The 144179-nt window shown below is 41.0% G+C and overlaps 1 long non-coding RNA gene across 2 annotated transcripts; it reads right to left on the bottom strand.

Annotated features, from left to right (window-relative positions):
* Positions 1-63892: 63892 nt before the first annotated feature.
* On the bottom strand, positions 63893-122204 carry LOC311519274. Of its 2 annotated transcripts, XR_014711242.1 has the most exons (5): positions 121961-122204; positions 78997-79088; positions 76490-76539; positions 68713-68779; positions 63893-64844 (listed from the first exon to the last, which is right to left on the bottom strand). It is a non-coding gene; the product is annotated as an uncharacterized lncRNA (long non-coding RNA). The 2 variants fall into 2 exon arrangements; XR_014711243.1 differs by lacking the exons at positions 78997-79088; positions 121961-122204 and having other exon boundaries at positions 76490-76662.
* Between the last annotated feature and the right edge of the window lie 21975 nt (positions 122205-144179).

The raw sequence follows: 144179 nt of genomic DNA, 5'->3' as shown, positions 1-144179 counted from the left end.
ATAATTTATTTGCTTTGCTGTTTTTTGATCACAGCAGGTAAGAATGCTGCATTTTGACTGCCACATTGTATGCAGGATGAGGGGGTATGACCTCAGAAGCGGGGATCGAGAACTGGCCCTTTCATACTTCAGCACACACTGCTGTGAACCAGCACTTTGGTCATATTATCCTCTGCACCACAAAGCTGTCCGCTAATTATCTCTGAATAAGAATTTTATTGAACCTTAATTTTCAGTAATGGGGTCTGATAGTTCGTGAAGAAAGACAAAAGAAGAATTCCTTTGTCTTTTCTAAACACTACCCTCCTAGCTCGGAAGTGCTGGCAGAACTCATTAACCAGGAACAATGAGATGAAATATGATCACATTATTTTTGTCTGCTCCCCCAAACCAGCATAGTCCTGTCTGCCAGCCTGTCCATCTTTCTATCTACATAGGAAGAGACATAAACTTTGCAGTGGATACTGTTGCAACACATTGCTTCTCTGCCTTAGCATGTCCTTTCCAAGCCATTGAGAACTGACTCTAACCAGAAATGTGTACCTTTCAAGGCCAAATCCTACGTGCAAGTTTGTCTGAATTTTGCTCCAAGTTTAACAAAATCATCCTGTTGATTAGTTAAGGAAGCCTGGCAAACCTTATTGAATCTAAATTATATGAAAGCTGATTTTTGTTTGCTTTGCAATGCAATAATAGACACAATACTGTGTGGAAAACAAAAGATACTCATTGAAGATCTCTTTTAAAGAGAGATTTGCTGAATATAATACTAGTTAAAGGTGTGCAATGCTTAATGTAAGAAAGAAATACTGTATAAGTTTCCACTGAGTTAGGTGATGATAGATGGAGATGTTAGTACTTCTGGGTTCCTCTATTGTGTTCAGAGTGCTGGCTTCTCAACACGTCTTCCTTTAAGTAACGTAATTTTAAATTACCTTCTGTGCTGAGCTATGTTACTGTGATATTTGAATCTTGATCAAGCATGACACAGGTTGAACAGATAGCAATTCTGTGCTTTACCTAGTCTGGTAAAATACCACAGAAATATACAAATGTAATAAAAGTGACAGGATTACCCCAGTTAAAATAGACAGTTATACCGAAACAGAATGAGTTGCCCATTTCTGTGTACAAATGAAATAAAGTATCTTTTCCTTCCAGGGGTATTTTATTTACCCATTATGGTTAAAATTGGAATCTTGGGTACCAATTTGTTTTTTACTTAATTTTTTCCTGGACAGTGGTTAATTTTCTAAAGTAGTTTGTTTCTGAGAATCATCAACTTATTTAATGTCTATTTCTAAAGTTTTCAGGCACTCATTTTTTCTTGTATGTTAAGTTGACTAGCCCCATCATTTTCATGCCACATATAGCCCTGTGGCAGATATTTGCTAGGGTGATGTCTTACAACATAAGGCATCAACCCCCAAAATATTCATAGGCATAAAATATAGAATGATCATTTTCCACCCCTATGCTACTTCAAGATTCCCACGAGTAAATATTCTTGAATATTTTCATCCTGCCTAATTTTTAATGACGCATGTGATGGTTCTTTCTCCAGTTCCCATAGGAGACTATTCCAGTCGAACGGACCTCACCATTACAGTTGTTTCCTTCTATACAGCCTTAATTTTCTTTTGCTAATGTCATCTGATTTCTCCTCCATTAGGTCACCCTAAATAATTCTCCCCATCCTTTTTAAAAATGAAAAAAAAGTACATTTTAAAGTAAAACTAGATTTATTAAAAATATACACGCAACTATCAGCTCAGCCTTCCCCTTCTCCCCCCCCCCAACACATACATACACACGCTCAAGTCAGGTCAGGGTCAGGAGTTCATTATCCAAATGATGATTTTGGAGGGTGGGTGAAGAGGCACAAAAGACAGGCATCAAAAGACATGTTTTACTAGAAGCTCAGCAAACACAACCTCAGTGCAGTTTTCATTTTGATTTAACTCATTCACTGAGCCTCATGCCATTTCAAAATTAGCCAAGATTTCATTCTAAAAGTACATCAGTTAAAACAAATACTGTACTCTTTGAATATTTATTTCTTACTGTATATTTAAAAACATAAAATGATGGCCAGGACTATACTCTTTCCACTAATGAAATTGAGTGTATACACTGTCATCATCAAGATTTTGATTTTTTGTTATATAAAAAAACCACTCAAGATAAATTTTATGATGTCTAGCATATTCTATAGCTGGTTCCACTGATGTTGAAACAAGACTTAGAGAATGGAAAACAATACATGGAGAAGTAGCTACCTCAAAGCATCTGCCAAATATTAACATTATTAGTGTGCTGTTTACTCTGTTAGATGTATTTAGATGTAACATAGAATCTTAACATGATACAAAAGGTCTGATTTTCCTGTCACTGTCATCAACAATAATTAGGAGTAATTCCATTGAAGTCATGGGAGTGAAACTGTTATAAAACTAGCATGAGTCAGAGGAGAATCAGGAGCACAGTCATTAAAAGGTAGCATTGGTTTACAGAATGCCATTGCTTTTCAGGTTTTGTAATTTAGAAAATGTTCTTTGTATTTTTAATTATTTAGTATTTTATTTCATGAACCAGAGATCTGAGCTTACTCAGTTTCCTATATGCCTGTTTAAATCAAACTCATAGTTATTTTATTAATTGTCTGTTTCAGATAAAATGGACAGCTATGAGTAAAATGTGTGGGAAAATGTAAGCCTGGTGCTTGAAAAAACATTTCCTCTGTGGTACCGTTGGGAAAGGGTAATTGTACAGTAAAGTCTGATACTAAGAAATTGCAGTGGCATTCTGTTTTGGCCTTGACCTTGTGATAGGCCTTTAATAGATAATGCGGAATAATTACGGCTGCAGTAAAGATTTGAATAAAGATTTGGTTTTATATTTTAAAAAATAGTGATTGGAGATTATATATACACATGTATCCACAGTGTAGGCTATACCACACCTCGACAATGGCCATATTGTTTGTTTACTTGCTGGATGGTGTCACATAGCTACTACATCAAAAATAGTGCCATCAACAGCTTATGCCAAAATGTAATATGCTTATTATAACAGGCTTTGATCTACCAATATGTTTGCAGATAGAATGTACTAAAACAACAGAGGAATTTACTGTATATTTAGATAGCTATATTATGGATACTGTATGCTTCTTTTCAACAGCCATCACATTGCTGTATTACAGTTCAGATTTTCAAGTATTCAGGGATGTAAATATATTAAACAATGCATCTATTTGCACAAAGCATTCTTTATGAGGGGCATCCATGTGCTTTTAATCAGTTTCACGCTGAGTGAAAGAAAATTGTAAACTATGCATTAAAAGAAGATTTAGAGACAGTTATTTTGCTGTATCTACTGCATTCTAATTCAATGCTTCTCCTTTTGCTTTCAGTGATAATATACGTAATCTTCTAGCAACATTCATGAGGAAAGTTTGATGTGGATTTACACTAGTGGAGCTACATTACAATGGGTAGATTTAAGGTATTATAAAATGAGTTTTTGGATTTGTTACAGAGGTATGAAACCCCTAAGACACAGGCAGATAGGGCTTCCAACATATGGCAACCACTCTTATTATAAAACAAAACAGTGTTAAGTCAAAGTACCTGATTACAATTCGCTAGTGCTATGTAACTCTGATAGCCAGGCTTATATTTAATACCCCAGAAACAATATCATTTATTTTCCTGTCTTCTCTTATCCCTTAGTTATTGGGTTTGTAGGCTTTGAAACCTTAAGCAAAAGGATAAAGTACAAATTATAGAAAACATCAAAGTATAGAGAAATCAAATTACATGCCATACAATCCTTACAAAGATACATCACGTATTTCTGATGTGTAGTTTGGTCAAATTGCTATCACTGGAGAGCTTTAGTGGTTATAATTAGTAATCTTTGGGGAGTTACTGTAGCACACTTATTATGTCAAAAGTATTTAATTGAATGCAATAGTTAATTTCCAGATTTACAAATACATTTGATAATAATGCAAAGCTGCCAAGAATCTGACCTATTATCAAAGGTGTTAGAGTAAAACAGGTATATGATATGGCAATATAATTTTACCATGTAGATTGGCAGTTAAGTGTGATGCCATAGCTTTGGTTTCTTAAATTACCTCTTCATATACTATGTTGATTTTTTTGGGGGTAGTGTATTTAATACCATGAGTCTTTGCTTCTACATATATCATATTACATATTCCACATTAGAATGTAAGTAGCATATCAAATAAGCTATTTTAAAAAATCAAATAGAAAAAAATGTAATTGTGATGGGCATATCAAAGGTAAGATCACTAACCATCAATTTCCAGTAAACAAAATTCTGTTGGGGAAATTAAATGAGTGACAAGTAGCTACTAACAGATAAATGTACATTAAATTCTGATGTATACAAGGTATCAAATAACTAGATAATTTATCACCAGTCAAATTTAACACCATGTTTGCTTGCCTTGGTCTCTGGTTCCCATGCACTGCTATCTTATTAACAAGACTTTAATTCTAATACTGACAGACAAAAGTGTTGTACTCTAATGAACTGTCTGCTCCTTGCAGAAATCTGGTGGTAATGTAGAATGTTAGTTACAATAATGATAATCTTTAGTATTTTTAGCTTGTCAGAACCTGCAAAGCCAACAACAACGAGTCTTTTACTAAAACTCCACCTCATCAAACTAACTTAATTAGCAATTCAACTCCTTATTTTTGTTTTGGATTCCCCTCTGGCTACTAATTAAAGCTTAATCGAAACTGCTGAACTGAGGTTGTAAAGAATTCATTAATATTAAAATTAGCCCCAACAATTTTTTTGGGCTGGTGCAATTTGTATTTGTTACTGTCAAGGGTTTGAAACTCAGTCAAATTGTTAAGAAAGCTGTACCAGAAATTTGCTGTATATTCGTATTATGAGCTGAACAAATATGATGAATACCAATAGTTAAACAAGTAGTTCATGTTTTGGGCATACACTGTTCCCATCACTTGTGTCATTGTTTAATACAAACAGACAAAATAGATTTTCAGATCATTTTTCCAAAGTCACCCACATTTCTGTGTCCTCCTAAGTGCTTTCATATTTTGGATAAAAGAGAATAAAAGGCTCTGGAAAAAAATGCAGAGACTGATTTTATGTATTATCTTGACAAGATTAATATGTTTGAAAAATGAACAGATTTAGCACTTCACTTTGATTTTTCCACTTTTCTTAACATCAAAGATTACTCCAACTGCAATATTGGTCATTTTGAAAACTAAAATCAACAGAACTCTGGGCTTCTATAAAGGACACATTTTTACTGGTAACACATCTTTCCGGTTTTTCTTTGAAAGGAAGGGAGTACATACTTTCTAAATTAAAATAAGCATGTCAGAATGTACTGTAAGTTGTTTAAATATATCCTTTTCTGAAATCAGTTTTGTCTTTGTAATGAGTTTAAATTGTATTTTTAATTAAGTTGGTTTAGCTTACAATAAGAAATCCACTTATATTTGAGAATTAACTAAATACCCTCAACAATATGAGTAAAAGTGCAGTTGTGTTTGTTTTTTGGTAAATTTTATGCAAAATGCAAATAGGAAAGGCAGCCTTTTTATAGAAGACAAAAATGATTTTCATAATTGAAGTTCACTTTTCATTTTAACTTTTGTACTTTAATATTTTTATCAGAACATGTATATTTATTTTACCCTACAGGAAATTTTTCAAGTATGTTTGTAGGAAACAAACTTGTTAAGACTAAAATATACAGCAACTAATACAGGTTAACATAATTTATTACATATAAACATTAAAATATATTTATATAATGCAAAACTTTACAAAAATATACATGAAAAATTACATATGCATCTAGGCTTCATTTAAATAACATTTATGACAAAACAATCATGCACACATTTAAAAATCAACATATGTCCGTTTTTTACTCACTGACTAAATCAACAATGGCATACAAGGCACACAATTTAAAATCTTGGTGACAATTTCCGTGAAGTTATTCAAATACAATTTGACTTCTGACAAGAGGATGTAATTTATAAAACAGAACATGCCTATCAGTGGAACCTAAATTTGCATAATGAGGATACTTTCATTTCTGCAAGCACAGTTTTTGACATCCCAACTTGGAGCGCTGGAAGAATCTGGTGAAAAATGTCAATATACATAAATAGAAAAATGATGAATAAAATACCAGTAACATTTATCTGATTTGAGTAAACAAAATAAATTTTGCTTTCAAAAAATAATGATTTTCCAAGCTATGATAAAATGTTTCTTAAATGTACAAAAGTCTAGCACTGCCTTTAGCTGCAGTCATCCTTGTAAACTAAGAGAGGTGTTTTGAGGTTATCATTAGATGACAAAAACACTGTTGTGACATTAATGTTATGCATTTTTAATCAGTCTTTTGATTTAATTCTTTGTTGCGTTTCCTATAAATATACTGCGCTGGTAACAATAGCCTGAAAAAATTTGCCTTACCAGTTTCCTCTACTAGTTAAACTTGAAACTGGTTGTTAACTTTGTCATGTGGGTGTGACTACAATTTATTATTAAATTTGATAGGAAATAGTTGTGTGTTCCTTAAAAGTTTCAAAATCTTCATATCAGGTAAGCGTATGTTCTGAATATAAATTCAACAAATGCTGGAACCAATTTCTTTTAATTCCGTTTCTTTTTTCCCCACCCCATCAAAAATGTACAGTATCAGATGACAATCAAAAACAGGTTACGTTTCAAAGCCAGAACTCAGTCAGATTGCAACATATCCATTTCAGGCTTGCTAAAGAAAATTCGGAGTGTCAAGAGGAAGCAATAAAACAACATCTGAAACTTGAAAATTTAAAGGAACACTGTCAACTTAAAAATCTGATATTGTAAACCATCACATGCCTTTTACCTATGTTACTAATAATACCTTATGGAATTAGAACTAAAGTAAGTCCAATTTATTTTTCAAAAGCCTTAGTGTTTGTTTACTTTCCCATTTCTCTCAGCTTGGACAATGATGTACATTTTACTTTTGTTTGTAATTAGTTTCAGTTTGGGGTTCTCAGTGCTGCTGCATTTGAATTGCCAACATTAAAAGGGAATTTCTTAAAAATAACTGTTTCAATTGGATTTTAAAAAAATCCAACAATATGGAAACATTTATATTGGCCTTTGATATTACAAAAAGCTTTTAAAAAATTGAGAGTCAAATTAGAATGGATAATGTCCCTTTAACTCTAAAAATAACTTGTATATATTCAAATTAGAAAACTAGACAATGGGTTTTGAAAGGGTATGCTTCATATGCTTTTGTTACATTGGTAGTCATTAGACAGACTGTAGAACATACCATCTATTAAAGTGAAATAAGAGGAATCCAACCTTTATTTATTTATTATTACAGACTGAACAAGAAATACAATTACCAACTGATCCAGACATATGGCTGCAAAAGGACATTTTCATATAATGGTTCAGTTACTTTAAACCTGCTAACGAGCAAAATTTCCTGTGGCCGTATTTATTTATTGAAAATATTGAATATTGTAGTTCTGAGTAAAAGTTGGTGGTTATTAGATCACTTCTTATTGACAGCTATGAAATGTTTAATGTACACATAATAAAAATGGTAATTCCTTTAATTCAAATGCAATGGAGTTTAAAAATGGAGGCAGAGTATACTCACAAACAGAAATTGCCTTAACTACTTTCATCATTACCACTTTAAAATAGGTATACATTTTATAAATATTTTCAACCAGAGTAATTCATCATTTGTCCCTAATAAAAGCTCTTACTTTCCCAACATAGCTATAAGATACAGACATAAGTAGCTGTGTTCACAAAATGCTGAAAAAATGGGTTTGTTTCAACAGATGATGCATCCCCCATTTGTTTCTAGGCTGTACATCATCAGCATGTTGACTGACAGCCCTCCTTTTCTCAATTTCTTATGTTACAGGTCTGAAAGGTGCACATATAATGGTTTAGTTTTTGAGAGCACTGGTCTTTATTTGGTGAGGGGATGGTTTATGTTTGTGAACATACAGTAAATGCCATAGCTAACACTAAGCTATTATGCATTCTCCTTCTCTCTGTGATTATGTGTTTTTAATGTAAACTCTTTCACACACACACACACACACACACACACACACACAGCTAACAACGTTTCATACACAGAAAGATAATGCAAAGCAAAAGTGCACATTATTAAGTGCTAGTATTTCACAATTAACATATGACTGAAATATCAGCTCTCTTGAGCCTGAACTTTCCTCACATGGAATCAGCACAAAAAGGAATCATGTGTAGTCACTGATTGAAAAGATCAGCTCTACAACAGCAGGTCACCCTAGGAAAAACAAGTCCTTGTAACAAGCAAACTCCCAAAGCTTACCCCATAGCTATAAATGTTATCAACTATCAGTGAATATTGCTATTGGTCTCATTTCCTCATATGTTGTTTCCAAATATGCTGGCATAGGGCTGAGATACATTCATGTTGTTGGAAGATTTGTGAAGACCTATTAAAATTGACTTTTTTTAAATTACATAAAATAAATGTTTTGCAAATATTTTAAAATAAACTATTTTTACATGTTGGCTGATCTAAACCAGAAGGAGAATATAAGGAAACACTTACTCCAGTGGAGCAAACAAGGGAGAGAGGTGAAAAGGACACAGAGCATATAAACTGTACTAGAATAGGAAGAAACTATGTGCCTTTAATCCTATAGTCCTCCTTACGCCCCCTTAAAAACCACCAAATACACTATAAAGAAGTAATTTAGCTTAGTAAAACTGGCTAGATAAATCAGAGAATATCTCAGTATTCTTGGGAAATATTCAGAGTGCTGTTCGAGAATAGAACTGTTTAAGCACGAGTTTATAGGAACATGAAGGAAAAGCTGATACATTTGTTGCCAGCAAAAATGAGTAGATGTTGCGATTAATTTATTAATATAACTATTGCTTTTTAAAATAAAGCAGCATACCAAGTTGTTTTCCCTCACTGTTGTAAAAAAAAAGTTTTAAAATAAATAATATAATATTAATTAAAATACTAGTGCAAAACATTTCTGATTGTGGAATTTATTAAATTCACAAAGCTCCTTCTAAAAACTCAATATATATATAGGTATAATCTTTTTCTACCATTGATATTTAATTCTGCTTCAAGCATTGATCGTCTTATCAGCTGAAGGATTAGTAATGGTTATATATCTAGAGAGCTCTGATTGAATTCTATTACATTTTAAAAATTAATTCATGGTGCAAATAGTTATAAAATACTTATATTATAATACTTATAATACTTATAATAATAAAATACTTATAATAGTTATAAATACTTAGTTAGTACGTTGGTCTAACTCACCAATCAGCTCACGTACTGTATGTATTTTGTCTACATTTAAATTTGCCTTAAAGAGTTAATTGACACAAGTGCTGTATTTGGCACTCCAGGGTATTTTCTAGGATGCAATGATGGGTTCATATATACACACACACAGCGTTTTGCAACAGTTTTGTTCACACACTAACACACACTGACAACAAATTATGATGATATTAAAAATTCTTCCTCTGGATTTAGAGCCCAAATTATTGGACCACGTTTGACGGTCTTGGGGAGATATGGGGGTGGTGGGAGAGAAAGCAGTGCACAATGGAAAGAAAGAGATTAAAAAGCAACAGCAAGCTGGCTTTTACATTTTCCACTTAGCACCATCTTGAGCAATCCCATCAGTTTGAGTTGTGTGATCCCCCTCGTACAGTGCACTGCATAAGGGATGATTAATATCCTCCCCCACACGTCGTATGCTATTGGACGTTGTGATTGTGGGTGCCTTGCAGTGCTTTTATAAACACAACCTCTACCCCTACTCTCTCATTTGAAGGATATTAGAGAAATAAATCCACTGACACAGGTTTCATTTTGTAAAGTGGAAACCAAACACACACATTTTGGAGGTAAGTACTGCACAAAAAATACTTTATATTTCTGCTGAGGCAAATGATTTTTAAGTAGCTCTCATAATTTATTTCAGGTGGAGAATATGCCTTTACTGTTTGGTCTGTTCATTTGCTGTTCAGACGAGGAAAGGTTATATTACTATCATTACACAAACACTTAAGTGGGTCTATTGATTTGTTTATAAATGAGATGTCAATTATTCAATAACTGATCTTTAATTTTGGGCAAATGATCAGAGACCCTTGAGTGAATGAAATGTGTTTTGTTAAAGCCTGTAGCACACCATTATGCATTCATTTTCTTTTGCCACAGAAAGGCAGTGTTTTAAACAGATTAATGAAATGTTTTAATACTACTAGGGCAAACCTATCAATGAGAGAAACGTTAAACACACAGTCAAGGGGATTATTATCTAGCTGTCTGTATGTTTCATCTAACCTGACACCTTGCTATGTCTTTTTTGTGGGAAACAATTTTTACTTACTTAAACAGCCTTCTCTTAATTAATCCTTCTCTCTTTTCCTTGCATTTTAAGCTTTCCTAAGGAGATCAAGGACTGTTCCTACCTACTGAGCTACCGCAACATTAGCAGTTCAGGATGATGTTCAAAAAGCAATGCTTGTATAATGAGGGTACCATCAGTCCCTTATATTTTTTAATTAAAGTTCATTCAAAGTGTGTACTCAAATACCTTGTGTCGTTACCCCATCACTGAATCTCAGGGACTCACTAATGATTAATAAACACCACAACATTTTCTTTCACTCCATCTGCATGGGATCTAGCTCTAAAATGCCCAAAGAATAAATCAAAGCAGAATTAAAATGACAAAACACAGAGCCATTTCAAGCTGAAACACCTTTCTTTAAAGCACTACACACTTACACCAAATACCGTAGCACATATTTCATACTGTAACATCAGTGTACTGAGGTCCCTCTGATTTGATAACAGGACAAATATGAAACAAGCAAGCTAGAGTTGCAGCCTTACTTCTTAATTTATTTGCTTTTCTGGTCTTACTTTAAATATCTGACCAAATTCATCCTGGGGATAAATCCAGTTGCCATTTACTTCAGTGGAGTTACACCAAAGATCCACATGCTATTTAGGATCTGCATACGGAAATCCCAAGGATGGTCATGGGAGGTCTGTGAAGATCAGTAGTAGCGTACTGAATGGCCATAATTTTATTCTGGATTAGTTTTTAATTTTGTGTTTGCAGGGTTGTTTTACCTATGTTGATCCCAGGATAGGAGAGAGACAAGGTGAGGTAATATTTTTTATTGGACCAACTTCTGTTTGTGAAAGAGACAAGATTTTGAGTTCCATCAGCCCAGACCTGAAGAAGTGCTCCAAAGGTTGTCTCCTCTTCCAGCAGAAGTTGGTCCAATAAAAGATATTACTTCACCCACCTTGTCTCAGTTTTTAATTACTTAATTTCCCATGTACCTGTTTTGATAAGCATAGCACATGAGAAATCTTTCAAATAAGGACATCACATGTATTGTGTAAAAAATATATTTTTGAGGCATTTTCCCATCATACTTATTAGACCAACAGAAGGACAATGAATAACACACAAAACCACACCTACAGCAAGCTTAGGGAAATGCACATGTGTTTTGCAACTACTGCAAAAATGGATTGCAAAATGTATTTTTCATTATGGGAAATAGCTTTTCCAGCAAAACTGAAATGTCTGTCACCCAATGAAGCAAAGCAAAAGAGGCTGATCCAGAAATGCAGCTTGCTAGCACACTTCAACGTGAGTGTTACTCATGTGATTGCCAAAGGTCAGTGTCACCACAGAGAGGATGGGCACAGGGAGAAAAAAAAAGGTGATGTTTGAAAAAGATGAAAACGGGCCTGTCAGTTCCTCTCAGAGTTTGCCTGCCTTCTACCCCCATGTACTGCACATTAGCTACCCAAGGATCTGTTTTCTTCGTGGAGTTGAAGTGAGTGTTGGGGGAGAAGCATACACGGAAGAAAAAAAAATCTAAGCTTTTGAAGGGAAATGGGAGCAGGAATAAAAGGGTGAATCAGCTGACAGCCTTGTAACCATAAAATATGCCACATTCAGTAGGTTGAGCAAATGACTCACGCCCACATCCCCCCCAGTGCTGCTGAATATGGGTTATTGCTAACCCCAAATGTTCAAAAATAATGAGTCTTGCTGAAAAGATTTTTTAAATAATAGGAAATATTTGGTTCTTTTTCTTTGCATTCTGTTTTTTGAGACTCTTGAGTACAGTCAGGCCACAATTTCAAGCTTTCCTCTGCAAATGTGAGGCCTAGAAGTGTACACATTTAAACACCTGAAAGCTAAGATTCTCATGTATTCATTTGACTCCATGACCTGGGCCATTCAAAATGCCTTGAGACTCATAATAAAACCCCAAGAGATGGCAACCTTCATTCAATAGCCGTCATTACTCTGATTTCAGCTGAAAAATTCATTTAAAGAAACAGCAAAGTCCATGGGAACCTAAGTCCAACAGCGAAGAAGTTAAAAGGAAGGTTTGTAATGTCAGAAGTCCTCAAAGTTACTGGTAGGAAAGGAAACAAGTCAGGAGTAAACAATAAAATCCCCTCTCTGCATCAGTTTAATTCCATTGGTACCCATCTTCTCCAACTCATCTCTGAGCTTTTTAGGAGAAACCCCCCCACCATTGCACTAGTATGGTTACATTTCCACTGGTGGACACCATACCGGGAGGGCTAGTATGGATGGGAATAAGGCCTAGGCACTGTGTAATCTAGATCTACTCTTTGCCTCTGGGCACTACTGCAATACAAATAAGCAAATAATTAAGAATCATTCAGGAAAATGTTTCAGCACACGACGTAAGTGTTAACATGCAGGAGTTGATTAGTTTTGTAATATTTATCATTTTGCTGTTGTAACTTTTTTTGAGAAAAAAAACGTATGGTCCCAGTCCTGCAGTTACTGTGCTCTTTGCTGAAGTCACTGGGGCTCTGCATGGGCATAGCAATCTGTCCATGTGCTATCAATTGTAGGATCAAGGTCCGAATGTCTAGCCTGGTGTTTCTAAAATGCAGCCACCATGGCCCAGAGGCTTTTCTTGTGGCCACAGCCTACTGGGCAGTGATGGGGGGAGGAGAGGAGAGCAGTGGCTCCTCCCCTGGGGCTGCCAGCAGGGGCTAGGCCTTGCCCTCCTTTGCATCCACAAATGCCAGAGGAACAGGCAGCTGGTGTGAGTTCCCCACCTCCCCAGGGGTGGTGGGGCTTGGGCTTCCAGCTTTAGCCGTGGGGTAGCAGGTGCCAGGGTCTGGCCACAGGGCTTCAGTCACCCTCCCTGGCTGGGGTGCTTTGGGCTCTAGCCCCGGGCTCACCCCCTCTATCACCCCTGATCCACAGTCTCTCTATCCACCTCTCCATCCATGGCTTAATTTGTCCCCTGGCCTGCTGGGACTGCGTAAGTCTGCTGTGAAAAGCGATATTTGTATGTTTGTTAATATCACTTTTCACTGCCTCCAAACTAGCTAGTAAGTCTGCTATGAAAAGTGATATATACAAATATACAAATATCAGTTTTCACAGCAGCAGCCTTACTAGCCAGCAAGTCTAAAAAAAAAAAAAAAAAAGGGCAGCCAAAAAGCAAGAGAAACAACAACAAAAAAAGACAAGAATGTGCAAAGTATCTTATTTTGTTTCTATTCAGTAAAGAATAAAGACCACTGTACATTATTTTTATTATTGAGGCTGCAAAAACCCGGCATAAATAAATTACAAGGATTTAGACGTGTGTATGTGCATATTTATTTATTTTTCCTAAAGGTAATTAAGTATTTGAGGAAAAATTGTCAGAGTGACCACGAGCAAGAGTTGGTGGCCGCACTCTAAGGCCACCAAAGCCATTGCTTCTGAGAACCCCTGGTCTAGCTCACCGTTTTAGAGACTAGTATTCTGCATAGTTTTATTTTGAAAAAGGAGGATGCTTCGGTGTTCCCTGGGCACAGAGGTGTGCGTTAACGGGAACGCCTTTTTTCCCCGCACTTTTTAGTGGACAGACTTAGAAAAAGATGGTGTTTGAAACAGCAAACCTGGAGAATCATTTGTTAGGTAATTTTGACATTTTCACCCATGTGAAAATGGCTCCTTTCTCATACACAGTGCAGGTACCTGATATCAGCAGAAAGTAAAGAGTTTTTCCAACCATATCAGCTGCTCTTCGTTCACTCCAGGGCAAAGTCCTCTTTAGCACTGCTTCAGAAAAATGTTACTACTTATCAAAAGGAATTATCTAGATAATGGCATGACAGATATCTGACAAACATGCTTTCTGTGTAAGAGTCTTAGGGCTAAGTAAATACAAATTGATCCCATTTCCCAGGGCAAAATATACAACTGATTTTTGCACAACGCAACAAATGAAAAGCAAGCCACTTCTTCAAAATGAGCTCATATGGAGTCCCAGCAGATTTGGGTATTTGAGACATTAATAAACAGCCTCCATGACTGTAGTATCTGAGCACCTCCCAGTCATATACATTTCTCCTCACAACAGTGCTGTGAGGTACAGATGGCACAGCAGAAAGATGACATGACTTGCCCAACCTCGTATGGGAAGTCTGTAGCATAATAAGGAATTGAACTGCTAGCTCTTGAGTCTTGGGCTAACACCATAACCATGCGGCCATCCTTCCTAAGAAACAAACCTTTGTCCTGAAGTGTGAGGCTGCCACTGTACAGCCATATTACAGTACTGCACAGAAATCCATGTGTATATGGAAATATACGGTCTAGAGTCCTCATCCTGAAATATGATTCATCCAGGAAGACCCATGCACTGACAGAGCTCCACTGAAGTAATGGTGCAGGGTCTAGGTTACAAAATTCATTTAAATCTAAAATAAGAGTTGGGCAATGCTGCCTTTTTTCATTCTGGGAATTTGGCTTCGTGAAAGCTGAAATATTCATGAATGTTTTGTGACAAAGTTCCTCCTCTACCTTGGTGGGTCTTGCGCTTATTGGTGGATTTGCTCGCCTTGGAGCTTCACGGCAGCCCGCAGTTTGGCTGTTTTTGTGAACTCACAGTCCAGGTCATCTCCGCCTGTGTCTGACCTGGAGTTGGGAGGTTTGGGGGGAACCCAGGTCCGCCCTCTACTCCGGGTTCCAGCCCAGGGCCCTGTGGAATGCAGCTGTCTAGAGTGCCTCCTGGAACAGCTGTGTGACAGCTACAACTCCCTGGGCTACATCCCCATGGCCTCCTCTCAACCCCTTCTTTATTCTCATCATAGGACCTTCCTCCTGGTGTCTGATAATGCTTGTACTCCTCAGTCCTCCAACTGTACGCGTTCTCACTCTCAACTCCTAGTGCCTCTTGCTCCCAGCTCCTCACACGCACACCACAAACTGAAGTGAGCTCCTTTTTAAACCCAGGTACCCTGATTAGCCTGCCTTAATTGATTCTAGCAGCTTCTTGATTGGCTACAGGTGTTCTAATCAGCCTGTTTGTCTTAATTGTCTCCAGAAGGTTCCTGATTGTTCTGGAACCTTCCTTGTTACCTTACCCAGGGAAAAGGGACCTACTTAACCTGAGGCTAATATATCTGCCTTCTATTACTCTCCGGTAGCCATCTGGCCCGACCCTGTCACAGTTTAGATAGCATGAAATTTCACATCGGTCTTGTGTGTGTACGTGATTTTTAATTTGGAAGCCTTCTCTTATTGACTGAACCATATTTGCCACCAGTATATCAGAGTTTTTTAGATGGGACAAAATAAATGTGGGACATTTGCTAAAGTGAAAGGCAGTTTCACTTAAAAAAGACTGCCATTCCTCATATATAAAATGCAAAAAATTAAAAAAAAAAAAAGGCAAACATGTACTAATGGTTTAAGCTTCCACTAAACTATCATAAACATTCACTTATAGCTTTGATGTTGATATTGCACAGCCTTCAAATTCAAATACAATGTGGGGGGTGAAGTAGAAGCCTCCGAAAGGGTTTTCCTGAAAACAAATTGGATTTACCCAGCTCTACTCACCGCTGCTCTGGAAGTCTGCTGATTAGAGACCTGCACCTAAAGTCCCCAAACTATCAAGTTACACCTTTCCTGAAGGCATTCTCTTTCTGCAGGACAGGTGCAAAGCTCGAGGACTGCAGTCCAGCTTTTCTTGCCTATTGCCATAACTGCTTGACAAGCTGATTGTCCTTCTTCTTAACATATAATCTATGATACTTTCTTAGAACAAGATTTAATACAGAATGACAACAATTTTGAAATTTAAAAACCCCAGCAACATCCTAATTATAGATGGACAACAAACAGATAATAAGACATTTATAACCTGAGTTGTTTTAGCAGCTAGAAACTATTTTTGCATTCTCTTTCCAGAATCATGTGATAAACTCATGCAATATTTGTAAAACTAATGAACTGCATCAATTAATTTCTGTATTTTTCCTAACACCTCCCATCCCAAATGCCTTAACCTAACCTCCCCTACTCCACACCATTTGTGGCTGAAATAACTTCTGTCTTAGAGAAATAAGGAGCAAAGGAATTTATTTGGGGAATCAGGGAAAGGACTGTTGCCTTCCTTTCTTCTCCTTCCTTTCCTTCTTTCCAAAGCTGCAAAAGAACAGGCCGGATAGATGGTAAACATGTGTTCATTATTAAAATAAGCTGAATTATACTGAAAGGACTCCAGTTTGGTTTTAAAAAAATACTACAATCTCTCCATTAAGTGGTGTACCTAAAAATGACAGGTATGTACAGTATAAATGTACACTGACTCTTAAAGCATAACTACTGTCACTCTGTTGTTGTTTTTTTTAAACTTCTACTAACTACCGTCACCTTCAGAAAGAGTGAAAGAGATATCAAGCACTAAATGAAAATTAAGTTCCACATCAATAATCACAGTCTATGTAATTTCTCATCTCTTGAACATTTGATTATTTCTAATGATCATCAAAGGCAGGGCAAATAACACAAGAGGGATCTAGATTGTGTGGACAGGCACTATACAAGCTTCCTTACCAAGAAAGAAATCCTCCTGTGACATGCATGGCAGAAAGGTGCCTTATCTCAGTTCCTCTCCAAGTGTTTCACCCATAGATAGGCGTTTGCATAGTACATTTATGCTGGGGCAAACATTTTTGGAAAAGGAGGATTGCATGGCAAAAAAAAAAACAAAAACTTGAACTAGTTCACAATAGTGACTACAGAGGGAGAAACACTTGGGAAATAGTGGAAATACCTGTACCAAATATGGTGGTAATCATTATGGGAAACACTTATTAAACAGTTACCAGATCACAGTACATAAAACAGTCTTGTTGTCTAAATAAAGGGAACTTAGACATCATGGTGTGGTAGCTGTTGGTAAATACTGATTTTTTAATCATTACCGCTGTACATCTTTATACTTGCTATTGGAGAGGCCACAATGCAAATACTATCAGTCAAGCATTAAGTAGGCACCGTTGTGATAACTGGGCCTACAAATGTACCCTAATTGTGAGCTGAACTGTAAAAAGTGAGCGAAAGTTCATAAAATGTCACAATGACTTATAATAATAAATGTTGATGGGAAAAGGTGCAAAAAAGCGACAGAAAGATTGAATTAGTCCAAATGAAAAGGCCTACTGATATAACTGAAGGACTGTGTTAAGGTCATATCTAGTAAACAAGAAGTGTATGAAACCGGAAATCAGTGAATCAAAATTGGTGTGTCAGAAACTAGGCCTAATTGGTGGACAAAATAATGAGTGAATGATGAGAGACGGGGAAGGAGCGAGCTTCACCATCATGGCTGCCAGCTTCACCATCTCCTGGGACATTCAGGAACAGCATTGTGGTATTTGTGATACTGTCACGTTATAAATTACAGCCTATTGCTACATATTGGTAATTGCTGTACAATTCTGTCTGTCCATAAAAAGTGTGTCAGTGAATTGTAAAATTATAGTTAAATGGCACACAGGATCCAACATACAGATTATAGTCCTTCCTTTTAGTCTCTGGAATCTGTACATCAAGGGTGGGTTGGAATAAAGGGGTAGAATTAAGGTTGGTATTAGAACATTAACCTGAATTTCCAGCTAGTTTATTTTTTATTTAAACTATAATATTTTATTAATGCATCTTGAAAGTGAATGTATTTAACTCCATCATAATGATATTTTTGTCTGAGAAATTCCTAAAGTATCCTTAAAGTTGAAAAACATAAAATTTTGAAGCTCAGAAATTAAATGACTGAGCAAATTTTGCTTGTGACTTTATTGACACATTTTCCATCACATGGTCATCACAAGAATAACAAATGCTACAGGATGGTGGAGGAGTTTATAACTCTTTTGAAACCTCCGATGTGGTCCTCCAGATTATTGCACGCTGATATCTTGTGTTAGCAGAACAATGAGTAAGGTCTCACAGAGCCTTGCTAACATAACCTGTGAAATTTATAACTGCTGGGAGCCACACATTTCAGGAATCACTAATATTATAAGCTCCAGCAGAAAGTCCAGCAAGGCTTGTGGTATTCACATGCTCTGCTGGCATATTGTTCAGGGTGATTCTAGCTTTCCAGCTGAGAGCTGGATTTTAAAAGACTCAAAGGTCTCTGAAGCCAATGGAGGGATCACAGAAGTATGGGAGTGACCTTCAGCAGAGCAGTTCTTGTTGCTGTCAGATCTGAGTGATTCTTTCTTTTAGTCTAAATAATTGTGTGTGTAGACCTCTGGGAAGATGACATCTCAGCCTGTGACTTTTCTAGAATACCAGAGTAAAAGTTAAAAGCCAAAGCTTGCTGAGAGACCTTCAAAAATAAGTGAAATAGACAGATGGGATCTGGCTACCACTGTGTCAGAGCAAACAGGTACTCATCCCAATGAAAAGGATGTTCAAGCCATTTCAGGGATCAAAGTCTTTACAGACTTGTGCAAAAGCTAACAGCAAGATAGAACAAAATCTCCTCCCCCAATCAGATTGTGCTATTGCAAGATTATAGTTCAGAGCTACACGGTTAGCCAGCAAAGTATTTTCTCTTCTCTTTGCCTAATAGTTCTCATTTCTGTTTCAGCTTGTTGGTATTAATGATTCAAAGCTTGTAGCCACATGGAGCAGATGACCAAGGCTTTCTGTTTTCTGGGATAAATTGGGATCTAGATGTTGAATCTGGGAAAAATTTACAAAAGTGCCTAAATTACATTTTCAAAAGTGACTTAGGAGACCAAATCTTACTGAAAATCAATAGGAGTTAGACTCCTAAATCGCTTGAATGCTTTTGAAAAATGCACCCTGTTTCTAAGTAGTGGTTTAAAGGGCAGACTGTTTGTTATCTTTTGTCACGCATGTCTCCCCCTAATAAACCTGCAGGGAAATGTCCTTTAGGATGTATTAATCCCTCTGCCAGTCATGGATAAATAATTTAAATTGCTGTCTTGGAATGTAAAAGGGCTAAGTAGTCCCATTTAATTTAAAATAGTGGCTCTTTGAAAACAAACAAACCAACCCTGAACCAAAAATAAATAAATAAATAAATAAAATAAAAAAATTAGAATCTGAAGTCTCAAGATATTAAAGAAAAGACTAAGTGGTGATAGCAATATTAAAAAACTTTTCTTCGAAGTCTAGATAGATCCCTTAAGTGGCTCTGAAACATCTCAGCCTTAAAGTTTAACTTTTAGACACAGCAAAATATGAAGAGGGTCATATATTCCTAGCGAGATATAAATGATCCCATTATGGCACTGAACAATGTCAATGTCTCAAACAAAGAAGATTCTAACATCTTTCACAAACTAATTGTACTACTAATGGATAAGGAGAGTAGCGGCATAATATTAGTTGGCAACTTCAACACAGTATTCAACACTATTTGACATTCAACAGATACACTTACCCAGTGGGGCTGTTCCTCCAGAATAGCTATAAATGCTTTACTTACACAGGTAGGACTAGATGACATATAGAGATTAGTAATTGGTACAAGAAGAGCCTATTCATGTTTCTTGATCACACATCCCATATATCTCTCATGCAACATTTGATGTTGAGGTCAAGACAACTGAGATGTCTGATCATGCCCCAGTTTTCATTTCCCCATAGTTGTGGGAGCCACCACAATATAATAATACTTGGGATTTATATTCTGCTTTTCATCAGTAGATTTCGAAGCTCCCATTGACTTCAGTGGGATTTGGATCAAGGCATAGAAATTAAATTAACTTATATTTGGCAACCAAGATCTCAGTAACTCCTTCTGAAGATATGGATTGATAAGCTATAAAGGTCTGCTTTAGAAGCAAAATCATTGATCTCGTATGCAATAAAAATAAAATGCCATTCTAAACTCACAAAATTATCTCAAATTTGGAATACTTCTTCTCTCTTTTGCTCTTCCAGCTTATGACAGGGCCTACCTATTGGATATAAGGTACACAAATTCCACCCAGCATTAATTGAATTCACTTTAATTTAGACAGTTATAATGGGAATTAGGGCCTTGATCCTGCTGAAATCTGTTCTAGTTACAGCCCTAGATTTCAAACTAATTTGGGTTGCAAAATCTAGGTACTGTAAAAGATTTAGATTAGAAATTATTCTTTCTGGTAAAAGTGATCCTAATATGTGAGAAATGGGGCCAGCAACTGATGTCAACTGGTGGTTAGCACAGCCTTTTGTCAGGACTCCTTAAATCCTTCGCCGATAATTCCACTCAACATGAGGGAAACATTTGATAGAGTGAATTAGGACATTCTCTTCTCTGCAGTGTCTAAATATAGTTTCAGTGCAAACTTTGAATCCTGGTTCAAGCTTCTTAACTCTGGCTCTGATAATTACAAACAGGTTTATATCTCAACCATTTTATCTGAATCAAGGGATGCATTAAGGTTGCCCTCTTCAATTCAGTATGGCCTTGGAGCCATTAATTTTAGCTTCATATTTCTGTGATTTAGCTTGCTCAACTAAAACATATGATGTTAAACATGGATGACACGCTTCTTTTTGTCTCAAAATCTGACACCTCTATTCCTCTTCTCTTACCTCGCAAACAGAAATTCTGTACTTCACTGGGTTTTGAGAAACTCTAATGAAAATCAGAAATGCATTCTATTTCTAGAGGTTGTTTGAAATATTGCTCAGATAAATGGGTTTTCAGTTGGGCAGAAACAGAGATTTAATATTTTGGGATTCTAGTACACAAAAATAATGATCTCAGAGTGAAAAGGAACATGGATTCTAAGTATTTCTTGACCAATTTTTTATTGTCAAATTCTAAGTGATATGGCAGGCCTGGCTCAAGAGCAATGAAGTCCAACCATGGCCCCAATGGCCTTAAAGGAAACTGGAGCCTAACTGCATCTGCTGTGTTCTGCTGAAGAGCTGCTGCAAACAGCGGTTACCTTTCCATCCACCTCCACTCCTAAGAAGTGCCCCAGTTTGGAGGGAGAAGGAGAGCAGTAATTTCGTTATGGTGCTCACAGAAGTTGCCATTTGTGTGTGTGGGGGGAGGGAGGGGGGACCTGTTCTTTTTTTTGAGTCCATAATGTGTTTCACCCTGTCAGGTCCGAGGGACTGCAGCAGCCACAGGCAGGGCTGCCTGGGGAAAGTGGGTCAGGTGGGGAAAGGGGCAGTTTTCCCTGTGCCCCACATTTGAGAGGGGCCCCAGTTGAATGGCATTGTGACCTGGTGCATGGAGTCACAATGCCACTCAGGTTTGGCCTGGAAAAAATTTGAATGGTGTTGCAACCTGGTGTGTGGGGTTGCAGCACCACTCAAGTTTGGCCTGGCCGCCCATCTGTCATGACAGATGGGCGGCCAGGCCAAACCTGATTGGCACTGCAACCCATGTGCCAGGTTGCAATGCCTGGAGCAAGGAGGTGGGCTCAGCCCCATGGGACAGGAGCTGCTGCTGGAGGATGAGGGTAGGGAGGGCTCTATTTCCAAATGTGTTAATTGTTTTGGAAAGGTGGGGATAGGGGTTCGGGCGGCCAGGCCGGCCCGGGGAGTTAGCAGGGGGCCTGATGCCAGAGGTGGGGGTCGGGCCCGCACCTACCGATGGGAAGCACACATTGTATTTATTTTTCTTGCTTGCCTGCCACCGCACTGGCCGCCAGTGTCTAGCACTACCAGAACATACCAGGACCAGGCTGACCCCATCTATTGCCCTTCCGCCCCAGACCCCTCCCTTTTCTGGGACCCCCCTTGCCCCTAGCACATGTGCCACCCTGTGAATCTCCATTGCCCTTCGCCCAGCACTGCTGTCCCCTCCCCACACCAGATTTCACCTGTATAAAAAATGTTAAGGGGGGGGGCCAAACACACTGATTTGTCCCAAGCCCCACACCTCCCCTAGGGACGGCCCTGGGCGGGGAGGTAGAGTCACTTCTCCATACTGGTGACTGGCCATGTAGATTCTGCAGTTTTCTGTCTCCAGCATGCAGTTGGCCAAAGAGTCTAATGTCCACATGTCTCCTTGCAAAGGGTGGGTTGGAAATTGTGCTATTGGAAGAGAAGCACAGTAACACGTGCTCTCTGCTGAGCATGAGTTAGACCAAAATGTAGAGCAATTGCTTAAAACAAACTCCACATTTTCAACGCCTCAACTCAGAAACGAAAACAAAAACGTCAAGAAGAGACAACCAATGAGAAATATTGTGCTGAAAAGTTTTTGAAGGGAAGGGATCAAAATATATTTTCTAATGGAATTGACTTATACCCTTCAATAAGGAATTGCTACCCTGAATTCATCACAGATGCCTGTGAAATCAAGAGCATTTGGTCAGTGAGATAATCTCTGAGTACCCACAGCTTCATTGACTTCAATTGGAGTTCATCATTTCTGCAAACCAGGCCCTGAACAATGACAAGACCCATTCAGAGAACCAGACAGTCCCTGTAGATTGACGGTGGCGTTTACATCTGTATGGTAAGTACTATGGGATAGTCTTAGGTATAGAGAGGACTCCTAACTTTTCTGGGTTTGTTTTGAATTTCATCATATTGAAACAAATGTATTGGGTACGAGAACCCGAGTTTCATGATCTGGATCGTTGTTGTACAGATTTTTCACTAAATGCTTCATGGTACAAACATTAACTTCCAAACTTACTGGAAGATTTCAGTAATTGTCCTGAGTAGCTAAATTAGTGAGCTAATGTATTAGCATGTAGCAGATGAAGGTAGCTAATGCAGACCAGTCACCATCCTCTCTTTTTTGAGCAGAGATACCCTCAGAGATGTGCTGAAGGGCTTCAGCTCAGCAGTAAGTTTTGCTTGCTTTTTATGTTTCATGCAATTCTTTTAAAGGTAAAGGAATTGTTTGAATGCAGACATGAAATTTCTCTCCTTTCACGAACACAAATTCTCTATTTATACCTGAAAAATTTCAGGCACAAGGTTTTCATAAAGCATCGTGGGTTTTGGGGGGTTTTTTATGTGTGGATTTTTCCCAGCTAGGTAAGTAGTTTTCTAGATTCTTTTTAGAGCTACCTCTAGTGTAGGATTGTGCTTTTTACAACCCGGAAAAACAAAAAAAAATGTCTGTTGAGTAGCTCTGGTTACTTCAACCCCTTATATAAATCAATCATCAACAGGTATGGCCCTGTGAGGGTGGAGGGTGCCAGATCATAAGCTCCAACCTGAGCCTGAATGCATACACAGCAGTTTTTAGCCCTGCAACCCAAGCCCTGTGAACCCAAGTCAGCTGACCCGGACTAGCCACAGCAGTGCTGCAGGTCTTCTATCCCCATGTAGACACACCCTTTGTTTTCTTAGCAGTCAGTGAAGAGTGTCATTTGCTCTACGCTCTCTTAGCTGCTTGGGTTAGTTAAAGAATTCAGACTGTTCGCTGGGATTAACACAATAGGACAGATGATTGCCACCACTATTGGGTGACATGCAGGAATTCTGGGATATTTACCCCAGAATGGTTCTTCCCCTCTATAGCCTCCAAATTTTTATTTTCCAAACACCGTCATAAACAGGAAAAATCATTTCAATGACATTTTCATTTTGTTTCCTTTTTTCCAAGCCAGCTTTAGAGATGGCAGTTTTTTCCCCCAACTCTGAAATGTTGATAAAAATGTCATTGAAATTGCAAATTTCAACTAAAAAAACGGGAACGGGGTGGGGAAGAATGACCACATTTTCACATTTATTCCCCTCCATTTTTTACCTTAAAAGGTGACTTTGGGTTCTGCAGCATTTGTGTAAGGGAAGAGCTTGCACAGTGTTCCCTTTCCCCATTCCCTTTTATATTGAATGCAGCAAAGGAGTCTGGGTCTTCCCCATTCAGTTCTTACTTAGCTTAACATGCTCTTTGATTTGGCTTGCCCTGAAGTACTTGTAAGCCAGAGTACTTGGCAATTCAAAAGGAACTCAGCAACCCACGAGGACTCAGCCCAAATGCTGTTCAAATTCAACTCTAGTTGTGGGGATGGGAGTGTGTTGCCAGAGAAGTTGGGGGTCCCAGTAGGTAAAGCTGTGGACAACCAAAAGCACAATAAGGAGGACGCGGGAAGAGCCAACAACTCTACATTGACAATTGTCCCAACCTTCCCTCCAGCTTCCAAAAAGTGATCTCGTATCACAGCACTTCCCACCTACCAAAACCCCAATGTAACCCCACCCTGCCAAACGTGTCCTCCTTTCGCTATACAGGTAGCCCTCTGTTTTAATCCAGTACTGACCTTTGGCCCGGTAGCCTCAATCATCCCTGAGATAAAGAATCCAGTGGTTGCTAGGTAGTTTGGGGCTGATGTTTTGATTTGATTATTTGCGGGTCATCTCACAATCCAAGCCATGCAAGAAAACAATATTTATTTTATTTGTGGAAAATAACATTTAAGGTTGGATTAACTCATTAGCACAACAAAGCCATATTTCTACTATCTTTTTCCCATTTACTCAATTTTAAGACAATTTTATGATAGATAATATTTAATCATTTTAAATTGCTGAATTGGAGAGTTTCCAAATTTCCCTAAGTTTGAAGTTGCGAAAATTTTAACTGTGTCCCAGGGCACGCTCTTCATATATTCTCCCTCTGCGTATATATGTTAATGTGCATTAATTAAACTCTGAGTTAGTACATGTTTCTGACATGTGGATTCTACATTACAGTGAAGGATTATTGTACATTCTAGGCCATTAGCAGCTACAGCACCTTCAATCAGTTTAATATATTTTATTACAAATAGCATTTAATTTATAATACATCTCCTATCTTAGATAAGGCTCCGATCCTGCCAGGACTTATACATGTGCTTAACTGTATGCACTGTGTGTAATCTCCTACTCACTCTGTAGCAAAAAAGAGGTGTATAATCTGAACAAAACCCAGCTCTTCACTGATATGTAGCCAACTGGCAATCCTGAGGCAAGAAAGAGGAACCAGAGTGATACCTGATAAGGATAAAATATTTGGGGGTTGGGGGGAATAGGATACCATGCCTCTCTTAACCTTATTTTTTATTGTTAAAATGTAATGTTTTTATTTGTATTCAAGAAGCACAATTGCTTTGATTGTGTAGTGAATATTTAGGTAATAAACAGATACATTAGTGTACTTAAAACAGGGGCTGACCTGGTGGTGAATTGGTGGAACAATATACAGCCACTTCGAGGTTTGCAGGGAATGGGACTATCACAGATACAGTCAATTCTTTACACCCCAGGGGAGGAGCATCTGGTGGTACTTTCTATCACTGTTTTCTGGTCAACTGAAGAAAAGCCTTCAGGAGCTTTGGCACAAGATACAGCTAGCCTTATCCGCAAGCGAAATCATACCCCTCAAATGCCCCTCATTTTGAGGGCCATCCCTCATTTCATCTCATAGTCACATACATTCCACCCTGGTCCCCCTCACTGCTATTTCTAAAAATTGTGTACATCAGAAATAAATAATCCTGAAAGTGAGGTTATAGAGAGAATTATTTACACTAAGGACAAGAATCTTCACAGCATTTTCAGTTACTTCCTTGAACAATATTTTGTGTCCCCTTTTTGGGCTGTTGTCACGACAGGTGTCTAACATTTGGGACTAGGCCAGTTGGGAATTATGCCCCTCAAAACTGCCATTGTGACTGATGAGTGGGGTGCTCCCATGCTCTACCAAAAAATGGTCGTTTTGTCAAAAGATCAAAATGTTAACAAACATTAAGGAAGAAAGAAAGAATCATTGTTGTGGTTTATAGAACAATGGAAAGCCAACGTTCAATTTTTACCTATGTTCCTAAAATAGTTCTATTTTAAAAAGAAAATCAGTGATCTAATTTCTTCACACTGGTGTTACAATGTAAAAACTATCTTGGTGCTAATATTGCAGCAAAAATAATTGCTCAACTGTTCCATGAAACCACTAGGTGGAGATGTAGGTTTACCAAGCCACCCCATAAAAGAGCTTTAAAAGGTACAAGATTGAAAAATCCCATTTTCAAAAAAAAAAAAGAAAAAGAAAAAAAAAGAAAAAGATTGATAAATTATGTATCTTGTTGGTTACAAATTCCAACACATCTTTGAAGGAGGAAAAATGGGAAAAAAACTAAATGGTTGGTTGTAAAATTGTCCAAGCAAATTATTATTTTTTAAGACACAAGTTCTGATGTTTAAGACTCTGAGAGAATAATCGCTTCATGTTATAAATTGTCTGCTGCCAATACACACACATTTTCCTTTATTCTCACACCAGCTGCTAGCTCATGCTATCAGTGGTCAGGAACAAACAAACAAAAACTATTCCTAAATTTTTTAAACCCTGCTTTCAAAACTTCACCAGTGGAAATGTGCCAGCAACCGGCAGATTTCAGGATTATTTGCTAAATTTAGGGAATTGTTTTTAATTATAGTACCTCATCAGCATTACCTAGAATGTTGATTTTAGAAAGCAGAGTACAGTATTCCTAGTTGTTTTTTAAAACAGAAGCAGTTACTTCTTGTCCTATATTTTGTCAGCCATGTGTGCCTAATCAAGTAGTGGGGAAATCATAATGTCAAATGAAGCATTTGTTTGTTTTGGCTTTAGCTTCCACTTTCTTTCACATAAACTTTTCTACATATCTGTGTGCACTACAAACTTTTCTACAGCAGTCATTCCATAGTCATTTGCTAGTAGAGCAGAGTCATTCCGAATTCATCCTTATACACTATTTTCCTTGTTGAAAATACTTTTAAAATAACTGCTCCTGTAAACTCCCCCCCTCCCTCATATGTTTCTGATGGGTGGGCGGGAAATTATCTTGATTTCTCCCCAGGATATCCAAAAGAACCTCTGTCAGTCAGTATAGTCCATTCTACTTTATCCCGCAAACATTATGGTTTAGAACATCAAGCTCATGTGCAATACCTTTCTTTTAATGTAACTTTCCAATTCTTGTTAGAAAGGATTTAGAAATCGCAAACTTTAAGAAAAGGAATGTTTGGTAGAATGCTAAGTGGACAGTCAACATCTTCCTAAAAATGACCTCTTCCTTTTCATGATAGCTATGGGCCTGATTTTAGCCAACGGTAAAAGATGGAATACCATTTAATATATAGTCCTCAGATAGAGGACGTATCAGATATTAAACTGATAAGAACAGATTTAATAATTTTATTAAGATAATGTTGAAATAAGGAACGGTACAGAGTTCGAGCATAGAAGTTTCTGGTTGTCAGGGGATAAGGTACAGATTATCAAGGGGTGCAAAATCCGATTTAGGAGCTGGTGGAGCAAGGATCACATAATAATCTGCAATATCCCCAACCTGGGGAAAAGTTTAACCGGTCAGAGTACAGACATCGAGATATGGGGTAAGTTATCCACACAACGGCTATGTTCAGTATGCTGGGTATAGTGAGTGAATACGGGGGTGGGGATGAGTCTACCCTCATTTGGTGGGGTTTAATGTTCAGTGGGTTTACGGTTCCAGTTCATACGGTCCTATGGGGAAGGCCTCTCCGTCTCTTTCCCACAGTGTGTGCACAATGTCGTACCGGCTCACTCCTCCTGGTACTGTCGGTGGCCGGTGATGTGCTCGATGTAGATGTCCCTGGACCATCGGATGGTGTCCGAGACGATGAGGCGCCACATGAGCCGTGCGTAGCGTCTACCGATCCCGCAGGTCCGCAGCACACGCTCGTTGCAGGGGTCCCAAGCGCCCAGGGCTCCGACAATCAGGGCGTCCAGCTGCACCTCGTAGCCCTTCACTCTCAGGGTGTCGGCCGGGGGGGGGCGTATTTTTCCAGTTTCCGAGCTCGAGCTTCTCGGAAGGCCATGGTCCTGTTCTCGAAAGGGACCGTGATGTCGACGAGGATGATCTTTTTCTGGGTACTACAAGCGCTGTAATTCTGCTAAGAGTGTGTGTAAGTCTAAGGTGGAACTGGATAGCTTTGATGTCTGTTCTGGCTTAATTTCTTCTGATTTCTTGTAAAGCCTCCTTTTTTTCTTGGCAAAATGGGTAATAATATCTCAGAAGTAAAATTATGTACTGTAGTGTTTTTGCTGCAATTTGTTTAGTGTTACAACTATTTCCAGCAATGTCAGCAATTTTTTGTAGTATTTCTAGTTGGAAAAGCAGCTGTGGGAGTAACAAATAAATAGATGGAAAAAGGTATAAGGAAGGAGCAATCCCTCTCTCTGCTAGAAAACTCTTTAAAGTCAAACAGCCTCACCATGCTAGTGACAGACAGTTCTGTAACCTCGTTAAAGGAGAACAGCAAATAAGATCTTCCAAAGCTAATGTCAGGGAAGGGGAACAGTTCTAATAAGAACCCTAGAAAGAAGCACCTTCCTTAGCAATAGATATTCTCATTTGTTAGAAGGTGGACCCCTACTTAACAATGATATCCCTCTCTAGGCATTGAAAACTGGGATCTAGGTTCCCCATGTAATGACTGATGTCTTTCAGGGTTCTGTGTTCATGGCAGACATACAATGAAGAAGTACTTTTGTGAGGACAATACAAAGGCCTAAAGGTCATGGAAGAGATGGGAGAGCAAAAGGGCAGCGTGGTACTGTTCAGAGAGCATCACTTAGAGCCCAGAAGGACCAGATTTGATTTGAGTTTTATTAAACTTCAGTTTTACTTTAAAAACATACATTTTCTTTTTACAAATAAATGAAAACCTCTTTAAAAAACATCTCCAGTGCTGCTATAAAGGATGTCATTAAAATTACAATTTTCAGCGCACTATCTCCGTGAAGACTCTCCTGGTTTTTAATAAAGCAGAGCTGTTGAGGTGATAGTGTTTGTGCTGATGAAGGGCAGCCTGCCTCCAGGCTCATAGTCTAGCTCCCCATCCAAACTCTAAATTTTCTTTGGTGCTAATCCAATTCAGATCTTTACCCGTACCAGCCCCCCTTCCGCCTCCCCAGCTGAGCATGTGCCCATCTTTTCACCCTACATTACCTCTGAATGCCTCCTAATCAGTTACAGATTGAGAAGGGGAAACTGAGGGCTCTCATATTAAATAGCTTTTCTCCTCAAATTTTAAATATGAAGAAAGGTCTCTTTAAAAAGGCACTTCTACTATTGTCAAAGGCACCTTCCAAGACACTCACAGAAACAACTCAGAGCAGAATAAAGATTCCTCTGATACTCAGGAAAAGAGAGATTTCAGCCATATACTAATAAAGAAAAGAAAAGGTCTGGTGGAGGCTGCTTTGCTGTTGCTCACCAATGATAGTGCATCTTAACCCTTTGCATGTCAAACCTCAGGCATGCCCTGGGCCTCACCTTTTCTAAATCCCATAATGCCAGGAAAAATTACATATAAGAAACTGACCGAAAGAGGCAGGAGTCAGTTGTCTGTCTTTAAAGCTCAGCTGGCAGCACAAAGACTAAAGGGTGTCTGGGTTCTCAGTCTCCTTCAATATGACACATTTCTTTCTCTCCCTCTCTCTCCTTATCTCCATACAATCATGTTGCTAGCATGGTCTGATTAGTTCTATGCATCTTCCAATAAGAGCTCCCTGGTTTTATATATAATATGAACGAGACCTTATCTATCTATCTATCTATCTATCTATCTATCTATCTATCTATCTATCTATCTGTACAAACACACCCGTTGTAACAAGTTGGAGGGCATAGAAGGTTGTATTCTCTGACGATCAAATCTTAGGAAAACAGACATTCTCCCCACCTTCAAACCCCTTCTACTCTCAGACGAGAATACGTTTGACCAAAACACGACGCCATTCATCTTATGTGGCTTTTTGTCGATCATAGCTCCTGGAAGGATAAGCAAACTCTGTGGAAAGGCATTTATCTAAATTATCCTGATAAAATGCTATCACTCTGTGGGGAAAGAAAAATGAGTCAGAAGGCAAGTTTGTACACCAAAACTCTGCAATTATTTGAGTCGAGGGGGAAAACCAAGGCATTAAGTGAAACTATGCTTTCTTCAAAGTTAGAAACAGCAGTCCTGGAAAAAAAATAATACTTTATTTTACAAAAACAGGTGATTACCTGCCTCTTTGAGTGGGTTTAGTTTGTTTAAAGCTAAAAAAAACCCCAACAAACAAAAAAAAATCCCCAAAGGAACAAACCTTCCTCTCCCCTCCAAACAATGTATAGTTAGTGTTTGTGACTTTTTCCCCTGACAACTAGATAAGAAGATAAATGCATAGTTTCTCTTAATTAGCCTTTCTTAATTAAAAACACCAGAGGTATATGTGATCATAATGAACTCTGCTGACAGGATGGTCACTTGTTTTTCTGCATGTCACTTCTGGAAAATTAGATTTTTTTTTAAGGGGCATAAATTCTGTACTGAGGAAGAAATAAATGATGCCTGCAAAGCAATGTCCCTTTGGTTTTATCTGAGTGAGATGGATGTGCATCTTGTGGTTTTTAGAATGGTGTGGGGCAGTATTAGCCATCATTAGCACCCCAGTATGGATCCAATTCACTAATTACTTATGCTGTCTTGGTTCACTGAGATTTAAGTACCAAGTCAATCCCATTATCTGCAGTCTCCCAAGCTTGCCAGAGTCATCTGTCTTTTATGGAAAAAGAGCACAAGGGTTATCAATAGGACCCTGAAATACTTGGGATTTTCCCACTTCAGGAGGAGGAAAGATTAGTCCTGACTAAAGTCGCAGCTTCTCTAAGCTGCTACTTTGGATGTGATAAAAGTGAATGGTGACAATTATCCATAACTACATAAAGAGCAAGAGGAGAGGGAGGGAGAGAGAGAAAAGAGAAAGAGAGGAAAGCAGAGAAACCTGCCACACACTCCTGCAGCTGCATGTGGTTTCAGGCATCTTTTCATATCACCTCAGAGCTACAAATTACAATTCCTCTGTTACAAACACATGATAATATAGTCAGAAATCAGAAATTAAAATATTCTAAAGGCCTCAGGCCTCCTCGTGGGGGGGGATGAGGGAGTACACTGAGTCTGTGAGATGCCTGTTTTGTTTGTGCCCTCCCCTCTACATCCTACATGTTTAATGTCTGCAGCAGTACCGAGGCCTTGTCTGTTTGGGATGGTTGATTGACATCTGCTCTGCCGAGAGGAAGGAACTGGCAGCTATTGGCAGCACTGTCACGTTCATTTGCACACTTTATGAAGCAGCAGTGTGGCTACTAATACAAAAAGAAATCTTCTAAGCAGCATGACATCTCTTGGAATGGAATATTTGTCTTTACAAATGATTGCACTGCTGCCAGTACTTGACATGGTGCTCGCAAACATGTGTAATTGTTGGAAGTGTAATGATGATTATTTGCATATTTAATGTTCAAACAAGTACTGGAGAAGCAACTTAGACTAAACCTTTTATGGGAAAGATTTAAATATGTTCAGCATCATCCCGATGAGTTCCAGAAAGGAGTCAGAATCTGAGGGAAAAGCCAGAGCGCACCATTGCCCATATGAGGGTGAGTTTAAGAACACACCTTGGGATTTGCTATATAGATGTTTTCAGTGGTTCATTTTTTAGGTGAATTTCATCAATATAAACACCTTCCGATTTCATTCATTTTTAATCTCTCAAAATTACATTTAAATGTAATTATGCCAAAAATTTAAAATGTGTCTATTTACCATGCATTTGAAATCAACCAAACAGAGAACTCAGGAAAGTAGATAAATAACCACAAGTTTATGCATAATGTTACTTTACAGAAACCCTGTAGATAAGGCAAGGGAATCATTTTAACCCCTTAGCCTAAGTATGGGTATGATGCCATTGGAGCACCACCTATAAACCTAATTCTTTCGGGCAGTGAATTTTTTTTTTTTTAATTCTGTATTTGTACAGCACCTAGAAAAAGGGGATCTTGGTCTGTGACTGAGTCTCCTAGCATAAAATAACAACAATAATAATAATAATTAGTGATAAATAAATAGTTTTGTAGGCTGGAAATATCGTGTTAAAATGTTTGGTCTGGAAAAACCAGGCACAGTCAGAGTGATAGGAAAGGGCTTTTCTTTCCATAGGAGGTTCCTGTACTGCTGCCCCCAAAATTGACTTTTCATTTCTCATTTCAGTATGAAAAGAATTCTTCTCAACCCCATGCCACAGAGGGCTGGACCCCAACCCCCCACCCTGCATGAGTACCCGCACATAGACACACACCCCACACATGGTTACAGGTATGAAAAGAAAAAGGTTATCGTTTGGTTTTTCAAAACAGCAAGAAGAAACAATACTTTTGATGGCAGTATTATTCCCCTAGGAAGGAATCATCAGTTTTATCAATGGAATCGTTTCAGATGATACCGCCACTTGAATTGGCAATTTAGCCCTTCACCTCTAGTGAACAACCTCTTTAACTGAAGGCTATCTCCCAGCCATTCTTCCCCAGAAGCAGGCCTACTCCAGTGGCATTCTGCCTTTAAAATATTTCTCTTAACAACTAGCTTTTGTTGTTCACCCCTTCCCCCACTCCTCCAATCTCTCTCTCTCTCTTTTTGTCTGTTGTGGAGCCACTTCAGTATCAAGCAATTTATAATCACCGAAATCCTGCATTGTTTGAGGGGCTGCACAATAAACTTGACTCAATTATCATGCTGTAAATTGATTTAAAAAAAAATCTGATGGATGAATAGAGACTGAACATCTTCGTCTGTGACCCTGTCGTACCATCAGCAGTTCTCTGGCAGGACTCCTACTTGATTGACAATGCTGCTAATGAACACTGTCTTAGGCCATGTAATGATTTACCTGCAATGAACAAGGTTTGGCAACAGTACCTTTGCATACCTGTCAGACAATTAATTCCTTAAAAAATAGATATATTGTCCTGAAGCATGAAAGTGTCTGGAAATTAATAGAAATGTGAAGAAAAAAAATACAAATACACTTCTACTCATTAAATTAATCAGGATTGTTTAACTTTTCCCCGACTGCTCCCCAATTCTGTTTATTCATTTTAGCCACCTGTTGTCTCATCAATCCATAAAGTCACCACCTTATCCTCATCCAGTCAGGTCCCTCCTCAAAACTCACCACTGCCATAATGCACATGGAAGGCTGGAATCTGACCACAGCTAGGCAACTGGTCATCTCTCTGACTGTGGGTCACTTGCTTGTCTCCCCTACCTCTTATGTCTTGCCTTTTACACTGTAAGCTCCTTGGGGCAGGTATAAGTATATACAGCACCTAGCACAATGTGCCTTTAAGTGCTACTGCAAAATATATATATAGTCTGTGCGCTCTTTGGAGTATGAACTCTCTTTTTATTAAAAGTGTGTACAGTGCCTTGCACTATGAGGCCTGGATTGCTGAGATAGACCTCTAAGCATTACCATAATAGAAGTAATAATAATAAAACAACAACAACAACAAATAAATCAGGCTACTGATGAGAAAGTTTACATTTTTGTTTTCTTTTCATGTTTCCACATGAAGTTAGCTGGAAGAATCATCTCATCCCAAGTACGTTCTTTGTTGAGCTATGCTGTACAGCATCTCTAGACTTTGATAGCTATTTCCGGTACCCATTTATAGAATTCAACTTGTCTGATGGGTAGCCTATCACTATTGATACACTTGTAAGAAGCTAATTGCTTTAAAAAAACATGGAGGTGGGATGGAAAGTGGGTCCACCATAAAAGAAACATTTGGGCTGCAGAGTTCAATTTTGTTCCTTATTAAATTCTTTGAAGAAGCAAAGTATTTAAAAAACATGTGACAATAATTTGTAGTATTTCTTTGGGGATTTGTTTGTTTGACCTTAGCCTTCTAATCTGTCAAAGTATGCTAATGAGCTTGACAGACAGAGAGATAAAATGCAGAGACAGACGAACTAGCTGAGAAGACCTCAGTTTAATACTGAATATACTTGTGGAAAAAGAAATGAAAAACAGTGCAATTCACTGTTACCTCTAGGCTTTGATGACATGCTCGCTACCAGAGCAGAGTTGTTTTTCAGTCTAGCAGGAGGAGTATACACATCAGGTCACTGTGGCAGAGCCTGGGATCTTTGATGATTCTACCTGGAATCAGGAGAATGTTTTTTTAATTTTCACTCTTAAATTTTAGTCTGACATACTGAAATGCTGACTTCCCAGCTGGGGATTACTGACCATTCTGCAGGCACAAGTTATTGATTATGGCTAAACATTTTAGAATCGACTAGGGATTTTGACTGCCCAACTGGAGGCGCCTTCAAGAGGCCTCATTTTTAAAGAGGGTGTTCAGCATTTACTTTGGGATGCTAGGTTTCAGAGTAGCAGCTGTGTTAGTCTGTATCTGCAAAAAGAAAAGGAGGACTTGTGGCACCTTAGAGACTAGCAAATTTATTTGAGCATAAGCTTTTGTGAGCGACAGCTCACTTCATCGGATGCATTCGGTGGAAAATACAGTGGGGAGATTTATATACACAGAGAATATGAAACAATGGGTGTTACCATACACACTGTAAGGAGAGTGATCAGGTAAGGTGAGCTATTACCAGCAGGAGAGAAAAAAAAACCTTTTGTAGTGATAATCAAGCTGGGCCATTTCCAGCAGTTGACAAGAACGTCTGTGGGGGGGGGGGGTGGGAAGGGGTAAACATGGGGAAATAGTTTTACTTTGAGTAATGACCCATCCACTCATTACGAAAGGTTCCACCCCCACCCCCCGGCTCTCCTGCTGGGAATAGCTCACCTTACCTGATCACTCTCCTTACAGTGTGTATGGTAACACCCATCCTTTCATGTCAATTCAATCTGTTAGTTTTTAAGGTGCCACCAGACTCATTGTTTTTATGGATACAGACTAACAGGGCTACACCTGATCCTTGGTAACAATCACTAGTTACTTTTGAAAAGCTCAGCCTATTATTCTTTAAAGATGAGCTGGGGGGTGGGGCAAAAAGGGGTGTCACTCTATTCATTTAGGACATTTAAAGAGGTCCTCAGATTTCTGGTTCCTTTCCCCCACCCTCCCATACTTCCGATATATCAAATTCTGACATCCCTTGGATACCTGGAGGATTCTTAGTGGGACTGAAGTGCCTCAGTGACATAACTGTAGGTAGGAACCTGAACTGGAGCATTCTCAGCTCTCACGTGAAAAGCTCAACATCTGCCCCCATATATTTCGGGCCTGGGAAAACCACAGATCAGGTTTCAGCTTCCTGTGATGATACCACCCCACCCTAGACCTCCAAAAGGTCCCCCATGATGAAGAAAAGTGTCTGAATCTGACATTCCTAATGTAAAACCACAACCCCCTCAAAAAGAAAAGGAGGACTTGTGGCACCTTAGAGACTAACATTTATCTGAGCATAAGCTTTCATGGGCTAAAACTCACTTCATCAGATGCATGCAGTGGAAAATGCATTAGGAAGACATATATATATACACAGAGAACATAAAACAATGGGTGTTATATACATTATAAGGAGAGTGATCAGGTAAGGTGAGCTATTACCAGTAGGAGAGAAAAAAACAAAACAAAAAACAAACAAACAAAAAAGCCTGTGTAGTGATAATCAAGATGGACCATTTCCAGAAATGGCCCATCTTGATTATCACTACAAAAGGTTTTTTTTTTTTTCCTCCCTCTCTTGCTGGTAATAGCTCACCTTACCTGATCACTCTTATTATAGTGTGTATGGTAACACCCATTGTTTCATGTTCTCTGTGTATATGTATATCTTCCTACTGTATTTTCCACTGCATGCATCTGATGAAGTGGGTTTTAGCCCACAAAAGCTTATGCTCAAATAAATTTGTTAGTCTCTAAGGTGCCACAAGTCCTCCTTTTCTTTTTGTGGATACAGACTAACACAGCTGCTACTCTGAAACAACCCCCTCCTAATACATAGGATAGAGTAGAGGTCAAAATCTTGCCCTGGACTAAGCACAGCTCTCCCCACCCCTCATCCTCAGCTCAGAATTGGAGATAAAAATGGTGGAAACTGCAGAGATAAGTTAGGATGACTCTAGGTATGAAAGGGGAAGAAGGGCATTTTGTGGTTTTCTCTTTTGAAGCCGTGCCTCGAGGGGCGCTAAAACAAAGAGTTGAGGCTATGGGGGACGTAGCCTTTCCTTGGATTGATGAGGGACTCATGTTAACTCACTTCCATAAATTGCTGGGGAAGGAGTTGTTCTAAATAACGTTTGCTTGTTATAAATCAGTTTCTCTTATTTATAGCCAGTGCAAGGCATTTGAGACTTGGTTTTTCCACGCAAGCTTTCTACCAGTTGGTGTGCAGATTGATTTTATTATTTTAAAGAAAAAGCTTTCCCTCCCAGTGAGCCCCCCGCTTCCCATGCTGCCCCTGAAAACTCTCAAGCATAAATGAGCTTCACTCTGAAATCACCACACTTTACACACACTTACACTGAGTCAACTTTATAATCGCTTAAAAAGCTCACTCCAGCTTCCATGTGATGACTGGAAAGCAAAGACTCTCTCTCTCTCTCTCTCTCTCTCTCAACCAGATGCACATTTAAATACCTAATTTTAAACAACAGTTAAAATATGCAAACATGCTGTAGCACAGGGAGGGGCGAAGTGGTTACAGAATGACCTCATACATGCATAGACTGCCATAGCCCTTATATCAACACGTTAGGATTTGGGATATCGATTTGCACAGTGCACTGAGTGTGATTATCGTCTGGCTTTCCTTCAGAATGGTAGTCTCAAAATCCACCTGCGAAGCACTCCATCTGATTTTGAAACAGCATTTCTATTGAAGTGATACTCCCCAGGGAAAGGAATTTGCCCCCTCAACTAGGCAAGGTTGATGCATCCCTACCCCAGTGTCTGTGTATCCCTGAAATGCCTGGGCTGTTTGTTTGTTTGAAATAACAAGTTTAAAGCCAGATCTTCTGAACAGCAGAACAGTGTGAGGGCAGGTTTCAGAGTAGCAGCCGTGTTAGTCTGTATCCGCAAAAAGAACAGGAGGACTTGTGGCACCTTAGAGACTCACAAATTTATTTGAGCATAAGCTTTCCTGAGCTACAGCCTGTGGGGGCAGGCACTTCCGAGACTGGCGTCATTCAAGGTGCCAGCAAAGCTGTAGGCTGTTACAGCTCCCAGAGCTGAAATATTCCACCTAAGCCCAGGCATCCATCCACCCTTCTCCCTTTCCAAACCCATTCCAGTCCATCCAAGCCCTCTGTTTTCTTTGGTGGGGTCCCCTTAAAGCCCAGACCACAGGCGGATTATGCCCCCTAGCTCTTCTGAGCCCTTCTGTACATACTCTCCTCACCAGTGCCCTGTATCCAGTGTTCCCCTTTGCAATGTACTTTGCTTCATCTCTCCAGCTCAGGGGGAAAAAAACAAAATAAACCCCAATCCTCTGAAAAGTGCAGTGGTGAGATGTTTAAACTTGAAAAACCAAAGGGGGGTGGTTGGGGAGGGGTCCCTTTCTCCAGCAGCCGTGGTGTAGAGGTGGATTGAGGCTTTCAGAGAAGCTGAAAGATCTGAAGTTTTGGAGGCTGAATGAAAGAAACACTCAGCTAACAAAACAGTGCACCACAGAAGAAGCTTCATCTGGTCTGGCCAAATCCCTCCTTTCTTTCCATCTTTTCTCTCCTAATAACAGCTGCCCTCTCATTCCCTGTTACTCCGCTGTGAAGAACAAAACCTCCCTCTGACTATCTGTTTTTCTTTTCTTCCCCAGAGTAGGTCTCATTACTGGTGATTAGCAGATGATTAAAACCAATTCAGCTTCCCCCAGTAGATATTTTCTCCCTGTTTGTGACTAACGCGTCAGTCTTCAATGAACGTGCTCCTAAGCTTATTAACAGGCTCAGAGGATTAGCTGCCACAGAGCTTCGTGGCTTCGATATTGTGATGCAGCGAGTGACATGGAACCATTTGCCGAGCAGAGACAGGGCCGCTGGGACGAAATATCTAAATCACAATTTTATTTCCCATGTAGAGCAAGATAAAAAAAAAAAAGTCCTAACAATAATGACAAAAATCAAATGTTTGGATAAGTCAGAAAATAGCCTTAAAGGTAAGGGCAGCTGAACACACACACACACACACACACACAAAATATACAGGAACTTCACTAAACGTAAGGGCAGCTGAACAACCATTCAGGGGAGAAAACACTCTCTCTCTCTCTCTCTCTCTCTCTCTCTCTCTCTCTCTCTCTCCAGGAACTTCACTCATCTATAGATTCCAAAGCCTGAAAAGGGACTGTTATGATGATCTAATCTGACTCTCTGCATCATACAGGCCACTCTCTGTGTTTTCTGTCTAATCTATCTAAATATCTGTCTATCTGCTGCCTACCTACAGTGTATGTAAAACCCAGGCCTGATGCAAAATTACAAGCTTCCTTTTAAACCATCCAGCTTTCTACAAGTATGAGACTTGAAAACACAACCTAATAGGTAAAGAAACAAACAAACAAACAAAAGAACCAAGAGCCCCCCTCTCATACCTCCGCAAATCAGTTTTAACATCTTTTTCAGCTGCACATTAACTTAAAAAATAACAAAAACCAAAAACAAACAAACAAAATTCAGAAACATTGTGGCCTGAGTTATAATAGGATGTGAAAAATATTTTTGAAATGATATGCCTTCTTTATTATTTTATTTTATTAATAAAAATGTATTATGTCTTCAAAGGGCCATGGTACTGAACAGGGGAGAAGATCTGCAAAAATGGACACCTTAAATTAAGTTTCTAACAATCAATATTTAGGCACCTTAAATAAATAGCCTAATTTTACAAAGTGGTTGGCTGCCAGTATGTCATGTTGAAGTCAGCCAGAGCTGCAGGAGGCTTAGCAGTTTGGAAAACCTGGCCACTAGATCTGTGCAAAAACTGTATTTGTTTTCATTTTGTGAGGAGTTTCGTGATTTTGAAATTTCTTCCATTCTGGTAGATCAAAATGTTTCAACAAAATTGAAATTATTTTTTTCCTTTCTGATTTTGACCTTTTCAAACATTTATATTATATTTTATATTTTTTTTTTTACAAATGAAATTAAAAGTCATTCTGAAACAGGAAATCAAAACATTCTATTCCAAAGAGGTCAAATTGGAATGCTTTGACCTTATCAAAATGCTTTTTTTTTTTCTTTCAATTTTTTGTTTCAAAATGAATTCTCATCTAAGGTTTCTGCAAAATGTTTCACTTTCAATGAATTGATATTTTCTGCCAGAAAAATATTCCATTGGAAAATTCCAGCTGGCTCTACTAGACACATGTTCAGATGCCTAAAGATCAATTGAGAAGCCTAATTCATTTTTGAAAATTTGGGTGAGCATGTATTAGCTAGCCGAGTAAATAATGCTTCCCAACTCTGTTACTGCTTTGATATGTGCACTAAGAGTTTTTAAGAATTTTTTTTTAAAAAAAAAACAACCTTTTCCTTTCCGAGACTAAATTTCTTCCATTAATATTTTTCATTGTCTTTTTTTTTCAGTGCAACTTAACCTTGAGTCTGCTGAAGCTTGACATATAGCTTCTGATTTATAATAGCAACAGGGCATGCAGCAAATGTCAACAAATTCCCTCTCACCAAGGCAAGTAGGAAATGTGAAAGGGAAGGTAGAGAAGACCCTCCTGGCTGCATAATAGAAGAACATTTTAGGGAAAACAATAAAAATATAACCTGGCACATGAAGCACTAGGTTAGCCACTAAAAACCATAACGGAAATTGATACAATAGGGATATAATGAAGGCTTCGCAGGTTACCTCTTCAACCCCTGGACAACAACCCATATATATGGCTTGTTGTCCAGTAGTTGAAGTGGTAACCTACTAAGCCCTCATTATATATAATTCCTATTGACCAATTTGACCATATTCTGAAAAAAAACAAACAAACCATACCACTGACGTCAGCTGACTCCAATAAATAATCAACTCTCTTGTCATGAAATAGTAGACCCAAATTTTAGTATTGCATATACAATCAAATGATACTGGAGTGTATCAGAGGACTACAGAGCAAAAAGAAAAGTTTAGAAATAACAGCAGACAAATTAAAAAAAACAAAACTGTTAAAACAAAGAGAGCTTTGCATTTGCTTTCAGTTTGAACGTGTAGGGGACCTCTCCCCACCATGCTTATTATAGGTGGGGAAACTCTTTGTCACAAATAATGTATTCTCTTTAGCTGAATCTCACTCCTTTTTTCTGCTTGTAACTTGTTCACAGATTGTTAGTTTGTTCATTATTCAACAAATGATTAATTCAAGAAAATCTCAACCTACAGATAGCTTATGAATTGTGTTCACTCCTTGAGTTCCTCACTGAGTAGTCATTATTACTACTATCTGATGGGTCATCTTAGTCACGTGACAGCATTATTTCTGTCCCCTGATTGGGAGAGTGTAGCTGAAACACAGGAGGAAACAACAATCATCTCACTGCATCTTTGGATTCTCTCAAAGAGAGGGAAGGTGCAATCTGTGAAGTCAGGAGTAGCTAGGCTGGCATGATGGTGGGTTTTTAGGACTCATAGGCTCATACACTTTCGGTCAGAAGGGACCATCATGACCATCTAGTCTGACCTTCTGCATGTTGCAGACTACAAAACCTTACCCACCCATGGGAGTAGAGAGTCTTAAATTTATAGCACACTCCAAAAAATCTACAAAGGGAATTAATTCCCTCTCTATAGAATGTGTTCAATATCCCTGCATCAACCCATGTGGCTTTCAAAGGACTCTACCACCACTTCCTCTTTCAGCAGCTGATTTTCACTATTCACTGATGCCTCCCCACTCTTGTAACCACCACTGCAGCGGCTTACCCATCTAGTTAAAGAAACACTGTCCTCAATGCTAAAGAAGCAGCTGTTCAAGAGTAATGGCATTGTGACTGCCGGGGCAACTTCACCTGTGTTTCTCCTCCGTGATCCAGCAAGGGGCCCCATTTGCAGGTTTTGCCTTTCTTGGGTGGAGACCCACATCTCGATCCTTCCTGACCGGGATATTTCCAGGTTGCACAGTCCCCTGACTATACTGTGATTTTCTCAGCAAAAGACAGACTGCCTAAGCATCTCCCCTCAGAGATGATATGCAGCAGGACTGCCAGTTACAACTTACTACAGAGTTGTTTCGAAGCAAGCAGATTTAAAAAGCATGACAAAGAAAACATACAAAAAACATTAAAAGAACCTACATACATGCTAATAAACTTACCAGAGATCACCCCCTCACTTCAACAGGAGCTCTGGTTGGTGATTAATCCTTCAGCTTCCACACAGGGCCATTCCCTGTAGTCATAAGCTTCAGTTGAGAATTAGCAGCCATTTTATGGGGCCTCAGTCAGCCAAAGTCCTTCCAACCCTCCCCTAAGGATCGGGGCCCATCTTGGACCAGAGGTCCTGTCCGTTGGCTGGATCAGAAGGGAGGGCCTGAGCCAATTTAAAGCCAGGCAATTTATCCAAAAATCTTTTGTCTTTTGGTGCCTGGAGAATCCAGTTTCAACTAGTCTAGGTGACCCTCTCTCCAGCAGGTGGTGTTTCTCTGGAGATGTGACCACCTGAGTGAAGTTGCCTAATCACCCCCTGCTGTTCTCCTATTTACCCTTCCCATGGAAACACACATAATCCCTCAGACACACAGACAATTGCATTTTCAGTACAACAGACTCCAAAGGTATTAACCTCAGTTCAATAAAGTTTAACCCAATGCACTAAGGTTTGTTCCAAGATATTACAGGCTACTGTCACAGGGGCCATTAGATCGTATAGTCTGATGTATAAAATCTACAACACAGGCCAAAGAATTTCATCCAGATGCCCACTCCATGCCCAATAACTTGTGTTGGCTAAAGCATAGTGGCCAGAAAGGCCTCCAGTCTCTTTAGAAGACATCAAGAAATGAAGAACCCACTCCTTCCCTTGGTAGTTTGCTCCAATGGTTAATCATTCTCCCTGTTAAAAATGTACCATGTTTCTAATTTGTCCGGCTTTAATGTCCAGCTATTCGTTCTGGTTATGCCTTTCTCCACTTGATTAAAGAGTCCTTCCAAATGCCACATAAGAACATAAGAATGGCCATCCTTGGTCAGACCAAAGGTCCATCCAGCCCAGTATCCTGTCTACCAACAGTGGCCAATGCCAGGTGCTCCAGAGGCAGTGAACCTAACACAGAAGTAGTGTCACGTACAGAGGTAAAATCACCTCCTTCCTCCTGTTCCCCTGCTTATGTGTCCAAGGATCACCTTAGCCCTCTTTGCCACTGCATCACATTCTTTGCCTGTCATGACCCCTAAATCCTTTTCAAAGTCGCAGCTTTCCAGCGTACAGTCCCCCATTCTGAAGGTTTGGCCTGCATTCTTTGGGCCCAGTTTTCAAAAGTAGGTGCCTAAAAATGCAGCACTTAGAAGCCTCTGTCATACATCAGGATGGTATTATACTAGATGCTGTACAAACACAGCAGAATCTCTTTCTGATATCTTAGTTCAGACAAGGCCTTGCATGGATTTTATCTTGAGTGAACAGACCTTTCCCATTTGTGGGTTCATTTTTATTCCCGTTGTTTGGCATTGCTGACCCCGAAGGAACCCAAAACCAGTTAGTACCAATTTTTATAGGCCGTTTATACAATATTTTCAAGACAGTGCCACACCTGGCTTAAATTAGCATCGCTTCAACAGGGCCAGATCCCCAGCAGGTGTAAATCAGATGTAACGCACTGGAATAAAAGAGTCCAGATTCCAGCTGGTGTAAATCGTCCATAGCTCCACTGACTTCATGGGAGCCATGACAGTTTACACTAGCTGAGGCTGCAGCCCACCAGGGGTTTGCAATGCACACACACACTTTGCACAGATTCCCTTGTTGTGCGTAGCAAGGTGAAAATTCACTCCTAGCAAATAAGTGCCACTGGCAGAAATAAGGATGAAGGCACAAACTTTAATCAAACCAACTGAACTGATTTTTCAAACTAAAATCCGCAGTGAACTGCTCAGGGAGAAGGGACAGTTTAACCGGAGTCTGCAGAGCCTTCAGCCAACAGGACCAGAGTAACCCTCCCCCTGCAGACAGAGTGTAACCAGGAGGCATCTTTCCCGTAGGGTGCAATGGGAAGTTCTCTCTTATCTATGCTCCAAGTGGTGCCCTTACAGGCAGCAGGGGCTGCTCAGTGGGAATTGAGCTCCTCGCCAGGTCTGGGTCCCCACTTCTGTGGTGGAAGTTCTGCTTTCCTAGTATGAGGTGTCCTAGGCAGGCTGAGCTTTGCAAATGTTCCTTTCAGGGCCAGCTGAGTCTGGCCTTACCTAAAATGTCACTACTAGAAAAAATATAGATATAATAAAATTAGGGGGCGGGATAACTCTAAAAATTGATTTTCTTTTTCTACCATCAGAAACAGAAGTGGTTTTGGTCAAATTGTCTAGTAATGGTGCAGTGAGAGGCTTTATTTGTGTGTCCAGTCATGGGATGCTACTGATGAGGCCAGTGTACCTGAAAAGGGATGTTTGCACATAACACATGCAGTTTTTTCTTTTTCTTCTTCAGACAGAAGATGATCCTAGAATGGTGCCCCGTCTTCCTGAGAAAAGAAGGGGAAAGGCCACGAGGAAGGAGCATTCCAGTTGCGGCTGGAGATTTGGAGGGGGGGGGGGGAAGGACTCGGAGGGGAAGGACATGAAGGGACTTTTGGAACACTAATTAATGAGCATGTACTTCATAATGTGAGCTGCTTTTTTCTTGAGACTATTTAATTTCAATTGATAAATGGGAGCATGGGAGTGATACAAAGAAAGACAGAGAGAACTACTGTGCGATTCCTCAGAAGTCAGAATGTATCAACAACACAGACATTACACAGGACAAGAAGGCAAATGTGAAATTGCAGAACTATTAACTATGGTTTGTAACCTGTCCTTTAAATCAGCTTCTGTACCCAATGACTGGAAGATAGCTAATGTAACGCCAATATTTAAGAAGGGCTCTAGAGGTGATCCTAGCAACTACAGACTGGTAAGTCTAACATCAGTACCGGGCAAATTAGTTGAAACAATAGTAAAGAATGAAACTGTCAGACACATAGAAAAACATCAATTGTTGTGCAAAAGTCAGCATGGCTTTTGTAAAAGGAGAGCATGTCTTACTAATCTATTAGAGTTCTTTGAGGGGGGTCAACAAACATGTGGACAAGGGGGATCCAGTGGACACAGTGTACTTAGATTTTCAGAAAGCCTTTGACAAGGTCCCTCAGCAAAGGCTCTTACATAAATTAAGTGGTCATGGGATAAGAGGGAAGATTGTTTCATGGATTGAGAACTGGTTAAAAGACAAGGAACAAAGGGTAGGAATAAATGGTAAATTTTCAGAATGGAGACAGCTAACTAGTGGTGTTCCCCAAGGGTCAGTCCTAGGACCAGTCCTATTCAACTTATTCATAAATGATCTGGAGAAAGGGGTAAACAGTCAGGTGGCAAAGTTTGCAGATAATACTAAACTGCTCAAGATAATTAAGACCAAAGCAGACTGTGAAGAACTTCAAAAAGATCTCACAAAACTAAGTGATTTGGGCAACAAAATGGCAAATGCAATTTATTGTTGATAAATGTAGAGTAATGCACATTGGGAAAAATAATCCCAATTATACATACAATATGATGGGGGCTAATTTAGCTACAACTAATCAGGAGAAAAATCTTGGAGTCATTGTGGATAGTTCTCTGAAGACGTCCATGTAGTGTGCAGCGGCAGTCAAAAAAGCAAACGGGATGTTAGGTATCATTAAAAAAGTGATAGAGAATAAGACGGAGAATATCTTATTGCCCTTATATAAATCCATGGTACACCCACATCTTGAATTCTGCATACAGATGTGGTCCCTTCATGCCAAAAAAGATATACTGGCATTAGAAAAGGTTCAGAAAAGGGCAACTAAAATGATTAGGGGTTTGGAATGGGTCCTATAAGGAGCGATTAAAGAGGCTAGGACTTTTCAGCTTGAAAAAGAGGAGACTAAGGGGGAATATGATAGAGGTATATAAAATCATGAGTGGTGTGGAGAAAGTGAATAAGGAAAAGTTATTTACTTGTTCCCATAATATAAGAACTAGGGGCCACCAAATTAAATTAATGGGTATCAGGTTTAAACAAATAAAAGGAAGTTCTTCTTCACTCAGCGCGCAGTCAACCTGTGGAATTCCTTGCCTGAGGAGGTTGTGAAGGCTAGGACTATAACAGGGTTTAAAAGAGAACTGGATAAATTAATGGAGCTTAAGTCCATTAATGGCTATTAGCCAGGATGGGTAAGAAATGGTGTCCCTAGCCTCTGTTTGTCAGAGGGTGGAGATGGATGGCAGGAGAGAGATCATTTGTTCATTACCTGTTAGGTTCACTCCCTCTGGGGCACCTGGCATTGACCACTGTCAGTAGACAGGATACTGGGCTGGATGGACCTTTGGTCTGACCCAGTATGGCCATTCTTATGTTCTTATGTTAATAAAGGTTATGATAAAGATTTGTTAATACTTGTGTGGAAAATTCATGTAAGTTAGTAATTTTTTAGTGTCTGTTCAATAGGACATAAAGTATTCTAAATGGAGCCACATAATTACAAGCCTGTTCAGTCCATTTCCATTCTTTACACATCTTTATTAGAAAATGCTTCCTTCTTAATATTACACCACTAGGCCAAGTGCACACATCTATAAATGAGCTGACAGGATGGTGCCAGCCCTTCCTGATGGTGAATTCAGTGGCAGAAATCTGTTTTGTTAAGAATATATAAGGCTTAATCTGAATCAGTTTCCAAATTGCGTTTCTGATAAATTACTTCCACCCCTACAATCAGATTAACAAATCAAAGGTGCATTCATGCTTTGAGACTAGTTGCCACTTACATATTTCAAACACCCAGGCATTTGGTTAAACTAAGCTTGGATTAACCAGGTCTGACTTTTTAGTGGGAGTTATGTTTAAGGGGGGTCTCTATCTATACTCATTTTAAAGTGGTGTGCTCATGGGGGAGGGAAGCTCACTCTTATGAGCTCAGTAAGCTTACAGAACTTTATAGCCTCCCAGCAAGCTTAACTGAAGATAAGACTCACCTTCCCAGAAAGACCTCTCTATTGATGCAGAGAAAAAAAAATCATCTCTTTTTGCAGTGACTTAACTGCATCCACCCTATCTTCATTTTTACTTATTTTTAATAGCAGAATTTGTTAGCATAAAGCACTTAATCGTATGGAATAGACAAAAGTAGAATCTGTTAGCACTTGTTGCCTTTGTTCTTGCTGTTATTTTAGACTCTTGAGTAAGTGACAGACACTGCTCAAATTATTTCTTATAAATAAATTATCTGTCAAATTTAGCCCCCTTTCTGTGATAGCATTTGTATTTTGTATGCGCTCACACAATGGCAAGGGCAAACATTTTCATGTTATGGGCTGTTCATAAAGGTACTTCTAGGGCCCTCATTACCATAGTATCTGAGTGTCACACAATCTTTCTCCTGATACCACCATGAACTAGAAAAGAACTTTACAGTTTGGGAAACAGAGGCACAGAAACATTAAAAAATTTGCCCCAGGTCAGGTTACACAGGAAGTTGGCGATGGAGTAGGAAATTGAACCCTGGCTCCCAAGGCTCAGGCTAGCATCCCAGCAACTGAACTGTCCTTCCTCTCTTCCTGTCCAGCGGGTCTGCATGAGACCTCAACTCCTTGGGTCCTTCCTTCTGCACTTAGGCCACTGACAGAATGTTGAGTGAAGTCAATTCTGATGGTGCTTTTTATTATGTTGGTATCTGCCCACATGGAAATATATTTCACACAGGCCACTAAACATTGCTTAAGTCTCTTATTAATCCTCAAGACTGAACTTGAGTGGTAAGTATTGCTTATGGGCTCTCTGCACTGGTGTGAATTTCATACTCAGGCCAGATCTTTAGCTGGTGTAAATTGGCATGACTCCATTTAAGAAACTGGCCCTCCACATCCAATTGTAGTGTGTAACTGGAATGGTAACCAGCTGAAGCAGAATAGCTGACATAGCTGCTACTAAGATAAAACAAAAAAATTAAGCAAATGCAGGTGGTTGGCTCTGAGCTCCTTGCAATGGATCCAGTCACCTAGTCCCAGTACAAAGCACCCAGGTCATGCTGCATTCAAAACTTTGGGAAATAAGGTATGTGCATCTAGAGGTCATGTGGATGTTAAAAGTTATTGTGATGTCCTGTGGATAGGCCCCCTTGAGTGCTGATGCAATGATGCAGTTGTTCAGAGAGGTTTTTTGTGGTCTGCATGACAGTGGCTAGCTATAATGGAGCAGCTGGAACATGGCCATGGAGAAGGTACTGTGAGGGAGGTTGGAAGAGGTTATTGTAGCATGTTTCCCACCAGTGCTTCTTTCAAGTTCAAAGCTTTAGCAGGGGGCAGCCAGTGAGAAGTATCTGTCTCTGTTATGGCTGTGTTGGCATACAAATGTAGTGTATATTATAAATAAACACTTATAACTAGGAAATAAACATTTATTACTAACACTTAGTCAATTATATTCAGCTTGTGAAAAACGGTTGGTGACAATAATATAACATAACAACATAAGCAGCACTTAAAGTGCTGGGTTGTTTTTTTACATATGCACTTAAAATAAGAGTGCCCCTCTTTGGAAATGTCTGACGAAGCATTCTAAGGAAGGAGAAGACTCAGAAAGAGCACAAGAACTGGCAGAAAATGAGTTTGAGACAGATTCTTAGCTTGTGTGAGTCAATGAAGTTCCATTGAAGTCAATGGAAGTATTCCAATTTAAACCAGCTGAGGATCTGGAACAGCATTTCCAATTAAATGGTATTTTTGGGCTGGCTCTTCCTACACATAACTAGAGCAGCTCCCATCTACATTATTTGCCTTTGAGTATGGAAATGCAAAATGCCATTCTGGATTGAGAAGTTTCACTGAATTTTAGCTGTCTACGTAGTTGAAATTCAATACAGACTGAGTAGTGCTCCCACCTATAAGCATTCAGATTACCTGTAACTGCCTGTTATCTGATCTGCCAATGACTTATATATCAATATTTGGTTCAGAACTTGAATTAATTACATGACTGTGACTTCCTGGAACTGCCTCCAGCATTGCTGATTCATAACCAGCACTGATGCAATCGGATTAATGAGAAAGAGAGAGAAAAAAAGCTTAGAAACTTTAGGAGGTTAAAAAATAGGTGTCGGAAGAGCTTTTAATCTGCTGTTTTCTGTGGACTTTCTTTCTGAGAGTTTTTCATTCTAATCCTACCTAAATAAGGCAAATAGCATGTAGAATGCACTGCAAATGGAAGAGCGGCAAACACACAGCTGCATATTTGGTAGAGAAATGTTTGATTTTCCTTTAATAAAGAAAAGATAGTGATTATGATAGGATCCAGAATGATAGCACAGGAGAGCCAAATCTTTTATCCACACTTACAACATGCGTGGTAACAAATGAGTTGTCCCACAGCACTCTGGGAATGGGTCTCAGTTCTATTCAGGAGGAACTACTTCTAGTATAACTTGTTCAGCCCTTCATACTCTTGACACTCTGCAGTCTTTCAACACCAAGGGAGACTTGAGTGATGTCAATTCTGATGGTGACTTTTACTATGTTGATATCTGACCACTTGGAACTACACTGAGACCACTTGTACATTTCACACTGATCACTATACAGCTGCCAGCTGGTGGTTGGTTTCCATCACCTGGGCTTAGTTTGAGCTATTGACCTACTCATAAAGAGCTCCAAAACTAGGATCCAATGCAACATTCATTTAAGTCAGTTGGGGCTTTTCCCTTTGACTTTAGTGTGAGCTGGATCTGGCCTCTGAAGCTGGATAAAAAAAATCATAATTTTCAAAATTTGATGAAAGATTGCACAAATTTTTACAACAGCTTTTGCAAAATATTTTTGCCATTTTTTAACCAGCACTGTTCATAAGTCAAAACAAATCCTCTGAGCCATTCTGGACTGTAAAAAGTTTCATTTTGTATATGACAATTATCCTGGCCTTTGGGAACAGAACATTTTAAGAAGGAGAAGGCAATTTTTCACAATAATACTGTAAGCAGTGTCAGGATGAGCTCCACCCTGACATCTGGTGGTGAGGTGTGGCAAGTTGTGGAAAAGAACTTCAGGGGCCGATCTCATTTGCATAGGCACACCCACCACGCCTAGAATGAGACCATAGCTGCCCAAATGGTCACTTTGGCTGCTGTGGGATCCCCAGTGTCTCTGTTATTGGGGCAGGAAGAATAAATTGTTATTACCCTGATTATGGGAACTGTGCTTGGAACTGTACATGGCCTTTTGTTATGATGGAGGGATTCACCATCAACTAAGTAGCACTCGCTAGGCAAGGGTCATGGGTTCCAAAACTGTGTGAATGGAGAGAGGCTGGGGACAAGTATTAATACTTGGTGGCATGGGCCCCTTGGTGAGGGCCTTACATGCTAATTGCATTTCCTCCTCTCTCCACTGTGGAATATCAGAGCTAATTTTGATTTCATTAGAAGTCTAGTTATAGGCTGCTGAGCTCACTTTGGGCTGACAGTGCACCAGCACTGGGGCTCCCCTACTATAAGCTGAATTCACCTAAGAGCTGAAATCACTGAGTGTTGTGTTAAGTAGTGGGGGAGCCTGAAGATATATTGTGGAGCAGTTTGCGGGATGGCTGGTGAAGCAGTTCTACGCGGAGCAGTGTGTGGATGGCAGGAGCTGCTTGTGGGCCGTGGAGCTGAGCGAAGGAGTTCGTGGGGCGGCTGGCGGAGCGGAGCGCAGCTGAGCGAAGGAGTTCGTGGGGCGGCTGGCGGAGCAGAGCGCTGCTATGGGGCGGTCAACTTCAGATCACGTAAGGTGCCTCTTACCCCCGTCCCATTTCCACCCAGGTTGGGAGGTAACGCTCCGCCGATAAACTTTCGAACTCTGGGGCTGCACTGACCAGGGACAGAGACTTTTGGGGCATTGGACTTTTGGGACTTTGGGTGATTTGGGGTTGCTGGACTCAAGAACCAAAGGGAAAAGGGCATGCCCCAATTTGCCTGGGGTGGGGCTGTTTTGCTCATGGGTTGTGTTATGAATCCTGTTGGTGGTGTTTCCCCAACATAATGCCACATTGTTTCTCTCTGTTATTAAAAGACTTTTGCTACACTCAGACTATGTGCTTGCGAGAGGGGAAGTATTACCTCTTGGAGGCGCCCAGCGGGGGTGGTATATATTTGTCCCAGGTCACTGGGTGGGGGCTCGAGCCGGTTTGCATTGTGTTATTGGAATGGAACCCCTAGATATTGAACCCGGCCCTTGTTGCTGCCAACTCTGATGGGCAGAAGGGTTACAATACAAAGAAACAATAATAACAGATTCTCCATGGTCACAGTACTCAAGCCATTTACCTCACTTCCCTCTCACACTAAGGCCACGTCTACACTACCCGCCGGATCGGCTGGTAGTGATCGATCTATTGGGGATCGATTTATCTCGTCTAGTGTAGACGTGATAAATTGATCCCCGATCGCTCTGCCGTCGACTCCGGAACTCCACCACTGCAAGAGGAGGAAGCGGAGTCGACAGGGGACCTGCTGCCGTTGATCCCGCACTGCGAGGACGCGAAGTGAGTGATTCTAAGTCGATCTAAGATACGTCGACTTCAGCTACGCTATTCTCGTAGCTGAAGTTGCGTATCTTAGATCGATCCCCACCCCCAGTGTAGACCAGGCCAAAGTCACTTATCATTCTCTGTATTGGATAGAAAACAATCTCCTTTCTATACATTGCTGACCCAAATAAGACACAGTATTCCAGTTGATGCCTAACCAGCACCGAGTAGAATGGTATTATCACCTCCCATGACTTGCATGTGATGCAACCAAAAATTGCATTTGCTTTTTTTGCAACAGCATCGCATTGCTGACTCATGGTGAGGTTGTGATCTGCCACAGCTCCCAGATCCTTTTCAACAGTGCTGCTGCCAAGCCAGTTTTCCCCATTCCATATTTGTGCATTTTGTTTTTCTTCGCTAAGTGTAGCACCTTACATTTGTCATTGCAAAAATTTCATTTTGCTGTCTATAGCCCAGTTCTCCAATTTTTCAAGATCCCTCTGAATTTTAGCTCCATCCTCCAAAGTGTTAGCAACCCCCCCCCCCCCCACTTAGCTTTGTGTCATCTGCAAACTTGATCAGTATGCTCTCTATTCCTACATCTAGGTAATTAGTAAACAAACAACACTGGAACCAGAACAGGTCCCTGTGGAACCCCATTTGAGACCTCCATCCATTTTGACATCATTCTATTAATAGTTACTCTTTGTTTGTGGTTAGGGTGACTAGACAGCAAGTGTGAAAAATCAGGACAGGGGGTGGGGGTAATAGACCCAAAATTGGGACTGTCCCTAAAAAATAAGGACATCTGGTCACTCTATTGCAGTTGTTTAGCCAATTATGTATCCACCTAATGGTAGTCCTGTTAAGCCCCTATGTCTCCAGCCTACTTATCAGAATGTCACATGGGATTTGCTGAAGTCCAGGTATATTATGTCCACCACATTCCCCACATCCACCAAATCAGTTACCCTGTCAAAGAAGGAAATCAAGCTGGTTTGGCATTTGTTTTTGGTAAATCCATGCTGGCTGCTAGTAATTACCCCGTTCATCTTCCAGGTATTCACAAATTGAATGTTTTATACATTGCTCTAGTAGTTTTCCAGGTATCAAAGTCAGGCTGACTGGTCTATAGTTTCCTGGCTATTCTTTCCCCCTCCCCTTTTAAAGACGGGCATTATGTTAGCCCTTCTCCAGTCTTCCGGGACCTCTCCTGTCACCCATGAGTTTGTAAATATTATTACCAGTAGCGCCAAGATTTCTTCAGCTAATTCCTTCAGCTTGAAAACCATGTGCTGTTGTAGATGTTTGTTAGCAATGCATGAGTGTAATGCAAGTGTCCTGCTTGTTTCTCATGTACTGTATGTTAAGATTTAAATGCTGATTGCAACAAAACAGACACAAACCAGAGCCAGTTACAGTTGTTCTGATTAACATTATAGTTTACAGTTTTACAAACACTTGGGAGGAAAAGACTACAACATCAGTTCTGTTGCCAGGACAAGGCAAGGCCATGACCAATTCAATCCAATCCAAACCACGAATACAATATGCAGTTAAACAGCAAAAGGTCAAATCAGAAAATACAACTTTATTGCCTTTTCCCAAATACTGCCAGCCCAGTTCAGTGAGGTTCTGAGTGCATTCTGTGGGAGCAAGGAGGTCTTCTGAAAAAAAAAAAAAACATGATGGGGGAAGAGAATAAGAAAACTAAAATTAATTAATGAATGGATATTACATACCTACAGTGGGGACTAGAACTCATCAAAACTCAGAATTTCCATTCTGTGGAAAATACTGATATTTCAAAATGTCCTTTCATCCTGTACAAGAACAAAAAGTTGAACTTTACAAATTTACCACAAAATGATATTTCTGAATTTCCATTTAAAAATATATATTGAAAAGGCCTTATTGAAGGACTTCATTTCAACTTTATCATTCATTATGTTATATTAAACAATGATAAAGTAGAATCTGTGTGCACCTTATTGAAATGAAATGCTTTGATAATTTTTCATCCGCGGTTTAAACAAAATTGCTATATTCCCATGAAATATTTTGATTTAAATGAGTTAGCATTATTTATTTATTTATTCTGGGGAGAGAGAGGGGTGTGGGGGGCGGAAAGCTGTACCACTGAACAAATTCTGACCAGCTATCACATGAGCTTATTTAGACCTTCTCCAAAACTCCTGGAAGTCTATGCGAGTCTTTCTATTGACTTCAGTGAGCTTTGGATCAGGCCTAGATGAGTTCCTTTAATAATTCCTACTTAATTAAAGTCTGCTGTAAAGTCTGTGAAGAGATTTGGTTAGTAATTCACAAAGTTAGTTCCTTTTCCTTTCTTCTCCCACCCACAAAGTAATTCTTTTAATCCTCATTGGACAGTGTGCTAACACTTTTGCTTCACGTGGCCTGAATATTTTTCAGTTTCTTAGAAGTCACTTAGTTCCATCTGAACCATTCGGGACTTTAGCGAGCCGAATCCTGGCTCATTTTCTGCAACACCCCAAGCAGAAAGTCCAAGTGAGGTTCATACAGACAGTGGTGGTAACTCACTGCTGTAAATTCAATTGGATGATTAGTTTGATTTATCTGCTGTGAACCTATTTGTGAAGCTCTGATTTCCATGCCTAAATTTTGAGCACCATCCATTTTTTGTGAAGCTGATCTCAGAAGTACTAGTTCTCTAATGTGAGCCTGCATTTCTAGTAGATCTAACTATATAGCCTGTAGTATTTCAGCCACCGACTCCTACACTTTGTGAAACACTATGGAAAGACAGCCAAGTTTATGATAAAAGACAAGTCAATCGTTATATTGTACAAAAATTTTGATATGCAAACTCTCTAATCGTCCTGTTTCCTGTATGGACAAGATTTTGCAGTTGCATAAAAATGGATGTGACATTTGCAGTGAAACAGTGAATATTCTTATTTCTTTTTCTAGCAGTTCTCCCATCACACATGCACAGCTGGGGTGAGATGGGATGAGTCTCCTTTCACTTTTGCAAAAAAATGTGATAATCAGCTGGGTAGATTTGATAATATAGACTTCACTCACACTGCTCAAGTCATTAACGACCAAATATACCTTAATGTCTCAAAGATTGCTTTGAGGGTATTTTTATCTAACTGTTCTTTTCCTGCTAATAAGGAGCAACAGCTACAGTATATCCTTGACCAATTATTTTGGAGAGGTGAAGCCTAAACTTTGAAACAACTGTTGAGATCTTATTGGCTTTGGCTTTTGCACTCAGTTCTGAAAATAGGAGAAAATTCAAGAATCCCTCTTTAATCTTTGTCACTGTTTCAAAAAATCACTCCCTATGATGGCATTGTTCTGCCCTGGCAATCTTTACAATTTCACCAGCTAAAAGGGAAAACCTGAGGACACATTTGATGCCTCTACAACTATAATTTCTCACTCTTTGACCATATAGTTCAATCAGTTCATTCTGGGTGCAGGCTGATATGTATTGTGCGATAGCTAGAGCACTTTCCAAGTTGGATCTCAAAAATTGTAAGGCAATCCTGTGAGTCACAAGAATTTGTACAGATGAATGGCTGTCACAGTAAAAAAAGCCATCTCCCAAAATTCATAAATGAGGCACCAATCTATGAAAATTAAGTCTACACATAAGTTTACTTACACTGTTTATGTCTTTAAGTGAACACATATTTCAATTAATGAGATCATATATAACGATGCAAAAATCACAGTAAAAATCTCTCCTTTCAGTGTCTCTCCCATCCTGAAAAAACAACGAGGAGTCTTTATGGCATCTTAGAGACTAACTAACCCATCCTGGATTCCCCTTCTCTGCCTCCGTATTTCAGGCCCCTCATCTTTGCCTCACTCTCACAGATTCCCTGTATCTCTATCAACTCCCAAGCAAACACCTCCCAACCTCCAACTCTCTGGTCCCCATCACTACGTCTTTCCACAGGTCCCTGCCATTAACTCCTCTCACAAACTTCAGCATACACTTCTACTTCAGTCCTTCCATGCCACACAAAACCTACTTGTTCTCCCATCCTTCAGGAACCCATTCTATCTCTGCCTCCTTCCTCTACTTATGTTCAGTTTTGCATGGGCCAGTCTGTAAATTGCCTGCAAGCAAAGAGTAATTTCTGAACATGACTACCGTATTTATGTGAATCTCCCCATGCATACACCCAGAGTTTGTGCATCACAATAAAGTAACAGATAAATTTCCTTCCCTTTTAATAAATTACCTCCACTATGGTAGAACTTCATTAAATCTGCACCAAAAGATATCCAAATATTTCTATTTTTCACTTGAGCTTTTCGTAAAAGTTTATTCTCCATTTATTTCTTTCAAAGATATATCAGCACTGTATATACTGTACTGCATATAAGTAGTGAGTGTGAATTGGGTCCTTTCTACTACCATAATCAACAACAACAACGACAACAATATGCCGACACAGAGAGGGTCCATAGTGTCAGATGTCCATGGCCACATTGTATGGATTTATTCTAGTGTCTAAAAGGTCCACAGGGTTATCACTGATATGGCACAGGCAAGTTAAACATACACACCAGCGTGGCCATTTTCAGCCAATGACCAAGCAATGTCCCCTCCTGACCTCAAAGCTGATCTTCAGAGTTCAATGTGTGGTGACTTTATCTCCAAGATGGGATATATGACCAAAAAGTGCGAGGCAGTGGTGACCAATAATCACTTCAATCCTCTCCAGGACAGTTCTCAATAGCACATCCCTATTACTGATACAATCAAACCATCTTATCCCCAGTAGTCACTGCTGGCAACACATAATGAATACCTTCGGCATACTGATGTCTTGTTTAACTAATGTCCATATTTCAGATCCATGTAAGAGGATTTGAAGTACACAGGTCTGATAAGTCCATACTTTTGTATATAATTTCACCTTCTTTTGACTCCAGACCCTATGCAGGTCCATCATAGCTGAGTGTGTTAAACTGATCCTCTGTCTTGCTGCACCCATTTGATGACAATTTACTGCCTAGATAGAAGAAATCATTCACTACTTCCCTGGTTTGTCCGGCAGCACAGATTTCTCGTGTCACAACTTTTGCGGTGACACTCTCTCATTTTTGTTTTGCCCAAGACACCCTTAGCAGAAGGGCAGCTGCCATGTGTTTGAAACTCTCTAGTGTGTCTTTAAAATTGTTTGTATCCTGGCTGAAGAGGATGGTCTTATCCACATAATCCAGGTAGATAAAGGAAATTGAACCAACAGATATGCAAGTATTTGTGGAGATATGTTCAAGAAGCCAATCCACTGGATGGCAGAATGAGGCTGGAGTCAGGACACATCCCAGCTTCACCGCAGATCTAATGTAAAACCTTTTATCACACCTGTGCCCCTGAATCATTATATATATCTTGAATTAACCTCACGAGGATGTCAGGAACACCAATGCCTCATAAGGGCTTCCACAGGGGACCTCTAAAGACAGAATCAAAGGCTGCCTTCAGGTCTACATATGTTGCTGATAAAATCAATCTTTATTACCCTCTGTAGCTTTCTTGGTGGGAGCATAGGCTACAATGATGGACAGTTTTCCATGGCAATGCATCAACCTGGCATACAGCAGTTGAAATCGGGTGCCACATTGAGAGTGATTTATTAAAGGGTGAAGAGAGGACAAATGCTACCCCATTTATGTGGCTGTTTCCTTGAGTACAGTAGACTTGCATCCTTCACAGAATGTTGATCATTTTTCACTAGTCTTTTGGTTATCCCAGCAATTGCAACGTTGCATCTTTTCAACTCTTGGACTAATGAAACCTAACCGCATTTAGGATTAGTACATTCCAGGTGGCAAATCTGGTGGAGTTTGTCAGATCAGTCATGGACACCATCGGCATTATGGAATTTGGCCTAACGTGTGAATCATGTTTTACTGGATGCCCCTTGATTCAGTCTACCTCCTTAGGACAGGGAGATGTAGTGTGGTGATTTTGTTTGTGGATACCAACCCCCTCTCCTGAACCCTTTCTGCATGAATCAGATGGTTCTGAGATTTTAACTCATCTGCCTTCCCCACCGTTTGGGGAGTATTTTTCCTTTTTCATTTTGTCTATCATTCACCTTTGCTCATAACCCTGAGCAAGGGCCCTTATCAGATAGTACTGGCCAGATCTAGTCGGAACCGAGGCTTGCTTTGGCAGAGAAGGACCACAGCCTGAAGTAGCACAGCAAATACTGCTGCCCTACCCACTACCCAATTATCCATTACCATCAGGACTTCATCCATAGCATCTTTTTGACCAGTGTGGTATGTATCTGACGGCATACCCTTTCTTTCATTAACATATATTTTTCTTCGTTATTATTGATTGTCTTCCTAAACTTGTTTCATCTTTACGGTAACATTTAAAAAAATATGTATTTTTTGTCTTCAGACTATCCTGGCAACATTAATTTCCAGTCAAGTGATGATCTTAGACCCAGAGTTTGAATGCTCATTGTGGGGTGGGGTCTTGGTCTATCTCATAATAATGACAGGGGTCTCTTGCAAAATTCAGATCTTGGCACAGATTTTGAACACCTCCAAAATTCAAGGCTGTTCAGATCCAAGGATTCCGTTCTATCTCTAGAGGAAATACAATATTTTAAATATAGGCTCAAACAGGAAAAACCCTGAGACATCCTTGTGATTGTTTTTAGAAACACACAAAAAATTCCCTTAAAATCATCTGCCCATCTGCAAAACCAACTGTCATAAATATAAAGGGAAGGGTAAACACCTTTAAAATCCCTCCTGGCCAGAGGAAAAATCCTCTCACCTGTAAAGGGTTAAGAAGCTAAAGGTAACCTCGCTGGCACCTGACCAAAATGACCAATGAGGAGACAAGATACTTTCAAAAACTGGGAGGAGGGAGAAAAACAAAGGGTCTGTGTCTGTCTGTGTGATGATTTTGCCGGAGACAGAACAAGAATGGAGTCTTAGAACTTAGTACATAATCTAGCTAGGTATGTGTTAGATTATGATTTCTTTAAATGGCTGAGAAAATAGCTGTGCTGAATAGAATGAATATTCCTGTCTGTGTGTCTTTTTTGTAACTTAAGGTTTTGCCTAGAGGGATTCTCTATGTTTGAATCCAATTACCCTGTAAGGTATCTACCATCCTGATTTTTACAGAAGTGATTTCTTTTTACTTCTATTAGAAGTCTTCTTGTAAGAAAACTGAATGCTTTTTCATTGTTCTAAGATCCAAGAGCTTGGATCTGTGGTCACCTATGCATTGGTGAGGATTTTTACCAAACCTTCCCCAGGAAGTGGGGTGCAAGGGTTGGGAGGATTTTTGGGGGGAAGACGTGTCCAAACTATGTTTTTTCAGGAACCCAGATAAAGTTTGGTGGTGGCAGTGGAAGCCCAAGGGTAAAATAGTTTGTACCTTGGGGAAGTTTTAACCTAAGCTGGTAAAAGTAAGCTTAGGAGGTTTTCATGCAGGTCCCCACATCTGTACCCTAGAGTTCAAAGTGGGGAAGGAACCTTGACACCAGCAAAACAAAACCAGACACATTTCCAATGGACTGAAAACTTGCCAAATGATATGTTGAATCCTCAAAGCATACTTGGTTCACACTTATATCGTATTTCATTGTCAGAATAATATGTCTTCTAATGATCTTGTAGAACATATTGGAACAATGAAGTAATACTACGGAAAAAATAAGTCTTTTTTTCTTTTCTAATAAGTGTTAATAGTGTAGGGGACTTTCACTTATTCTATTTATTCTAGTGATTTTTTTTCTATCACCTCAACTTGTGGGACATCCCATACATTAAAAGCAAGCAGTATATTACATTAACATGTTCACAGACAATACAAGAATCCCCTTTCCTGCTGTAATGTAGACCATTAAAAAAAACCACACACACACACTCTAGACATGATCCTTAGTCAAGAAATGTTTGACTAATAAGGATGCACCTTGCACTGGGCAGATAACCTTTGGAAACAGGTTTGCAATTAACCTGAAAGGCTGCAAAACTTACAAAACTGATGAGAAAAAAGAGTTTAGAACTGGTCAAAAGCAGACACTTTAGTTAGACTGTTTAAGTTAGGGGTGAATAGCTTTAAGTTCATGTATTATGTAAAAAGTTCTCCAAAGGTCAAGATGTTTTTTATAGCTTTAAAGAGCAGAAAACAGCTTTCTGACATTCAGCATGCAGACTGCATTTCTGCTGGATTTGATAAAAATACAATTAAAATGTTGTACAGGGGGTTAGGCCAAATTGGCCTGCATCCTAGAACCCACTCCAAGCAAAACCTTGAGGAATATACTATACATAGAAAAGGATTGTCCTCTGGGATTCCCTCTCAATTTCTTTAACCTGATATTTTGCTCATCCTATTATGAGATTCCTCAGAGGAGTGAAACGCTAGATTGACTCATTAAGACTCATCATTTACAGGAGGTTGACAAATGCTGGCATTTATCCTGTTGTCATAATAAATGTGAGAAAATGACCACTTGGCAAATAAGTGATTCCATGAAATTTCAAAATACAAACATACAAGGGTCTGTGGTAATGTATCAGTATTGCTATGCAGCATCATTACAAAGATGCTTTACAGATTGTGATACACCCATTTTAAAAGAAATAACTGCATTTTCCCTAAGAAGAGGTCATAATGAATATTTTTCATGCATTTTAATAGAGCTTTCCATCCAAGGATCTCAAACTTTAATTTAAAAATGGAAAGTATGAATGACTGTCTCACAACACTGCTATTAGGTAGGTATTATTAGGCCCATTTTACAGATGAGGTCAATAGGAGCTATGGTTGCTCTGCTGAGATTGTCAGCTCTTTGGGGCAGGGACCATCAGGGTACTTAATTATTATGTATGAGTACAATGCCTACCACTGTTTGGGGCCTCCACTGTGATGAATCTGAATCCTTCCTGCACTGTTAGATGTAGCTTAGGGCACAAACAAAACACCACCATCTGTGGAGGAGTAGCTGACTGCTTTTTGACTGGTCCCTACCCTCTGACCTCTCTGGCTTGGGTGGTCCTTCCAGGGGTTAAAATTCCTGCTGGCATAGCTCTCCTTGTCATTGGGATACACAAACCTGTTAAGGTGCTATTTCCAGAGAAGGCGTAGATGCTACTGCTGTGCAAATGGTAATAATATTAATAACAACATTAATAATAACAGTAATAACAATAGTAATACCAACAATAATAATAACTATAAACACTTCTGAAAATCAGGCACTATCTGTCTAAAGTCATGGACTCAAAACCTGAGGCAGCCACAATTAGATGACAATTTTGAAAATCTGGCCCAAAGTAGCTTTCTCGACATCTATTCAGAGCCAAAGGAGAACCCAGATAGCTTGTTTCCTGCCCCATGTATTGGCCACATAACCAGAGACAATCATTTAACAAACCTAAAAGATGTACTGTAGGGAGGGCCATCTTTTTTCACACTCAATTTCATTATTTTCATTTTTTTGTTTCTTGCAGTACTTTTTATTATAAAGGGCTTTTTGTCTGTGTTGTGTTTAATAAAAAAACAAAGGAGTATGTGAGAAAAACAAGGTTGACAGAGACACACATAACACAGCAGGAGATACAAGGCTAATTTCTGCTGTAAGGTACATACTGCAAATGTAAATGTAACCCATTGGTCAGTGTGTGTTACTTATCTCCCTCAGTGCCTGTTGAAGAGTCTGTTACAACTCCCATCTGGAGATCCTGGTTCTTTAGCGCAAGCTACAGAAACACATGGTTTTATCTCTGGAGGTCCCTAGCTGTCATATAAATACAAACAGAATTTGTCCCATGTTAGTTAAACAATGTCAAATCACCAGGTTTTTCAGTAGTGAGGTTCATATTATGATAGACCAGAGTAATAGATTGTGGAAAGAAATAGATAATACAAGGAAAGAAGTACATGTGAGAGGAGGGTCTATGTAAAAGTAACCCAAGATTCGTCTCATTATCATGTGTTTATTAATACACACTCACCAGTTCTTCCTTGTGAGATTAAAAACAGTGATAGCATTAACAATCAAAATCAAAAGTAGAAATAACCCGGTTGCCAAGAGTACTGAGGCACAATTGGTTGGTAGTTCAATTTGTCTACTGTCCTGCCTGATACAGCAGTACACTGAAAAAAATGTTTTCATATAAGAATTGATAGAATTGCTTTTCTGTCAAATCCCACAATTTGCATCAATCAAAATTCCCATAGTAGACAGGAGTTCAGAGCCCAAAATGAGGTGTAACTCTAGGGTGACCAGATGTCCCGATTTTATAGGGACAGTCCCAATATTTGGGGCTTTTTCTTACATAGGGTCCTATTACCCTCCCACCCCCATTCTGATTTTTCACACTTGCTATCTGGTCACCCTATGTAACTCAAAGGTTCTCTCTTTCTTCCACTAAACTTGAAGTTATCAGTCTTTCATTAGGCACTTTAAAAAAAAAAAATCACAGACAGTATTTTGGCAACACCTTTTGGAACAGGCATCTTTCTGCCCACACATTTGGCTGAGTTGTCTAGCCTGAGATAACTCTGTCTCTGCTTCTGCCTCTCATCAAGCTGGAAACTAGCTTTTTTTGCCTTCAAAAACAGTCTATAGGGATATTCCCAGCAACAGCCTAAGTCCAAAAGTATCTCAAAGAAAGAAACATTTGCTAGAAAATTGAGAAAGATCATAACAAATCAAATGCAAACAACATAACATCATATCTACTATGAGATCTGGGTAACAGAATGGCTAAAGAGACAAAAATCTTGACGTTAACATTGATTTAAGATGCCATAAAATTATAATCTAGAGTGCAGGTGTCTGCCTTTTTCGTACCTCTCAAACTGCCAAGGCCCCACTGTGGAATGCAATGTGTAACAAAACCCAAAATAAACAACAAAATCACCCTTGAGGGAAATTTAAAATGCTGTGGGATTGTGATAGGGAATATCAACCCTGCACTGGAGAGGAGAGGGTTAATGAACTGTTCTGGTCCCAAGAGACAACACGTCCTCACCCCTGCTAGGCCATGCTCCCAGTGGAGGGAGCATTCAAAAGCAAGCAGCTCAACTCAGTCTGAGCTGACTGAGGAGGAGAGCAGGTGGGTGCAGCTACCTCCTGCCAGGGTTCCAAGCTGCCAGGGGTAAGCCTCCTAGCCACACTTTGGGAAGCCAGCTGACCACAGGAATCGATGGAGATGACCCGCTGTTGCCAGTGAAGGAGACTTTGGAGACGAATCAGAGGGAACACTAGAACGATCCCATGTCCAACTCCGGAGATGACGCTGGAGGGACAGGAACAAGGGTAGCAGGTGACGCAGCGAATGCTCTTGGGGTATCAGGATCTGAACCATGTGTCAGGGTCCACTGTTTCAAAGGGCCCTGCGGTGGAGTAGGGTGGGACTGGGTTTTCCTATCCTCCCCACTCTCACCGGTGGGAGACACTACCTTGTGATATTGCTGCTAGAGAAAGTAGCCCTTGAAGGCTCACTGTTAAGTGTTATATCCTAGCGTGTCACCATTAGGTGGTGCAGTTGGCCCAGCGCACTCAACCAGCTCCTGATAGGGAACCATTCATTTAGGGTAAATAATTCTTTCTGAAAACTCAGTTCCATAGTTCTGCATGATTGTGATAAATAATATTCAATAATAAATGTGAGGGGAACACCACATATATGTGGAATATAGGGAACTTTAGGACTCAGATGGGTGATGTCCCTTGACATGAGGGACGTCTAATGGTTATGGTCCTCCTTCAGTCATCTGCTCATCATCTGAGATTTTTACTTGTATCAGAAACTCTCTCAGCTATACAGTTGGTTTCTGCCCAAACATTCTTTATTACTACTTTAGACCCAGAGTAATCTCTCCTATCGGCATCTAGGCAATGACATTTTCTCAGTCACAACGCCGTGGTGTGAACTTATCACACTACTTCCTTTTCTGTGCACTCTGCTGTTGTATTTATAGTGGTTTTAATTGAGTTCTGGACTCCCAAGCTGCATTTATTAGACATGGAGCAGATCAACACTTGTAAAGACACAATTAACTCACAGCCAGGTGTCAGCTAGTGTTTTCCTTCCCGCTGGCTTCTCCTCTGCTGAGTACAGTCCATTAACATTTCCATAGCTCTGTTTGTCCCACAGGGGAGTGTTAGGAGTCCCACCCCCAGGCAGCTCTGTATTACTTTGCTTACTTGTTAGCTTAATCTGAGTATGGGCTAACTTCCTATTGCAACATCCCCTTCCTATTTATTTACATTAGTCTGTGCAAATTTTCAAAATATGATCATGTGTGCAGTGCTGGATCTACTGTCAGTCAGTGAAATGTATATGCTTTGGGCTTGGCTTACCCTAGGTAAGACTCACATACCACATTGTGCTCGGTGGAGCTCTACAAGATTTACTCCAGTGTTACTCATGATATTATGCACAGATCGTCATAAAAAAATCATCCCTCTCCACTGTTGCACACTTTGAACAGATGTAAAATAATTACCATAGTGCCATTGAAATGATCCTAGTTTTCAGTGTTAACACACCACAGAGATCAACAGGGGCAACTCATACTTTTCAGAGCTAGTGTTTCAGACTGTCTGCAGACTCCAGCAGAAATCATTGCTTTGATTACCTTCAGTTCTCATTCATATCTTCTCAACCATACATACTGGAGAGTTAATTTTTAGAAGGGAAACTTAGATGATGCCATTGTGAAAAATGTTCTGGCTCACCAAGCCACTGAGAACCAGGCCCCTTTGACCCCAATCCACACTTAAATTAATCACCTTTGCAGTAAAATCACCTTTTCACAGAGTAAAGACAGTTTTCCAGGGTAATTGCAAAGCAGGGACCAGAAATGTTTTATTGAACTCACAAAAATGCCACTCTCTTATTATTTATATGTATTTTATTTTCTCCAAATATAACAAATGCACCCTTATACCAAATTAATCATAATACACAAAATAAATAAAGAGGATTAGGATTAAGGGAGGACCTGGGAAGCAACATATCTGTTTTCAAGTTCTACCTTAATCATAAAAAGTCAGCCCAAATTGTTTTGAATTTTTCAGGCATTCCCCTACTGAAAAATGCCAGTCATTCATTTTCTGCCATGTCACTGAGCCAGTCATCAATGTCTGGCGGAGATCGACTTTTCCATTTTTGCAGGTTTAATTTGTTCGTTAATCTGTATATTGAAACCACACTGCTTTGTTACCAGGTAACCTAGAGGCATCAGGAATATATCCAAGAGTGAAACTTAAGGGGTAGGGCTCCAATTTAGCGTCAAGTTGGCCCTTTGACCCAGCTTGTATCAGAAATTCTTGATACTGGGACACTCCCAAAACATATGAGCTAATGTAGCACCAAGGAAGTTACAATTATGACAGCAGGCAGCATTTATGAGGCCCATTACCATTAGCCTATGTGGGGACACTATATTTGAAAAAGTAGGTCTTCTGATAAATAAGCCTAGCCTCAGATCTATAGTTGCTTTTTTAACATTAAATACATTTGTATTCCATTGGGTCAGAGATAGTTGCATATCCAAATCTCTAGTCCAAGCAACTCTCAGATTACACTCTCTTTTTTCAAAAAGGAATACTCTCTGGTCATGAGCATTTTTTCACATGCCTCTGTAAGGACTCAAATTTGCTTCTATTTAACTCAATTGCAAAATTCAAATTGACTTGAGTAGGAGCAGATTCTGGCTTTTTGTGACCTAATGATGTACCTGAAACAGATGTTCATAACCACACATTTATGCATGCTCATTTGTGTCTCATTGTTAATTCACACAGAGTCTTCTTTACTCCAATGTACTCTACTTCAAGTAACAGCTACACAAGTCTTTGATTTCTTTCTTGAAGTCACAGATTTATTTTGCAAACACCTGTAAACAAAAGACAATGAATAGAAATAAATTTTGCAACAGCCAACAAGAACAATGCAAATAAAGAAAAGCAGTTTGCTGACATACAAAACGTTAATCAACCATCTGGAGTCATATGAAAGTTTTTATGCAGCTGGTGTAAAAGTTGAACATCTTTCCCTGAAGTTTACCAATTTGTTAAATAATAAATCTGTCTTTTTTCCTGAACTTTGTGTGTTGTGAAAGTGAAAAGCAGTTCAAGTACCCATAGCACTCAGTGCTTTATAAAGTCTTTTTTGCTGACATAGATTAGGGAAAAAATTAAACCATAATATACTGTTACGAATATTATTTCCAATAAAACCCAGAATACTAACAACAACAAATAAGAATTAGAGCAATTGTTAGATCTAGATGGGTGTAATTATTGGCCACTTCAGTGAACTAAATTTCAGCTGGGCTTGGTTCTATGGTTTAGGGTAGTCTCCATTAAATATAGGAAAATTCAGTTAATTAATTAGCCCTCAGTGTTAAATGAGTTTTTAAAGCCTGAGAGACCAGGGAAATGTGGGATTTGTGGGGACTTGACAGTGTACATTTTATCATGTTAAACCCAAAGTGACTGTTAATGTAGGCTACAGTACCTTAGAGTCAGAAATACAGTTAGGGATGAATGCAGATAAAATACCAAGGTTTAACAGGAGATGATGAATGTTAATGAAACATTGAGGTCCAGATTATTATTATTTGATTTTTATCAGCGCTGCAATACCCAGATCCCCTCATTTTTAGACTGTATAGGTTACATTTTTAAAGAGGTGCATGAAATGTTATGCAAAAATGTGATTGAGTCTGGTCTTTATGTGTGTGTACATCCTTTGTTTTTTGGCTTTTTTCCCAAAGGGTTTGTTAGGGTTTTTTTTTAACTCTGCAGGATACCCAGGAGGTGCAGCCCAGGAGGAGGGGACACATAATGTGGTCTTTGCATCTCCCAGATTCTGGGATGCCCTGGGGAAGAGAACAGCTCCCAGCATAAATTACAGAAGCCCTTAGGGTTACTCTAATTTGTGGCAGCTTTACACAGAGCAACTACCTCTATTACTCCTGATATCCCCCTTCAGACCACTGGCCCTTCCCCCATACTAGAGGCTGCTCTCCAGCCCTACACTGTTCCTAAGCTGGGGGAGTTTCCCCAGGGGCCCCATCGCGCCCTTTCTGGCTCATATGTCTGTCTCAGATAGCTGGGTTTTTTTCTGAATTTTTGTGCCACGGACTCCAACTGGCCAGCAGTACCAACAAAGGACGAATTCCCATCAGGGAACTAGTGCCTAGGTGACTTTCTATAGGGAAAAATATTGATTTTTATGTCACTAATACCAAAACTGTGCATCAACAATATTAACAAATGAATACCAGAGACAAACAAGATGTAAGAGCAGGATGATTTAAATGATCATCAGCTATATGGACTTACTTTTTCACAAGAGTACATGAGGGATGGTGTATGCTTTACGGGTGAAAGTCACTCTCACCCACTCAAAGCTGGAGTCATTAGAGTACAAGTCCTGCACAAAACCCAAGTTTCACAATAACTGGGCTTTTGGTAGGGAATTAAGCATGGGGAGGGGCATCAATCCACAGCCAGGCTCCCCCAGCAAATCCTACATGGGGGCACCGGACAACTGGATCCATGAAAATATAACATTGGCTCCTGCCCTCGCTTGCTTACAATTTGCCCCGTGCACCATTTTATTAGGAACTTGTGTAGTTTTTCCACCTTTGCTTCTGAGAATCCCGAAACAGGCTTACCATAGGGAGTAAGTGGTGTGGAGAGATTTACATAAGCCTTCCACTCTGGGGTGAATTTAACTTCATGTACTTGCTCTGCACCTTTGGTTTTTTCTTAATACTGTGTTGCATGCAATACCGCTGTGGTATTATTAGAGCTGCTCTGAGTCACATGCAAATATTAAATCGCACAGAGAATGAACTTGTGCACACACACATTTATCCAAGATAAATACTTCAGGGAAGAGTCTCATCTATGAGCTGGACTCTTTGCATTGCTCAGGGGACAGAGAGGGGCCAGATTCTAGCCTCAAATGGCCTCCATTCCCCTGGTGGAGGAAAACTCTCCTCTACTATATGTAACCAGCAGAGACAGCTCCTGCACCAGACATCCCCTACTAGTGTGGGGGATCAGTAGGGGGGCACAGAGGGAGGGCAGAAGGCATGTGGTGGAACTCTGATATGCTAGGCTGATCTTCCACTCTTGTAGGGTCCCCAAAGTTCCTCCACCTTCCACAGAGGGTAGGTCAGGTACATACCAAATTCCCAGACTGGGGAGTAGTGACTGGCTGTCGAATGGCCTCGAGTCCCTGTACTGGGTGGAACTAGGATGTAGGGGAGATCCAAGCCCTTCATGCTTTTTAAAATTTTATTTTTTTAAATTTTCAGCCTGCACTTGAACCTCATGCTAATTCTCTTCAACATGGGCAGTAGCTTTTTTTTATTAGCTTGGTTGTGGGTAGGAGATCAGGGACCTCTTGAGATGACAATCTGTCAGAATTTAAATCAAGGAGGATCTCTCTCTTAGCAACCACAAAGATTAAACAGACTAATGAATCAAATGTTTTAGACCATCCACTCCTGGGAGCTTTCATTTAGGTTGCATCCCTGTTGGTCAGGTCAGGAAATGTTCTATTCTGTCAAGTGGTAAGTTTCCCTACGTGGTAGTGTGAGTTTTCTCCTTTGGGTGAGATCCAGAAACTTGACAGAGGCAGATGCCAATCCATATTATGTGACATTTCCTCATCTGACTCACAAAGTTTGCAAGATCATTTCACCAGCCAGTAGTTTGTGGGAGAGACTATGTTTGCTTGTTTAACAAAAGCAGTTCTAGGGTTTGTTTTTTCCTTCTTTCCTCTTAATGGAAGTTTTATTCCTCTCAGCAGTGTGCTGTTAACCCCCCTGCATGCATGGTGTTTTCTGTCTTTAAAGCATTCCTGCTGTATCTTTGATCTGTCCCTCACCATAGTACCATTCACTTGATGTTAACGTGTTCTTTTAAGATTCTGTAACTTTACACACTTCAGGAAGGTTCTGGGTCCTACTTTGCATCACTTCTGTAATCCTTAATCATTCGTAATTTTGGTTATATTTCTTTTGAATGTGCAAATAGTATTTCTGTTCTATTCAGGCTCATATATTCTACCCTTCATTGTGGTATGTGAGAGACTGATATCACACATACAGGATTTTCAGAATGTCAGAAATCAATTGTATGAGGAAAGTAGCTTCGATGGTATCCATGAGCTTGTATGGATTTAGTTTGATATTAAAGTGTATCATGATAAGGGTACATAGCTAAATAAATAAAACAAAAACAAACAAAAAATCATTATTTTAAGTAAACAAACTGTTGCTGATTTTTTGACAGGGAAATCACTTTCACTAGTATTTTTGAACTTCCTAGTTACTTGAGTGCTGACAGTTTGTCTGCAAATAGGACTGCAGACAGAAAGCACACTTCATTTAGGTCTACGATAATGTTAGTTTCTGATGCTCTCATCACTGAATGATGAGCCTTGTCATCTTCAACTTGTTGCCATTTAACAGTGCAGATCTGTACCTAAAAGACCTAACGCGTATTACCTGATGAAACAGTCACGAGACATAGGTAGAAAAATAAATTATTCTATAAGACATACATACCACTAATAAAGTCCCGATCTGAACACTCCCTTGCTATGGGAAAGGGGATTAGAATCTGAATTCAAATTCCCTTACTCTAAAACCTGGATCTGAACATGCCCAAATGTTGGACCTGATTAAGGAAAGCACTTAAGCATATTGTTAATTATAAACCAGTGTTTTTAGTCGCACTTACCTGAATTGAGATGCTTTACAGAATACAGAACAAAGAGGGGTTTGAAAGCCAAATCCAAATTTTGCACCTTAAATAAAAATGGATAAGATAAAATTAAACATTTTATAAGTTAACTTTTCTTCACACAATTATTTCATTATTTTTTAAGATGAATGTAATGCTCATGAAAGCTGTTAAACTCTTCTCTTGAGATTGAAGTCCTTTAATTAACAACATAAGCAGAACTTACTGGGTAATTTGCCTCACTATTGCACCTCCACCATGTTGCAGAGGAACTAGAGTTAGAGAAAAGTGAAGTATCCAAAAACCTTCCCTGATCCAACTGCGATGGTAGTTTTGTGATATGGACAGCTGAACTGGAATGAGAGCTCAACTAATTTCACATAGTAGCCAACTTCAAAGAAAGATACAACATTGCTGATCTGAGTTAGAAGTAGAAGGAGAGTTGGTCAGAAAATAGATTTTTTCTGCACAAAATTCTGACTTGGTGGTGAAATATTTTGGATGAAAATTTTTCAATTTTCAGCCAGAAACTGAAAAAAAAAAATTGATTCAAACTGCCATCAGAGTGCTTCATGGAAGTTTCAGTTCAGATGCTTCATGCTCCCAATTCTCCTCTAACAGCAGGACTCTATGACCCGACTACAGCTCCCATGATGTTCCACTTTCTTCCCTCCTGGTGAGGGGAAGGGGTGCATCATGGGAGATTTAGTAAAATATTCATGATATTTTAAAGCTATGCTAATTAACTGAAGTACACCTCAGAGAAAAGGTAACGTAAATGGAAGGAATATTTGAGAAGTAACAACACAAAAAGGAGGATGAGTTATTGGCAAAGAATGAGAAAGCAACAACTGAACATAAGAAATAGGAAAACTTAGATTAAACTTTTGGATACTGTTTGCTAACAGTGAGGTCAGTTAGATAATGAAATAATTTGCCAAGGCAGGTCAGAGAACTACCACCAATATAGGTGATCAAAAATGAATTTGAGGTGAAGGAGTGTACTACCCCTTGTAGAGTCAGCCTGATCTCACAAACTGTACCTCCTGGATGAAATTAAGAAGACTCCTTACTGTCCCTTAGTGACCTATTTAAACAGAAAGAGGAACCTGAACATGGGGAAGGAGACTAGAAGCAGAACAGCCTGCAAGGGATGGCGCTCTCTCGCTCTCTCTCTCCCCAGAAGGCTAGGCTGACTAGACACAGAGACTTTGTTTCAGACTTTTAGTTTGGGAGACTGAACTAGGGTCTTTTGATCTATTATTCCATGTGCTTCTTCTCTGTAGCTTCATTAAAGGAACTGTTCTTCTTTTGATTAGTTTGTTTGGCTTCTTATTGCCCTGATCTATGCAAGCAGATTGGTTAACACCCAGTTGGGGGAAGGGAAGATGGGGCTCACCTGCAATGCCACACCCAACCAAAAGGGGAAGCACAGGGTGTCTCACCCCTTTATATTAAATATGAACTAAATTCTGTCTTTTCTGACACAGCTTGACCAATCCCACTGGTTTTCCTTGGCATCGCCTAAGATATAAGTGGTGAGTTTAGCAGAGAAGACAATCCAATACCCATGTAAGAAGATGGAGTAGATGATGCAGCACATACTTTCTAATCAGATTCTCTATTATTCTGTACCACACATTGCAATCATTACTGTCTTGGTGTCAATATGAAATGGGTCAATGCGGCAATATTTTAAACTGGTCTGTGCATTACGTTTCATCTAGCATGAAACCAAATGCAGCCCCAAGTTCTGTACAGATTTACACGTCATCCAATCCGGTTGAAACACAGAATTCAGGGAGTGATGCATATGACTATTGCATCCATGCCCTTCACACAGATTCTCTGGACCACAGCCTCCATATAGCTAGTGTGGATGCTATTCCTGTCCATGAACACCAACAGTGGCTCCTACGCGGTTGTGCTGCTGATCTTTCCCTATTGGGGGGAGGGAGGAGAATCCTGTTGCCCTCTCTAACCTCCTTTATGAAGCCTTTGCTTGAGACAGGAAGATTTCATTCAGAATTACTGAATATAAAACTGCAAAGTATTCCAAAATGGTGTCACATCACCACAGGGGAAAGTACTAGATTGCTTCAAAGCCTGCTGGTCATTGGATAATAATTACAGGGTGAGATCCTGGCCCTATGAAGTCAGTGGGAGTTTTGCCATTGACTTCACTGTGGCCAGGAGTCTACCCCCACATTCTAAACTAACAGTCCATACAAACTTAAACAGGAAAAAATAATTGGGGTTGTATCTTTCTCTTACTATTAATCTTCTTTTCATAAGATAAAAATAAAATAATTTCATATTGCACATTTGTTTTACAGAAAAATGCAAAAGGATTGGTAAGGCATGAAGTGAAAGGTAAAGAGTTTCAAGTCTGAATAGCCATGTGATCTGTATATCACTTGGTGAACAGAAGAGATAACAGAATGAATCAAGGATTTGTAATTAGACTAGGCAATGACATAATCGTATGGCTCTCTATATTCCTTAGATTAAGACTCTGTTGGTCCACAAAGAAAGAAAGAAGTTGTCTTGTTTAAAAAAAATATCAAACAGGTCCAAGCAATTCTGCACCAATCAATCATTCAAACAGTAGCTGGTTAGGATCACACTGATGTATGTGTACCCTACCTACTCACGCCAGTATCAAACCTGGTTTTTGTATGGCCTGTTTTCAATAGTTTAAACAAATAGTGATAAGTCCTGGCCTCCAGTGAGTCTAACTGCAGAACTCCAGCTGACTTCAATAAGACCACACCCCAAACCTGTATTATGGAAAGGTTTTTTTTAAAGCAAATAATCATTGAACATTAAATAATAAACTAGAAAAATTGAACAAGGTAATATAATCATCCACACTCCAAAACTGAATGGTTGGTATGTACTATGTTTTTTAAAGCATGTAGCATGCTATGTAAATAATAGATATTAATACATTTAAACAGCACCATTGTTCCTAAAGCACCACTGTATATGCTATCTACAATATATCAGAATCATTCACTCCCACAGTGAAAGACAGTCATTTCTGGAGAAGTATGGTATGTGGCAGACATTCTGCATTAACAAGACACCACAAGAGTTTATAAGAGGGAATGTGAAAAAGAACTCCTTCATCTGAAATGAAAGTGCATAAATAAGAATGTATACAGGCCAAGCCACTGATATGCAATGGAATGGGTTTATGAAGAAATCAGTTATGATGAAGAAGACATACAGAAAATTAATTATGAACTTACAATAAGATATACTGAAAAAACAAAAATAAAACTTACCATAAGATATAATGAAAACAATGAAAATGCACATTGCTGTTTTGGAGAAATTACTATTTGTAGCCTGTTTATTTAGTGTATTAAGCTTGGTTTGCGTGTTTTGTTTTATTTGCTCAGTAATCTGCTTTTTTCTGTTTGTTATCCCTTATAATCACTTAACATTAAGTGATCCAGATCTCTTGGTATCAGTGACACATCATTTACCACTCCCTTAATTTTTGTGTCATCTGCTAACTTTATCAGTGATGATGTTATGTTTTCTTTTAGGTCATTAATAAAAATGTTAAAGAGCCAGGGACCAAGAACCAATCCCTGTGTGACCCCACTATAAATACAACCATTAGATGACAGTTCCCCATTAACAATGTTAGCAGGGTTTGAAGGGGCTCTTCCCTGAAATCTAGTGATGAACTGGGGTAAAATACCTCAGGAGCAGCTTGTATTTGCATAGACACACCTACTCTGCCTAGGTGATCATCAAACATACTTGCTTTGCCAAAATGATCAATTTTGGTTGTTTTGGGTTAATATTCACTTTATGTAGAGTTAATGAAAATTTGTTGTCCCTGTTGCATGAGTAAAGGGCAGCAGAAATGTACTTAGCATGTCCTGATTCAGGAGGTCACCCTAACTTTAACCCTCCGCTCTCTAATGTATAAACACAGAGCCGATTGGACTCCAGTGAGAGTCCTATTTTCTGTTTGGTGATTACTAGAGCTGAAATGACTGATGAGCAGTGTGGCCCAGGAAGTCTGGGGTAGCACTCGCTAAAAATGCCAAGGTCAGGGCAGCCTGCAAATAGGATAGCAGATTCTCCCAAAGACTGGTAGTTAACACTGAAGTTAAACTCACCAATGAGTCACAGACTGTGCTCCCGATCCCTCACACTGGTTATCAAGAAGCAAAAAAAGAAATGACACAGCCCCCTTTATTGCATTCCAATTCTCTGGCTCCAAGTCAGCACTTAGGTCCAGTACAGTGAGAAGTTATTTGAAAACTCTGACTATACAAAATCTTCTTCTGACCCCCAAAGGTCAGCCATGTTAGCAGGCCAATATCAGTTTGGATCTTACCCAAAATACCACACTGCCAGCCAATCCTTTAGCACCTAAAACTAAAGGTTTATTATAAGGAAAAAAGAAAGAACAAGAAGAGAGTTGTTAAATGATAAAGCAATCAGATACATACAGAGTGCATATATCAGGTTTTTAGCAGTATTGGTAAGTTTGCTGGCTTGGATGGTCCCTCTGGAACACATCCACATGGGTAATTCAGTCCTGCAGAGCTTTGTCTGTACAAAAGTTACTCCAGAGGTAAGAAGCAGGGTTGAAGATGAAATGGAGATGATGCAGCTGCCCTTTATATTGCTTTTACCATATAGCTTGTACTTCCTGTGTCCCAAACACAAGCTTCACAGCACATGGCATGAAAAAGCCTTAGACTTCTGTCCATAGGCATGCCCCTACATGTCTTGCTGACTCATCAGGTGTATCCCCTAGTTCCTTTCCATGGGTTCAAGCAGCAAGCAGTAGCAGAGATAACAGCAGAAGCAGTGACAGTGGCAAAGGTGGTAGCATGCGGTGAGTGGCAACAGAGACAATGGCAGAGATATTGCTTGACCTCCCCGCTCTTTTCAGGTGAACCCACATGAATGCATCCCTTAATTATGGGACTTTGCTGACTTCAGACAACCAACTGTGAGTAGGGTGCAGCAGAGGGAAAGGGAAGTGGTGTGTTAAAGGGACATTCATCCACTGGACTTTCCCACTGCAAGGTGGGAAACTGAGGCAAAGGACACTGCCCAATGTACTGTTTGGGTGTTTATTTATGGTTCACATGCTTTTGAATCACTCTTGTGGTGTTTTCTCAAATTAATGCTGAGTTCCCTTTCCCTTTTAATAAAAAAAATGTTTTGTTATACACAGACTCAGTGCTTATGAATGGGAAACTATTCCCTCTTAGAGGCCTGAAATGATGTTTAGTTTTCCCAGATTACTGGGTTGAGGCTTGAGCCAGTTCTGTTTTTCAATGTCAAGATGAAACCCTAGATATTGAACCTAGCCATTGTTGCTGTTGACCCCACCTGGTAGACAAGAAACCAAACCCAATAAATAAAATATAGTAAATACTTCAATCAAACCATCAGAATAGAAGGAAGTGGTACATAACATATCACTATCTTGTAGATGTATCTTGTTTCCAAAAAGTAAACAAGCAAGCATGGAGGGGGGAAAAAAGAAAGGAGACATGCTGAGCATGTGTGGTGATCACCATTTTGGCCAATATACAGGAGGCTGAACCAGAGACCTCCAGAATTAGAAGTATGAGCTACTATAGCTTGAACTGAAGAGCTAGACCAGGGGTCAGGAACCTTCGGCATGTGGACCATCAGGGTAATCTGCTGGCGGGCTGCAAGACATTTGGTTTACGTTGACCGTCCGTAGCCACGGCTCTCCACAGCTCCCAGTGGCCATGGTTCACCATTCCCAGCCAATGGAAACTGCAGGAAGCATGTATCAGTTCTGTATCTGAAGTTAGGAATATTGACTATGTAACAATTACAACTGTGTGTGTACTTGCGGAACGCTCACCAGAGATTGGTAATCAGCCTGAATGGGCCATTAGGAAAAACAATATAATGGGTCTTTGAAGATGCTGATCTCTCATCTTCCTGGAGTTCCTTCCTGTGGATGTTACAAATAAACCTTGTTTCATGGTGGCTTTAACACTGCAAGGTCATGTGATAATGTCACCCAGTATGGAGTACCACCTTGGACACTGCTGGTATCTTTCCACTGCAAACAAAGGATTCCTGCCTTATGTAAATCCTATTTAAGGCTGGGAAGTGAGTCAGTCAGGGCTCTTCTCCATTGCCTCCCTGCCCAAGAAGGAAGACTGCTGAAAGCACCCAAAGAGACAAAGGAACTAAGCTGGGGAAAGGCAAGGGCTGAGTCTAGGCTGAGACAGGGGTCTAGCCTGTGAAGAGAAATAACTGGAACTTTTGTAACTTTTTGTAACTTTGCAACCTGCCGAAAACAACATTGAGGGTGAGAAATTACTATTTGTAACCTGTTTATTTAGTGTATTAAGCTTGGTTTGCGTGTTTTGTTTGCTCAGTAATCTGCTTTTTTCTGTTTGCTATCCCTTATAATCACTGAACATTTACCTTTTTGTAGTTAATAAACTTATTTTTTGTTTATATCAAAACCCCATTTGTGCAATTCAGATCTGGAAGGAGGGGCAAAAAGCTGTGCATACCTCCTTCCACATTGAGGGAGGGGGGGATTTTTATGAGCTTACACTGTACAGATCTCTCTATATAGCGCAAGACAATATTTTGGGTTTACACCCCAAAGGAGATGTGCATGTGAGTGCTGGGTAAATCCCCAAGCGGAATCCTCCCACACAGAGCTGATTTCAGTCTGTGTCTGCAGCAAGGTGTGGCCTTACCTCTATGGGTTGCAGAGAAGGCTTGAAGGCTCAGGGACAGCACAGCCATAGCAAGGACAGGGTGAGGAAGCCCAGGCTGGTGGACTGGGCAGGCTCAGTGGGACCCCAGCACATCAAGTGGCACCCCAGATGGGGAATCCAACCCGTCACAGGCCTGCTAGAACCAGAACTTAATTTTTCCGTAGCCCTTTAGCTACGTTCCTCTTATTTGTTCTCCAAGTTGTATGGAGTTTGCCAAATTATGAATTAGATTAGAAAGTTATCACCTTTACTGTTGCTTTTGATATGACCAATGAAACTGCCCAACAGGAGATCCCTTGTAGGATCACTGAGAAAGACATGGCTAACTCAGGCAAAGAAGCATCTAATTTTTCCTTAGTTGACAGGGGTGGAGACTCAGCATTAATGCAGAACAATAAGTGAAAGAAACATAATTGCACATAAAGACTGAAAACACATTAGTGCATTTCTGCCCTGTTATAACATCATAGCTATAATTCCCAGGACACTGTGACTTTAAATACCAAAGAGGTGCAAAAATTCTCTAAAAATACAGAGAGTCTGTCATGGAATATGTTCATTATGAGGCAAACAAGCCAACCTGTGCAATTACTATGCATTATAGACATGGGTATGACATCACTGAAAGCCAATTAGCAAGTTCCACTTGTGTCACTTCATAGTAAAGCAAAGACTATTCAGCACTCACTGCATCAAAGAATGCATGTCATAGAGATTTGCACAGAAATGGGTTGATTAATTTTTAATGAATTATGCCAGAAAAAGTTTCCCTGTAGAAATTACTATGAGAATATTGATGATAACCAAGATGTTTAAAAAGAGATTTCCAGAATTTGTATATGTGGGTTTTACATACACAGAAAATCTCAAAGTAAAAATCTAATCCAAAATGGCATTTCTATCTCTAATATATGCAGTTCAATAAAAAGCAATAAAAACAAGGTGTGGCATGAATTTTCACAGTTATGCAGGTTTTAAACTGCAGTTTATTGAGGGAAAAAGTGTATCCTTACCACGGCAATCCCTTCATCTTGATGCCTTCTGGTCCTGACTCGATGGCTTTCTGGAAAATAGGCTTTAGTCGAACAAGTTATTGTCTTCAGTGCAGGAGTAACTGCGTGAAAGCCTATAATCTGAGTTATACAGGAGGTCTGACTCAATGATATAGTAGGCTAGGGTGACCAGACAGCAAGTGCGAAAAATCGGGACGGGGATGGGGGGGGTAATAGGTGCCTATATAAGACAAAGCCCCAAGTGTTGGGACTGTCCCTATAAGATCAAGACATCTGGTCACCCTACAGTCGGCCCTTCTGGCTTTAAAAATTAATGAACCTTTGAATCATCTCATGTGTGCATCATTGGTAAAATATGCAACGAACAAACAAAAAATTCTAAAAGTAAAAATAGGCACTAATGAAATACAGTATTATTTACACTCCAAGGTATCATAGAGTTTAAGACAAGTAGGGACCATCTGATCATGTAGTCTGACCTCCTGTGTATCACAGGCCACCAACACCACTCAGAATGTGCTCACTAGCCCAACAACTGAAATTAGGTTAAAGAGTTATAGCCCTATATCTAAGGCTCCGTGTTTGTCATGGAGGTCATGGATTCCTGGGGGGAGGTGGGTTCCCCAGAAGGGCAACAGGAACTCCCCTCCCTCAGCTTCTAGCTCCATGTGCTGTCTCTGCCTGCAGGCACCACTGTCCCAGCCAATGGGAGTGCAGAACCGGGGCTTGGGACGGAGCGGAGGCAGCATGTGGAGCTAGGAGCTGGAGGTCACCACTTCCCAGGAGCTGGGTAGGGAAGCTGCCCCAGGCCCACCAACCCTGTCCCCAGAACCCACTGCGCCCCCCCCCGGGCTGCACCCCCCCAGCCGCATCTCCCACAGCACCCCCAGGGCCGCCTCCTCGAGTCCCGCCCCAAGTTTTAGTCAGGGGTATATAGTAAAAGTCATGGACAGGTCACAGGCCATGGATTTTTTTTTTACTGCCTGTGACCTGTCTATGACTTTTATTAAAAATACTCATGACTAATATGTAGCCTTACCTATAACTCCTATAGGAGTAAAGGAAACATGCACTGAATATTACTGAAATACCATGTAGAGGACATTGTTTTGGTTTTACATTACCCTGGGAAAAGTCAGCCACCTGTCCCTTTGTTGGGTGGGACATTGTGGAATGAGGCAGGCTGGGGTGGGGGAGGAGGTCAGGTGGCATGGTCTACATGTTTATGTGTGTACATTTCCTAAATCTGCAATATAGCCCCTCACATAAGTTACTCTTGCTCCTGGCAGGAGTAATCTTCACAGGCTGTGACAAAATAGGGCACAGGCACACCTTGGAAATACTTTCTCAAAATAAATACACCCCTGTTTGGAAAGCATTTTGCACAGCTTGGCCCATATGCTTTATGTATACGCAAACACTTTGCAGTACTTGATAGCACCCAGATTTAAATATGGAATAAAGATTTTAGGACATTAAAAATATCAATCACAGCGTTAGCTGAGTTGTTGAGATAATTCATATCTATTATATTAATTTAAACTTTAATATAGGAAAGATGGACCCAAATCGGAACCTTGTACCTCTGAATTTTGGTACTTCAGATGAACACAGCCTCTTTGGCCACTCATATGCAGAGTGGAATCCCAAGAGAGAAACTCGCATGTTACATACACCTCTATTCATACTAAGCTAGAATAAGGGTCCCAGGATGTTTGAATGCCGGGAAAGTTGCGAATAACAATTCTGACAATAGCAAACCCCTTCTTCTAGTAAAATAGTCGGTGTAAAAACAGGGTCATCGTTCCATAGTATCCTATGCTAAAATTAAAATTCTTTGATACTCAAAATGAACTGACTTTAAAATAGTGTTGTGCTTTTAAATATGTACACCCAGAGCCTGAAACACATTTTCTCTTTTAGTTCCTTGTCATAGATGTTCAGGATTCATTATATTACTTGAAGACAGCTAGGTAAATTTTCTCAGAATGTTGTTTGGGATGATCAAGGAGTGCCAACGAGTGGAGCACTTTTATTTTAATTGATCTGACTGGGATGAATTTCAGCTCTTCTCTGCATATGAAAACATCTCTCTGACGATTTTTGCTAAATTTTGTAACACAGAATGATTTAGGATTAAAGGAGAAAGTATGGGCTCAAACACATGAAGAGGACTTTCAATATTAAACATTATTTTTTTCATACTATCAAACATTGTCATAAAATAGAGAGGAGATGCGCCTAAGAATGGCATTTGTAGAGAAACTCTGAAGAAAAGAGTCACACTAAAATCAACACATAGAATGGTATTGAGTAAATTAAAAGCTAACAGGATCTGAAAGCACCACAATTATTAGTCCTGATTCAACAGTTTCTTCTGCCACCGGTAAAAACAAAACAATTCTGAAGTGAGAAATTTGCCTTTTTATTTTACTACTATTCTTCCTTTACAGTTTGCTGTAGTTCTAAAATAGACAGGCAAAGAAAGAAAGATTTATTTGACCTACCTGTATGCCTTGAAATATGTATTTAGCACAGCTGTTCTTTTGAGTTGAAACTCATCAAAAAAATTGCAGCTTTAATGTAACCCACCATTGATCTGCAGTAAGTGGAAACAGAATCTCTCCTTAATTAGTATCATCCAATCACTTTTTTACATTTCTACAGAACACACACTGTGAACTGTTTAATGGACTATTATTTAGAAAAGTGGTGAAGAGCTTAAAAAAAGACACAGAGTGAAAATAAAAACTAGTGGTGTCAATGAAAAATGTGTTGCAAAATAATGGAAAAAAAGATGTTTTGTTAAGATGGGCTTCATTGGCATTTTACTGTATAGACGAACGTTGCTCCAATTACTGCCAACAATAGGGAAAGAGATAGAGAGATATAGATTCATTACTTTCAACACCCTTAACTGTCTACCACGGAATTCGCTTATCTGGTCTTTTTTCTACAGGACCAGCTCTTAGGGGGAAGGAATAAACAAAGAACTGAGTGGAGTGAATGTGTCACAAATTACCACAAACACACTGTGACTCAATGCACTTTTCATTTCTCTCCTCATTAACTGTGTCTTGCTCAAAATGAGAGACTGGGTCTAAACATAATCAAGTCCCACAGATAACAATTGACTTGACTGCTGGGGCAGTCATCACCTTCTAGCTATGGGGAAATAAATTTAGAAATAAAATGAGTTAAAATAAAATTCACTCTGCTCTCTTTTCTGTGCTCAGATAATTTGAAGGCCATCAAGGCCTGCAGAAACAATCCATCTCTCTGTGAAAAGGAAAGCAGCCTGTGCCACTACCAATAAGGCATGTCTTTAGTGTTATCAAGAGTAAGTATAATTACACAGTGGAAAGGCCATCAAAGTGTCTTGGGCGCTGGTATTTTTTTCCTGAGGTCTTCATCAATAGTGCTGTCTGAATGGAAAGAATAAGTGGGGGGAAGGGGGTGAAAAAAATAATATCCTCCAGATTGGTGTGACTGACCTGCAATCTAGTAAAGCACATTATAATTTGAGAGCAGTAGGAAGATTCAATAAAAAAAATTGCTGTCTTCTACTTTAAATCAGGAAGGATTAATTTCAAGAATCTTTGTGTATGCTCTTGCGGTCCTGGTTTGTCAAAGCTGAAATTTCTCTACAAAGCGGCTAAAGTACTTCCTGTTGGAGAGTATTTACACAAGCTGAGGTACTTTCTCTAGACTTAAATAGCCACACATTTCTGCAAGGCAGATTTACATTTCTATCTGCTGAAGGTAGACAAGGCTACTTGTTCCTGTGAAACAGAGATCTTCTCCAGCACTTCTTATTTGGACAAATCTCCTCTTGAAGTTAATTGGTTAGTTAAAGGTCCTTAGAGAGGAGCACCAGAGCAGGCCCCTGATATGCATTTCTCAATAGTTTTCTAGTGAATAAAAGAATCACATAGCATATCTGATATTATTTAGTAATGCAAATCCATAGGTATGTGCAACATGTACGAGTTCAGTCCTGCAATGCCTTACTCAGATCTGTAAGCATTACTCAGGTGAGGTGTCCCATTGAAATCAGGTGAGAATTACTCATGTGGGTAAGCTTCAGGAGGATCAGACCGAATGTTTGGAGTTCTTGGAATTAACTTGCTCACTTGTTTATGTTCTTAGACTGTATATGTCATTAGAAATGAGGAATGCTCCCATAGCTATGGGTGCCCAGAGCTATTAACTTGACACTCTGCAGTCTGTCTTAAATCAACTATAAGAACAACAATGGAATAAGCCTTGAGAATGATGTTCCAGTTTCATCCAACCATCATGACCCATCGTCGCCATGTTGTTCCTGGAACTCTCCCTTTCCGTGGCTACTGGTGCTGGAAAAATTATGACATCCAAAATTGCAGTGCCTGAGTGCTCTGAAGTAGACTAGGTAGCTGGAAAGCCTTAACCTATCCACAAACAGCTGAGTCTGGCCTTGTTGACTCATCTCTAATTTTCACAACACATACATTTTCCAAACATTTCTTTTAATAATGGAAAAAAATATTACGAGAAACATGGCTGAGTTGTACTGCTTTGACAAATCTCTTGGTTCTTAAATAATTACTATAGATCTCCTGGAGTACAGAACAGCTGAAGTACAGAAGACCGAGATAAGTGGCCACACATAATAAAATGAGAGGGAGGAAGAAACATAACTGATAGAATGAAAATGTGAAATGCACTTGATATATTCCCTTGAAAATGCAAGGAGGGTTTTTTTTGTTTTGTTTTGTTTTTTTTGGCTGACTGGTAAAATAACTCTCCATATTGGGTTTTGTTTGGACACAAATACTTTCTGGAAATAGTGGGTGAAATCCTGACTTGCCTTTCCCTAGCAGTGCTGAGAGCTGGCTTCTGGAACAAGCTCAACCAGAAATTCAGATCTTGGTGTACTCTTTGTGTGCAATACTGAAAAAAATTGAGTCTCTTCAGTGATGTTAGTTTTCTCACTCCATCTGGCAGTCAGAGGACATGCTGGCTGAAATGTAGTAGTATGAGTTCCAACCATATGCCCTCTAAGTGTTGTCTAATATGTAATGGTTTGCAGAATGTATGTGAACAGGAGCTTTGATGTAGACACTTTGAAAATCTACCTTGCAAACAGAACTATAGAAAAAAAAACAAACCAAAAACTAGTTTTCAGTGCCCTCTCATGAAAAGTGAAACATTTTTGTTATCACAAAACATTTTAATCCACAAATTCTATCCCGAGTACCTACTGATGCTGCCTCCAACCTCCATATCTGTTAAAGTTTACTGAAATTTTAGAAAGTGGGAATAGGTTAGGAGCTTCTCAGGATGATCATCAGTAAAAATCTCTTTCTTCTGGGCTGATGAATACAGGAAGGATGTTCACAAGATATACCACTCACCTACCAGGAAGTCAGAAATCTTCAAATATGCTCCAGAATAGAGCAAAGCTACAGAGGGAACACACATATTTCTTTAGGCACAGGCTTTGTAAATTTAATGGTCCAAATCTTGTGTATTTTTTTTTTCTTTGGAAACATCATGGCTGCCCAATTTCACATTGTGCCAAATGTGTGGTTTCTTACATGTTTCAGAAGATCTGTTTCTGGCAAATACACAAAAACTGAAAAGGGGAATATCAATATTGTTAAGTCAAACTTGTCCACAACCAACAGTTTGTTAAGGAAGACAATGTGGCATGTCACAGAAAGGTGAAACATACTTAACTCAGTTGGGGATCAGTCCTGCTTTGAGCAGGGGGTTGGACTAGATGACCTCCTGAGCTCCCTTCCAACCCTGATATTCTGTGATTCTATGATTCTAACTTTAGCATTCCGTGTGAGACAGCCCCCACACTCATTTAAAACAAATGGTGCTATAAAGACTAAAGGGAAGAACAAGAATAAGAAATAAAGGCGTCCTTCAGTCATAAATTTCTACTCATCTCATTAAAATACCTCATACAATAGATCTTCCCTCTGAAAGACTAAAATTACCTGAGTAGGTCTCTACCAGGTCTCTGACAGACAATGGAAATTTGGGGTTTGTAGCCAGGGTGGCATCTGTGTCTGTGTTGGTACAAGGCATTTACTCTTTGGAATGTTTGTCCGTACTGTAGGTGGAGAGGATGAGGCTGCTGCATCTTTCGCTGTGGCATGTAGCTACATGTACCCTACATGCCTTCACCGCAAGAGTAGGCAAGTGTGGCATTGCAGCAGTCACTGCTCAAAGGTGAAAAAATTAATGAAGCGAAAACGCTGCTCTGACAGTAATTGGGAAAATTAAAAAAAAAAAAGTTAGAGGCATGGCAAGGAAGGCTGCTGAAAGCCTAAACAGGTTTGCAAAAGCTTGTTTGTCAGAAATCCTTTTCTCCTTCAGAATTATTATTATTTATTTGTATTATAGTAGCAACCCAAATCAAGGATCAGGGTTCTATTGTGGCAGGTGCAGTATCAAAGAGGACATTCCCTGCCCCAGACAGTTTACAATCTTGGCGTCTGACAGGGTTTAACAGACAAATGACAACAGACAAATGTGGTGAGGGGCTGGAAGTAACAAAATAATGAACACAAAAGCAGAAGTCCCAGCTCTTCTCTTGTCTAATCAATGTTCATCACTGTAAGATGAATGTATTGTGGCAAATTGCCAGCACTACTATGATGGGTCTTCTGCTTTCTCCTCTTGGGTGGGGGTTCAGGGCACCGTTTTTTGCCTCTGAATTGGGGTATTAACTGCCCCACTAGTGCCCTAGAGGAGGAGAGTGGAGAGGGAGGGACCCAGGCCCACCCTCTACTCTGGGTCCCAGCCCAGAGGCCCTAGGGATAGCGGTAAACCACTAGAACTAGCAGTTCCTTCCCCTGGGCTACTTCCCTCTCCTGCCCTTCAGCTTCTGAGGGTTCCTGCCCTCCCTCTGCACAAACCAGGTTTCCCTTTGCCTAGGGTCTTGGTCTTCTTAGCCCATCACAGCACTTCTCCAAACTCTCCTCTGCTTCCCTCCAAACTGCTCTTTGCTCCAACACCAACCCACTCTGCTTCAGCTCCTCCTCTTATTTGATTGAAGCAGGGGGTTTTGATCATGTGACTGGCTTCAGGTGCTTTAATTAATTTATAGCAAACTTTCTTCCCTCTCCAGGGAAGAAAGCTCCCTTCTGGTACTCTCCTGCTGCCCTCTGGCCTGGGCTTTCCTTGCTTTTTGCCCCTGCTTTAGTTCCCCCCCGCTGCGACTGGGCCAGACGCTTTTTCTTCGTTTTGGTTTTTTTTGCTGTTTTTTTTTCTTTGCTGCCGTTCGAGTGCTGGTCAGCTGCCAGCTTGCCTGCCAGCCCCCCCACGCCTGCCCTCGGATGCTGCTATTGCTTCAGCTGCAACCCCCGGAGAAGTGGGGAGGACTGCCGACCCGCTCCCCGGAGGAGGGGAGTGGACGCCCCCAGACCCAACCGTTTTGCTGTTTGTTTGTGGACCCGCAATTAATCATCTTCTTATCTTTGCTTGGCATTTTTGAAATGCTCCACAAAGACCGGGAGAGAAGACAGCTGACAGAGACATCGCCCGGGGAAGCTACAAATCATCGTGGAGGGGGCCGTAAGACCGAGTAACTTTTGAACTGTACTCTCGTGTGGGGGGAGTTTGACTGTGTCTTAAATGTGTTTGTAGGGGCACAGGGGGTGTGGCACGAAGCTGCCCCCCGGTCCATCGGTGCCCCCCCCAACACTACTACAACCGTCACGGCTCCCCCGCCGTCCGTCCCTGCTGGCAACCTGCCATCTGCCTCTAGCCTCAACTGCTTGCTTTGAACTCCATCATCCGGACCAGACAACAGCCAATCAAACGAGACTCTTTGGATAAACGTGCATGGGTCTGCGTTCCCCCCTCACACCACCAGACTGCCCACCCCACAGTTCGCCCCTACTACCTGACCCCAAGTCCTGTTTCCTTCCCCTGTCCAGTCCAACCCATTTGGCCACCACCCTGCCTGCAGCCCAACAGGGAGAAGTGGTTAATCTGCTTTCCCCTCCTCCTTCTGGTGTCTCCCCGTCCCTCCCTGCTCACGATGGCGGGGAATGAGAGGGGTGAGGCCACTCTAATAACCTCAGTTGCCCCTCTCTCCCACCCCCCTGCCCAACCCCCAAGCCCACATCCCCACCACTGCTGCCAAAACACCTGCCACCGCCCCCGCTGGGGCATCGCCAGCCGGAGGCACCGGGGCGACTATTACCACTGCTATGCCCACCGCCCCCCCAGATTCTAGGAAAGCCCCCCCAGTTAGCCGGAAAGGCCAGGGTGCGAAGAAGGGGAAGGGCCCCGCCACAACCACCAAGCCCTCCATGGCAGAGGCTGTCCCCACCGCTGTGGCCTCATCATCGACCATGGCGCCCCTCCCCGCTGTTCCCTCCACCAGCTCTGCGAGCGTCCCTCCCCCGGCCCCCAGGGCGTATGCCCGGGCGGTGGCAGCCCCCCCCGCCTGCCACCTCGTCATCTCACCCACCCACCGCCTCCGCTACCATCAATAGCGGCCGAGGCCCCTTTCCCACCATGACTAGGAAGCATGGCTTCCGTTGCCTCCTGATGCCCGCCTTGCCCCACGTGGAGACATACACGCAGGCGTTGGCGAGGGTGGTAGGACCCACGGCTATTGTGGCAGCCTCCAAAATGTACAGGAAGGTCGTCTTTTTCTTAGCATCGGAGGCTGCCGTCCAGGAGGCGGTGGAGAAGGACCTGGAGGTGGGGGGGGTGTTTGTCCCCCTGGAGCCGCTAGAAGATCTGGGCGTCCGCCTAGTGCTGACCTCCGTCCCTCCTTTTCTACCCAATGCCGCCCTGTTACCCGCTCTCTCCACCCTGGGGAAACCCGTTTCCATCATCAGCCCTCTCCTGTTGGGCTGCAAGGACCCCACCCTCCATCACGTCCTTTCGTTCCGCCGGCAAGTGCAGCTTTTACCGCCGCCAGCGGCGCGTGACGGAGAGGCGCTTGAGGGGTCCTTCCTAGTCCCCTACCAGGGAGCCCGCTATCGGGTCTACTATTCCACAGGAGAGGCCCGGTGCTACCTCTGCCAATCAGCGGGGCATGTCTGAAGAGACTGCCCCTTGGCCCAGCGGGGAGGGGCACCCAAGACCCCTGAGACCCGGCAGGACATTGGCTCCGTCGTTGCCGGCACCCCTGGCCGCCCAACATCTGAAACCACCTCTTCTCCTGCTCGATCCACCGCTGCTCCTGCCCGGGCCCAAGAGACACCTCCCCTACAACGCCCAAACGAGCGAGGGAGCCCCGCCCTTGCTGTTAACAATCCAGCAGAGCCTATGGAGGAGAGTGCAGCAAAGATATTACCGGGCATAGGAGAGGGCCTGCCCCAAGGAGAACCGCCCTCCCCTCATGTTGCCTCACCGTTACCCCCCTTAGCCTCTGAACCATCGCCTCTGCCCCCCGACACGACCCTTGCTAACCAGCCCCCAGACGATGCTATGGAGGGCTGGACCCTAGTCCAGGGAAAGCGAGGCAAGCGGAAGGCTCGAGCTCCGCTGCACCCATCCAATGCAGAGGCCCCCCGGAAGACCAGGAAGGGAGGCACTGACACTGAGCCTTCCGCTATGCCCACGAGCGAGATCCATCCGCCAGTGTCGGGAGGGGAAGACAAAATAGCATTGGAAGGTAGAATCTCCCCTCCACGGGAGACCCTCCCCTCCGAGACCCCTGAGGAAGCCCCTTCTGCCTGAATGTCACCCAACCCCCCGCCCCCGAACCCCGAAGCAACCGTCGTAGCGGGCACCAGAGGGGAGCCCCCCGGGGTGGCAGAAGATGACCTCTCCTCCATGTATGAGGAGATCGAGGCCCTAGGTTTGACCCTGGTCACCCAGGGAGAGAATGACTTACTGCCGGCTGGCCTCGATCTGGGCAACCTTACCGCAGTCCCCCTTTCCCCATGCTCCCTCCCCCTAACCGCTTTCCCGGGTGAGCACCCTGCAGGAGGTGGTCCACCACCTGAGGCCATGGCTGCCAAATCCACCACAGAGTCTGCACCTAGCATCACTGGGAGCCCCCTCCCTAACCCCTTAACCCTTGAATCTGTTCGGGAGGCACCACCTCTCAGCTGCTTGCCTCCCGAAGCCCAGAGCCTCGCCTCTGCCCCTGCCCCCACCCCCACCCCCACCCCGTCCCTGCCCAATCCACCTCCTCCTGCAATGCTATTGCCGCCCCTGGAGTTATTTCCTTCCTGTTTTTTGCCGGATCCCCCCCAAGGAGCAGCCTTCACATTTTCCTGCCGCGACCCATTAGGAGCTGCAATTTTCCCTCCGCCATCCTCTTCTAACCCAAGGCTTGAGATAGACCTAATAACTTTAGCCTGTCAGACGCCCCGTCGGTGGTCTACACCCTGCCTGCCCACCTCAGCGGACCACGAGGCTGCACCAAGAGCCCCACCAGGGAATAACCCGGAAATCGCAACCCCACTCCCCCATGAGCTGCGAAAAGCGTTGCAACAGTTTTTAGAAGACATCCGTGGCTCCCGCAACAGGGTACAGCTAGCTCTCCAGCTATGGGGGGACTTTGATTAAATCCTCCAGGCCACAAGGGCCCTTATAAAGGAGGGTAAAGGGAAAGGAAGGCACGGTGCCGTGGCCTACGGGTGGGCCCGCAGCTTCCGTGACGATTTACTCACTTATGGGATGGGTCACGGATTGTTGTGTGACCCGCTGGGGGCTGCGAACACCACCGCCAACAAGGAACCCCCACTCCCCCAGCCCTCCGCATGACGCCCCTCATTATTGCAACCTTGAACACCAGGGGCTGTAGGATGGCTCTCCGCAGGTCCCAGGTACTCTCTTACCTTCGGGAAGGGGGGTACTCTGTGGTTTTCCTGCAGGATACCCATACAGATCCGACCACCGAGGACAGCTGGCCGCTGGAGTGGGGGGATGGGGTCTACTTCATCCACTTCACGATCCGCCAAGCTGGAGTGGCGACCCTGTTCTTCCCCAACCTACGGCCTGAGGTGCTAGGGGTCACTGAGGCCATGCTGGGCCACCTGCTGCATCTCCAAGTCCGTATGGAGGGGCTCGTGGTCAACCTCGTTAATATCTATGCTCCGACAATGAGCCCGAAACGGTCGCAATTCTATCAGCGGGTGTCCGACTTCCTCAGCACCCTAGATTCTCACGAGTGCTTAGTCCTGGGAGGGGACTTTAACACCACCCTCGAGGAACAGGACCGCTCAGGAGCCAAGCTGAGCCAATAAATCTCCGGGCATGGACGGGCTGACCGTGGAGTTCTACCGCGCGTTCTGGGACATTCTTGGCCCAGACCTAGCCACTGTCTGGGCTGAGTCTTTGCAGGGCGGGTCCTCCCTCTTTTGTGCAGGCGAGCGGTGCTTGCCTTGTTGTCGAAGAAGGGGGACCTCCGCGATTTACGAAATTGGCGTCCCGTCTCACTCCTTAGCACGGATTACAAAATCGTAGTGAAAGCAATCTCGCTGTGGCTAGGGTCCGTGATGGCGGACGTGATCCATCCAGACCAGATCTATACTGTCCCGGGTCGCAGCATTTTTGACAACCTATTTCTAGTCCGAGATCTTTTGGAACTCGGGCGTAGAGATGGTCTGTCGTTCGCCCTCCTGTCTCTTGATCAGGAGAAGGCGTTCGATAGAGTAGACCATGGGTACCTCCTGGGCACTCTGCAGGCGTTTGGATTTGGACCTCAGTTTGGGAGTTTTCTCCAGGTGCTGTACGCTTCCGCGGAGTGTCTGGTTAGGCTCAACTGGACCCTGACTAAACCGGTCAGCTTTGGGCGAAGAGTACGGCAGGAGTGCCCCCTCTCGGGTCAGCTGTACGCTCTGGCGATCGAGCCCTTCCTCTGTCTCCTCCGCAGGAGGTTGACGGGGTTGGTGCTGCGGGAGCCGGAGCTGGGGCTGGTCCTGTCAGCATACGCCGATGACATGCTCCTTGTGGTCCAGGACCTGGGGGACTTGGCGCAGGTGGAGGCTTGCCAGGCCATCTATTCGGCAGCCTCCTCTGCCCGAGTCAACTGGGTCAAGAGCTCTGGCTTGGCGGTGGGGGACTGGCGGCGGGTGAGCTCCCTCCCACCCGCGCTTCAGACCATCCGGTGGAGCGTGGGCCCACTGCTCTACCTAGGCGTTTACCTTTCTGCCACGCACCCTTCTCCACCGGAGAACTGGCAAAATTTAGAAGGTGGGGTGATAGAGCGGCTCCGGAAATGGACGAGGCTACTCCGATGTCTCTCCCTCCGAGGGAGAGCACTGGTGCTTAACCAACTAGTCCTGTCCACGCTCTGGTACCAGCTCAACACCCTGGTTTCGGCCCCGGGTTTCCTGACCGACCTCCGGACATCGATTCTAGAGTTCTTTTGGTCAGGAATGCACTGGCCCCTGTTGGGGTTCTTCACCTACCCCTGAAGGAAGGAGGGCAGGGCCTGAAGTGTCTGCACACTCAGGTCCGTGTCTTCCGCCTCCAGGCCCTGCAGAGGCTCCTTTATAGTGCAGGTAGTTCAACGTGGAGCATACTGGTGCACGCCTTCCTGTGCCGTTTCCAATGGCTCTGATACAACCGGCAGCTCTTTTATCTTTGTCCGAGAGGTTTTCCGCGAGACCTCTCCGGGCTGCTGGTCTTCTGCCAGGACATCCTCCGGACCTGGAAACTGTTTTCAATGGCCAGGTCCGTGGCGGCCACCATGGGAGCAGATCTCCTCGTGGAGCCCCTGCTACACAACCCCCAGCTCCGTGTGCAGGCGGCGGAGTCCCGCTCGGTGCGCCAGAGTTTAGTCCTGGCAGAAGTCACGAGAGTCAGAGACATCCTGGACTACGACCGGGGAGACTGGCTGGATCCCGTGACACTCGCTCGGCGCATGGGGCTCTCCAGACCTCGTATCCCCCGGCATGTACTTCAGGAGGTGAAGACCACCTTGACACCCACTGCTCGGCTTATCTCAACCGAGCCCTGCGCGAGGGCGCACCCCGCCCACCCTCTACCCCAGGCCCACTGGACCTTTCAATTGGGCCCCTACCCCGTAGATCCCAACAAACCCCTCACCCTTTCACTGCGAGCCGGCTGCATGAACTGCAGCTGGTCAGCTTCCAAATCGCGCCACGGAAATATCTATACACACTCACGCTTCACACCCTTCATGCCCACACCCTGGTGTCCTGCCCCGATACAAAGTGGCGGGACCTCCTGCCACTGTTGGAGGGTGAGCAACCCCGGTGGGCCAGCCTGTATTCCACCTTGGTCCCGAGGGCTGTCAGGGACATTAGTTGGTGACTCCTTCACGGAGCTGTGAGCACGGGCGTGTTTTTGACATGGTTCACCCCATCCCGGATACCTGCCATTTTTGCAACATGAGGGAAACCCTGGTGCACGTATATTTAGAGTGTGCCAGGCTGCAGCCCCTTTTCCGGCTCCTCAAGAATATTTTATTACACTTTTGGCTACACTTTTCCCCTCACCTTTTTATTTACACGCTCGCCATCTGTGGCCCCACAAAATCGTGAGATCTCCTGGTTAACCTCCTCCTAGCCCTAGCTAAAACAGCCATTTATAAAACCAGAGAGAGGAGGTTGGCTAATGAAGCGTTCTGCGATTGTAGGGCCGTTTTCCAATCCTCAGTACATTCACGTATCTGGGCGGAGTTCCTCTGGGCGGCATCCACCAACTCCCTTGACGCCTTCGAGGAGCAGTGGGTGCTGTCCGAGGTTCTCTGCTCAGTGACCCCATCCGGTTCCCTCTGTCTGACCCTTTGATTGAGGGGAAGAGTGAGAGGCCCCAGCCCCAGCCGTTGCCGCTGTGGATACCATTATTACTGTCACCTAGGAGGGGTCCTATCACATGTGGTGTACATCCCCCCCCTTACCCCCAAACCACCCACCCCACAGCTGTGCCCATCTTGTCGGGCACTCTCAGGAGAGGAATAATCGGTGACACTGGGCGTGGCACTAGGTAACTTGAGGGGGTGGAAGACCATGAGTGTCGAGGAAGCCCTCCCACTCTAGGCCCAGGCTAGCCTGAACACTTCTCCCTCCTGAAGGCTGCTGTGTTATACCTTGTGTTTGCTTTTGTTGCATAGTTTTGCTTTATCCTTTTTGGTGATTCTTTGTAAGTGTTACACAAATAAAATTCTTTTCTGCTTAAAAAAAAAAAAAAAAACCAAAAAACACTCTCCTGCTGCCCTCCTGCCATGCTGTATCACAGTACTTATAAGTAAAAGGTTCACTAGAAGAAAGAATCAGAGGGGTAGCTGTGTTAATCTGGATCTGTAAAAGCGGCAAAGAGTCCTGTGGCACCTGATAGACTAACAGACATATTGGAGCATGAGCTTTTGTGGGTGAATACCCACTTTGTCGGATGCATGTAGTGGAAATTTCCAGAGGCAGGTATAAATATGCAAGCAAGAATCAGGCTAAGGATAATGAGGTTAGTTCAATCAGGGAGGATGAGGCCCTCTTCTAGCAGTTGAGGTGTGAACACCAAGGGAGGAGAAACCGTTTTTGTAGCTGGCTAGCCATTCACAGTCTTCGTTTAATCCTGAGCTGATGGTGTCAAATTTGCAAATGAATTGAAGTTCAGCAGTTTCTCTTTGAAGTCTGGTCCTGAAGTTTTTTTGCTGCAGGATGGCTACCTTTAAATCTGCTATTATGTGTCCAGTGAGGTTGAAGTGTTCTCCTACAGGTTTTTGTATATTGCCATTCCTAATATCTGATCTGTGTCCATTTATCCTTTTATGTAGGGGCTGTCCAGTTTGGCCGATATATAGCAGAGGGGCACTGCTGGCACACGATGGCCTATATTACATTGGTGGACGTGCAGGTGAATGAACTGGTGATGGTGTGGCAGATCTGGTTAGGTCCTGTGATGGTGTCGCTGGTGTAGATATGAGGGCAGAGTTGGCATCAAGGTTTGTTGCATGGATTGGTTCCTGAGTCAGAGTTACTAAGGTGCGCTATGTAGTTGCTGGTGAGAATATGCTTCAGGTTGGCAGGTTGTCTGTGGGCGAGGACTGGCCTGCCTCCCAAGGCCTGTGAAAGTTAGGGATTGTTGTCCAGGATGGGTTGTAGATCAGTGATGATGTGTTGGAGAGGTTTTAGCTGAGGACTGTATGTGATGGCCAGTAGAGTTCTGTTGGTTTCTTTCTTGGGCTTGCCTTGCAGCAGGAGGCTTCTGGGTACACATCTGGCTCTGTTATCTGTTTCCTTATTTCCTCATGTGGGTATCGTAGTTTTGAGAATGCTTGGTGAAGGTCTTGTAGGTGTTGGTCTCTGTCTGAGGGGTTGGAGCAAATGCGGTTGTACCTCAGCACTTGGCTGTAGACAATGGATCATGTGGTGTGTTTGGGGTGGAAGCTGGAGGCATGAAGGTAGGCATAGAGGTCGGTGGGTTTTCGGTATAGGGTGGTGTTAACGTGACCATCACTTATTTGCACCGTGGTGTCTAGGAAGTGGACCTCCCATGTAGATTGGTCCAGGCTGAGGTTGATGGTGGGGTGGAAGCTGTTGAAATCGTGGTGGAATTCTTCCAGGATTTCCTTCTCATGGGTCCAGATGATGAAGATGTCATCAAGGTAACGTAGGTAGAGAAGGGGCATGAGTGGACGAGAGCTGAGGAAACATTGTTCCAGGTCAGCCATAAAAATGTTGGCATATTGTGGGGCGATGCGGGTGCCCATAGCGGTGCCACTGGACTGGAGGTATATATTGTCACCAAATTTGAAATAATTGTGCATAAGGATAAAGTTACAGAGCTCAGCAACCAATTGTGCTGTGGCATCATCAGGGATACTGTTCCCGACAGCTTCTATTCCATCTGTGTGTGGGATGTTTGTGTAGAGAGCCTCTACATCCATGGTGGCTAGGATGGTGTTTTCTGGAAGATCATCAATGCATTGTAGTTTGCTCAGGAAATCAGTGGTATCACGGAGATAGCTGGGAGTGCTAGTGGCATAGGGCCTGAGTAGAGAGTCCACATATCCGGACAGTCCTTCAGTGAGAGTGTCAATGCCCGAGATGATGGGGCATCCAGGGTTTCCGGGTTTGTGGATCTTGGTAGTAGATAGAATAACCCTGGTCGGGGCTCTAAGGGTATGTTGATTTGTTCCTATGTTAGTGTAGAGAGTGTCCTGAGTATATGGTGCAGTTTCTTAGTGTATTCCTCAGTGGGGTCTGAGGAAAGTGGCCTGTAGAATTTGGTATTGGAGAGTTGTCTGGCAGCCTCCTTTTGGTAGTCAGACCTGTTCATGATGACAAGAGCAACTCCTTTATCAGCCTCTTTGATTATAATGTCAGAGTTGTTTCTGAGGCTGTGGATGGCATTGTGTTCTGCACGACGTAGGTTATGAGGCAAGCAATGTTGTTTTTCCACAATTTCTGCCTGTGCACGTTGGCGGAAGCATTCTATGTATAGGTCCAGGCTGTCATTTCAACCCTCAGGAGGAGTCCATGTGGGGTTCTTCTTCTTGTGCTGTTGGTGGGAGGGTATTTGTGTATCAGTGTGCTGTTCAGTGTTATCTTAAAAGTATTTTGAGTTGGAGACAGAGAAAGTAGGATTCCAGATCACCGCAGAACTGTGTCATGTTTGTGGGGGTGGCAGGGCAGAAATAGAGTCCCCGAGATAGGACAGACTCTTCTGCTGGGCTGAATGTGTAGCTGGATAGATTGACGATATTGCTGGGTGAGTTAGGGGTACCACTGTTGTGGCCCCATGTGACAGGAAGGATTTTAGACAGCTTACAGTCCTTTTTCCTGTGTAGAGAGGTGAAGTGCGTAATGTAGATCTCTTGTCTTATTTTAGTAAAGTCCGTTTGTATGGAAGGTCGGTTATTTATGAGAGTCTCCAGGTTGGAGAGCTCCTTTTTGACAGCAGAAAGAAAACTATGCAGCACTGCAAACCAATGCACTGTATAAATGGTATCTTTCAGTGTAAATGTAGTCAATTTCTTCATAAGTGTTTCTTACACAAAGCTGCGTAAAGAGCTAGAGTTTTATATTTCCACTTCTCTGTGTCTTTAAATCTGGGACTGTACTCCAACACAAGAGTAGCTCTCAAGTGCTTTTGCTTCAGGATGCTCCCTGCAACACTTACATAGTAAGCTGATTTTTTCCTTTGAATTTGCAGACGCTGTAAGCTTTTTCAGTTAGAATTTCATTCTGATAATCAGCAAAGGCATTCTAAAGTTTCAACCATCATCACATAGTCACAAACTGACATTATGAAACTTTGTTCATTAGTCTCAGCAGAAAGCCACAGCATACAGTTGCAAAGTGAGAAACATTCTGATTGAGTTTAATAATACCCCAAAAGGTAGTCATCACATGAAGTAAATATGAAAGCTATGTAAAGAATTTTATTTTGTTTAGAATAGAATTTTGGCAGTAGTTTGAGACTAAATCTTAGGAAAGGGTATTGCAAGCATTTAAAACAGTGTTCTAGTCACGGCTGCTGGTCTTGAAAGAAGCTATGGCTAATGATGTGAAACTTTATTTACCTTTATACATTTATTTTTGCTAACAGTTCAAGTAACTTGCAATTGTTTGTGTTTAAGCATACAAAAACATGCTTTGGTGCAGACACTTTACCTCCTTATAGAGCCTTCTTCTAAGGCAATCTGTATTTTCTTTGATATTAGAGGATATATTAACACAATATTAAAGGCCCTAGACCACACACTGGTTTGTGAGCGTAGCACAGAGTTAGTTCTTTTTTTGCATATGCTCAAAAAATAATGCAAAAAAACTTTCACAGCATACACCAGATTTGTGAAAGGTACAGCAGAAGTTGCTGGGGAGAAGGACAAAAATCAGAATTAGTGTAGGTCAAAATTGGTTAGCCCTATGAGTAATTAAGGTGGCTCTATTGCTCTTTCCATATCTATTTGAAACACAACAAGATCCCACCCTAATCTTGATAGAATATATGCACAAACTCAAAATCTAAACTTATCCCTTTCTGGTGTTTGGCTGGTAACTAAAATAGTAACAATACCACAAGCTTCAGCTAACACTCTTCCACAAAATTGATGATTCCTAAAGCTTCCCCTTCACAATTTCTACAATTCTTTTCCCACCCTGGGGCTCCACTCCTCTTATATCCTGGAGCTAACTGACTCCACCTGGATCCACCTCATCTGTAGTTAGACCATCCCTTAATTCAAGGTTTAAGCACCTGGTAAGAGGATAGTTCAGCCAATAAGGCCTGCAACCTTATGCCTCTAAATGCAACCCTGTTACACTACTCTCATGTTTTAAAATTCTATTCAAAGGCAACAGGACCGTCTCAGGATGAGGCCTTTAATGCAAACGTGAGGCTATAGTTGGTTGCTAGTTAGGCCGATTGCATATTAGATGCAGAAAATTATCACTGAAGAAATACTTGAAAAGCCAACAAAATATAGTAGAAGGCCTGTTTCAGAAAGCTAAATGCAAACTTGGCTAAAATGCTTGCAATGAATTTACAGCTATTTTATCAGTGAATGCAGAGGAATTTTGGTAAATCATTAATATAGCCATATTTTCAAAACAATCCAGCAACCATTTAGACACTTAGAGTGGCCAGATTTGCAAAAGAGCTCCGCACCTAGGAGCTCTCATTGCAAATAATGTGCAAAGACCTGCTTGCTGAAGTGTTTTATAATGCCAGTCCTATCCTCTTGAGATGCTAAAATAGCAATAAGAAGTCAGTTTCACTGCTATATGCCTGCAACTGCTTTAATAAAATGTTGGAGATGACTGGGGCCAATGAAGTTTGGACCCAACACAATCTAGTGTAGTATAGTGTGCTTCTTTTGGATTGTACACCTATAGTGCTGGCACTAAGCTCCCACACTGTGATGATCATAATATTATTTATTTTATTTAATTAAGGGGCTGGGGCTAGGACTGAATATACATTTGTTGGTTTGGGACTGGTTGGTGTGTATCTTGAGATTATTGGTAGGTGGGTTTCATCTTTTGAGCTCCAGAGATGGTTAGTGTTCTGATGTTCCAGCTTCCTCTGCCATCTTCACAAAACTAACAAATCTGTTTTGGAATCTGGTAACTAAATATGGTGCGTATATATATTCTTCTGCTTACCCAATGGTATTAGCTTAAATATAAAGGGGAATTTGAGAGGTATGTGCTTGCTTTTATCTTCATTTAATTGCCTGACTTGAAGATTGGTTTGATGTCTATCTATGGCCCGCATAGTATCTGAGTATCTCACAATCTTTATTTTTCCTCATTTAGCCGGAGGTTGGGGTAATTATCCCCATTCCACAGAAGGGAAACTGAGGCACAGAGTGACTAAGGCCTGAATGCACAAGAAGAGATAGGCATTGTAAAGCTAAGCATCACAATGCCTAGCTTTTAGGCACCTATAAAAACCCTGTGAGTCACAAAGTCTGAGATAGGCACCTAAGCTCCTATAGAAAGAATGGGAAGAAATAGGCACCCTAGACTGCAATTCACAAAAGCCAGGATGCTAGGTGCAGAGCAACCTAAGCTAGCCAATAGGAAATATCAATGAGAGGGGTGAGTGCTGAGCCTCATCTGTGTCTTGAGATAGTGCCTGGCTGTGATTGAGATTCACAGCTGCAGACCCTCTCTTGGCATTAGGTGCTTACTATGCTGTTAGCAAGTTGCTGGGGGTGGAAAGGGAAAGGAAGTAGATCAAGAGGGGGAGGAAACCACTTCCCTAAGAAGTTTTAGCCCAGTGGTTAGGATATTCAGCTAGGTGTGGGAGACTCTCAGTTCACGCCTTCCCTCTACCTGAAGAGAATAAGAGATTTGAAGAGTGCTTTGTTACTGCTCAGGTGAGTGGGATCGCTGTAGGCATTCTGACATGGGGCTCCCCCAGTCTCTTGTGTTAAAACTTCTTTCAGTATTATTTTAATAAATAATTAAAGACCCATTGGCATGAGGGGATCCTGGATCTCTCATCTCCCAAGTAAATGCACTAACCACCAGGCTATAGAGTCATTCTCATGTGGCTTGTCTGTCACTATTTAAGATGTTGGGGCAGGGTGGAGGGCACCAGAGAGACAGAGAGAGTGAGATAGCATACGACTCCCATCAGAATATCCTGTAGTTTAGTGAATTCAGCTGAGACGTGACAGTTCCCTCTTCAAATCCTTTCTTTCACTCAGGTGGAGTGGGGACTGGAACGAGAGGAATCCCACACCTCAAGTGAGTTCCCCAACCACTGGGCTAAAAGTAATCAGGGTAATCTCCCCAGCAGTTTTGTGTGAACTTGGCTGCACAGGGCCTGATCCTGTAAGTGCCTCTGAGGCTCCCACACACCTTATGGGGAGGGATGCCTATTTTCCTTCAGTCTGGGGCTTAGGCAAGAGTCTGGACACCTAGAAGGAGGCAGCAGTACCCATGCTCAGAGGCAGAAACTTAGGAGCATTCAGGAACCTACAGGGGTGAGTGGGAGTTTGTGAATTGTAGTGAACCCTAAACTTAGTACTCAGGCACCTAACACCTTCTGTGAATTCAGGCCTCACTAATAAACCCACGGTCACAAAGGAAATCTGTGGCAGAACAGGGCATTGAACCCAGTTCTCTTGGGTTATAGGCTAGTATCTCAGCCACTGAGCAATGCTTCCTCTCTATTGAGGCTGACAGAGAAGAGTACAGGACCAACCCACCACCCCCAAACAACACATCCTTGCCATCACAAAAGATAGAGCCTGTCAGCAAATACAATGTTACTGCATATAAAAATTTGGTCCTTCTGTTCTACTGACAACAGAATGTGCCAGGTACTGGTTCTATTGTTCAAAATTAGTTTTATTTCAATTTTATCCCTATTGTCACCCATAGTTTAGATGCATAAACTCATTCTGTGTGGTCTAAATATTTTCCATCCACTCATAAAACCACAAAACAGTAAGGTTTGTCTATGTGTTGCCAAAACCATCTTCAGGTTTTCATCCTCTATCTTTGTCCATCATATTCTGCCTTCACCCACCAAAAATGATCAACATAATGCTACGATTCCAATGTCTAGTGCTAAAAGTGATACCACCAATGAACCTCTGAACACTATAACACATCCAATTTTATATCCACATAATAAATTAATGAGTATATCTGTGGACCTCTTGGTAACTTTTCTTTTTAGTTACTGCATATGTCATTTTAATAATGTAATTCAGTAAAATAAAAATTCTGTTACATTTCCATAGAAAATGGGCATGTAATACACAATGATTAGCTACAAGGGTCTAATTAATTCAATATCTCTGGGGTATATAATAATATACAAGTCCTATGTATAAAATTATAGGGAATTAACTGAATTGTTAAAGTTCTTTTAACCTGACTACAGGTGTCCCACCAATAATCCTCTACGAGAGGTATTCAAATCCCATCCCCCTTTCTTGTGGGATTTCTATCAAGTGTGTGGCTATGTTTTGCCAACAAAAAATGAGAAAAGAGAAGACTCCATTCACATTCATCTGCGGGGATTCAGCAATTAAATCAATTTGATTAACCAAAGGCCCATTCTGCTGTGTATTTACATACTGTAATTACAAACTGGCAAATAGCGGGAAAAGTGGGAGCGTGGGATATCGTGTTTTTCAGACAGTTGTTCAAATGAAATACATTTAATACTTCTAAATAACCAGCCAAATCTAGTTGCTGTTTTAGCATCCCAAATAGCAAGGGGGAAAGGAGGAAAGGCTCTTTTTCAGGGTTTTAGGCAATCACAGATTATGTCTAATTAACTAAAAAGGTGACACATCCATTTATATTTTATAGAACTTTATAGTCTCTCTACAAGTGTTATGAGTCATGAATGCCAAATTCCTCCTGTGTTTGTTCAGATCCTTTTCTCTAATCAATATAGCTTCAGAGTAAAGGGTAGCTTAACCTCCTCATAGCTATTTGAATGTGGTGATGTTCCATGTCATTACATCGGACACTGAAATGAACATCACAGTAAAAATAATCAGGTCTTGAAAATTCCACTTGACCATTCACTGCAGGCAAGTAGGAAACTTCCCCTGGGTGAGGTGGGGACTAAGGCATCAATGTTTCCCAAATGTAAGCTTTCAATATCATAAATATTTTTCTTGCTTTTTGAAAAAAGTAGTGATGTCTTTCTGAGTCCGCAAAGAGATTGCTCCAGTGTCTCTGCTGTGGTGTTGCTGCTGAGCTATAGGGCATTCTGACATGAGGCATGGTACCGGAAACCTACTGACCACTATATTTACCTACATACCTCCAGCTTACATCCAGACCACACCACACGATCCATTGTCTACAGCCAAGCTCTACAATACAATTGCATTTACTCCAACCCCTCAGACAGAGATAAACACCTACAAGATCTCTATCAAGCATTCTTACAACTACAATACCCACCTGCTGAAGTGAAGAAACAGATTGACAGAGCCAGAAGAGTACCCAGAAGTCACCTACTACAGGACAGGCCCAACAAAGAAAATACCAGAACGCCACTAGCTGTCACCTTCAGCCCCCAACTAAAACCTCTCCAACGCATCATCAAGGAACTACAACCTATCCTGAAGGACGACCCATCACTCTCACAGATCTTGGGAGACAGGCCAGTCCTTGCTTACAGAAAGCTTCCCAACCTGAAGCAAATACTCAAGGGCAACCACACTCCACACAACAAAAACACTAACTCAGGAATCTATCCTTGCAACAAAGCCCGTTGCCAACTGTGTCCACATATCTATTCAGGGGACACCATCATAGGGCCTAATCACATCAGCCACACTATCAGAGGCTTGTTCACCTGCACATCTACCAATGTGATATATGCCATCATGTGCCAGCAATGCCCCTCTGCCATGTACATTGACCAAACTGGACAGTCTCTATGTAAAAGAATAAATGGACAAAAATCAGATGTCAAGAATTATAACATTCAAAAACCAGTCGGAGAACACGTCAATCTCCCTGGTCACTTGATTACAGACCTAAAATTGGCAATTCTTCAACAAAAAAACTTCAAAAACAGACTCCAGCGAGAGACTGCTGAATTGGAATTACTTTGCAAACTGAACACCATTACATTAGGCTTGAATAATGAGTGGGAGTGGATGGGTCATTACACAAAGTAAAACTATTTCCCCATGTTTATTTCCCCCCCGCTACTGTTCCTCACACGTTCTTGTCAACTGCTGGAAATGGCCCATCTTGATTATCACTATAAAAGGTTTTTTTTTCTCTCCTGCTGGTAATAGCTCACCTTAACTCTTCAATCTCATTACAGTATGTATGATAACACCCATTGTTTCCATGTTCTCTGTGTGTGTATATATATATATATATATATCTTCCTACTGTATTTTCCACTGCATGGATATATCCGATGAAGTGGGTTTTAGTCCATGAAAGCTTATGCTCAAATAAATGTGTAAGTCTCTAAGGTGCCACAAGTACTCCTGCTCTTACTATAAGTTAGGTCAACCTAAGTCAACTTACTTCAACTTAAGGTTGCATGCACTCACTCCAAAATTTGTTTCCTGCTGACATAAGTGGCCTATTTCATCCATGTAATAGCTCCCTCCTCCACCCCCAGGCCATGTCATGCTCAGTGCAGACAGAGAGCTCCACCTAGATGTGCTCCTGCCTGGAACAGGAGAGAAAGTCCTGGATCTCCTTCACTTTTGGGGAAAAGAAGCTGTGCATTCCCAGCTAAGGAGCAGCCTAAGGAACACATTGCACAGGGGTGCTAAACCTGAGGTATGACAGGGATGAGCAGTAATGCTGGCTGAAAGCCAAGGAACTTCAACAGCCATATCAGAAAGTGAGGGAAGATAACAACAAACTTGGGGCCACCCTGCAGATCTCCTGCTTCTAAAATGGCTGCAGGCTGTACTTGGCAAGGATCCCACCAGCATTCCTAGTGTGACCTTGGACACTTTGCAAAACCCCTGCAGGGCACAGCGAATGGGGACCCACACCATGCAGCAAGTCAGGAGCTCTTTGTAACTCCACCGGAGATTTGCAGATGAGCACAGATGAGCCCAGTGATGAAGAGGAAGGGAGCTCAGGTAAGTATATAGATGATTATTCCTTGTAGATATTGTTTGTTTTCCTTTTTGGTGACTAAATCCTGCCTTCCTTCCCTGTCCCTGTCCTTCTATTTAAAAATGGCACCCATCCCAGCCGCACATTTAAAGAACAAAAGCATTGACTTTTGATTCGTCACTTTAACTTAAAACCAGCACTGGGAATGCAATTAAAGTTAATGCTTTGCAATGCATACGTGATTGCCACTTCAATCAACTACTATATGTTAGGGAATGAATTCAAACAGATTAGTGTAGCATTCCAAATTACACAGTTCACAACAGATCACTGTCCTGTGCTTGGCTAGAGGTAGAAGGAGGACAGAGACAGGGAGGGAAGGCAGGATTCAGTCACCAAAAAGGGAAACAAACAATACCTATAAGGAATAATCATCTATACACTTACCTGAGCTCCCTTCCTCTTCATCACCGGGCTCATCTGTGCTCATCTGGTGGGACTTGCTCATCTCCAGTGGAGTTATAAAGAGCTCCTGGCTTTCTTCATGGTGTGGGTCCCCATTCGCTGTGCCCTGCAGGGGTTTCTGCACCTGGCTCTCACAAAGTGTCCACAGTCACACTGTAATTCCAAATTACACAGTCCACAACAGATCACTGTCCTGTGCTCGGCTAGAGGTAGAAGGAAGAGGTAGAGGTGGTGTTCACTTTTCCTTTCTTTGGCTTGTTGGGCTAGGTGGGGGAGGACACAATTCTTCTCATGTGGAGTACTTGTTTATCTGAACAGGTCCTTTTATCCTCTTGAATAGTCTCAATGAAACTTTCATGGAGATACTGTGACATCCTCTCCTGAATGTTGCTAGAGATTGTGGGGTTATTTCATCCCCTGCAGTAAGAGTCATTCCCATATCACTCTGGGATATTGAAATAATTGGGTTTGTTTAGTCTGGAGAAGACTGAGAGGGGACATGGTAACGGTTTTCAAGTACATAAAAGGTTGGTACAAGGAGAAAGGAGAAAAATTGTTCTCATTAACCTCTGAGGATAGGACAAGACACAATGGTCTTAAAGTGCAGCAAGGGCAGTTTAGGTTGGATATTAGGAAAAACTTCCTGTCAGGGTGGTTAAGCACTGGAAGAAATTGCCCAGGAGGTTGTGGAATCTCCATCACTGAGATTTTTTGGAGCAGGTTAGACAAACACCTGTCAGAGATGGTCTAGATAATACTTAGTCCCGCCATGAGTGCAGGGGACTGGACTGGACTAGAAGACCTCACGAGGTCTCTTCCAGTCCTGTGATTCTATGAGCATAACTGGCATCATTGCAGTAAATGGGCTAGCAACATATGGGCCTGGTGGCTTCAGGATGCCAGCTGCAGCTGTGCTTTCTGGGCTTTTGTCATGCTCAGGAGTGAGCTACCAGCCAAAATCACCACTGTCTATGAAAATATTGGCAGTACTTTCTGCACTTTCTCTATACTCAGACCCAGGGGAGGCCAGCAACAGATCCTTCCCCTTTCCCCACTACTAGTCTGTCCTCACTGTCACTGGAGCTTCAGAGGGGTGATGTAATAAGGTGCTCCACAGCCAAAGTGGCAGTTAGCCCTTTTGATAAAAGGTCTTTGTGTGAAGAATGTGGGGGAGCTTTGAGATTTCTTTCCCTTTTCTCTGCCGCTGTAAAGCTAACCATGCGTCTGTCTAGTTCTTTTTTAAATCAGCAGACTCTGTCATGGTGGCCTTGAGAGGTGCCCCTGCCATGTCTGCTGAAGGTCTGAACCAGATCAGGGAAGAAGGAAGACGACCAGGGAAGGTATCTCCTCTAAGATCCTCCTGTCCTCTACAGGGATTGGGGGAGCTGAATGGCTGAAGGACCAGGAAGGGAGAGAGCAGTTGCTGGAGAAAAAGCAAAGGGACAAAGAAGAACAACAGAAAGTGCACCTGGACGTTATGGGTTACCTTAGGCAACTAACACAGATGTTGCAGAATGTCATTGAGCTAAATGCCAAAAGACTCCATATACAGAAACCTTTCTAATCCATGGAAAACTCCTTGGTCCTGCTCTCTTTACCCTTTCCCCCCTCCCCCCCCCAAAAAAAGGCATATGGGACTTTGGGAATTTTAAAGATTGTACAAAATTATTAAACAAAATAAGCATTACAATTGGCACAAGTGGGATTGTGGGAACTTGACCCCAATTCCCAGAAATCTCTGGGCTAATCACTAGTATCCCACAAAGCACTGTGAAAACGTCCCACAAGAAAGTGCTCCTGGCAATAGCAGGGGGCACTCTGGGATCCCTACCCATGGACCACTGCATTTCCTATTGACCCAACCACTCAAGGTGAGGACATACAGCCCTGATGCAAGCAGCCAAGTGTGCATGTGCCTGAGCAACATACAAAATTTGGTGACTGTAACATGACATAATTTATGTTGACCAAACTTTGTGGTTAAAACACTGCCTTAAAAATACTCTTAGTCCTGGCAATTGGGTTCCTAACTTTCACTGATTTCTAACCAGGCCTTTGCCCTGGGTCTGGTGAACCTCTCTGTGATGTTGCACCCTATAATGTTTTATAGAAATATGCTTATGAATGTCAATATGACATAAATGGAATGTGTTTTATGCTACGTATGCTATGTAACTATCTTTGCAAAGGTTATGTTCTATTGAATATATTCATCCTATTCATATGCATGTATCATTTTTATATCTGAAGTTATGAGCATTGGCTCTATGCTTGTATTTAAAGTGCTTTTGCTGTAAGAATCACCTAAGGCAAATCTGGTCAACAAAATGTGAAGGGGTTATTCAAGTAATTGGGAGTACTTGGCTAACAATGGACCTTGATAGATGCCAATCCACACCTGAGCTTTCCTGGGAATGTTCAAACTAGCAAGTGGACAATGGCATCGGCCTGTAAAGAACTGAGTCATGCATAGACATGTGACTTGCCCATGTGACTCCAAAACTCCATCTTGTAGCTCACCCACAAGAGAGAGACTATATAACCCCTTGGGAAACCCCTCCATTTTGCCTCCAGCTGGCTCAAGAGATGGCCTCTCCACCCCAAAGGATGCCTGAAAGAAACTGGAACAAAGAACAGTAACTACAGGGGTGTGAGTGCTTGCTGGACCTAGACTAGAAGAAGGCTAGTCTGTCAAAGAAGCTTATTGGAACATCTCTGAGGGTGAGATTTACCTGCATTTAGTTTCCTACTGTATTAGGCTTAGACGTGTGTGTTTTATTTTATTTTGTTTTGTAATTTACTTTGTTCTGTCTGTTATTACTTGGAACCACTTAAATCATACTTTTTATATTTAATAAAATCACTTTTTACTTATTAATTAACCCAGAGTATGTATTAATACCTGGGGGAGCAAACAGCTGTGCATATCTCTCTATCATTGTTATAAAGGGTGAACAATTTATGAGTTTACCCTGTATAAGCTTTATACAGGGTAAAACGGATTTATTTGGAGTTTGGACTCCATTGGGAGCTGGGTATGTGAGTGCTGCAGAAGGAGCACTTCTTAAGCTGTTTTCAGTTAAGGCTGCAGCTTGTGGGGGGCATGGTTCAGACTTGGATTTGTGTTTGCAGCAAGCATGTCTGGCTCAAACAAGGCAAGATACTGAAGTCTCAAGCTGGCAGGGAAAATGGGCTCAGAGTTAGTGTAGGCACATCAGGTGGCAGTCCTAAAGGGGTTTCTGTGACCCAACCCGTCACACTCATCTCATTGATTCTCTGTCCAATCTTTAGTGTTGGCCTCTGGCTAGTACATTTAGTGCTTTGGATTAATAGGTGTTTGGTAAAGTTTTTAAAACCTGATAGTTATTAACCATAAAAATAATAATGGTCTAGCATTAATGTTGATAATCTACTCCTTTTCTAAATAAAAATCACTATCCAAAGAGATTTTACTCTTCCAGGGGAATTAATTTAGCATAGAAACTTTGGAGAGATCATAGGTAAAATATAACTACACAGAAAGATAAAGTAAAGTTGGAGAGTGTATTCTGCAAAGGTCCCACACTATAAATTCACAGAAATACCATTACACCTGTAAATGAGCTACACAATCAAATTATATGTCCCCAAATACAAGATGTAGACACATCATTTCTAGAAAGTTAAACTGAAATTAACTCCATCCCCACAACAGCATTAACTCTCAAATTTCAACCGTGAATTTAAATTAAAGCATTATGATTAGAGCAAGTGCTCTCTTCCAGAATTGGCCTCAATGTAATATAGTCATATATTTTAAGGCCAGACAGGACTATTATGATCTGATCTTGTGCATCACACAGGCCAAAAAAACCCCTCACCCAATAATTTCTGCATTAAGACCAAAGAGATATCCAGCCTTGATTTCAAGACTTCAAATAATGGAGAATCCACCTCCCCCGCCTCGTAAGGTGTTCTAATGGCTAATTGCCCTCACTGTTAAAAATTTGCTCCTTATGTCTAGTGGGAATTTGTCTAGCTTCAGCTTCTAACCATCATCTGCTGGACTAATGAGCCTTGTCCTATCAGAAATCTTTTCCCCATGTAGATACTTGTAGACCGTGAAGAAGTAACCTCTTAACTTTCTTTTGGATAAACTAAATAGATTGAACTTATTTAGTCTCTCACTGCAAGACATGTTTTCCAGACCTCAAACCATTTGGCCACTGTTTTCCAGGATACAGTCCTCCATGTTATAAGTGTGAACTATATTCCTTATTCCTAAATGTATGAGCTTGCCTTTGACTGCTTGAAAACATATCATATGTAAATGGGCCCACCTTACCAAGTGATGCAGGTCTGTCAGTATACGTGATCTTTTCCTGCTGCTATTTGTTGCTCCCCCATTTGTCCTCTGCTAATTTCACCAGCAATGATTTTGTATTTTCTTCCAGCTTGTGCATAAAGGTATTGAATATCATTTGGCTGATGACAAAAAGAACAGCATTTCTCTTTATTGTCACTAAAATTCTACTAATGTTTCCTCATTCACAGAGAGCTGGAGGCAGGGTTTTGATAAGGTCAAGGGGGCACGAGATATGGACAAAAAAGGTCACTGCACAAAAATTGTGTGCAACAAAGAATATTTGGTCTTTTGATACTGCTTTGAACATTTTCAATGACTGCTTGAATGGAAAGCTAGAAATTGTTCTGTTTCAGGTGTGTAAAACTATTTCCAACATTGTGCATCCATCGTTAACTATGAATGTGGGGGTGAAGGGGCTGCCGTTACACAGTGGATCAATATACTAGATTCTAGAGTTCTTCATTCAAATTTAGCACAAGGTCATTAGGTGGCCTCATTCGTGGAGCCATTTATTTATATCAGCAGTCATGGGTGGTCTCTGCTCAGGAAACATCTGGAGCTTGAATAGCTCAGATGTTCTTGCATGTTGAGATGAAGCTTCATTAGCAGACATGTGTGGGGAAGTTTGCCTAAACAATGCCTGGCTTAATCCAGCCATTACTTCATTTTTGTGAGTGCTAAATTCAGTCATATCTATGTAAAATTCATAGACTTATAAACTTTAAGACTAAAAGGGACCATTGTGACCATCTAATTGTTTCAATAAATACATCCTCAATTTTAGGAAGGGGCTGGGAATAACCCAAACCTCTGGAAATTTAAGGCGGTTCCTTAAATGGTGCAATGGGCATATGTTCTATCTCTCCTAAACTGACTGTAGAGAAGATGCTCTGGGCCTTCCATACCTAGATCTGGGAAAATATTTGTTTTTCAACAGAAAATAGTTTGAGATTTTTCTGGTCACCTCTAGTCAGTACACCTTAGCATCTCTCCAGTTGCAGAAGGTGTCAGCTCCCAATCTAAAAAATAACGTGGCATTGTGCTCAGGTGTATAAAAATAAATTACCTTTGATTCTTAATTAAAAAAAAGTGTTCTGTTTATTTGTTTATATTGTTAAAATATATTGTTTCCCCCCCCCCCGCACACACACACACTTTTTTCTTCTTTCCCAGCCTTCATCTAACTAATCATCTTGTTTTCCCTTCTGAAGGCAAATTTCTACCATCTTATTTCTTGTAGGAAAGAAACTGTCTTGTAGGACCTCACCTAGAAACAAAACAGGACAAAGGACCTTTGTATTTCTACTAAATTATCCAAATGTCTCCTCTGATGATTTGAATTTATTTTTATTTTGGATTTTGAATGGTTATATTCAGGTTCACACTGGCTTAGCTTTATGGAGATATTCCTGGAAATCATGATTCCTCCCCCCTCCTATTTTCCTTTTTACCTATGCTGTTTTCCGGTGCAAGTCTCGTTGGTGGATGCTCTACTTTCAGATTAAGAGTGCACTATATCAACTGGTAAATGGGTAAACAAACAAACAAAAAAGACAAGCTAAATAGAAATAGAGCACTCTTAATCCATGTTGTGTTTTTGCACTCTATCCAACAATAAGAATATGAAGAAATAACATTGACACAGTGGGGTTCTAAGTAACCATGTTTAACAACTATATATAAACATTCTAAACCTAGCTACATATATACACTGATGCTTTGTTAGGTTCTGGTGGCTTCTGCAATAGGAGATAACATGGGAGGCACTTATAAACTATTTAAAGGGATACTATCTAATTACTGTACACTGCATTCTGGAAGAAACGGGAGGGGGCACATATAGATTTTTGCCAAAATAACAAAATGAGTGAATTAAAACCAATTTAGTTATTTAAGTGTATGTTTGTGGATAGGCCAGCCCTTCTACACAGCATATGTAAACATTATTTGGAGCAGGGTGGGAATGCCACCTGCTCACAATGCTCCAAGAAACACCACTTGGAACATTCAAAAGCAGCTGGCAAGTTAATGTTTGAATCATACCATCAGAAGCTGAAATTAGAATTGAAAACATTGATCATTTCTTCAAATAACATTCCATGAAATTATTTCTTTCCTAATATTTGTGGTTCAGGGAGATACATGAGCTGTTGACTTACTTATCACTTACAGTTTGTTTGTTATTGCTTGATATGGTTTATTTGAAAAATAAATATAAACAGTTATGTTTACCAAGATTTAAACCCTCAGACTTGCACCTGGAATACATGGAGTGCGGAGAAGCTGTTCATCCTGGCGAATAAGTGCACACTGCATGGCCTCTGCTTGGTCAGATAATATTTTTTAAAACCCACACAGATTATGGCAATTTAATTCTGACCCATGATGAGGTCAGTGCAGAACTACACCTTCTCAGCAGGAACACCAAGAGGCATTTTCATAGAATCATAGAAATATAGATCTGGAAGGAACCTTGAGAAGTCATCAAGTCCAGCCCCTTGTAACGAGGCAGGACCAAGTGACCGGTTTTTGTCCAACTTGTTCTTCAAAAGCTCTAATAAGGGGGATGCCACAACCTCCCTTTGAAGCCTATTCCAGAGCTTAATTACCCTTATAGTTAGAAAGTTTTTCCTAATACCTAACCTAAATCTGCAATTAAGACCACCACTTCTCACTTTACCTTCAGTGGATATGGAGTGAAGTTGATCACCATCCTCTTTATAACAGCCCATAATACATCTGAAGACAATTATCAGTCCCCCTTCAGTCTTCTCTCCTCAAGACTAAACATGTCCAGTTCTTTTAACCTTTCCTCACAGATCAGATCATTTTTGTCCATGGGGCCAGATGCACTGCATCTGATAGTGCTAAAGGAGTTGGCGGATGTGATTGCAGAGCCATTGGCCATTATCTTTGAAAACTCATGGCGATCGGGGGAAGTACTGGACGACTGGAAAAAGGCTAATGTAGTGCCCATGTTTAAAAAAGGGAAGAAGGAGGATCCTGGGAACTACAGGCCAGTCAGCCTCACCTCAGTCCCTGGAAAAGTTATGGAGCAGGTCCTCAAGGAATCAATTCTGAAGCACTTAGACGAGATCAGGAATAGTCAGCATAGATTCACCAAGGAAAAGTCATGCTGACCAACCTGATTGCCTTCTATGATGAGATAACTGGCTCTGTGGATATGGGGAAAGCAGTGGACATGATATACCTTGACTTTAGCAAAGCTTTTTATACAATCTTCCACAGTATTCTTGCCAGCAAATTTAAAAAGTATGGATTGAATGAATGGACTATAAGGTGGATAGAAAGTTGGCTGGATTGTCAGGCTCAACGGGTAGTGATCAATGGCTCCATGTCTAGCTGGCAGCCGGTATCAAGTGGAGTGCCCCAAGGGTCAGTCCTCGGGCCAGTTTTGTTCAATATCTTCATAAATGATCTGGAGGATGGTGTGGATTGCACCCTCAGCAAGTTTGCAGTTGACACTAAACTGGGAGGAGAGGTAGATATGCTGGAGGGTAGAGATAGACACAGAGGGCCCTAGACAAATTAGAGGATTGGCTCAAAAGAAATCTGATGAGGTCCAACAAGGACAAGTGCAGAGTCCTGCACTTAGGATGGAAGAATCCCATGCACTGCTACAGATTAGGGACCGAATGGCTAAGCAGCAGTTCTGCAGAAAAGGACCTAGGGGTTACAGTGGACGAGAAGCTGATATGAGTCAACAGTGTGCCTTTGTTGCCAAGAAGGCCAATGGAATTTTGGGCTGTATAAGTAGGGGCATTGCCAGCAGATCGAGGGATGTGATCGTTCCCCTCTATTCGATATTGGTGAGGCCTCATCTGGAGTACTATGTCCAGTTTTGGGCCCCACACTACAAGAAGGATGTGAAAAAAATTGGAAAGCGTCCAGCAGAGGGCAACAAAAATGATTAGGGGACTGGAACACATGACTTATGAGGAGAGGCTTAGGGAACTGGGATTGTTTAGTCTGAAGAAGAGAAGAATGAGTAGGGATTTGATAGCTGCTTTCACCTACCTGGAAGTGAGTTCAGAAGAGGATGGATCTAGACTGTTCTCAGTAGTAGCAGATGACAGAACAAAGAATAATCGTCTCAAGTTGCAGTGGGGGAGGTTTAGGTTGGATATTAGGAAAAACTATTTCACTAGGAGGGTGGTGAAGCACTGGAATGGGGTTACCTAAGGAGGTGATGGAATCTCCTTCCTTAGAGGTTTTTAAGGCCTGGCTTGACAAAGCCCTGGCTGGGATGATTTAGTTGGGGATTGGTCCTGCTTTGAGTAGGGGGTTGGACTAGATGACCTCCTGAGGTCCCTTCCAACCCTAATATTCTATTATTCTATGTTGCTCTCCTCTGGAGTCTCTCCAGTTTGTCCACCTCTTTCTTAAAATGTGGCACCCAGAAAAGGACAATATTCCAGCGGAGAGGCTTTACCACTTCTCAGTAGAGAAGGTCAATTACCTCCCATGTCTCATATATGAGACTCCTGTTAATACACCCCTGAATGATATTAGCGTTTATTTTGCAACTGTATCACATCGTTGACTCATATTCAATTTGCGATCCACTATCACCCATAGATCCTTTTCTGCACTACCACTGTCTAGCCAGTTATTTCCCATTTTGTAGTTTTGCTTTGATTTTTTCCTTCCTCCCGTTGCTCCCCAGGACCCAGGGGAAGTTCATCTAGAGCAGGGGTTCTCAACCTTTTTCTTTCCGAGGCCCCCTCATCATGGTGTACAAACTCCATGGCCTAACCGTGCCACAACTGTTTTTCTGCATATAAAAGGCAGGACCAGCATTAGGGGGTAGAAAGCAGGGCAATTGCCTGAGGCCCTATGCCACAGGAGGCCCTGTGAAGCTAAGTTGCTCAGACTTTGGCTTCAGCTGGGTGGTGGGGCCTGGAACCCCAGGCTTCAGTCCCATGTGTGGGGTTTCAGCTTTCTGCTTGGTGGACCCCTAAAACCTGCTTGTGGGCCCCAGACCCCTGGTTGAGAACCACTGACCCAGAGCTCAACAGGTATTTCTTAGGAAGGTGAAACAGGTAATCTTCTCCATGACTGGCCACTGCAGAGCAGGTTGGTGATCCATGGCCCTGCCTTCTCCTTGACACTCCCTAAACCTTTTGAGGTGACTTGTTCCTCATGGGGCATTAACAAGGAGCAGTCGCTTCATTCAGTAAGGTGCAGGGTCTGCATTTGTTGTTCATCCCCATGCAGGGGGCAAAAGAGGGGAGAAGGACCCACAGTCTGCTGGCCAAAAACCTAGTTAAGATTTCATCTTTGACACCAAGTAATATAAAACCAGCTTGTTTTATTATTAAAATAAATAATAAGCTCACCTCTAAATCAGTCTTCCTTTAATTACGTGCAATAGTAGCAATATTTAAAAGATATTTGAGGATTTGGGGTGTGCTCATAATTGCAACATCACCCACAGGATTCATAGATGGTAAGTGCAAAATTTCCAGAAGTTGATACCTTCATGCATGAGCATTTGCAAAACAGGTTCTTACATGAGCAAATAGGTAGTTATGTTTGCAATTGCCTGTTTTTTCCATATCCAAATGAAGGCTGTACATGTAAAATGGGAGTGCACAAAAATTTTGTTGGTACCATTTGGGCACCACATTTTGAAATCTTTATCCTGAAAGTCCGATGACTGCCACATGAGGTGAAACTATTACCTAAATATAGAATGATGAAAACATTCCATTTTAGTAGTACATGAAAGGTCCACAAACCAGAAAAAACACACCTCTCCCTATTCCAGGAGTGAGCATGATCTACAAGAAAGTAGAAATGAGTCCATCAAGTATGGTGGTCAAAGAACAGGTCAAGGACTATTTAGAAAAGCTGGACATACACAAGTCCATGGGTCTGGATGTAATGCATCCGAGGGTGCTCAGAGAGTTGGCTGATGTGATCACAGAGCCATTGGCCATTATATTTGAAAATTCATGGTGATCTGGGGAGGTCCCAGATGATTGGAAAAAGGCAAATGTAGTGTCCATCTTTTAAAAAGGGAAGAAGGAGAATCCAGGGAACTACAGATCAGTCAGCCTCCTCTCAGTCCCTGGAAAAAATCATGGAGCAGGTCCTCAAGGAATCCATTTTGAGGCACTTGGAGGAGAGAAAGGTTATCAGGAACAGTCAACATGGATTCACCAAGGGCAAGTCATGCTGACCAACTTGATTGCCTTCTACAATGAGATAACTGGCTCTGTGGATATGGGGAAAGCAGTGGACATGATATACCTTGACTTTAGCAAAGCTTTTTATACAATCTCCCAAGGTATTCTTGCCAGCAAATTTAAAAAGTATGGATTGGATGAATGGACTATAAGGTGGATAGAAAGCTGGCCAGATCATCGAGCTCAACGGGTAGTGATCAATGGATCGATGTCTAGTTGGCAGCGGGTATCAAGCAGAGTACCCCAGGGTTCGGTCCTGGGGACGGTTTTGTTCAACATCTTCATTAATGATCTGGATGATGGGATGGATTGCACCCTCAGCAAGTTCGCAGATGACACTAGCTGCGCGGAGAGGTAGATATGCTGGAGGGTAGGGTTAGGGTCCAGAGTGATCTAGACAAATTGGAGGATTGAGCCAAAATAAATCTGATGAGGTTCAACAAGGACAAGTGCAGAGTCCTGCACTTAGGATGGAAGAATCCCATGCACTGCTACAGGCTGGGGACTGACTGACTAAGTGGCAGTTCTTCAGGAAAGGACCTAGAGATTACAGTGGATGAGAAGCTGGATATGAGTCAACAATGTGCCCTTGTTGCCAAGAAGGCTAACGGCATATTGGGCTGCATTAATAGGAGCATTGCCAGCAGATTGAGGGAAGTGATTATTCCCCTCTGTTCGGCACTGGTGAGGTCACATCTGGAGTATTGCATCCAGTTTTGGTCCCCCCACTACAGAAAGGATGTGGACAAATTGGAGAGAGTCCAGTGGAGGGCAACAAAAATGATTAGCGGGCTGGGGCACATGACTTACAAGAAGAGGCTGAAGGAACTGGGGTTATTTAGTCTGCAGAAGAGAAGAGTAAGGGGGGATTTAACAGCAGCCTTCAACTACCTGAAGGGGGGTTCCAAAGAGGATGGAGCTAGGCTATTCTCAGTGGTGGCAGATGACAGAACAAGAAGCAATGGTCTCAAGTTGCAGTCTGGGAGGTCTAGATTGGATATTAGGAAAAACAATTTCACTAGGAGGGAGGTGAAGCACTGGAATGGGTTACCTAGGGAGGTGGTGGAATCTTCATCCTTAGAGGTTTTTAAGGCCTGGCTTGACAAAATCCTGGCAGGGATGATTTAGTTGGGGTTGGTCCTGCTTTGAGCAGAGGGTTGGACTAGATGACCTCCTGAGATCTCTTCCAACCCTAATCTTCTATGATTCTATTGTTCAATGACACAAGCAGGACATTGTTCTTCCTCCAGATATATGGGGAAAATAAGACTAAAGAAAGGAAAGCTCAGCAAATACCAGTGTAGCCTTTTCCCTTAGGATCTGGTAACCATAAGGCAAAAAAGGACAATAGAGCAGTTACTTTGTATGCCTTTTGGCTCTGGAGCTATCTGTTGGCTGACAGTATAGACCAGAAAAGGGGGTCTGCGGTCTGTTTTGGACTGAAAAAGCTGAGGTACTGATGTTTTTCATAGGTCATTTCCTCCTTGTCCAGTTACAGTCCCACAGAGTCAGTAGTGTCCCATCTACTAGTATTTGTTCTGCAGCACTAATTGCCCTCCACCAACAGGCTGCTAGACATTGTGATTATAAATGACAGTGACTGTAATAATGATGTGGAACAATTTAACTCCTATATCAAAAGAGGTAAGTACACACTGCTCTTCTCCTACTGTACTGCACAGTTACGTAGTAAAATTAACATTTGGGTTAAATAAGTTCCTCTGGCATATTGGTTGCCTCATAAAAAGCTTATGACTAATCATATGGCCACTAAATATATCTTGCTGCATGACCATATTGGTTCTGAAAGGCTTTTTATATTTGATGGAGATGTGGTCACCGGGAAAGGAGCCTCAGTGTCACCAGAAGGAGTGAGAAAGTCCACTTCTCTTAGCACTACTCTGCCCAGCGTGGGCTACAGTTATAAAACGGCCTTCTTGTGGAAGGATTAATTTACCATTTCCTACTCTCTCTCTGTGTAGAGGTGACTGTTAGCCAAACCTCTGAACCCCTTGAGGTTTACCCATCACAAATAAACATCCAGTCTTGGGAACAGCATAGCATTTACTTTCTTATTACATGTAGCATACATTCCCAGGGACGTCAGTAGCCATACTCTATTACAACAACTATACTTATTATTATTTATTATTATTATCACACACAACAGTTTTATATGAAGGGATGAATTGTGCCATCTATCTATCTTCGGTACTTCTATGGTCCCATTAACAAAATACCTGAGCCCCCTCACTATCTTTCATATATTCACCCTCATAGTACCCCTGTGAGGTAGGGGACTGCTGTTATCCCCTTTGTACAGATGGGGAACTGAGGCAGAGAGACTGGCCTACCCAAGGTCACACAGGAAGTTGATAGTGAAGCAAGGAATTGAACCCAAGTCTCCTCAGTACCAGGCTAGATCACCAACCATTGGACCTTCCTTCCTCTCAGCACTTATATAGGTGGAGAGTGTTCAGTGAATCGCCCCACCTCCGCGGGACCCTCAAAAGGGCCTGGGGTAATTAGAAAACCTGCTCTTGGGGTAGCGCATGGCCCATTCCTTTGGTGCATTGCTGGAGTGGTGTGGAGACGGCACGACTGTGTGGCAGCTGGCACAGATTAAAGGACGGCAAGGCCTCCTGTTAGGCTGCACGGGAAGAATTGTGCCTCCTTGGGGTGCAGTCCCTCCCCACATTCCCCATGAGTCAGTGTGCCCCATCTCACTCCTTGCTCAGACCAGTAGCTAAATGCCATAATTTGATCCCAGACCTGTAAATATAATTAAAGCAGCATGGCCTAACTCACATTGCTTATGATCCTTTGTGACAGAAAATACTTGAATATCTTAGAACCCCTTCTCCCCCCCCCATGTCCCCCCCCCAAAAAAACCAAACAAACAGATTAACTTCTCTTGATGATTATCTGTAAATTGTGACTATTATTAGAATGGGATGAATCTCTCAAGGGTTGGAAATTGCCAGATCTCCTCCAGTCAGAACTGAATGTGGATTCCAGACCTCCTCTATTGAATGCCTGTGTATGAATGTGCATGTCTTGATATTTTTAATCAGGGAAAAAGATGTAATAAAAAACTTTTTGAGGAGAATGTCAGTCACTGTGCATTGCAATGAAATGTTTCCTCTTAAGATTAAAATGCCTTGTGAGACTCCTCTGCATGAGCAGTAGCTGATACCCTAAGCTATCCTAAGAAGGATAGGTTAGAGCTTGGCTTATCCAACCTTAGAGCCTGATCCTTCAGTGCTTAAGAAGGCAAAATTCCCCCTGAAGTCAATGAGGTTTGGGCCCTTGATGAGAATTGCCTCACTAATTCTCCCTGCACAGCACTGACTGTGTAATTCTACTGTGATAAAATGATACTTAAGGGTCTCTTAATAAAACTCTTAATATGCTTTGACCACCTTTAGCATGTTAGATCCGTAATGGCCTCAGAAACCCTCACGTTGTGCTTTGTTCAACAGCGTATTAAGGTCAGAGCTAATTCTTCCTCAGTGCTGCCTGCTGTATTCCACTCATGTCCTTCTTGCGAACATGTATTCAACCTGTGTTTCACTTCTGCCACTCTTGGCCATGTGTTCCTCTTACTATGGAGAGTCAGGGTCTCCATGTGCTTCCCTGCTCTTCTTTCTCTTTCTTTTCATTCCTGTGTGACTGCAGAGCAAACAAAAACGTACCACCTTTATTTAATAAGCAAGATGAAGGAATAATAGAAACATCGCAGTTACCATGAGTTCAAGAGGAGAGGAGTACATACTGCAAGCTACCATGCACTTAATTTGGATCCCTAAGTTTTAATCTAAATAATCATCATCACAACATTGCACTACATAGCAACTTTCCCTGAAATATTTCTAAAGAATTTACAGACGTTAGTCAACTAAACCTCGCAATAACTCTGTTATGGTGAAGTATTACCATCCACATCTGACAGCGGGGTAAAACGAGACAGAGATGGTGGCCTGATTTGTTCCAGAAGCACTGCCCTGTGCCCCTGAAGGAGGACCATGAACGGATCTATCTAGCATCAGGGGGAAGAACTAAGGACCCGGGAGCTCTGCCCAAGTTCCACCCAAGCACGAGGCTGCAAAAGATGGGGGAGAAAGGGTGTCAGTGCTCCTCCCCCTGCCAGTCATGAAACTGCAAGTCCAACGAAACCCTCCTAGCCCCTGAATAAGTGGAGGTTAGAGAGAGGGGTACTGCATTTTGAATGGTGGATGTGGGGCCTGGTCTAGAGAAAGAGGGGTGCTTTGAGAAAGTTAGGATATTCACCTTAGGCTTCTACAATGATGATACTGGAAAACTTGCCAATTTTACCTAATTTAAATATCTACAGTTTGCTCACTAGCTTCAGTATTCCCTTGGATACCTTGTATTTTCTGTAGGAAGAAGCTTGAATGCTCTAAATACTGAGATTAGCTAACTGCAAATCTCATTTAGCTATCGCAAGCAATTGGTAAGTTTGAATACCCAATCTGTAAATGGGTCTTCTGTGCATGTGTCTTGAAGACATATTGCACCTGACAATTTCTTGAGATGGGTTTTCTTGTTTTGCAGAATAAGGCAAGGCATTAACTTGCCTCTGTGGAACCATAAATCCACACCTTATATAGTTCAAAAAGAAACAAAGCTGTATTTACAAAGAGCAATGTTTTCAAAAGAAGCATGATCTCCCTTTTTCACTAAACACAAAAAATGTACTTAGAGCTGCAAATAGTGAGACTGGCACCCAAAATTTAGTTCTAGGATGCAAAAACGTGGGCAGACGTTTTGTGAGTACAGACTGCATCCCCAATTAGAGATAATGGGTTTCAGTTCAGATTAATTTTTTACCTCCTATTGTTACTAGCACAATCCCACCCACCACCCTAACCCCTATTCCTCCACCTTCCATGTATGTGCATAGGTATCTTTCAGCTAGCTGAAGTGCAGGGGGAACTGGCATAGGGGAAGGTCCACAGAAGTGGACACGTACGTGTAAATGCAAAAATCTAAACGAAATTTCCCTTCTTTTCTATGGTGCAAAATATTGCCCAGTTGAAGCTAATGGGAAACAATTGGGCTAACTCATTTTAGATACCAAGTAGCCAATGTCTCCAGGCACTTAAATATAAGTGGTTAGCAGTGTTTATCATGGTTGGTATCCAGCTCCAAGTCCTTGTAGTCTGGACATGTTTTTTGCAATATTAATTGAGTTACCCCAAAAAGAAGGACAATAACACAAGTGGGAACCAAATTATTTATGCACTATGGCCAAAACCCAGACCACCAAGGCCTGAGGTATATACCTACTCTGGTGTGAGGGAGCTCGACAGTGAGCTGCCTCCAGGGTTATAGAGTGCCTGCAGAACAGCTCTGTGGAAGTTACTTCAGCTTAACTATGCACCTTATGTGCTTCTCACAGAGGGGTGCCAGGATAATCCAGTCTATGGTGGTTCCCCACCTTATCCCCTTCTGCTCTGCTTCAGAGGGCACCCAGGCAGAGCAGTGCCTTCTTTGCTGGCCCCTATTATCCATCCCCCAATGTTTAATAGAACTGCACTAATTCTGCTCTGGATTCTTTGTATCCATAAAAGAGTGGTCTGAGTTTGCTCCCAAGGGTCACACCCAGAAGTCTTTACATAGTCTTTACTCAGGCAAAATCCCATTTGAATCAATGGGAATTTGCATAAGAAAGGACTAACTTAAAATTATACCTTGTCAAATAAAGGGGAAAAAAGATGAATGAACACTTTTACAAATTAAAGTGCAAATTGTGGTTTGGTCTGCTATGATTCATGGGGTCATATTGCTCATTATTTCAGAATTTTCAGAATCATAGAAAATCAGGGCTGGAAGGGACCTCAGGAGGTCATCTAGTCCAACCCCCTGCTCAAAGCAGGACCATTCCCCAACTAAATTTATGATTCTCTGATTGTCTGCCAAATTGGAAGGTTTCATCAAAATTACCATACATGTTTATGCACCTCAAAATTCATATTGGAAATTCATGATCTGTTTTTAATTAATTTTCTTTTTTCAAAAAGTTTCCGTCATCCAATCAGGAAACAGAAAGAAAACCAAGTGTCTACAGCCACCTATCACACAACACAGATAACTACCAAATAGTCAAGGCCAACAATTCACAGACAGTCCATAGAATGAAAATTATTCACTGAGGCCAAGATTTTCAAAAATCAAAACCTAACATAGGGCTCATAAAGCCATTGCCCTATTTTTAAAAGTGCTGTGCACCTAGCAGCTCCCACTGGCCTTTAAGAGAGTCCAGTTACCCTCCCACACAATACTAGTAACAGATAGGAAGCAGTGACGGTGGTGACATGTGGGAGCGGAGAGGTGGGGGCTGCAGCCCAAGTCTTGGGTTTGGCAGGGATGGCTTATATCGTTCACACTCATAAAGCTCTGCTGCTCATGCTTTGTGCTGATTAAGTGAATTTCACACTACAGAATCTAGTCTACCCCAGGTCAAATCACTCAGGAAGCCTCTCTGTAAAATTTTAGACTTAGGTAACATAACCCCATCAGATTCAGTATTTTCCAAGTTGTGCGTTTGTACAAACTGATATCTTAAGAAATCACAAGACATGAGTATTGTTTTCTGGGGAGAGGGGAAGCAAAATGTGTACAGCAATAAAGGAAAGAAAAACTGGGATTAAGAAGATGGGATTTAATAGGTTAAGAAGTCACAGAACTTTGACAAAGCATAACTTTACTAATACAAATAAGAACTCTGAGCTACATTTGAATTCACATCACACCACACCTGGTAAGAATTAGTCTAGCACACCATCATCAATCATAGTGTGGCTGTCAGTTTTGACGTCCTTTAAGTCTACGTCGTGTGCTTAATGACTACATTACAGAAAATGTAAACAGACACCAAACATACAGGTATGCCCTATATTTTTTTTCCCTAGCTGGAAATTTGTTTTAAAAAAATTGACCAAACAATGTTTCCTAACATCTAAAAAGAACAATTTATAACAAATATTTTGAAATAACCATAGAAAAGTTTCTAAAGAAAAGGAATAAAGGAATAAAAATGCAAAATTTGGGACCTTTAGATGCAAACTGGAAACTCTCTTTCTATAGAGAGAGAATGAATGCAGAATACCAAATTCTCTGGAATTGTGTGTGTGTGTGTGTATGCATATACATACACATATATACAGCAGAATATATAAACATAATGTAGAAATATGGGTATTATTCTTGATATACATCTCTTGAATTCTTCAGTATAGTATTATGATAAAATGATCATGTTTTACTACTAAGGATTCAGGAGTCACTGGTGAGCCCATTACAAGCCCCATATTAATAATTCATAAGGGGAAAATGCTGAAGAAGTGCTTGAGTTCAAGACCTAATTGAAATGCTCCAAGTTCAAACCAAAATCTTCCAAATTACATTTTTATTATTAGCAGATTTCTAGAATTGCACCACTTCCAAGAAGGCTTTCAGCTCTGCTTATTCACATCTATAACTAGTACACAAGTATTACAAATGTAGGGCCCTGTCATGTTTCTCTTGAAATCAAAGAGAGCTAAAACTCCCACTGACTTCTGGGACAGCAGGATCAGACCCATCAGAAAGTCATTCAGGGATCTGCTTAATCTGAAATTTTAGCAAGTACGTACTTTCAATAGAAGTTTATTTGGAAGAAAAAAATGCATGCAAAAGAGTGGGTCAAAATCCAGATGTAAGAATAATAGCAAGGATAGATTGAGATAGGACAGGAATTTAAAAAAAAATGAAAAGAAATGTCTCTCTTTGGTTTTGAAAAGTAATGCCACTTCCCTACTGAGATTGAATCATGTTTTTCCTTGTGTGTGTCAGTAATGTTTGAACAATTTTTAAAAGTATAAACCCCTATTTTTATTTTGAAAATTAGTTTGGCTAAGTTTCCAAAGTAAAAGAAACAGCAACATGACAACATTTCCTTTGGGCTTATTTATTTATTCATTTCCCTCAACTCCATGACCCTAATGCACTCATAAATAGAAATCACCTTGCAAAATTAATATATTGCTTTATTCTTTCCATCTAACACACACTATTATTCAATTATCCTAGGTGAAATTAAAAGGTCAACACAACAGTTGAATGTGTTTTAAAAACAGAAATTTATTTAAATTAAAAAAAAGTTGATGGAAATGTATACTCTTGAAACCATTACCATATTTTGGAAAACCATCATGCATAAGAAAACATTTTCAAACTTGCTGTTAATAGGCACAGAATGCCCAAACCTGCTCCACTGAAGTCAAGAGGACCAGAATTAGATCCAGGAACATCTTCAAATATTTCACTTTTCAGTTCCGATATTTGACTTTAGAAGCAACAAGGGTTCAGAGCATTTTAGTGAGGAGCAGTTATTTTGGGAATTCTGATTTCTTCCCTGCAGAACAAAGCAATCACAGACACACACACACACATCCCCTAAACATCCCTTACTGGGGAAGAGAGTTTTATTTACCAAAATATTTCTGAAAAAAGAAATAAAAGCAAAGGAGCTCGAAACTTCTGTTATCACAAGCTAGAGTACCCTTTATATTTACGATATTTTCACAAACGTGTGTGTGTGTGAGTATGTGAGTCTTGGATAAAATATTTTAATGTGAACTGGACTTTCTGTACAAAGCTGCTTTCATAAACCTTCGGCCAGCCTGTACAGACCTTGCTCAGGCAAACTTCAACTCCGAATGGGTGAGAACTGGTTTTGGCTCTGTGCTGCAATACTATAGCTTTAGAGTGACACAACATTAAGGAATCTTCAAAAATGTAATCAGCTGTGTTTGAAAATGGGCTTGTTTTGAATGACTCCCTTCTTTTCAGTGCTGAGGGTACAGCACAGCGTTTTTCCCATTTGTCTGCACCCTCGCAAAAAAATCTCGGCAGGAAACATCCAGACAGTCTGAATGGTTACGTCGCGCTAACAGCGTGGCTCTAGAAGAGTTCCATTTTTGGACTGCTTTACCTTTAACAACCTGATTACATTGTAAGATGTACTTCCAGAGTTCCATTGCTTCTGATTTCTAATGCCAATAGCAAAGACTTGCCAGAACCCCTGAGAAGCAACCCTTCACATTTTGATATAAATAACAGAATATATTATGTATTGGGCATTGCAGGGAAACTTGACTTGCGGGGGAAAAAAAATACGAACACTTTGTTCTGGGATCGGTAAGTAAACTACTTTAACCACTGCACTGCTCTTTGAAAGGCTGCTGACAATTACTTCTTTTCAAACCATAGTTTTAACCATGTTTTCTGAAACCAGACTATATTTCTTACACTGAACGTAATAAAAAGAAAAGGAGGACTTGTGGCACCTTAGAGACTAACAAATTTATTTGAGCATGAGCTTTCGTGAGCTACAGCTACAGCTCACTTCATCAGATGCATGAAAATGTACCATGTTCGCATGGAATAAATAAGTATCTAATTAAAAGCACAACTAAGCCAGAAGCACAGATATTGTTTTTATATTAATATCTATTGTGTTACTCTAGCATTTAATGTGAGTCTCTTCAGCTGACTGATGCCCAAAGGGGGAACTAACAAATCGCTCAGCTGGTGGCTGACACCGGTCCTGAAGAAAGCTAGTAAGGAGCACTTTGCAGTCTTTCAGAGTCTCTGCACCAGCTGTCACCCAGCTATGGGTGCTGAAAAGCTCCTGTCACTTCATCCAAAGGGATTTACTTGGTCAGAAGGAAAATTTAAATACAAAGCATGCAGCTAAGAAGCTAGTGAAAAGGATTATGAGTGCACAAGAGCACATGTGTATAAGACACTAATACATCTTTAGGAAATTTCAGCTCCCCAAAGCCAGGATTACTGCCAGAGGCAGGGTGGTATATGTATGCAGGGACCTTTACCATTAGAGTTATTATCTCCCAACTATTCAACTTTATAGGTCTTTCATGGTGCCATTTTTTAAAACACTCCTCTCATCCTCAATAGAGAACTAAGAAAAAGACATTCTTGTTCTATTATTCCTAAGAATCACCTGCATGCAAAATACTCTGTTGCTTTTTGTTACCCTCAGAGGTATAATTTTTCTTACCATTATGCCAATGTACGAGTAATGTCCTACCTAATTGTTTAATGATGATTAAGGCAAATGAAAGCACAGAGAGTTTCATGTTTACAAACCAAACTGCTATATACATGATATGAACAAACAGGAGAGGCTCATGACTGGAGCTTTCATCTAATAAGTAGAAGGATCCTGGCTCTGACCTAGCCACTTTTACAAGTTGGCGCTCAATAAAAATGGTGTACCATACCTGCCAGCTGAGCAAAGGGCAATGATATGAGGGGGAAAGTGCTGTACTGTATAGAGCCGATGGAGGGTGGGGGTTTGATTTTGGAATCCAAACTTTTGGTCAATGTTGTTTAAAACAAACAAACAAACAAACAAAAACACTGAAACAGAAAAGCAATGTCTTTAAAAACTTACTTTTTAGCCAGCGTGGCAGTGGAGTCAAATTCAGCTCGAAGCAGCACCTGTGGCAAGGCACTGTGTGAATAAAGCCTCTGATCTGGCCTGCTGGAGGCAGGGGAATTGATGATAATGCCAAGTTGTTTAGAGGAGGAAAGGAGAGAGACCACAGCACAGGCTACCACTGCTGGGCCCCAGGGGAGGGTCATGCAAGTTGGGATTGCTGTTGGCTTGGGCGTTTAGCCTTGACTTGGCCTCCAGCACAGTCAGCCAGTGTGACCAATCCATATGAGAAGGGGAGTCTAGTGGGAGCAGGAGCAGGGGGTTTACCTGGAATCAGAAGAGAGAAGGAAAGGGGTGAGAATACAAAAATGAAACAGGAAAGGTTTAACGTAACGTGATTAATCATACACTTTGGAAAAAATTCCCCATGAAGAGGCTTAAAGAACATCGACATTATGTGTAGTTCAAAGCATGAGATTTAACAAAATAACAGCTCAAACCAGCTGCCTTTAGAGGTCACTAGAACATCACCGCAGTATTTACACATTTTCCATGAAGGATTAGAAGTTACACTAAAGCCCCATATACACTATATACAGTTCTAGTGGATGCTGTAGACTATTATCTAAATTTCTTCACATAGACTATCGTGTATCTGCCCCAGCAAAGCTGATTAGTGAAGCAGCTTGATTCTGACATATCCTTTATGCCAGCCACAAGCTGCCTTGCACAGCCACCTTATTCACTGCGGAGACAGGCCTGAAGCAAGATTGTAACACAACAAATGCAAATGAGATGAGCCTTACACCACTTAAACTGAGATGGCTATAATATGTAACAGCTTAATGTGCCCAGAGAAGTGATTGATGCCCTTTCCATATCTCTAAAGAGCTTCAGTTTTGATGCATTCGTTTTAACTAATATTTCTTTTTACTCGTCTTTCTGACAATACTTTTTTTATTCTTCTTTCCTTATATCCTAGACTTGGGAGAAGAAGGAAGAAAAAAAAATACTAACCCCTGCCCCATATAACTGCTCCTAATTGGTTTTCCTTTCAAGAACCCGAATTGATGCAAATTAAAATTTGGAAGGATTCTAAATCAGTTCAGACTAGCATTTTTCAAATATTCCCTATAGAAGTTTGACCCACCCGAAAGCAGTAATTATTAATACTAAATGGAATTGCCTCCTAAAGAAAATGTACTAGCTAAGATCTGCCAAATTATTTGCCAGAGTGTGACACCACAGTGCAGTTCAACAGCAATGTTTTCAAGGACTTTGTAATGCTGTCACACCACATTCCCGTTATCAATTTGGATAACTAGCACTTAGTCCAAAAATTTGGGGAAAATTTGAGACAAATGGAGTATTCTGCAAAAACATAACCAAATGCTGCACAAGCCCTACTGCCTATACATTTCCAATCAGTATTCATTTCCTCTCCTTAAAACAAACGGAAAACAGATTTATCTTTTTCCGCTAAAATCAGTCTTTCCACTAAAATCTGTTGGTTGCCTTTTCCCAAAGTAGTATTCTAAATTGATTTATTTGTGTAACAAATTATTATTTTTTATATATATTTACATGCCTTGCCATGGGCTTCTCACTCAATACTTGAGAGCAATGCCACAAACTTAACATTGTGTTGCTTAGCAGTCATAATTTTTAAAACTTTGTTAATGAATTGAGATGAATCAAAAATGCCGTATTAATTATTGCTTGCCTAGTAGGTTAAGCTTTGGCTCTTCACCTCACTGGCCCAGAGAACATTTCTTGCCTTTGGCCATGTCGGAGGGGCTCATTAAAACATCTCTTGGGAGCAGACAGAAATTGTTAGTGAAAAGCAATGGTCAGTGCTTCAGCTAGAAACCAACAGGGAAAGGAATCCCTCATCACTGAGAACTAACAAGGCTGTATGTGTTACACCTGTAACCAAACTGCTCTGAAAATGCCAGGAGACCACTGGGCTGTCTTTGTGATTGGTGAAGTTATCTGAAAATGCTGAATCCAATCCATAATTGATGTGCACATACAATTACAAGCCTCCAGATATCACTTAAAATGTTGCAGTTGCAAGCCTTAAGGAGTGGCAAAACTTAACATGCATGGCATAATATAAGGTGTTTGACATAAAAAGAGAGAACCTGCTTTGCTCTCATGCACTGTCAGTTAAATTTTAATTGAATTTATCGCTTTTGTTAACAGATGTAATTATAGAAAACTCATTGAAAAACAATGATATATGGATGGGCTTGGGTATTTTTTTTAGACATTTTGTGAATTAATGTGTATGATTAAATAAAGAAGATATCTATGCCATTGCTTTGCCCAAGATGAGTAAAATTTAGCATTACATATGATATGACCCGGGATATTTAACCACATGTGTCCTAGGCTTTCAATCAGTGCAAGGTGGGGAATTTGTGTCTCTCTAAGCTTGCTATTGTATTAAATTGCTTATAACAAACATCTGTGTAACATTTGCAGCGATTGGCCACAAATCTTTACTCAAACACAGGCAGAAATATGGGCCAAATGAGATGAACAGTTAAACTGTCTATCTATCTATCTATCTATAAAGTAAATTTTATCAGAACAATAGGTGTATTTACCATAACTAAACTTATTTTTCCTCAACTCCAAAATTTTCTTGTAGTTTTTATATTTGTCTCCTTCTTGCTTAGTATATACATATGAAAATAATTTGACATGCTGCAATATATACTGCCATAGAGGCAGAATACATACATGACAAGAATCAAAAACTTCTGCCAAAGACAGCTCAGAATGGGTTTCAGAAAGGTACATTTCTTGTTTTGAACAGGAGGCATTCAGACATTGGATCAAAACTAGATCTCCCTGCATGAGCAGACCCCCTGAAGTCAGGATTTGGTTCTTCAATGGAACATGCTTGGTGTCTATGAGGGCAGGAGTGAGCTCCATGGTATGGGTGAAAATATTCCTGAAAATACCACATAAGCAATCTGTTCTGCAGTACTTTATATGGCTATATTGGTCATGCTGCACCCCAAATAGTTCATTAAAACAATGAAAAGAACAGGCTAGAACTACAGAAGATCCTGTGGTGTTAGCTGTGAACATTTAGAGTGACCATTAGGGGTATAGATCAAGAAGGTAAGAGTCTATGTGTAAATAGGAAAGAAAGTCAGTCGTGCATTCACCCCAGCCATGGTGGGCTGGGTATCTCTGATCTCTAAAGATACGAATAGAAAAGACCAGCTAGAGCATCCTGTCCATCTTCTGAAAACCCAGCACAACATGTCTCTCTCCAGTGTTTGGTCTAGCCTTGTTTTAAACTAATTAGGTTTCTAGCTGACTTGCCCTTTTTAACCTTTTTACCATCCCCCCAAACGTCTCACAGCTAAAATGTCATTTTACTCTTGCTATTTCAATAAGGCTTCATTTAGCAGCTTCTTTTAATAGTGCCTGGTTAAGCTATACAATGAACAGGTGGAAAAAAGTATGAATCAAATGAAATCTTGAGGAGTCATGGCAAAAAGCTGTAAGAGCGTTAACTTGCCCATTGATATTAATTTGAATAAATACTTTGTTTTTTAAATTTATTTATGCAGTGCTGAGATTTGTTTTTGTTTTATTTTTAAAAAGGCAGTTTCCAGCAGTAGAAAAAAAATCTTGTATGTGGTATTTAAGCAGGTAGTTGATAGTAATGTCATGTTTCTAATCATTGTCACCCTGGAATTTCATCCTATTATTCTCCTCAGTTAGTAGGCAAAATGAAGAAATGGTAATGTATCATCATGTTTGTGGCTAGGTATCTGTATTTTAAATTAGAATGCTCCTAGGTTCTAAGCATATGGACATGGCCCATGTCATTTCTGCTAGCAATTTGAGATCATCATCTACATCACTGGAGTTACATTAGTCATGAATTTGGCCCACTGATTTCAGTGCTTGCTCTGGTGTAAATGATAGGTGGACAAAAGTGGCTTTCACCCACCTTTGTAGTCTTGATTTCCATGGGCTGGTTTGTCCCTCAGCATAATTTAGACTTTTTAGAGCACTTCACGGCTGCTCTAAGTTCCACTGCCTTACAGTAGTCTTATGCATTTTTACAGTGGCTAGGGATTGCCAAATCCCTACGATGGTCAGGTACAGATGGAGTAGAATGGGCTATGCTAGCTCTGAGCCACTTGAAGATTCCCCCACTCCAGGGTAATTGTCAGATATCCCATTAGGACAGTTTTCTAGCCCCTTTGTGCTGTTGGAGCAAGATCTGCTTGTAAGTTACATCAATTCTGCACACTCACTAAATGCTAAAATGGTACAAATGATATTAATTTGTCACGTACACTTTTACTCACGTTATGGCCAGCTTAAATAAGGGTTTACATCACTGCTGACTTTGGCCAAAATACTTCCATTTTTCACTTTCTGCGAGTTGTATTTTGCCTGCATTTGACCCTTTTACCTTTTATTTATTCCCAGAAGGTGTATAATGCTTGGAACGATTTAGCAATGCCTGTATACAATAAGCCTGTTCTTTAACCAAAAATGAGACTAGCAATATGAGTGATCAGTGACTTTAAGCACAAATATCAATAATTAACGAAGTAGCAATAAACAAACTTCTGTGGCTAGGTCTGGTGACAAATGACAGATGTGAATATATATTTCATTGTATGTGTATGTATATAATATACATATGTATTCCCATACCTGTGTATGTACAGGTGTATATTCCGCATGTATCTATGCACATTCACACTGCAGTTTAAGATCAAAACAAAACCCCAAACTGATAATTTAAACTGATAGCAAATGATCTTTACAGTCTGTGGTCCCGGTTCTGAATACAAGCAGGTGAGGAGTGGTACTAAGTGCTTTTGATGTTGCCAGCTCCCATTTGCCACCCAACTTTTTTCTCCTCCAAAACCTCTTAACAAACTTCAAAGGCCTTCTTGCTTCTTGCCTTAATCCAGTGCACTGAGACCTCTAGTTCAAAGAACTTTCCTTAAACCCTCTTCTTAAACTGCAACCAAAACTTTTTCTTTCCTTTCCACAAAGTAGCAATTACAGCTCTGTTGCGTGGTGATTGGGCTTGGGCCGATCAGCTCCTGCTATTAATTAATCTCACAAAGGGGGCTCATTTCCTGGCATTCAAATTGACAAGAGACTGGAGAACAGAAAGCCCTTTCAAAGCAATCCCAGTTAACTAAGGGAAGAGGTATCAGAAGAAAGAGCCCCACAGTATTTGAAGTAGAGGGCACATTTGATACTGCCTATACTTGCTGCTGATTGAATGATTTTGTTAAGGAGAGCTCTTTACTAATCTTTTACCTGCAAAAGCTTAACCAAAAGTAAATGCAGCACAAATGTTGCTAAATTGTGATAGAGAAGCTTCACAGGCCAGCCTTTCGATTTCACTTTCCCAATGCATCTTATTGAGCATTATACTTACTTTAAACTGAAAGTGTTCACTTTACTTACACAGAAAAGCTCTTAGAAGAAGGGGAGATGAAGAGAGGCAAGAAAGAAGAATAGCAGACAAGAGATTAAAGCTTTTTATTCAGTATCTCTTTCGTATTCAAATTGTGCTAAGGGCTCTGTGAAAGTTAGAAGCAAGCTTGTTCAGGAGGGCTTCTAAAGTGTGTACATGGATTTCACGGGAATAGAAAAGAAGCCACGGACTGGGTAATGAAAGAAAGATAAGATGTCCTATATAAAACAACTCAAGAGTGGTTCAATTACTTCAGCAAACCATCAAGGCAAGCTTTGAAGATTTGAGAAAACACTGTTAAAATTTAACAAAAACCTCGTGTTGCAGGTTTTGTACCAATAAATGTTTGTATACTGTGTGAATTACTTAAGCTATATTCCCTGCATGAACATTGTTTGCGTCCTTGGTTTTTCTGGAAGAGAGACATTTGCTATGCCATACTGTTAAGAAAAATGAAGTATTCATGTTTGATCTCTTATTTTTCTGACAGGCAGTGATGCCATCCAAAAAAACAAATGGCATCATTGTTTACAAAAATAAGGTTGGGAATTAGAGCTCCATGTATTCTTGACGGTTTCTTGCGTATTTCTGTTAGTCGTTAAAGTAGTCTTGACAAAGGCCTAAGTCATATAAGAAATAATTAACCAGATTCATCCAGTGAAAGATCTAAACTGGGGGATATGCCAGCTATAAAAATAAAATGCGGCTGTTTAGAAAATACCTATTTTTAATTGCAGCTATGTCTCCCTGCCAATTCTCTGTGCCGGAGACTTGACAAGTAACATCAAACATGGTCCAAGAACAAAGCTAGCCAACCATGGCCTGCAGCATCCTTCAACCAAAAGTCACCTTTACTCAGGCTTTGCCATCTAATTTGCTGTGTTTCTGTATGTGCTCTTCAAGCAGAAGTCCTACAACCCTCAATATAAAGCTTTCCAGTTTTCTGCTCTGAGAGATTACAGTGGCAATGCTAGAATGATTTAACAATTTGAAAATCATAAGCCACCCTGGAGTTGTGAGTTTTTGAGATGCAGCACCCTCGCCCTTCCCCCTTAGGTTTTTAAAATATATATACATACTGACTGACAGTTCTGTAAGTCTCCCTAGTTTAAATGCAGTTACATCCATTTTTGTGCAAATGTCCGCAAACAATTAAGACAAAATTTACTTACAGGCTTTTTATAATGGAAAGGTCAAATAGATGGCAAACTTAGATTCCAATTCAAGTGAAAGACAGAAATATCTTGTTCAATTCCCAGGACAATAAATAACTCTTAAGAAAAGCTTATAAAAGTATGTCTTGAACAAAACTCATCTCATGATGTTAGTAAAAAGAAAGAAGCTAAACTTAATATGTAAAACAAAAAATAAACCCCTTCACTCCTGCCCCTAATCTCTAGGGAAAATTGATAAAGACTTTCAGAACAATGCTAATGTTCTAAGATGAGTAACCAAGATTTTCCGCAGGACTGTCTAAAATTTCATAGTCTCCTAAAATCTCAGCTCATCAACTTGAGATGTCAAAAGACCATTAAAAATCAGACTTCTAAGGTTTCTCATCTTCCTTACTACTGAGTAGTTCTATTGGCTTGACAGAGCTGCCTCATGTGAGAAAAGTAAACATGATTTACCCTCTAATGTTGACACCTGTTAACACCAGATGAACTGAACAGCTTTGACACTCAAACCCTCACTGGTTCATTCTTGAAAATACTTTGGCACAAAAGGACAAGAACAAATTGTAGAAAATAGATTTTCTATGCTTAAAAAGCTATATCCAAATCATATAAATGAAGGAAGAAAGATATCTGATTACGGGAATTGTCAAACTCAGCCTTCAGACGGGCCCAAATTCTATTTTTAATTATGATTCATGAGCCAATTTATGCACTTAGGACTAACACCCTTCTTAATAAAGAGGAACTCCCATTGAGGGCAATAAGAGGTTTGTACAGAAATCAGGTAGAATATGGCCTTTATGTAATAGTAATTAAACTTTCCATTATCATTATTCTGTGTTCAGTACCTTCTTGTCATATTCAGCACCATTCAGTGGGAAAATACACTCCCCAGTAGTACCATTGTTATTTCTGCTTTGTTACTATTCCTTCCCCATTCTCCTTTCTGTTTCTCTCCTTCTTTCTTGTTTGTGTCTTTCCATTTTTCCTCTGCATCTTCTCCAATTCTAATCCAAATGAATCAATTCTTTTTCAGTAGTGGAAGTGTCTCTTTACTCCTCTGTGTGATGCTAAGCATCCTTGTATTCACACCCGACACACTATTGTAAACATATTTGTACAAAATATGCCTTGTAAGGTATCAGCTGAAAACTATTAACTCACTGAGTATTAATATTCTTGTGTGATGTACGTATGTATGTAATGGGTATTAAGAGTTATGGATATATTCTAGAATTATGACTAAAGATGTGTATAAACCAAGTATGCCAGGGGAGTTGGTAAACAGGTCTGCATAGAGAAAGGAATGTGTTTTCCCCACCTGGGAGTGACTTCCAAATTACTTTGCAGGAAAATGAAATTGTATTTGCATATTCCATAAATGGACCCATCAGGATAACAACAGGTGTAGACAAACCTCACGCTAACAAGAACACATGGCATCTACACCCACAAGGAGAGGGAAGCTTGGTCTGGGTTTTACTTTTCAAAGTATACGTTGCAAAGGTTTACTGATCTATAAAGACAGGGGAGCTGTCAAGTGATCAGCAATTGAATGAACTGATTGTATACAATATTACTGTTTTACAGAGTGAGGTCTTTGCTGAAAGCTAATGACACATGGGTGAATAATATCAATGGGAAATGTGTGTATTAACACTATATAAGGAATTATGGATACTCATTGATATTAGGTTAGACAACCTGCCCAGACAGGAGGGAATGTTACAGCTATCTACTTGTTTCCTATGTAAATTAAGCACGGTATAACCAGAAACAATGGAAGCTCCATTTACATAGAAATCAGCAGGGGAATGGGAAGCCCGTAGGAAGGGGAAAGCATCATGAGGTCATTCTGGCTCTTGAAACAAAGTCATTGAACTTTGGTAAATATGAACAAAGACAGAAGCTATCTTTGTCATCCATCGCTAGACAGACACAAGGGAACAGAGCTCTTCTTGCGAGCTGAGAAAGATAGGTCCTTCAACCAAGGAGGGGGAGGAGGGTTTGAAGTCTCTGGAACTGAATATAGGTAAAAAAGCTGGTTAGGCAAAGATCTTTCACCTGGAAAGACAAGGAAAGAAACACCTTGTACTTTTGTGGAAGGTCCTGACAGAGGGAAAATCAGCCATAGCTAGGGAGAAAAATGGCTGGTAAGAGAAACCATCTTGAACAAAGCCTGTATCTTGCTGGATTAAGTTTTAGACCCTTAGAAGCATGTTTTCTTTTTTGTTTGCTTGTAAAGCTTTCTAACTTTATTCCTTTTACTTGGCATCATTCAACCTAAATCCTATTATTAATAAATTTGTTTTAGTTTTTACTATAACTCAACTCAGCATGATGGTTACATGAAAAGTTGTATTTACTCCAGTTAAATTAATAATCTGTGATGTGATTTTGTCTCTTCACAGGAGAAACAAAACTTACTATTTCTCTGAACTATACAGGAGAGGACTGGACACATCAAAACACACAGTTTGGTGGAAATTGGGACTGGGCCTGTGTTGGGGTGATCTTGCTGGTTGTAACCTAAGCTGGTGGAAGCCAGAGTGGGGCAGTAGGTTGTTGACAGGATGCTGGGGTCAGAGCTGCTGAACCAGGACTGTCTAGCACACAGTCACTCAGGAAGTGATCCACATGCTTGTAGGTTGGGTTCGAGCAGCCCAGGTTGGCAGCAACAGCAGCAAAGCATCATGAGACACCCAGGGTTACAGGGCAAGTGGTGACACAACCTCTCACTGATCTGGACCTAAATTGTAGAGTCTCTCAAGTTCTTGGATTTCAGATACACTGTGCGCCAGCTAATCATTGCCAGGTTGGACTAGAACAGAGATTTTATAGCTTCTTTTCAGTAAAACAAAGTTAGACGCAACAGCAAAACCTCCAACAAACTTGGGAAAGTTGAAGACTCCCCAAACGACTATATACCAATTGCTTTGTACATCATGATAGTATCTGTCACACTCCCTACCTCTACCACATTCACTGAATGAGCTAACCTTTCATTTTTTTTACAAGGGCACCTACCTTTGACTTCTATTGCTTCTGTTACTTCTCCTTCACATCCTACTCCCTCCCTTCATGGCTGCTTGTCATTCCCATGCTATATCTATCTAATTTAGATTGTATGCTCCTTGAAGCAGGGATCTCCTCACTTTGTGAGTCTAATTCAGTGTCTATGGAAAGACTCCCATTAATTTGGGCTCTGATGCACACACCTTGAATGTGACATTTATGCACAACTATGTAAATAATACATATAATTAATAGTTTGTGTGTGCAGACTTGTTCAGGAAATACAGTATTGCAAAAACCCTCCAGAAGGGTGTTTTCCAAATCCCACTGGAGTTATTCAGTCTTTTTTTCCACTGACATCAGTGGCAGTTGGATTAGATCTTAACCATAAGAGGAGATAGCTTTTATAAAGTTTGAAAATCTATACAAAAGAAATTTCATGGATACTCTTGCTTCAGAAAAGTAGCAAAGATCGTTTCTCAGAAACTAAATAAAAGGGCTTTGATTAATAGACCATCAAAGGAAATGTCTCCTGTCTTCCTTAAAAGAGCAGTTTCCTTCACTATCAGCTTGATGAAATTGTACGAGGGAACTATTTAACTAATTTCCATGGTTTTGAACTGGACATACAGACAAATACCATTGTTAAGACACTATAAAGTGAAACTTTAAATCTGTAGAGCATAGGAAATCCTCCAGAGATACAGTCTTGTTTATGGTCAGTGAAGTTTTTTGTGGGGGGAGGGGGAAAAGGGTGTTTCATAGTATTCAGGTTCATTAGAATAAGTATCAGCCTGGAAGAGCCCTAATTTCTTCGAGACTGCAAAAGAGATTCAATTAAAACCTAAGCCCTTTTTCAATTGTGGCACTAGAATAATAGATTCTATGGCAAGTATCTTGGAGACGGTGGAAACGGCTGCTCGCTTTTTTATGCATAGTTCACTGATTAACATCTGCCTGATTGAACTCTTATAAACTTGGAATGGACTCAAATTTTATTGAGTAGACTTGTTGAAAGGTCTCTGAAATACATGTATATGAGTCTCCTGGTATGAAAGAAACTGGGACTACTTCACACTCCACTTCTGCTACCTGAGATCTATGAAGGATGACATTAAAAGCCATTCAGAGTAATGCAGTCAAACATATCAACAACCAAAGTCCTGTACTGTGAGCTGCTTAAAACCCTGAGGAAAGTGTTGAACACCCTTAACTTTGATGCAAGTTGAGTGATCTCAGCACCTCTCAAGAGACACCTTACAGCACTGGGATGCAAGAGCAAACCTTCAGTGATCACAGGGGCTATGAACAGATAAGACATTTATTTATTTCATTAATTATTAAGGACATCAGTGATCAAATATTTAATTTGGATGAAGTGAGTTTGTTCCCTAATATGAAATAATTGTACAATAGCTGATGGCATGTTTGTTTAAAATTTCCAAAAAGAGTAATAAAACACTAATTTATGCCAAGTTCTTCCATTAAAAGTTGCTACCAAAGATTATATTCTACCACCATCCTGAAAACTGGTTCACTAACATCATAAAAAGAGACTCTGATATCCTTAATGAGATTGAGTAGTACCTTACTCATTGATTTCAGTGGGATTAATCACAAATGAAGATTCTGTTCCACATGAGTATGAGTAGTCTAGCCTATGCACTCTGTAGAAACATCAGATTCTGCAAAAAAATTTTATAGTTCCACCATTATACCAAAACATGTATTGAACATTTCTGATTTCTACTTTGCTGAACAAATTCCTGGCTGTAGATCTGCATATGTCTGCAGTATTATAAAAACCTCCAGAACACTGAATATTGTTTAAATTACTATTCCCATTTTTCTGTGTGTCTTGACTGTGTTTTTGTTCTGCAGTATACAGGTTGATTGGTGTAACTGAGATGTGGTACACCTATAGAGTAGAATACTGGGGTCAAGAAAGGATCAATTATATTTCTCAATGGAAACAAAATCTGAATTGCAAGAGTATATTCTACATGATGCAATCCATATTGTATTTTTTAATTGTACAAACTTAATGTAACCCCAACAATCCCCCATGAAGACCATAAGGCATTAACACTAGAGTTGTGCAAGATTTACATTGTACCACAACCATGTGTTTCCAATGATACACCAGAGTAGACATTGCAGGGCATCTAGCCCACTCAAGGAGTACAGCCCATGGGAAAGAGTGGGAGCATGAAACACCCAAACTACAACTCCCATGAGGCACTGCACCAGCTTAGACAAATGTAATTTTAAAGTTAAACTGAGGTGAAACAAAGTGTTTTGGTTCAGTTGAACAAACAGAAATATTTTGATTTGAGTCAAACCATCCCAGAATGAACTATTTAATTTCTGTTTTCCATTGTATAAACAATGTTTCTGTAGAAAAAAAAATCAACGGAAAATTCTCAACCGGTTCCAATTATAAAACAATCCTAGTACCTTTATTTAAGCACATCCTGGCCCCTGAAGTCTTAGCCTACTAGGAACTCTCACTACTAGGAATGGCTCACTAAGGCCCTGTGCACGTACAAAAGTAACCCTGTGGTATCACAGTTATGAAACATGTTGCAGCCCTTTCATGTTTTACCTTACCTGGATGCACAGATGTAAATGTGATTTTCATGTTAGGAAACTGTTTCAACCTTGGGTAGTAATTACTCTAGAACAGGGATCTCAAACTCAAATCACCACGAGGGCCACATGAGGACTAGTACATTGGCCCGAGGGCTGCATCACTGAAACCTTTTCATACAATGATACAAAAGTATAGTCAAAAATGAAAAAAATGAAGAGTAATATAGTGTGCTATTAAAAGTCAATGTATTAACTTTTTAAAAACTGTAATGTGAAGAGGGGTTTTAATAAAATATAAACACGCAGTAATGCACCTCACTCAAATGACAAAACACACATTTATTTTTAGAATTACTTCCGTTAAAGCCCCCCCTCTGCCTCCGGCCCTGCTCCCACTCCACCCCTTCCATGAGGCCCTGCCCTTGCCCCGCCTCTTCCCACCCCTTCCCCGCCCCCTTTCCAACTCCTTCCCCAAATCCCCACCCTGGCCCCGCCTCTTCTCCGCCTCCTCCTCTGAGTGCGCCATGTCCCCGCTCCTCCCCACTCCCTCCTGGAAAGTCCTAAGCGCTGCCAGACTGTTTGGCAGCTGGAAGCACTGGGAGGTAGGTGGAGGAGTGGGGACGCAGCACGCTCGGGGTGGGGGAGGACGGGGGATAGGGAGTGAAAGGAGCTTGGCTGCCTATGGAGGGCCGCAGGAAATAACTCGCAGGCCGCGTGTTTGAGACCCCTGCACTGCCAACACAGGCAAAGAAAAAACAAGCTATTGAACCGCTTGGGGAAAAATAGGTTTAATGAGGGTTGTTTTTGTAGGATAAGTGGTACCTAAAATATCATTTCCACACTGACTGGGGTAAAGGGTGCAGAGATGAGAACCAAGGAGAGGTTGGGTGGAGTGAGGGACAACAGTCTGCGCAGGGGAGGGGAAGGAGACAGGGACAGGTTGGCTAGCAAGGAAGCTAAAACTAGAGAAAGAGGGAGTTTGTCTAGGGGCAGCAGGGATATTGGGTGTGGGGATTTCTGCTGTGAAGGGCCTTACTGACTAGCAGGATAGAAGGGAAAAAAGGGGGGGGGGGGATAGCAACAGGCAGGGACATGCTGGCTGGAGGTGGAGACAGGACATGAGACACAACATGGTTAAGATGGGGAAGGAGTGGAGAGAGGGGAAAAAACAGAGACTGGTTGGCTGGAGGGGGCAATAGAGGCAGAAACAGATTGGCCAGCTGTGGAAGAGCACACAGGGAGGAATAGAAGGACTACTTGGGTAACAAGGGGAGTGAGGAGAGAGACATACAGAGACCTGTAAATTCAGAAACAAAGCAACGCAGCTAGCAAACTGAGTGTAAGGGACACTTCCTCAGGTTTTGAACCAGCATGCATTTCTATGGTTTTTTATATTATAGCCCAGTGTACTAACACTAGATCACCACTGCAAACCAGTAGAAGCATGAATTTGAGGGCTATTGAACTTTGTGAGGTTTTACCAGTGTTTCACAATTACAGAAACACCTGTGCTGAATAAATGTGTGCTTGCCTACTGTGAAAACGCTTAGTGTTCAACGGCCCTTAAAATTTCTCATTTCTCACCTGGGGTGGGGTGGTCTAGATTGTTGTACACTGAAGTTTTATGCGAAAGCAGAGGGTCAGAGGTACTCTGTCAACGCCTCTGTTAAGGCTTCTGTTTCACTCATCCTGTGAAGTGAAGATACATCTCCTTGTTCAGCAGTGCACCACATCTTTGTCCTTGCACTCATACCTAAAAGGTTTAGAAAAGGTAACCTTGTTTTTATAGCCCCTATTTATTAAAATAATTATAACCGCACATAGAAGGCAGGTAGACAATGGTAAAGAAAATGCAAAAATACAAGGCAGTGTCTTCCTTTCCAGGCATACATCACAATATGCATCTCTGATAAATACTTAGGTTATGGTTTGCAGTTTTAGAGCTATTAAATAAGGCAATAGAGATATTAAATTAGGCGGATATTAATAAATACCTAAAAGACCACAAAAGGGAAAGTTCACAAATGCATAACAAACACAATGGGCACACCTGAAATTTGGTGGGATGTTTCTTATAATTGGAGTATGAACACTGATGAATACAATCTGTGAAGAAAAGATAGAAACAGGTGGATGGGTGGTCCCTATATTAGAATTATTTACCAGACCACTGAAATAGAATTTGCCAATGCAGAACATAGCTGTGAAGTTCTTTGGGTAAGAATATGTTTTCACTTTATCCAATGAACAGAAAATAAAATCGTTTTAGCAATTGCTACAGACTTTCACTACTGGAAGAGAGTGAAAACAAACATGAAGCAACAATCAAGCATGTATGCCCATGGGGGTGGGGTGAGTGGAGGCTTTATCTGACCAAATATATGTGTTGGGTGACTAATAAATCTAAATATGGATCAACAAAGGTTACTAAAATAAATGGAGGACAACTCTGTGACACAGACATCAGAGAATCAATGGTGCATGTAACAATGTAATTTGCCTTTTCATTGCATCTTTACATTTCTTGGAGTCTCCTGTTTGCAGGAACAACTGCCATTTTGTGAGGCAGAGTTGATGCAGCAAGTTGAAGAGGAGATACAAACCATGCTGTCTGGTTGAGTCTTTACTTTCATGTTTTCTTCTTTTGCTGTTTCCTCTCATCTAAAATAATCTATTTTGCTCCATTAGGGAAAGATTATCAAATAAGAATATCAAAATAAGGAAGGTTGGTGCTAGAGACTATGAAGTTTTAATTAGTCAACAGACAAGTGGTTAATCAAGTACAGCATTAAAAGTGTATGACATTTCAGGAAAGTCAATTTTGGAGAATTAGGGCACTTATGGCCACACAGTCTCCTACATGGCAAAAATCTACGTAAGGAATGGTAATCTCCATGGCTTTATCTTGCAGTTACATTAAGGCCTTTACACTACTCTGGCCTGTAAAGGGGTCTGAACATGATGAACATGTTACATACACCCATTTTAAGACCTTTTTCTGTGGCTAAATTTTTGTAAAGGGGCTTCAGTGTAACTAAGAATCAGGCCCTCTGAGTTTCCATCATGCATTCCATGCAGAGTGGGTCCCTCCCTTCCCATGAAAGGAGCAACAGAAGAGATGTCCTAAGAACGTGGCAAAGTCTCACGGATCTTGAGATGCCTATGAAGGGCAGGCACTTTTGTGCAAAGACTCAATATATCTGCACTATTCTCCAAGCCTCACCCCATGGACACATTACTCCCTGAGGGTCAGGTCAGCACTACCTGAAAAGGAGGGAGGGATAGCTCAGTGGTTTGAGCATTGGCCTGCTAAATCCAGGGTGAGTTCAATCCTTGAGGGGGCCATTTAGGGATCTGGGGCAAAAATTGAGGATTGGTCCTGCTTTGAGCAGGGGCTTGGATTAGATGACCTCCTGAGGTCCCTTCTGACCCTGATATTCTATAATTCTACCTTCCATGGAGAAATTCTTGTGGCAGAGACTGATGGAAAAAGTAAATAGCCCTCCAACCCCTGGTATGGTTCTCACAGAGCCCAGCCAAACCCCACTGATTAAGGGAGGAGAATCTTCTCTGTGATCTGGGGAAGGAGAGACATGCTACTTAGCAGCTGCTCCCTTTTTTGCATACCCCAGCTGATTTCTACACCCCTAGTATTGATGAAAGATAGCATATGGATCCCAATGCACATGGAAGAGGGCTTGGACATCCTAAAGGAGTCCATAATTAAATCATTTAGAGAAATGAAACAAAAAAATTAAGGGTCTTTATGATATGATATGGTTTGATATATGATATGAGTAAAAATTAAGGGTGAAAACCTGACCCTGTTGAAGCAAATGGCAAAATTCCCATTGACTTCAATGAAGCCAGGATTTGATCTAAATTGGGATGAAAAGTTGAAATTTCTTAACTTTTCACAAAATGAAATATTCCAAAAGAATTCAATATTTCATTTAAATATTTCATTTCATTTCAATAAAACATTTTGTTTTGACATTTTCAATCGAAACAAAGCTTTTTGACTTTCTCCAAATTGAAAAGTTGTTTCGGGTTTTTTTTTTTTTTTTTTCTGAAATAACATGAATTGTTTCCTTTTGAATTAGTTTGACATTAAACTGCATTCCCCATTGTAATGCATTGCCTTATAGGAGTTTAGTTCAGGAGCCTGACGCTCCATTCTCCTCATAAGCTCCTGTGGTCTGATGGCCCTACAGTCACATAACTCCCATGATTTACCAAGCAGCTTGGTCAGTGGGGAGTCCACACTGCATTTTGGGAGGTAGCATGAGAGATGTAGTCTTCAGGGAGCCCAGTCCATAGGATAGAATGGGGGCCCGATCTACAACTTCCATGAGGCAATGTGTTATGGGAAATGCAGTTTCATGTTGAACTGATTCAAAAGGAAACAGGTTGGGTCAGTTCAACAAAATGAAATATTCCAATTCAGATCAAACTGAGCTGAAATTAAATACTTCACTTAGATTTTCCTAACAGAAAATTGAAAATGTTTTAGCAAAATTGAAGTTTTCCCATGAAAACTGCATTTTATCAGTTTTGCAGAAATGGCATTATCTATTGGAAAATCATTCTGACAGAAAATTCCAGTCAGATCTAATGATAACTCTTCATAAATATTTAAAGAATAAACTCAGTACTGACAAGGGGCAAAATTTGTTCAGGGTCACAAAGAGAGTTATCACCAGAAGTAATGATTTGTAGCTGAGCACAGGAAAATTTGGGCTGGATATTAAAAAACTTTTTAATGATGTGCTCTATTAGACTACCTAAGAGATGAAATGGCGGAAGGCCCATGGATTGAGTAATTTAAAACCAGATTGGACATAACTCTTAAAACTATACTGCAAGGAACAATGCTGCATTTTCAGTGATTTAAATGATCTGTTCCTTTTGTAATGTCTTTGATTACCTGTATACTAATGGATAAAATTAGTGTGCACTGTAGCAAATGATACATGGACTGGGAAACTTCTTAAAGGCAAACCATTTTTCGACTATATTTCCCTTTGGCCCTCCACTATGACACAGTCCATTTTAATAGAGTGTTAGGGTATTTAATGTGCGATAATATCAAAAATATGGTGGTAGTGTTTAGCCCCTCATGTCAAGGATGTATTGATGAAAAAATAGATTTAATATCTTTTTAACTACCACTTGTTTTCAGTGGAATAATATACCTAACATAGGAACCTAAAAGTTCAATTTTTGCATTTAAAGTGTATTTGAATATTTGAATAACCTTCATAACTTTAAAAACTAAAGTGTTTTTGATTATAACGTTTCATTGTAATATGTTTTCCTCAAAATTCTATTTACCTATCAAACCAAACTTTCTTGAATAAATATAAAAGGGTAAAGAAAAATATACTGGTCTGAAATACACACATTTCTAAGTTAGAGAAAAAGATATCCTACACAGCAACAGTTACAAAATAGACAAATCAACTTAAAACTTATATAAGCAATAATTTACATACATTTCATTACTATAGACACAGTTCTTGGGATTAAAATTTTACAGTATCATAATACCCTTACTGGCTCATCTTAAAGTATTAGTGTCATATGAACACTATTAATAATGTATATCATAGAGTAGTTATTTCCAGAAAGGTGTGGCTTTGAACCATAAGTATTGTATTAACCAGGAATTATTCTAAGCGATTGTACAATTTTTGCTCTCTTTCCCTGAACAAGCAAACACACACACACACACACACAAACACACACATCTATCCCTTTCCCTCCAAAATCAGTGTTGTTCAACATATAAAATATGGAAATTGCACTATGATTTGCTCCAATCTTGCCACATTTGTAATAAAACAGAATAATCCAGGGAACTATATCTGGTGCTCCTCTGTCATATGACTATCCCAAATATGTGTTTACTGACGATACCAAAAATAGTTATTTTTATATTCATTACTTTAATTTTAATCAATTATTGTAGTGGATATTTTTAAAGTGCACACTTTAAATTTGTGTAATTTCAGAAGCATGCTTTTTAATATTGTTAATATCAGTTAAGTTTACTATCACTGAAACATCACGTGGTATTGCAAGTTTAATAAAAGAGACTTAATTAAGTTGTCAGGCTTTATCAATTGCTGCGTAAATAGATAAGCTGGGTTTCAGTAGGGTTGTGTTTTTTTGTTTTGCTTTTGCAGTTTCTGGCTGGCTGAATCACATTCATTTCTATGGTGCCATCACTGATTTGTCACTTATAGAACTCACAAGATGTTCTGTCCCTCCATATAACACACATGCACAAACAGACCTTTTTAGCTCTTTGTGAATTCAGTTTGACAAAGATACTTACAGCAAAAGTGTCTTCTGGGAACAATTAATATAAAACTATAGCTGCCACCAACTTGATGTGATTTTTAGGTATTTATCTAGGTGTTTGTTCATCTAATGAGTCATTTTGTATCCTGTGGAGAGGTAAGAGAGATGTAAGGTTATGTCCGTGCAGATATTTTGGTACCCATTTGTGTGGAGTGCAGAAAGATGGTGAGATGTAGATTCAAATAAAAGAACATTTTGAGCAGCGAAGCAACTCATGATGTATCAGAACAGATACTTTAGTAATTCTTAAAGATGGCTGAATATGCAATACCAATCCTTAGCTTTATAGGGACTCCACTTTGGATTAGCATGTGACGATATGACCTCACACATCTGTAGGAAAAATTATCATGGCTAGATGGTTACAGGCCCTTAAGTGAGTGCACAGCACAGGGATGAGGGGGGGAAACACAAGGAGCTTCACACTTTGTTCAGGGGATTTCACAGTTGTTGTAGTCCTTGGAACCCAGAGGAGTGCAGTGACTGTACTTTCACTGTGCCCAAAGGGAGAAGAGAGGAGTAGGGAGTATGATCCATTCCTCATTGGCTTGCACAGAAATCTGGCCAAACCTAAGATAGCAGCCTGCACATTCCTCTTTCACACAGCTCAGGGATTGTGCCTTCCAGTGTCCCACATGGGCCCTGAACCACCCACTACTCAGGCCACTGGCTAACTGCCACCATTTTCCCCTCTATTTGTAACAGGCCTGCCATTTTGTGTATTGAGATGGAAGAAACTTCCTAACAATTTCTAAATAAAACAGATGTGATACCTTCCAACAAGTGAACATCACCATCTATGGTGTCCGGTTATTCTAAGCCTAATGCTCAGGCTTTGCTTCATTACTTTCTGTCCAGTATAAAACTGGAGTATTTCAAGGGAGGATTGGATCCTAAGTGTTTGCAGTAAGTGTAGCTGTGTCTCCTCCACAAGCAAAAAGTATCTGCTTATATTTCATTCTAGCTTTTCTTCCTTCCCTTTTCCCTAAAATTTGCTGGGTGATCAGAAAGAAAGAGATTAGTATGGGAGCAAATAGGCATTGTGTTTTGCAGATAAGAGTTTATTCTTTTCCTACTCAGTGCACATATTATTGTTAATTGGTTGCCGGACTATTCTTGTGTAAGCAGTCAGGATGGGCTCTACCCTGACAGCTGTTGGCGAGTCATGGTGGGTTGTGGAAAAGAACTTCAGGGGCTGATCTTATTTGCATAGGCACACCCACCCCGCCTAGAAGGTCACTTTGGCTGCTTTAGGAGCCCCAGTTTCTCTGTTATTGGGGCAGGAATAAACTGTTATTATCCTGATTATGTGAATAAAGGACAGTGGAACTGTACTTGGGCTTTTGTTATGATGGAGGGACTCACCATTGACTAAGCAGCACTCGCTAGGCAAGGGTCATGGTTTCCAAAACCCAGTGAATGGAGAGAGGCTGGGGATAGGTATTAACACTTGGTGGTATGGGCCCTATGGTGAGGGCCTTACATGCTAATTGCACTTCCTCCTCTCTCCACTGTGGAATATCAGAGCTAATTTTGATTCCATTAGGAATCTAGTTACAGGCTGCTGAGCTGAATTCACTTTGGGCCAATGGTGCACCAGCACTGAGGCTCCCCTACTACAAGCTGAAATCATAAAAGAGCTAAACTTACTAAGAGCTAAAATCACTGAGTGTTGTGTTAAGTAGTGGGGGAGCCTGAAGGTATATTGTGGAGCAGTTTGCGGGACAGCTGGTAGAGCAGAGCAGCTCTTGGAGCAGAGCAGTTCGCAGGATGGCTGGAGAGGCTCCTGGGATGGCTGGCAGAGCAGAGCGGCTGGTGGAGCGGAGCAGTTTGTGGGATGCCTGGAGCAGCTCATGGGGCGGCTGGCAGAGCGGAGCGATTCGTGGGACGGCTGGTGGAGCGGAGCGGAGCCCCATGGAGAGGTGGGGCAATCGGCTTTGGACCACATAAGGTGTCCCTTAACGCCCCCCCCCCCGCCATCTCCACCCAGGTTGGGAGGTAAAACTCTGCAGATAAACTTTCGAGCTCTTGGGCTGCCCTGACCAGGGACAGAGACTTTTGGGGTGTGGGACTTTGGGTGATTTTGGGTTGCTGGACTCAAGAACCAAAGGGAAAGGACGTGCCCCAATTTGCTTGGGGTGGGTTTTTTGCTCATGGGTTGTGTTAGGAATCCTGTTGGTGGTGTTTCCCCAACATTATGCCACATTGTTTCTCTCTGTTATTAAAAGGCTTTGCTACAGTCAGACTCTGCGCTTGCGAGAGGGGAAGTATTGCTTCTTGGAGGCGCCCAGCGGGGGCGGTATATATTTGTCCCAGGTCACTGGGTGGGGGCTCAAGCCGGTTTTGCATTGTATTATTGGACTGGAACCCCTAGATACTGAACCCGGCCCTTGTTGCTGCCAACTCTGACAGGCAGAAGGGTTACACTTGTTTTGTTACATGTAAATATAGCTAAACTTTACTTGGAAAATTATTTTTTTTTTTTACAATTGATTTTGAGTATATGGAGAAACACAAACCTAGTTTAGACTTTGGGCAGACAGTTAGATTTTGTGCAGCTGAAAAATAGCACAATTAAAACCTAAATAGTGTATGTTTTCACAAGCACAAAAGAGAGGTCATTTATTGTAAGCATTTATTGTTAATTTTCTGTGTATAGCCTGGCCAGTAGACCACACAGGACAAAACTAAACAAGATTAATGCATGTTCCTGACTACATATGATTGGAACTTCCTGCTGGCATTTATACATAGATTTAAATTCATTAAAATATATCCATCTAATATTTGTTTTATATGACTGAATTACTTATATTTGTAAATGTTAACAATCAGTGACAGTTCTACACAAATCATCTCATTAAAATACAAGTCCTGTATGTTCCTGAACTTTTATTTTTAACTTGTTTTAAGCTAACACCGATATAACTGTTACCATTGAAAGTATTAAACTTTTAAATAGGTTGCTCACCAGTGTCCTATGTATCCTTTTTTACTATTCAGAAAAAAAATATTAAGAGACAACAAACTGAATGGAAGTTGAATGGCAGCTGTCAACAGCAGAAGAATACAGAGACACAAACTAGTAGTTCTTTTCCTTCACCCCTAAAAAAGAACAGACAGTCAATGCAGCATAAGGACATCCATGTGGCTTTCAAGGTAGCAGGAGGTATCAGAGAAGATTCAGCACCTCACTCTTCTGTTCACTGTTCCATGGTCTTCTTAATGCTGGGAAGTAATAGGATTTTAGGACATGTCTACACTGCCTCTGGGAGCGAGCCACCCAGCCTTTGTCCACAGACTTACCCTAGCAGGACTCACGCTAGTGCTCTAAAAATATCTGCATTGATTTTGCAGCTAGGCCTAGACCTTAGGCTCTAAAGCCTGGGGGGTGGGGAGCAAGGCCTGAGAGCCTGAGTTCCAGCTGAAGCTGCAATATAAAAGCAGCATCTCCACAGCTACTTTTAGAGAGCTACTCTGAGTCTGTGGATTGAGGCTGGAAGGCCCACTCCCAGATGCAATGTAGTAAGTGGGATTTAGGTAACACATAGGCCTTTTGCCTCAGCGGTGGTAGGAGGTTACACCCCTTGTTCTCCAGATGAAT

This window comes from Lepidochelys olivacea, assembly GCF_965140295.1.
Source record: "Lepidochelys olivacea isolate rLepOli2 genome assembly, chromosome: 1".
Lineage (NCBI taxonomy): Eukaryota > Metazoa > Chordata > Testudines > Cheloniidae > Lepidochelys > Lepidochelys olivacea.
The sequence above is the reverse complement of the archived record's forward strand: the minus strand, read 5'-3'. Positions and strand labels throughout refer to the sequence as shown.